The following is a 102,585-nucleotide window of genomic DNA, read 5'->3' on the forward strand; positions in this document are numbered from 1 at the left end:
GTTTTGATTCCGACTGCCTACGTTTTTTAAACCTGTTTCCTGCTCAATAGGAAGCGATCCCATTGGTAAATTCACCATAACACCACGTTAAAATAAAAGAAAAACATACCCTTTACTTATTCAGATATTACTTCATAGCAATTTTCGAACACAACTGATACAGTTTGATGTGTGAAGTATTAACTGATCCTGAAAATAACGATGCATAGAGTGGGTGCGTGAGTGAGTTGGGTTTAACTCCGCTTTTAGCAGTATTCCAGTTACATCACTGCGTGTCAGCTTAATGTGGGAGGAAAGCCCGAAGTGATGCAGGTCACAGACGTTTACCACTTCGGTGAAACCCACGAGTAAGGGTATGGTGCTGACAAACCTAGAAACAGAATCGGGGCGAACCGGGATTCGAACCCACAATCCTAGGTATGGTGCTGACAAACCTAGAAACATAATCGGGGCGAACCGGGATTCAAATCCACAATCACAGGTAACGATTCATAGAACTACCGATGCATCGGATGACGATGCATCGCAATACTTAACATTGATTCCGCGCCATGTGTCGGCATGACGAATAATGCATGGAACGCTGTAATTCTATACCAGATCTATCTGCTCCAGGATACAAATAATATTTTGTAACATTCAAAACTTGTATTATTATTTTTTTCTTAATCGGTGACGTATGTATATGTATACTACAGGTTAAAATCTAAATGTTCATCATTTATGCGACGCCACACCCTTGAAAATATCGAGAGGCATGATAGCAAATAATCGATGGCAAGTTCAAATATCAACAGTTATCAGCCATGCGACCATTTAACATAGCGCACAGAGTTTTCATAGAGCACGAGATATCTAAATAGTATACATTATAGTACGATAATATACCTTTTTGGGCCAGTTCCAACAATCAAAATGAGTGAGTGAGTGAGTTTTGGTTTTACGCCGCTTTTAGCAATATTCCATCAATACCACGGCGGGAGACACCAGAAATGGGCTTCACACATTGTACTCATGTCGGGAATCGAACCCGGGTCTTTAACCACTAGGCTACCCAAACGCCCCTCAACTATCAAAAACTTGCAAAGTTACTGTAGAATAGACTTCAATCTTGGTTGTGTTATTATTAAGGTATAAGGGGGGCACGGGTGGCCCAGTCGTCTAAGGCGCCGCGATTTGCTGTGCAGAGTTGCCTCCCTCGGGCACGCCAGAAACCTATGACTGTGGGTTCGAATCCCGGTTCGCCCCGATTAGGTTTCTAGGTTTGTCAGCACCATACACTTACTCGTCGGTTTCACCGAACTGGTAAACGTCTGAGACCTGCATTACTTCGGGCTTTCCTCCCACATTAAGCTGACACGCCGTGATATAACCGGAATACTGTTAAAAGCGGCGTTAAACCCAACTCACTCACTCACTCACTCACTGAGGTAAGAGCGTACAAACCGGTGCGAACACAGTGGTAAGGTTTGCATTCCGTTTGTTCACGTATATTTAAGAATTGCAGTTTGTGTGGGTTCATTGGAGTATGAACCGTCATAGAAGGCCAAACAGTATGGACGTAATGTTCAGTTCTACATTTGTACATTTTTAAACTGAATGAAATATTAATATACCCCTGAATTTAAGGATATAAGAACTATAAAGAACATCCCAATTTTGAAACGAATTTTTTTTTTCAGAAGTCTTAGTCAGAGCTTCCAACGACGTTCAATGTAAAGGGCCTCATTATTTTATACTTCAATGAAATAACACAAAGTGAAAGACAGTTTTTATCATTTTTATTTCACTATTTATTTACCCCGAAGGGTGTACTTCTAAACACAAATATATTTGGTACGTGTGACACAACAACCATCTCAAGGAAGTCGTTCCTCAAAAGGAGAGGTGATATGAACGTGTGTATGCTTACATTGTTCTACATAGACATAAGTTGTGATTTGTTTACAGTAAATATATTCATATACTATTATGTAATGTAATATCCAACATTAGGTGATAAGGGTCTGCTAAGAATTATCTCACTAAGTCAGTCACAATGAAAGCGCCGACACGATAAACGCGACGGTGAGATTTCCGAACTTGCTATGAGTGAGTGAGTGAGTGAGTTTGGGTTTTACGCCGCTTTTAGCAATATTCCAGCAATATCACGGCGGGGGACACCAGAAATGGGCTTCACACATTGTACCCATGTCGGGAATCGAACCCGGGTCTTTAGCGTGACGAGCGAACGCTTTAACCACGTGCACTAGGCTACCCGAGCGCCCCGAACTTGCTATGAACATGTAGCGATTACAAGCGTCACCTCGTCATCATTGATCCATTGGCCGATCGTTGATAGGTGGTTGTAAAGATGTGTCAAATAAATACTAAGGTAAATTCAAGGATTGGTGTAGATGTATATGTCTATCTGGACACAGATCGGGTCGGCACCACTAAAGTTTGGATGTGCATATGTTCGTTTTCTTCACTAGGATGGGTTGTAGCGAGGGTATTTGTGAACGACCGTGCAGTCAGACCTTCTCAATGGATACTTAAATGATGAATTGAAGATTAAAGGGTCTAAATGATCAGAAACAATGGTTCTGTATGTATTCCTACAAGGGAATTCCCAAAGGGTTTCCCAGGAATGTGGAAATAGTCCGTCAATGTTTACGTCATTTCAAGAATACAGTCCCGTGTAGAACGTATGAAGGTCAAATGTTGTGTCGTTCATACGTTTATGAGCATCAGTTTCGCGGTCATGTGACCGGCCTCTCGTCTAATGGAAAAGCCGTATATCGTGTAAACTTCACATTAAAAAATTATAGCTCAATCAACGAAAACAAATCTTAATAATTAAATTAACAATATATCTTCTCAGACCGCTATAGACAACGACCAGTGACGTGGGTCAGAGCACAAATACAACACAAGCCACGCCCATCCCATTATCAGCCAATAAGGAAACGGTTGTCCGGTAGAGGGCCTGACCTATTTTTTCCGTTTGTGGAAACATGAACGCAAAAGTATTGCTTGGTTAGCCAAGCAAATGCCTTAGCTTCACTTGTGATTTACTCAGTGAATTCTTTCAGATAATGATCTAGAGATGTCAACTAATATTCTCTCAGGCGATTTCTTTTTCCATTCGTGATGATCCAACCCTGACTGTGATAAAAGGGGCATGCGGGAATATATCAAAAAGATGCATAACGTGACATCAGACAATATATAGAGTGAGTGAGGGAGTTGGGACTTGGGCTGCTTTAGCAATACGCCCGCGGAAGGAGAAACCAGTACTGGGTTTCACATTTGTAAGTGAGTGAGTGAGTTGGGTTTTACGCCGCCTTTAACAGTATTCCATTTATATCGCGGCGTGTCAGCTTAATGTGTGAGGAAAGCCCGAAGTGATGCAGGTCTCAGACGTTTACCACTTCGGTGAAACCCACGAGCACGGGTATGGTGCTGACAAACCTAGAAACACAAGCGAAGAGAACCGGGATTCGAACCCACAATCATAGGTTTCTGGCGTGCCCAAGTGAAGCGACTCTGCACAGCGAATCGCGGCGCCTTAGACGACTGGGCCACCCGTGCCCCTTTCACATTTGTACCAATGTGGGGAATCCCGGTTTTCGACACGACATTATCCACTATGTTATCCCACATTGTGATAATGATCAGTACAGTGTGCAAGTGTGGGCTCTCTGCTATCAGACAGCAGGATCGTGACAAGTGCAGCTAGGAACTGCCTCGTCATTCCGGTTAAAGTGCTGCTCGTGCAGTCGCCGGGCGAGCCCCCGACCCAATAGCGTCTTGTTATATAAGGGGCTGTACAGGTTCACGTGTACTTAAACGTGATTTTGTGATATCGATAGTATCTCATCGTAATCGGGAAACAAAACTATGTAGAACTGAATCAATATCAGCATTACGTCCCGTATCAGGGTGGATATACCAGCGTATTTAAAGCTTAAACTAATTCATGTATAGATATGAACAATCTGATTTCACATTTGAATAGTTCAACAGGTTTACAGACCGCTTTCCCTAACAACTGAGAGTATAAATTTGGGAACTATTCAAACCCTAGTTACTAGCTGTAGTTAATCGACGTGGTTCTTAATGTCCTGGGAATGTGTGAGTGAGTGACTGAGTGTGGTTTAACGCCGTTTTGGACAGTATCTCGACGTATCCGCTTATGGAAGGATGCTCACAAACATTGCGCGGATCCCATGACCGTGGGTTTGAATCCGAGGTTCGCCATGATTATGATTCATGGTTTTACTGCGCCATACATGCGCTCGTGTTTCACCAAAGGGGTAAAAGTCTAGGACCTACACCACATCGGGATTAACAAACACGCACGCACACACACACACACACACACACATCCCCCCCCACACACACACACACTAACCACACACACAAACCACCACACACACACACACACACACACACACACACACACACACACACACACACACACACATTACGCTGTGATATACCTCAATATTATTCAAAGCGGCGTTTCACCCACTCACGTTAACGGGAAGATGGGCAATTTACATGCATGGCAGTCGCAGCTAGGTTGATCAGGCATTCCAAACTACCTCTGTTTGTTTGCTGACTCAAATGTCATGACATACTTAATTCAACCGGTTACTCTAATTGCACATACACGAAGCATCCTATTTACACAAGATGAGATGACAATATATTCTGTTGTCATTCTGCCAACAAATTCCGGTATACCCGCTATTACGGAAATTTGTTTTCCGGAACGCGTTGTCGACCGGATTGTGTGTATATATGTATTGCTTGTGGGAATATATATATATAATATTGTTCCTTATTTTTACGATGCACAGTTTCTTTATATGGCTAAGTCATATAAATCCATATAAAGAAACTGCACCGTAAAAAATAAGGATACAAAATATGCAGTGGGAATTTATTCGAAATAAATTATGTTTCACAATTTAAATTCACAACCGTGAACAGTAAAATGACAAATGCTGTTTTGCCTTGACGTCAGAATGCCAGTCTTACGTAGGGGTCAAACTTGAAAGTCACAGGCTGAGTATCGAGTGTGGCTACCGGCTGCATCAACAACAACAATCGACGCCTCATGGATGACAGTAGTCTGGCAGGAAAAGCTTGTTAGATGTCATCCAAGGTTCTGATCAGTTCTGTCCGCAGATCCTGAAGCGTTGCAGGCGGATTTGGTTGACGTCGAAGTCGTAGATCCATTTCATCCCGGACTTGTTCAATCGGTGAAAGGGGTGAATTTGCTGGCCGAGAAGATCGACCTGATGTTGCTCGAGGAACTGCTGAGTAATACGTGCTGTGAGTGGACGTGCGTTGTCCTGCTGTAGGATGTTACCGGGGCCATGACATTGGATGAAAGGAAGAACAACTGTTCTTAAGATTTCATCTCCGTATCGAATGGCGTTCAATTTAGCATGAAGGAAAATCAAAGGTGTTCTTTTACTGTGCCGTGATGCCTCGCCAGATCAGGACAGAGCCTCCGCCATAGCGATACCTCTCACAACACATGCATCTGCGTAGCGTTCATTTGACGTCGATAGACACGTTGACAACCATCTGATGGCGAAAGCTTGAAACGAGACTCGTCAGTGAACACCACAAGCCTCCACCAATACAGAGGATGCCTAAGATGCCGTTGCATTACGACCATATTTGTTAATGCTTAGGTTTACGGATGCGCCACACACTGACACAAAGCTGCCCCTTGTAAGATATAACTGACCAAGCACCCCGCAGCGATAACCCGTTCGCGGAGCTCCCTGTACTGTTATAAGGTTAAAAATGCACCTAAAAAACATTAGAAAATGGTAACAAATAAGACCGTTATAGCTGCAATGAGGAGTTGCATTAGATATAGTTTGTGACAGAACTTTTAGTTCTAAAGGAATTATTAGATAAAAGACATTTCACATTTATCACAAGGTATTCTGGACCTTTCAAATTTATCGTTGGATTGGTTCCAGGTTATCGTCCATTAGTTAATGAAACAAGCAGAGAGATTCAAGGTATATTTCATTTGGAGCTTCCGGAGCGAGTCACAAAATCAATAGAGAGATGAACAATCTTACACGTAGGCTTCTGTATTTTTCCGATTACGACCCACATGAGTTCATGGTCAAATCTACCTTTTAACGAATGAAAATGAGGTACTGTGACATGTGACAAAGTCACTATAAAATGATATCTGCAACATTAGGTGAGGTGAGGTGAAATGGGGTTTAGCGACGCGTCCAAGATTATTGCACTTGTATAGCGACGTGCATGTACGTGTGTGTGTGTGTGGCTGCTTGTACTAGTCCGGACTGATGCCGATTTATAGTGCTATCTCACTGAGATACCATGCCGCAGTTTAACATAAATACCCCACACAGACACAGTATACTGACTCCGAGCCGACCAGTCCATGTTTTAGCCCCCTAATGCCGAGCGCCAGACAGGGTAACAACAAGCACTATCTTTTAACGTCTTTTGGTATGACGCGGCCGGGGATCGAATCCCGGACCTTCCGCTCTCCGGGCGGACGCTCTACCACTAGGCCACGGAGGCGGACTTCAACATTAGGGGAGAGAGCGCGGTTTGCAATCGATCGAGTCGAATCCCGATCGTTCTAAGTTTTCTTATGTAGTAACGAGTCTGGCCGGTCTGATCCTGTCCTGTATTGATAGATGGGCTGAGAGTAAGTAAAACTATGTGAGTATAAAGCTGATGTTGCGTTTCTTATGCGAGTATGAATGCTGATAGAGACAACTTGGAGTAAGCGTCGTTAGACCAATCACTCCTTGACGGAGCCGAGCCGCTGCGGACAAGGCGAGGGGCAAAGTCATGGCGTAATTGACCATGATGACCAGGAAAGCAATACATTTAGTAACTGTAGTAGGGTCGCACCGGACGCCCGAAAGCAGTTACGACAGTACTATCGCTGCCACCAGTCAAAACTCCCCACTGTAATAGGTGGCCCCAACCATGCTTGGAGTTGAACTCGCACCCGAATGACTGTTATTTTTACAAACAAATGACGACTGTCGTGACGCCGAATACTTTCATACCTGCTAAATTACTTTCTTTGTTTGTCAATTTGAATTTCTATTTCATTAAAACTATCACGTTATTGAATGTAAGGGAGAAGTTGTTTGATTTTCTGTTAGTCTGCAATCTCGAACCAATCTGATCACACAAACAACAAAGTAAATTCACCTGGAAAACATGGTCAGTCGTAAACTTTTTTCAAAATTCACTATGATGGCATTCCCAAAGACATAAACAAAAGTATAAACGTTACTTCATTTGGGGTTAGAGGCCAAATTTCAAGATTCTTGTAATGGCCGCGCCCACACTGGTGGCAGCGGTGTTACCGAGAGTGTAACGAAGGTGTCACGCGCTGGGAAGGAGCTTGATAAATGACATGTTTTCATCAGTTCCTATTGAGTATACTTGGTATGAACTACAATATGTAATTCACAGCAAACGAAACAAACATTGCATATTCTGATAAACTGAATATAAACAATGTATCTAATCGACACGAACCACACTTGAAACTCAATAAAACAATGTCAGAACATATAAGCGATAAAAACCTTTAAAATCATTCCATCAGCATATGAAACATGGGAACACAGCGTACAAGTCAAATTGGGGAAATGTATTGGAAATCATTTTCAATATTGACGCGTAAAATTTAGAAATGTCCTCCACATGTCCACCAACAAACTTTTGAAAGCTTTACCATGTCCTTGAATGTTGTAATCCTGATCAAACAACTCTTGAGCTAGAGTCGTATAACGCAGTTTGAAATTTTCGTAGAAAGGGCATGCTCGATTGTACCTCAACTGTTGTGAGAAATGTAAACACCAATGTCTGGAGCTGCTAACCATCTCATCATACAGTCACTCTGAGTGAGTGAGTGAGTATGGTTTTACGCCGCTTTTAGCAATATTCCAGCAATATTACGGCGGGGGTCACCAGAAATGGGTTTCACACAATGTACCCATGTCGGGAATCGAACCCGGGTCTTCGGGACGAGCGTACGCTTTAACCGCTAGGCTACCCGACCGCTGTTTCACTGGTCTTTCTTATCGATACTTCAAGTGGGCAGGTCAGTGTAAGGTAATTTGCCACTTACCGTTATTTATTGATTTACATGAAGCTTTGTTTAAACTTGGCCAAATTTCTGTAATGGTCAACTATGCTCAAGTAGTTTCAACAAATAAATTCATAACAATTATTTTTCGACCGACCCACATCTTAGATTGATAACATAAGGAAGAAAACGACTAGCTCTTGTTTCACCCTCACATATTTTCTGGAAAATTGAACATTTGATGAACGTTTGACAGCAAGGTGTTATGACTCTATTGATTGTCACACACACATGTTAATTATTAGAAATAAAACATGCCGATGGAACTGTACAGTGCTGTGTTATCTTGCTTGTCTTATATCCCCGGATACTATGTCACAAAAAAAAAAGATTTCATGTCTCCGAACAAAGGTGCCGGGTAGACGGGAAGATCCCTCCGAAATTCTACACCCTTGATCATGTCCCAGGGTACTTCGTGTAAATCATTCTAACTCCGGTTTCTTCCCTGTGAGGTCAGGGGTGCGTCAGGGGCGTGTGCTGTCACCAACACTCTTTTCAGTTTCAGTTTCAGTTTAATGTTTTGGCTGAAGAAATCAATAGCTTAACTTCTAGTATTCAGGGGGCGGTCGGGTAGCCTAGTGGTTAAAGAGTTCGCTCGTCACGCTGAAGACCCGGGTTCGATTCCCGATATGGGTACAATGTGTGAAGCCCATTTCTGGTGTACCCCACCGTAATATTGCTGAAATATTGCTAAAAGCGGCGTAAAACCATACTCACTCACTCACTCACTCACTCACTCTAGTATTCAGCTGGACGGCTCACTGTGAGTATATTATTGTATGCAGACGACGTCGCGCTTATTGAGCGAGATGAGAATTCGTTGCAGCGCATGTTGGATTGCGTAGCTCGCTGGTTCCCGCAGAGGTGACTCTGAGTAAATATTACGAAAACTGAATGTGTACACTATCGCCCTCAGTCTGTTGCAAGATCTGAATTTAACTTCACAAATATTTGTGATCACACTGAAATTATTCATGCTTATAAATATTCAGGTATTTGGTTCAAGAACACCTGGACTTAAACTTTACTGTGTCAGAACTAGCTAAATCTGTAAGCTCAGCGCTCGGATATGCAAGTCTAAATTAGCTTGTGGTATGGTTTATAATGCTTTTAACACTCTGTATGAAAACCTAGGGCCCCCTGGATGATTGGAGTACTCTGCCCCAAGAGACCGCCTCCGTGGTAAAGTGGTAGAGCGTCCGCCCGGAGAGCGGAAGGTCCGGGGTCCGATCTCGGGCCGCGTCATACCAAAAGACGTTAAAAATGGTACTTGTTGTTACCCTGACTGGCACTCGGCATGAAGGGGCTAAAACAAGGGCTGGTCGGCTCGGAGTGAGTATACTGTGTCTGTGTGGGGTATTCATGTTAAACTGCGGCATGGTATCTTAGTGTGCTGGCACTATAAATCCATCAGTCCGGACTAGTACACAAACACACAAACACACACACACACACACACACACACACACACACACACACACACACACACACACACACACACACACACACACAGTCACACGAATACTGTGCAGGTTGATGGAGCTGTAATTTCTATTCTGATTTTATATACGATCTGTTGAAGGAAGCTATATCTTTCGAGCCCTCTTTCATAAAAATACCTCCTGCTGATCAGATTATCTTTCTTATGGGAAATGGGTGTTTGTTAAACCCCAAGCCGCATGTTTTAATGTTTTGACGTCGAAAAGATAAACTCGCTGTATTGTAAATAGAGAATCTCATCCGAGTGTCTTTTGATATCAAATATATCAACACGAGTTGATAAAAGTGAAAACATTCCGAGGCTTGCCGAGGATTTTTGCCGCTTCTATCAACGATTGTTGATATATTTGATATCAAAAGACACGAGGGTGAGATTTTATTTATCATCCGACATCATTCTTCCAACCTTTTCAGTTTGTAGACAGTAATTAGCAGTGTCTTAAGTGTAGAAAGTACTGCTAACAGCTTCAGTAGCAGAGCCATTAGTGATGTTATTTGATTGTGATGTCATGGTAACCGGTGACGTCACAATGGTCTGCAAAGCATTGTGATGTAATTTCATTGCAGCGATATCTACAGTGTAGATATCGCGTGATCTAATCCAAGCGATATCTCCTGTGGGAGCCAGTTTTGGATGATAATATATGAATACAAACCTTTTAAAGTGACGCTGTAACATCTGTGCCAACACCTGGTTTTAACTTTCAATTATAATAATGTTTTTAAATGACGTTTGATGTCTCATAGGCCGGGTGTCGGTTATTGTAATATATACTGTCATATCAAAGTATGTAACTTTCATGTATGTACAAACACGTGACATCTTAATAAAATATTTGTCTTCCTCTTCACATTTCCGAGGTTTGTATGGCTGTGAAAGTAAACGTTTACCCATGAAAGGATCTATAGAAAAGCTGACCTATATACATTTCACAATGTCGTCTTCTGTCGTCGCGCATAGACATCTTCAGCCGCAGCTTGCATTAGTACGCGTGTCGTTAATATATGAAGTACAGTGCGAACCATTGGGACAGAACCAGTGCATAGCGGTAACCGGGGCACATACATCCACGGCCTTAACATCCTTTAATTGGTGTACTCATTCGACTACCCTCTTTAGCAGATATAAGGCGGCATTGATAAAGCTTATCTATGAGTTAGAATTTGACGCCCATGGTTTAGCAATGACACATATACACACTGGAACTTTCCATCTTACATGGATATATCAATCGACAGTTGGGGGAATGCTGATGCTTGTGTTTACTTTGACATGAGGAGATGAAGAGATGTAGGGGATGGGAGTTGGGGAGAGGAGAGAGATAAGGGAAGGGTCGAGTCGCTGTCGCTGTAGGTGTGCGGAGTTGCGACCCTTAGGTGTGGTGACAGCATGATTGTGGGTGTGGAGAACCTTGGAAATATAAGAAGTTGACATATATAAATTCTTCCTTATGTGTCTCACGCTTCTAAATGCCTTTCAAAGTCTTCTAGTGCAGCGGCATAACCCCATATCTGACAGTATTGTGGATTTTGTGATACCAGCACCAAATTTGGCACACAGTTACTTTTACATGTTGTATAAACAGTTTTGGTAATGGAGCCACGTGAAATTCCATGTGCGTGAGACGCCATTTTGAAATTCAAAATGCCGACCATCAAAAATCTAAAATTGTCTGGATCTATGTCAACTATAAACTTGTTCTTGGTGGCTATTTCTAAATCTGGGGAGTCACATATCAAACTGGTTTTCAACATGGGCTAGCCATCTTTGGATATATTCATAATCATTCTATATTTCTGTTAAAAATGTACACCAAGGGATATACCAGTCCTATATCATCAGGGAATGTGTTTTTGGCAGTGCCGCAATCAAACCCACTTGTTAGTTGACCGCCGTCATATAGCTGTAATATTGCTGAGTGCGGCGTTAAACAACAAAGAATCTTGTTAATTGTGTAAGTATCACATTGTACATGCTATACGCAAACCCTGTCTACGAAAATATCAACAATTAATGTTGTAATTAGAATGTATCACATGACCTTGTTTATGCTATGGATTCCCCCAACGCCCATTGGTTGCATCACAGGACATATTAAATTTGATGTACATGAGTAGCTCCTCATATAGACGACAGCAACTGTAATAACTCGTCTGTGTGCGTGACAAGAGTACACTGATACAACCATCCACTTCAAAACAACATTAAAAAATATAATACGCATTCATAATGACATTTAAAGAATATATAGAATGGATTGAAAACTCTGACAAACATACAAGGAAATTTTCGAACAGTAGACGTCGATGTGATTACAATCTGAGGACTATTAATGTGAACAAGCTTAAAAATGTCCTTAGCCTTTTTGACTTTACGTACACAGCTGTGTTCTTGAGGTAACTGTCAAAATCAATCACCCTTTGGCTCAAATGTATAGAAAAAAACAATGTGACTCATTGTGTTAAACAAAGAGCGTTACATTTCCGGGTCTCCGTTCACGAAGCGATCTCTGTGCTGCGACTGTCTTAAGTCCATGTTAAAACATAGGAGAAGCGATCGTCTTGGCGCAAAGATCGCTTGGTTAAACGGGGGCCTAGCTTTGAGAGCTACAGCAAGACTATGATGAATCGCCGTAGATAATGTAACAGTTAACTTTAGGTGAGAAAAGTAATCTACTTATTTATTGACAAGATATTTACTGTGTATGAGCGACCTCAGCGGAACCAAACGCAAAATTACACACAGAAATATTATGTTACCGCGGGGATATAGATGGTGTGGTTTAGGGATGCTGTGTTGACACGCATCACAATAATCAACTGTCTGTACGCATCTACGAGTATGATAATCCGTACTTTACTGATAAAGTGTTATCCCAAATATAACATTTGTTACATTGTACGTATCTCCGCCTCCGTGGTCTAGTGGTAGAGCGTCCACCCGGAGAGCGGAAGGTCCGGGGTTCGATCCCCGGCCGCGTCATACCAAAAGACGTTAAAAGATGGTACTTGTTGTTACCCTGTCTGGCGCTCGGCATTAAGAGGATAAAACAAGGTCAGTATACTGTGTCTGTGTAGGGTATTTATGTTAAACTGCGGCATGGTATCTCATTGGGCTAGCACTATAAATCGGCATCAGTCCGGACTAGTACAAGCAGCCACACACACACAGGTGCATGCACGTCGCTATATAAGTGCAATAATCTTGGACGCGACGTTAAACCCCATTTCACCTCACCTCGTCCGTGAGCAAGGATTTTGCAAATATTAGTAAGATATCGGTGTGCATGAAAAGTTACTTCAGATTGGATGTATGCATCACAAAGATAACTCATTGAAACTGTGTCAGACCATTCCTTTAATAGCTTATAACCCTAAATCGTTGATGAAAGACAGTGTTGGCGTGCGCAAGACCAGACTGAAAATGTGTCAGTGTTACATTACTTGACACGAACTTGGGACGAAAACTTTACACAATTTAATGCATTGAATGAGTGAGTATGTTTTTTACGCCCCTTTAGCAATATTCCAGCAATATCACGGCGGGGGACACCAGAAGTGGGCTTCACTCATTGTAACTATATCGGGAATCGAACCGGGGTCGTCGGCGTGGCGAGCGAACGCTTTACCCACTAGGCTACCCGACCGCCCCCTTAATGCACTGAACAGAAGAGGATACCGACCACGTTCACCTGCAGACATTACATGTGTCGTGTTTGTTCTTGCACGTGCACAACTGTTACGTGACGGGAATAGAGTCTCGCGATTATGTTGATTTGTTTATGATCCCATAGTCGCCATCCTTGTAATGTATTTGTTTGTTGTTTAACACAGCACGCACAAATACCCCAGCTATATGACGGCGGTCTGTAAATAATCGAGTCTAGACCAGACAATCAAGTGATTGACGTCATGAGCATCGATCTACGTAATTTGGAATACAATGACATGCATCACCAGATCCCTTAAGTTGCCTCTTGCGACAAGCATGGGTTGCCGAAGACCATTTCTAACCCGGATGTTCACGAGTCCACCACTTGTAGTGATGAAGCATACTAAACACATATATACTAACAGAAAAAAGTAACTGTGCTTCATATATAAGTAAAATTCAATGAAAATAAACTTATTCTGAAATTGAATATGCATCTTTCAATATATATGAATTGTTTGATAGGCATTACTTAGAAGTTGACTGATGTCAAAGTAGACACAATTTATGGATAACAACTTCTTCAATACTGTAAAGGCGATGTTTCGGTATAGATCCTTATACCGTTGTCGGCTGTTTTCAATAATCTTGTGTCTTCACCGACTCGTCTTAATCAACTCAAATGATGTCACAACCCATAGTGACATTGTTAATTGAGTTGTGAAACCAACCTTCTTTCAGGGCCTGTCGCTCTGCTCTGTCTCCTGTTACCATGTACGGGTTTTGTCAATGAATTTGTTATAATTCAAAAATGATCTGACGAATGGTCAACTATTATGCTATTTTCAAAAACATTACATGTGTACCACATTATATGAAGCACAGTCATTTGTTCCGTTAGTATAGGTTATTATGCCTAATATGGGATGTATAACAACACTAAAACTCAGTGGGGCGGTCGGGTAGCCTAGTGGTTAAAGCGTTCGCTCGTCACAGGTTCGATTCCCGACATAGGTACAATGCGTGAAGGCCATTTCTGGTGTCCCCCGCCGTGATATTGCTGGAATATTGCTAAAAGCGGCGTGACACCAAACTCAATCACTCACTAACTAAAACTCAGTCGGTGATATTGTATCAAAACAATAATATTGCTGTAAAACGTCGCTCACAGCTGGTTTGTCAAGCCAAGACTAGTTTATTTCCAGGCTGGTATAATGTTGACAATGAGTTGCGATAGTCGTTTGTGATCGACCTGCGCCATGGCTGGATATTCTCCCAGATTTAGCTGACACCCGAGGATGTAACAGAGACACTGTTCAAAGTGACGTCAAACCCAACTCACTTACTCACTAATTAATATTGCAATTAACAAAGAAATTTACCCGCCCAACAATCACCAGTGACGAATAGGCACACTCGCAGGCATACATACACGCACGCATTCACGCACGCACGCACGCACACACACACACACACACACACACACACAAACACACAAAAAACAAAAAAACACCTACATCTTTCAATGGCATGATTGAAGCTCCGGCAAGTGCAAGGTATATTCGACATGAGTATTAGCGAGGCCTGTATTTAGGACTTGTGTGTCTGATATCCATTCAATTTTTTTTTGTAATTTGCGTCACATCCCTGTAGTGAGTGAAGTGTATTTACGCCGCTTTTAACAGTATTCAAGTTATATCGCGGCGTGTCAGCTTAATGTGGGAGGAAAGCCCCAAGTGATGCAGGTCTCAGATGTTTACCACTTCGGTGAAACCCACGAGCACGGATATGGTGCTGACAAACCTAGAAACATAATTTGGGCGAACCGGGATTCGAACCCACAATCATAGGTTTCTGGGGTGCCCAAGGGAAGCAACTCTGCACAGCGAATCGCGGAGCCTTTTACACACACACACATTCCTGTAATGTCCAGTTGAGTGAACGTGTCTGTAAAGGAATTTAGAAATGCATGACACGAAACTGTATGAAATGTATTATAAAGTGACAATTGTAGCATACGGTAAATTGACTTTGGAGGGCAAGGTCATCACTTGTGAAATTCCCATTCAAACTGATTTAAACCCGGTTAATGGTTAATAGTTTTTCATCCACGCTTTGGATGTAAGCGATTGTATGTCAGCTTGCTCTTCACAATAAAAACATATATCGTCGTTTCAGTTTAATAATTAGGTTTGTACAAAAATTATTAACATGTACTGCTGTTACAGATGATTCATGTCAGGTGAATGTTTCAAAAACAACAACAAAGAACATGAGAAAGCAGGCTTAACTTTGAAGATAAATAAGGTTCACGTAGAGCACGTGGTGTACACTTGGCAACAATCTATAAACTAAGCTCGAAAGCCACCCCTAAACTCAGTTAACAATATTCAAAAGTAAAATTCACGTGAAGCATGCTTCCATGAAAACCTGTTGTTTGTTGTTTAACGCTGACTCAGAAATATTCCAGGTATATGACGGCGATCTGTGATAATCGAGTCTGGACCAGCCAATCCAGTGACTGACACCATGAACATCGATCTACGCAATTAGGACACGCTGACATGCATCACCCAAGTCAGGGAGTCTGACCACCGGATCTCGTTAATCGCCTCTTACGACAAACAACGTCACCACTAACGACAAGCAAGGATTGCTGAAGACCATTGACCCGGATTTTCACGGCACATGCCTCTTAACTTGACCCGTTATTCCCTGATATGTCACCCATTGACCAGGGGGCACGGGTGGCCCAGTCATCTAAGGCGCCGCGATTCGCTGTGCAGAGTTGCGTCCCTTGGGCACGCCAGAAACCTATGATTGTGGGTTCGAATCCCGGTTCGCCCCGATTATGTTTCTGGGTTTGTCAGCACCATACCCGTGCTCATGGATTTCACCGAAATGGTAAACAACTAAGACCTGCATTACTTCTGCCTTTCCTCCCACATTAAGCTGACACGCCGCGATATAACTGGTATACTGTTAAAATCGGTATTAAACCCAACTAACTCACTCACTCATTCTGGTGATATTGCTGGAATACTGTTAAAAGCGGCGTAAACCGATACTCACTCTAACTGTGTGATGAATGGTGTTGACCTGGAACAGATATATGTGAGAGGTGACCGGATTTTACGAGAGCTTCAGCGAACAGATCGCTTCATTGGTCCTGTCTTCCAGCTGGCGTTGGCATTCGACTCTTCCCAGTCTTATTGTGGACCCAATGGAGGTGGTTTTATAATGTTAGGCCAGGGTGTATATAGAGGTGAACAAAATATGTTTTTCTGTAGTTTTACCCATGACATTCAATACCTACATATAACGTGTTGTCCCGGACTTGCTACTTGTCGTAAGAGGCTACTAACAGGGTCGGGTGGTCAGGCTCTCTTACTTGATTGATGCATGTCATCAATCCCATTTAAGTGGATCGATACTCATGATATTAATCACTGGATTGCCTGGTCCAGACTCGATTATTTACAGACCGCCGTCATATAGCTGTATTTCTTTGATGTCATCGCAGAGCATATGGGGTCTTCTTTATCCACTCTATTCTTGCATGTATCAAGTCCAATGCAAAATTCCGGGGTAGAATAGGTCTTCAGCAACCCATGCTTGCCGTAAAAGGTGACTATGCTTGTCGTAAAAGGCGACTAACGGGATCGGGTGGTCAGGCTCGCTGACTTGGTTGATGCATGTCATCGATCCCAATTGTGTGGATCGATGCTCATGATATTAATCACTGGATTGTCTGGTCCAGACTCGATTATTTACAGACCGCCGTCATATAGCTGGAATACTGTTGAGTGCGGCGTAAAACAACAAACCAACATAACCAAAGACCAGAAATATCCGCGATAAGAAATTTTAGAAATATAAAATGAGCTACGAATTATGTTGTGCCTCAGTGAAAGCAATAATAAACCGGTCAGCCATGTTTTTTTAAAAGGTCGTCTTATACATGTATGCAGGCAATCTAACGACACTTTACAACCAGGGGGCACGGGTGGCCAAGTCGTCTTAGGCGCCTCGATTCGCTGTGCAGAGTTGCGTCCCTTGGGCACGCCAGAAACCTATGATTGTGGGTTCGAATCCCGGTTCGCCCAAATTATGTTTCTAGGTTTGTCAGCACCATGCCCGTGATCGTGGGTTTCACCGAAGTGGTAAACGTCTGAGACATACATCACTTCGGGCTTTCCTCCCACATTAAGCTGACACGCCGTGATATAACTGGAACACTGTTAAAAGCGGCGTTAAACCCAAATCATTCACTCACACTTTACAACCAATGAGCCGTACAGACAATATCAGGGCCACCTGAAAATAAGACAGGGACAGAAAAAAAGCGGTGGCTGATAACAAGAAAGAGGTCCCCAGTCCGGGCACGCTGACACCAGTTTGTGATTTGAAACCTTTGACTAGCCAGTCAGAATCGATATGTTCCTAATTCATGAACGAATGTTTTTTAACGCCGTTTAATTCCATCTTCATAACGGCGGCCAGTAAATAAACGAGTATGGACGAGATTAAAAGCAGTGACCCAATACATGAGCAACGATCCACGCCATCAGGTCACGATGACACGCAACCACGTCACACGTTGTAATTATAACCACCCGATCATCCGTACACGACTCTTACGAGAAATGTGCTCTGGCCTCTACGCGGGGAATACTGAATCAGTTCCCATCTACCAAGGACATTACGCGCTAAGATGGCTGTGATTGTTATGTGGCAGTAAAGATTATTGTCGGTGTAAGGAACTGGATTGAATTTAGAGTTACCGCCCCTGGTTGTTTACAAACACGACAGGCTCCATCGCTGTAAACGTTTCGGAATGGGACAGTTTCAATAGCAAGAAGACTGTCTGTACCTATATTATAAGAGCGACGAGTGGGTTATACGATTTGTTTTGGTTTGGTTTGTTGTTTAATTGACACATTCAGCAATATTCCAGCTAGAAAGAGAGAGAGAGTGTCAAGCACTCGACAGTGACAAAATGCTGGGCATTCGTGAATGCACTAATATATAACAGAGCCTGTTACTTATTGCTGCGGCCACGTATTTGACACATCGTATTGCCCTTTGGGATTGTTAACCTAAAACTGTGTGTTTCAATATAATTGTGTTGATTATTAATTCAGCTTGCGTGGTCATTTACAGATTTCACAATCTACGTACCGATTTGGACATCACTTTGTAACAACATACAAATGCTATAAGGTATTTCAGTTCCAGACCTTACTCCTGTTCTATTTGTCTGCAATATTTTAATTGCAACCTTGCTGTTACTTTGGATTTGGTGGATAGTATATTCACAAGTTTCATCAATGGTGTTTCCTGAGAGAATACAACTTCCCGATGCAAGTGTGTCCACTAGCCGATATAAAAGCCTAGTTTCTACCCTTGCCACATCAAGCCAACATTGCATGGCTCGACCGTAGCGCCACCCGCGTAGATCAGGAGTTGTGCCCCTTGTAATGAAAACACGATATCCAATCAGATCGCTGTTCTTAGATCGTATGACTTCCCAAAGATGGCGACTACCATAGGCGACGACCTGATCGATCAGATAAGGAAAACATATCCTGTCTGACAGACAAACAAAGCCAATCGTTGAGGGGTTTAAGAGAAATATATGCGTGTCAACAAAGACAGGCAGTGGTAAATCAGTCCTGTTTAATGACTATTCTCATCATCGTACTGCTTAATTGAGTGAGTTGGGTTTAACGCCGCTTTTAATCGTACTGCTTAAAGGCACGGTACTTGGGCGAATTGATTTACAACTTGGAAAGACTTAGTAAATACTTGTTTCTCTTAATTGTTGAAAGACAAGCTACTTTACAGCGGTCATGTTCTCGGAACCCAGATGTCGATTTTATTAAACGTTCTCTGATTGGGCTGTCGATATGTGCTATAGTCCAATCATACTTAGCACAGGAATGTGGGAATCATGTTGGAAGGGTGAAAACTAGAATTTGATAAACAGGCTAGTGGACGCTCATGCCTCGCTAAAATGGAGAGAATAAAAATTGACTGATTGTTAACCGGACGACATCACTGTATTATCGGAATACCGGAAAAGACTAGGTGTCTTTGTTCTTTTCGAGATGCATTTAATAAGGGCTTACGTAACACATCACTAAATTAAACTCTTATATTTCATTCCCTTGTTGTGAATAGTGGATTGATCCCAATAATGTCGGTCGATTTTCTCTCCCGAGTAGGTCAGGGACAGCTGGTAATAAATGACTCGACAAAATTTACCGGGTCAGCGGCTGTAGATAACTGTGCGACGTATGATAAGGGCTTGCCTGACTTGCAATACTGCACATGGCAGATACCATCTTCCCTAGGCCAGGGAGTTAACTGACTATAAAAGTCCAGTTTCCACCCTTGCCGAACTAGGCTGGTATTATGGAGTTACATTTTTGCTGGACCAACGAGTCTATGCATAGTCCAATCACAAACGATATCGAAATCCGGTTCGTAAACTGTCATGCAGATTTCGGTTGATTGCAGGATTTACAAAGCATGTGCACCGCCAACTCGGTGTCAACAGACATTTTCCAAATTTTTCCATGTTTTTAATCAAGGTGCTCACGTGATTTGATGCACTTCGTGATGTGAGACCCGTTTTATCACAATATAGATCTTGATTATCGACCAGATCGCTTGACTGGACGCCGCCATTTTGTTTGAAGCAAATGCAAGTGATACGAGCGGTGGAATCTGATTGGTCCATAGGAGAGGCAGAAAAGGGACATTACTCGTAATAACCACTGATGGCGCTACGGTCGAGCCCAGGAATGACAGCTTAGTTCGGCAAGGGTGGAAACGACTTTTAAAGTCAGTTAACTTTCTTGCCTCGGGAAGATGGGCACATACTGAAAGACTGTGCATTAACGGGTCAGGATTTTCTTCATTTTCGTAACTTCTTATTCACCATATCACCACGCGGGCTTTATGATACGGATAAACATGCCTGGAGTTTGATGCTGCATTTGAAAATTTACTAAATTAAATATATCTGCTTGAAAAATGCATGCCATGATAAACTGCTTTTCCCTTGGTCACATTGGTCTCACGTTCATGAGTGTATTAGTCGGGAGGCTGTATTCTGGACACGATGGGCTATTTCAAGTTGTGTTACCCCAAGTTGTGAAACACTCTTTCATAAAAAAATAATTGATTTGCATTGGACTTGATACATGCAAGAATAGAGTGGATAAAGAAGACTCCATATGTTCATCAAAGAAAAACACATCACGTGGTGAAAAATAAGATAGAGAACTCTTTAAGTCTAAAATGTCCCTGTCATTTTCTTCATGGAACACAACAGTTCTGTAAATTGTGCCTTTACTATTGTACTATTGTACTTGCGCTTTCCGAAAGATACCAAATACTTAATTTGACCAAATTTGTCCCTAGAACAGGATCTTTCTGATGCCGCGAATATATTCTATTATTGAAGAAACAAATTCAACATCCTTCCACGAAGCTCATTGAGTGGGTGAGGTCAACAGTCTAATCACTAATCACGGTGGGTGTAAAATTAAATGGACTTCAACCATTATATGCCCATCATCCTGAAATACTAACCGAATGTAATACAGTCAAAATTATCTAAATTCATTTTATTATCAGTAACATCTAAAATGAAAAAAAATGCTTGCTTGCTAAAATGAAAAAAAACCCCACCAGTTTGCTTCAGATCGGTATACAACGTTGCCATATATTCGTATACAGTGAATACAGCAGCATGATAATCTCTCTAATGGTATTGACTTTGTCTGTCCCACATTCCATAAACAATACTAACTTCCCTTCTCCCCAACCCTTACTGTAAAAGAAGCAAGTCTAGATTTTCCTCAGGCTCAGGGTCTGATCCTCCCATCTCACTGAGGCTCCTTTCCAATTTAATTGGCATCGTTTGTGTCTATCAAAATTATATATTTTCAGAGACTAATCGTTAGTCTAGGTACTGACTGTATGATCGATCAGAGGCATTATGCTGAAGTACGTTTCTCCAAACGGGATATAGGAATCGCAATTTATGATCAGTGCGGGAGTGGATACGTCAGTCATTGCCCTCTGCATGAGCTACATACTGTATATCTATTATAAATGAAGCCATGCCGACTGCTAATGTCCACAGGGCTGTCATGGACATTATATTACACAGACGACCTATTTATCAGTAATCGTTTCAACTCTTCCATTTCAAGAGGCGATATCATGCAAGTCACTGTGTGGTATCCGTGGACAAGGTTATGGGCTCTATTTTGTCCTGCCGTGATATGACTGAAACAGTTTTTGGCTGCGATGTGAAATGCCCATTAAGCATCATTTACCGTTATTTGGGGAAAAACATGCAAACATAATAACAATATAAAATAGTTTATTGCAATAACCTAACTGGCGAACAAAGGAAACGTTACAAACAAAGGTTGATTGTTTCTTAAATCAGTACCAATGTCCGTGAAGATCCGGAGTAGAATAGGTCTTCAACAACCTATGCTTGCCGTAAAAGGCGGCTATGCTTGTCGTAAGAGGCGACTAACGGGATCGGTTGGTCAGGCTTGCTGACTTGGTTGATGCATGTCATCCATCCCAATTGCGTGGATCGATGTTCATGATGTCAATCACTGGATTGTCTGGTCCAGACTCGATTATTTACAGACCGCCGTCGTATAGCTGGAATATCCCTTTTAATGATGATATATATAAAAAAAAATATTTTGTTTATGGAAGTTTCTGTAGTTCACAAAGTTGACAATAACAACTTGATCGTCAGTTTAATCAGAAAATGGTATTTTCCGTAGTAGTTACTTGTAAATACGGACGTAAAACAGTCACAAATCATTCTGTGGCTGTCTAATAAACTGATTGTTTATTCACTCACTCACTCAGGTCTTGTGTTGTTGTGTGGGTTGGCCGTGGACAGTGGCACCTCTGCTAAGCGAGCTGATTCCCCACTCTTGCTATTTAAAATTTCCTTCCAAAATGACCAGAGCCGTCTTGACAGGGCCAATGATGCCGCATTGACAGGATTAACTATGCCACATTGACAGGATTAATGATGCCGCATTGACAGGATTAATGATGCCACATTGACAGGATTAACAATACCAAATTGACAGGATTAACTATACCACATTGACAGGATTAACTATACCACATTGACAGGATTAATGATGCCGCATTGACAGGATTAACTATGCCACATTGACAGGATTACCTATACCACATTGACAGGATTAACTATACCACATTGACAGAATTAACCATACCACATTGACAGGATTAATTATACCACATTGAAAGAATTAACTATACCACATTGGCAGGATTAACTATGCCACATTGACAGGATTAACTATACCACATTGACAGGATTAACTATACAACATTGACAGAATTAACTGTACCACATTGACAGAATTAACTATGCCGCATTGACAGGATTAACTATACCACATTAACAGGATTAACTATACCACATTGACAGGGTTAACTATACCACATTGACAGAATTAACTATACCTCATTGACAGGATTAACTATCCCACATTGACAGGATTAATGATGCCGCATTGACAGGATTAACTATGCCACATTGACAGGATTAATGATGCCACATTGACAGGATTAACTATACCACATTGACAGGATTAACTATACCACATTGACAGGATTAACTATGCCACATTGACAGGATTAACTATACCACGTTGACAGGATTAACTATACCTCATTGACAGGATTAACTATACCACATTGACAGGATTAACTGTACCACATTTATAGGATTAACTATACCGCATTAACAGGATTAACTACCCAACATTGACAGGATTAATGATGCCGCATTGACAGGATTAACTATACCACATTGACCTGATAAACTATACCACATTGACAGGATTAATAATACTGGCGCTGCCACCACAAACGGTTCGACATCTTGAACGCAACGTGACGTTCGTTTTCCTCGTCCGGGTAGACACACATTCTTATACTTGCTCGAAAAGCTGGAATCTGCTCTCTGCTCTGAACACAACTCTTTGCCAGTTTCTGTTCTATCATCGTTGCAGTGTTCTAGCCCGATGTCTGTGTTCCGGTATTACGTCTCGTAGTGGTCTGCAAACTCTGACATTGTGCCGACGCAGTCTTCTGGACACTGTCCAGCGACTAACAGGTTAACTACCTCAGGTGGTGCCGACACAATGATAATATCGTTCCTCGGATGGAGGATACCATGGAAAGTTTCCTGGGGGATGGTGAGAAGAGGGCTGCCACTCCGAGGCCTGTCACTCTGCCGCCCAGCCTGCTTGAATCACGTCATGCGCCTAGTGACTGTCATTCGGCTTTGGCCAAAACTCCTTGCGACTCGGCCATGCAATCCTCCTTGATGTGTCATGCCAATGGGTTGTTATTTGTCACTGTCCATTGGTGTGAATAAACAGTACAGTATTCCAGTTATATCGCGGCGTGTCAGCTTAATGTGGGAGGAAAGCCCCAAGTGATGCAGGTCTAAGACGTCTACCACTTCATTAAAACCCACGAGCACGGGTATGGTGCTGACAAACCTAGAAACATAATCGGGGCGAACCGGGGTTCGAACCCACAATCAAAGGTTTCTGAGGTGCTCAAGGGACGCAACTCTGCACAGCGAAACCCCCCCCCCCCCCCCCGTTAATCTGAGGAAAACTGCACACTGGGCTTTTGCTACCCATGGTGTTGTAAACAATGGTCTACTATTATATAAAAATGCTTTATTACACTGGTTTTTTTTTATTGTTCTGTCACCTATATTTGAACTGTTTTAGTGTGCAATGGCAAAAGTTTAACATTCTTTCCATATGCTGAATTTGAAATATGAGATAAAACGAAACTCTCAGCTTCCTTGTATAAAGACAAAAACAATATGACACTAAACAGACAATGACATAAATTGCAATGGGCCAGGACTGACATATATATCATGTGTTTATACTGTATCATTTACGTCATTCAAGCTCTATTCTTATTAGACCCGTGAAGATCCGGAGTAGAATAGGTCTTCAGCAACTCATGCTTGCCGTAAAAGGCGACTATGCTTGTCGTTAGAGGCGACTAACGGCTCGGGTGGTCAGGCTTGCTGACTTGGTTGATGCATGTCATCGTATCCCAATTGCGAGGGTCGATGCTCATAATATCAATCACTGGATCGTCTGGTCCAGGCTCCATTATTTACAGACCGGCGTCATATAGCTGGAATATTGCTGATTGCGGCGTAAAACAAATAACCAACCAACCAACATATTTTTATTACATTTGTTGTTGGATCCGGACTTTCTGCGCCCTGAGTGAATCACGTGTGCCCATTGACGTCATGCCTTTCGTCAACACATTCCCTGCTCGCTAGCTGAGACGACAGCCGCTAGCTGAGACGACACAGCTGTGACAGTCTGTCGGAGTAGGTGAGATGAGGCGTCAATATTTGAGATGGAAGTGTTGCGATGTTGTTTGAAGCTGTAATGATACATTGTCAATTTGGCTTACAGTCACCAACTGACCTTATTGTAAGGTGTGTTCTCGTTGAAGGAGATCAAAGATGGAATGTGAAGAAATATTGTGATAATATGAGTTCTATTTTCCATACAATTTTTAAATATCTCAAACTAACAGCTGGTATATTCGCTTATGAGAACCAGCCGTTTATTGTTAATAGTCAGTGATTAGCGTAGTGGCACGTTATATGGACGTTTAATTCATCATCTGTGTTATTATGACAAGTTTATTATTGAGATCATTGTCGTCAAATGTCCTATTTGAACAGCTTGAACTAATTAGTTCCCAGTAGTTTTTCGACCTGATTATCCAGGCGACAGGTGAACAGGGGGATGTTTAAATCATCGAGAACAAAATAAATCTATGACAAAGACACTCTCTCTTTCAAAGGTGTCGGCCCGATATGTAGACAAGCCGATTGTATGTCGCCTCGAACCGGATTTAAACAAACAACGCTGAAACGAGAAGCACATATTTTTCATGTACTGGCGTCTTAGTATGGCATATCGGTGACCCATTTTCGCATATCGGCCACCTACTCTCGTTTATTAGCGACCTACTTTCAGATACTGTGCTATATTTTGGACAAGTTCCTAAGGTATAATCCAAACAGTAGAACCTCCATCACTGAAATAACAAAATAACATCCATTTAATACGTATCAGGTGTAACTTTAGCAACGTCGCGTTTCACAAAGATATATACAGGTTTAGATTTTGTACATTGGGTCTCTTGACTTCTCTTGACGTCAACGGTGACCAGCTAGTTGCCGATGTGGCAGTTGCTCGTGTTTTTATCTGGGCAACAGTATAAATCAAATACTTATTCAGTACATACTTCCCCCCCCCCCATATTTGACCCGGGAAGATCCGTGGTAGAATCGGTTTTCAGCAACCAATGCTAGCCGAAAAGGACGACTATTCTTGTAAGAGGCGACTAACGGGATCGGTTTGTCAGGCTCGCTGACTTGGCCTGTCATCGATCCCAGTTGCGTGGATCGAAGCTCATGATATCATTCACTGGATTGTCTGGTCTCGACTCTATTATTTACAGACCGCCGTCATATAGCTGGAATATTGCTGAGTGCGGCGTAAAACAACAAACAGATCAACCAACCCGCCATATTCAGTGATATTTAAATAAATGCGACAAAATCCTTTACAAACTGTACGTGAATATTAACCCTTAAACTGGACAAAACACTTGTTCCATAATTGAAGTACCTATATTTTAAATGCAAATATGAGAATATAATGTTTAAGCACCAGTGCAAAAAATCTGTTCAGCAAACAAACATTGTTCAAAACTTCCAAAGTTTTATTTTTGGAGATTGCATAGGATTCGCTCGGTCCCTCTGGAATAGCAAACAAAATGATATTATTACTTCGACCCCTTCTCTCTAGATTCTCCAGACGTGTATCAACAATGTCCAAGTCATAATACACATCGTCTAGTTTTTGACAGACCGCATCAACATCAATCTTAAAAATGTCTTGTTCTCCCTTGTTCGTATTCACTTGATTTGGTAAATCTGTGACGTCACATCGTAATGTTTGTAATTCTTCTTTCATGGAAACAATTTCCTTTAATTGTTTGTCTTTAGATGCCTTGATTTGTTGAATAGTTGCATTTTTCATATCATCCAAATCCTTACAAAGTTGGCCAAGATTAGATTCAACATCACCTGGCAGGAGAATCAGCGATAATACACAACGACAAAAACAGGAGGACCTCGGTCCGGACTTCGAAATGTAGTGAGTGATTATGGTTTTACGCCGCTTTTAGCAATATTCCAGCAATATCACGGCGGGGGACACCGGAAATGGGCTTCACACATTGTACCCCTGTCGGGAATCGAACCCGGATCGTCGGCGTGACGAGCGAACGCTTTAACCACTAGGCTACCCGACCGCCCATTTCGATAAGTAAACAAAGTGTTACAATCACTAGGACAAAAGTTCGCATCCATCATACTGAATGGTGGATTTGTCAATATATATTGTATACTTCATCTTATCTTGATGATCGTACCTGAGGTATATACTGAGAGAAGAATCAGAATTACTGAGTAATCAAAGTAGGTCATCCGTTGTTTCGCCTTGAAAATCTGACTTGGCTTGGTCGTAACATTGAGCCGGTACTTGATCCGGTCAAACAATAAATGTTTTCTTACCCTGATTCTTTATTTTGACCATGATTCCACCAGACCACCACTGCTATTGAACAAATTTCAAGGTTAAATGGTACTTGCTCAGGATTTAGAGTGAGTGAATGAGTGAGTTTGGTTTAACGCCGCTTTTAACAGTATTCCAGTTATATCGCGGCGTGTCAGCTTAATGTGGGAGGAAAGCCCGAAGTGATGCAGGTCTCAGACGTTTACCACTTCGGTGAAACCCACGAGCACGGGTATGGTGCTGACAAACCTAGAAAGATAATCGGGGCGAACCGGGATTCGAACCCACAATCATAGGTTTCTGGCGTGCCCAAGGGACGCAACTCTGTACCACGAATTGCGGCGCCTTAGATGACTGGGCCACCCGTGCCCCCTTCAGGTTTTAGAAGCTCAATTGGATGGTGAAATATTCTTTCCCCTGAACTCCATGACCTGTCCGGGTGGTCGTACAATTCTAGCGCAGGAATACTGATCGACTTAGCCTTGTTCTGGGACGATTTGGTGTTGGCTGGGTCTCCGGTCCCTTTACTGTTTTAGAGATCCATTGGAGTTTAAATCCCCTTCTTTGATGAGCAATTGTATCTCTCTTCGTCCCTGGCCTTAATCCATTCTCAAACCAGACTTGGGTTGCTAGTCTCCACAATTGTGGCAAAAGCGCCAGGCTCTCGAATTAGATCTTATCCCGTGTAAAGCCTTCAGTTCGCCTCTGAGAAGGTGATGCATCCTGGGCATGACTTTGAACCTTACTCGCCGTGAGATGCGGTCCAGCGCTGTCTTGTCCACTCCTATCCCAAGGCGCACATCAAAGGCTGGCGACTGAAGGCTGCCGAAAAGCCTCTGACGCTTCCAAGTTTCAAAAAGGGCTTAGTCCCCATGACGAGTTTAGCTTGTTAATCCCATTCCTCGAAGTCCACTTCTCCGTTCTTGATTGGTGTTGTGCGAGAGAAGGTCTTGAGCCTGAAGTAACTGGACGATGGCCAGTACCAGTAACCTTCACCTGCTGTGGGTCTGGGCATACAGTGTTACTGCTACCGGCAACCCAAGAATCTGAGCGTGCGTCCTTAGAGTCGCTGGCAGCCTTGGGCTCTGAGCCACTCACTGTCAGGCGCCACAACAAATGACGGACTGGTCGGTTGCTTTTTCCCTTCATCGGTCGTGGCTAAGGGGAAACCGTTGCAGCAACAGTTCAAACTGCCCCCACATCTCGTCCTGCATTACCTTATCAGCAAGGCTGTCTTCATCCCTAATGTATGGTCTACAACCTTGGCCACAACATCCTCTACGGCAAATGCTTGGCTAACTTTTATGACGTCATACTCCTCCTCTCCGATGAGTATACTTTTCCCAAACGTCGTAAGGATTTGAGGGCCAGTGAACTTCACGAGGTTCAGCTAATGGTGACAGAAACCAGCACCTTGAGAACATGTGCCTTCCCAAAGATTGGGGGCAACTCATCTTCAACCGACTCTACTTTCATTTCCTCCGGGAGCTCCTTTAGTCCAACTGACCTCTGGGGGTCAACTTGCATCGACACCATGGCTTTCAAGAGCTCAGAGTTTGTGAGTGAGGACATGGTGGCAACTCCTGAGACAAGGTTGAGATGCGCTTAGTTTATTGAGGCAACTAAGGTATCTATAAATTACCCTTATGTGTAATTGAGTGTCTATCTTTGACTGTAGAGAAGTATGAGCGCAACAATCACTTTGTCCCACGTTGGGCGCCGATGTAAGACATCACCATGGTTACTTAACAATTTCGTCTCACGGAAAGGAATGGGCAAGCGTGCTAACTGCGCGAAGTACAGTAATAATAGTGTATGGTAATAAAAGTTACAGGGTGCAAATCGTGTCTTCACAGTCTGGCAGACACAAAACAAAACCAGATATGGCTTGCCATGTTGGTGTCCAGGCAGTGAAGACAGAAAGAGCGTATTAAATATATTTAAAAATTTAACAATAACACTTTTGACAACCGGGATGTGATGATAATACTTATAGGAGAAAACAATATTGTTAAAGATTATGCAAACATATTGCTGACACCAAAGAGCATAGGTGCATAAAAACACACACAACCCCGATGATTATTTAGAATTGATATTGACAAATAATCACTCAAAAGAATCACCACATCCTTTCTAGCACAGGATGTGTGGTGAAAGTCACTTTAACAGCGGACAACGGTGTTTATGAAAAATACATATTTAAACCCAAAATTAAGGAATACTTATCTCAAGAACATTTGGAGTATGATATATATTTATTACCGGTTTTAATACGCACTAACGATAACCACGACAGTACACATATATACACTTGCACTGTACAAATAAGGTGGGTAAGATGAGTGGGGTATGACTGCCTGTTGGATGATCGTACAAGTCCATATGGAGCTAGCCCAAACAGTGTGTCAATTCGCCCAGAATTTAAACCACTTCGGGCTATCCAAAACGAATACCCAATTTCAGCAATTTATGCTAAAAGGAATGTAATAAATGAATATTACATAATTCATCTTACTAAAATTGCAGGTGAATGATTGTCCATATAATATAATACATTATATTATTATTGAATGCAAGGTGACTTACACTTTCACATCAAGTGGTAAAACAGAGTGAGAAATAATTCACCACATCAGACAATTTAGAAACACTTAATGTTCAACAAGGTAGGATTTATATTCCATAAAATGGATTATAAACATATTGAGAAGATGGCCAATGCTAATCCTGTTGTCATCGTTTGGGTTTGCGTAACGCCAGACGCCATGAGAACGAGAAAGTTACCATGTGCAGGAAATAGCCAAAGTTTGGAATTTACACTTATACCGAATTGCCTGATAAATTATGTTGTATTTGTTCACTTGTATGTGTTAGTACTACTTTCCAGACATACGATAGGAAGGAAGTAATTTATAGAAGGCTAAACAGTGTTAAGATTAACATGAAGCTTGCTTGACAACGGTATAAGGATCTATACTGAAACGTCGCCTTAAAAGTATTATAAGAAGTTGTTATCCATAAATTGTGTCTACTTTGTCATCCCTCAACTTCTAAGAAATGCCTATCAAACAATTAATGTATACAGACTGACGTCAAGAGCAACGGAGCTCGTCATTAACTGAAGGTGTATATAACGTTATAAGTGAGCTAGTATCTGAATTTGGTCTTATTAAATCATAAGGATGCCGTATGCTTTATTGTTGTTGCAGTTGATTCTGAGCCGGAAACTTACTGGCCACTGTGTACATGCAACAAGTAAAACTGACGCAACCATTAGTCATAATGCCCAATTACAGAGAAATTATATATCAACCATAACATGGTTTCTGTCAGAGAAATCACTCGAATCTGTTGGTTTCTCCATTACATCATGATACAGAAAAATATGTACGTCTTTCATTACTAATTCAATACACTTACTTGCTGGGTAGTGTTTGGACATGAACAAATTGAGAATGAACATCGCGACAACCCCTTGTTCGCTCATGGTGATGCGGTGTAAAATATAAACTCACTCAATCTAACGCGGTACGCACGTGGCTATAGACATACAATCTGAAAATGTTTTTATAACTGACATGTGTAAATATTAGTCCTGCATTTGTACTTTTTATTCTGTTTTTTACAAACATTTATTTCAATTTCACAGCATTTCCACATGGTCTCCATATTTAAAAAGAACATAAACCCTGTTTTACTGAAAGCAAATGCCTCGCATTGTGGGAAAAGAAATAATGTGCCAGACTAAATAAAAGTGTCCAAAGTATAAATTTCGTTATTCTTTTATATTCAAATAAAAAAAAAAATCGAACACCTGTTTTTGTTAATGAGAATAGACTTGAGCTCTGAAAATAAAATAGAAAGCTGATCTCAGACCAACTCACCCCACTCCACCCAACCATTACCCACACACAACTATCAAATAGTTGCTCCTTAAGCAGTTATGTTGTGCATAAATAGCACCTGGCTGCTCTATACCTAACCTGGGTTGTTAGGTGAGACAGAGAAAGGTCAAACTTTCTAAAAATGTATATATGCTCGTAAAAACTAATATGTAATGTTTGCACGCAACAAGACAAGGCCTGAGTGAATAAACAGCATCAAATAAACCGAGGCATTGGTGATAAAGACTTTTATGACTGAAGTTTGGTATGAAGAATAATAGTTTACCAGATGCTAGTATGCCACGAATGTATACGTTGTAGGTGTGAGTTGACAAGGGTAGGCGAATACCAGTTGTAGATACAGATAAATGTATTAACGTCTTAGGTGAGGTGAGGTGAGATGAAATGGGGTTTAACGTCGCGTCCAAGATTATTGCACTTATAAAGCGACGTGCGTGTACGTGTGTGTGTTTGTGTGTCTGCTTGTACTAGTCCGGACTGATGCCGATTTATAGTGCTAGCTCACTGAGATACCATGCCGCAGTTTAACATGAATACCCCACTCAGACTCCGAGCCGACCAGTCCTTGTTTTAGCCCCTTAATGCCGAGCGCCAGAAAGGGTAACAACAAGTACCATCTTTAAACGTCTTTTGGTATGACGCGGCCAGGGATCGAACCCCGGACCTTCCGCTCTCCGGGCGGACGCTCTACCACTAAACCACGGAGGCGGTCTATTGACGTCTTAAATCTGTTTGTCTTACGCTATCTGATCAGCACAATGAGAGATACTTATTCTGATTCATGTTCGATGCGGGTTATCGGTTTGAGCCTTGGCAGGTTTAGATGCTGGAACATGGTTCGTTAGTTGGTAATTTGTCCTTATTTCACAATTTCCAATTCTTTATATGTGGCATGTAATTCGATCAAATATTTGTAAAACTTTGTCCATTTTCCCCATGTTAATATTTGGAAAAATACCACGTGCACGTACGTACCAAGCATGGCGTTAGGGCTCAGTATCCTGAGCCTAAATATTAGTACTTTTGCTATAAATGTATCCTGACAATATCAATAGGCGACGATTGTACCTAATATGAGACTGTGAAATATCAGGAGTTCGTAAGACAGTCAATAGTGTATCAATTCGAAGCACAGATTGCACAGATTGTTCTGATAATCATTAATAGGCATGGATGGGGTGTGGAGAGGGTTTGGACGCGACATCGTACGGTACTATCCCTTGTCTGTTAGATGGAGGGTGGCGCCTTTCATCTCGCCTTCAACCATGCAATGATAAAATACGCAGCTTAGTTTTAACAGTTAAAAAGATGAATGCATTACATGAGGGTAGGTGGGGCCTCTCCCTGATCTGAAATACCTTGAGACTGAACAATATCGAGACCTGTTCTCATCAGCAAATCTCAAACATATGTCCGCGTGTTTACCCATGCCCCCATTAATGTAAACTTCGAAATTGCAGTGGAAGGCTGAAAGATGGCGTCTCCGACGGCACCCTTGACCTTGATGCTCCGACTGCTTGCCCTGTTCTGGCACACGGTTGTATTCTTTTTCAAACAACAGATAATGGCCCGTCTGTCCACGTCCGTGCGGGAGGATCTGATTGACAATATCGGCGCTGTGATGGGCGGTACTGGCATCAGCAGAGAAGACTACTCACAAAGCATTCATAGCCTCGAATACGTCAGCACCTACTTCCGGTCGAGATACTTGAATATTCTGAAAACAGCCACTCTCAACGGCAAGGCTCCCAACCCGGAAGTGATTCTGTTAGACGGGCAGACAAGAAGGAAGCTTCTAGATTTCGGGAAGAAGGATCGCCCCCTGGTGCTGAACTTCGGTAGCTGCACCTGACCCCCGTTTATGGTAAAGATGGCGAGATTTAATGAGATCGTTGCTGACTTTACCAACATGGCGGACTTTTTGATTGTGTACATTGAAGAAGCACATCCTACTGATGGGTGGTTCTTCGGAAACAATATAGATATCCAGAGACACAACTCCCTGGAAGATAGGGTCGCAGCAGCGAAGCGCCTCGGTGAACTGAAACCCTGCGATTGTGATATTGTAGCGGACAACATGGAGGATGGAGCTAACAAGCAGTATGGCGGCCTGTACGAGCGTCTGTATATAGTGCTGAACGGGGTGGTTCTGTATGAGGGCATGCCAGGGCCAATTGGATATAACGTGGAGGAGGTGTATGACTGGTTGGCCAAATACAGAGGAGACCGATAGGGAAGTTACATGATATAAACAGTAAAATGTTCAAAGGGCAGTTTAATGTTTTAAGGTATCTTTAATAAATAGGTAAATCCATTTTGTGTCATGTCATCGAGGATTTCTTAAAACAAATTATCTATTCAAAGGCAAGTGAAAAAAATAAGTTCTCCATTTCACTAATAACAATGTCTAAATATCTGCAAAGTCCAATGCATTAAGCCAAATACAATGTCTAAATATCTACAATGTCCAATGCATTAAGCCAATTACAATGTCTAAATATCTACAATGTTCAATGCATTAAGCCAATTGCAATGTCTACATATCTACAATGTCCAATGCATTAAGCCATTGGCAATTACAATGTCTACATATCTACAATGTCCAATGCATTAAGCCAATTACAGTGTCTACATATCTACAATGTCCAATGCATTAAGCCACTTACAGTGTCTAAATATCTACAATGTCCAATGCATTAAGCCAATAACAATGTCTACATATCTACAATGTCCAATGCATTAAGCCAATTACAATGTCTTAATATCTACTATGGCCAATGCAGTAAGCCAAGTACAATGTCTAAATATCTACAATGCCCAATGCATTAAGCCAGTTACAATGTCTAAACCTAAACTAGAAATTAACTGCAATTTCTAGACCTATATAAGAAACTAATTATAGTTTCAAAACCTCTACTACAAAATAATTGCAATGTTTAGACCTTTACTGACGGACAAAAGAAAGTAAACACCTGTTTGTAATGCTAGCCCAAACTGAAACAAACAAGAGATGGTATTCGGTGGTGATGAATATGATATGGGTATCACAGTTGCGTTTTGGACCTTAAATTTACAGTTTTTTGGCGGCTGTTTTCAGCCTCGTAACGTTTTCATAACGTTAGTAATTGTTTGATCAAATCCAATTTCAAGTGTATACTTTCGTTTGCCCTGCAGTGAATACTATTAACTTTGAGCATCTAGTTTTATACAATAAGCTTATTATTATATCTAGACATATACTAGAAACAAATGAACTAATTACACTGTTTAGACCCATACTAGAAACTATTTATAATGTCAAAACATATACAAGAAACTGATTACAATGTAACATCTATTCTTTAGCATGGATTAAATGGATTTCGTTTTACTTAATGACATAATTTCCTATGTGTACTTTTCAATGGAACTGTAGTGTTATGGCAATCAAATATTACTGAACAATAAAATTGCAAAAGGGAAAAAGTAACCAGAATATATTTTAAGCTGAAGGAAAAAGATAACACATACGTTTATAATGCACCTTCTAACAGATACTAATTATTGTGTCATGCCACGGCTCACCTTATTCCGCTCACCTGAATGTTCTATAGCGTGTGACGTCACTGTTGCAAAATGACAAGGGCTGCAGAGACTGAGGTTACTGTTCACATCACTGAGGAGAATGACGTGCCAGCACGTACTGAGGATGTATTCTAAAAGTAATTGGGCAATTCTTTCTTTTGTTAAAATATTGACTTTTAAATCATTATATTTTCAAACAATTTCTCTTCTCTGCCACATAAACGTATACAGGACGAGCAGTTCTTGTAAACTTCCAGGATAAGAGGTCTACCATTTATCTCCAAAACTTCTTGAAAAAAATAATTATGCTTGCAATGTGTTTTTTTTTAGAAACAAAAATTGGGCTCACGGTTTTAATTTAAAAAAATATATCTGTTTTTGCAGTTGTTACTTAAAAATAATATCTGGTCACAATACACAAAATACACAGAATGTCAAATGGTCCGTCCCCTTTGTATGCATCTTTAAATAGCCAACGTTATCATTCATGGCTATTGTTTTTGAGGAAACGAGCGCATCTTGAAGTTGACTGGCATCTTTTTTTCTGAATAAACGTTCGATTCAAGCATGTTTCGTTTGATCTTATTTTGAGATTAATACATATGGCACGCTTACTAAACAGAACAGTACATGTTTCAGATAAGATTGAATGAAGAGATGAACCAAGACCATTTATTCACGAAAGATAGTTTCATACCAGGTCTTCCCTGGACGTGTGTGTAATTTTTGCCTATTGATAAGAAAAGTCTTTGCAGGTTATTATCTAAAGATTTTGTTTATTTTTTATTTCCCTCCTCGTTTGAAGATGTCGGACATCAAACACAAGGTAAATCCTGACGGGTATCATCAGTTACGTGTAGAGTCATGGTAACATCAACGCAGTGCAAATACTTCAAAATTAACGTGTACGGACTGACGTCAAGAGCATCGGAGCTCGTCATTAACTGAAGGTGTATATAACGTTATAAGTGAGTTAGTATCTGAATAAGGTCTTATTACACCATTAGGATGTCCTATGCTTTATTGTTGTTGCAGTTGATTCTGAGTAAGGAATTTACTGAACATTCTGAACATGCATTTTAATTACAGACATGAACATCGCGACAACCCCTGGTTCGCTCATGGTGAAGCGGTGTAAAATATAAACTCACTCAATCTAACGTGATACGCGGATCTTGGATACAGACACGTGGCTTTTGACATACAATCTGAAAAATATGTTTTTATAACTGACATGTGTAAATATTAGTCCTTCATTTGTACATCTTATTCTGTTTTTTACATGTATTTTTTTATGTCACAGCATTTCTATGTGGTCTCGGCTTTAAAAAAACCCATAAACCCTGTTTTACTGAAAACAAATGCCTCGCATTGTAGGACAAGAATAATTTGCAAGTCTCTATACCAGTGTCCAAAGTATAAATTTCGTTATTTTTTATATTGTAACCAAAATAATCGAACACCTGTTAATGTTAATGGAAAGATACTTGAGCTCTTTAAATAGAAAAAGCTGATCTCATACCCAAATCTCCACCTTACCTAAAACATCTCGGACCAACACTCGGTCACTCGCACCGAAGGGGTCCCGGCTGTGCAATCAAAATGGTTCGGTTTCATTGATCTATCAGCTGAATTAATATCATGTCCGTACCATTTTGGAAGAGGGAAATCAGAGCGCTCGCCAAAGACGTTTATGTTAACTGTACGACCCTATACTGAAGACGTGAAAATCAACTTAAGTCTGCTTGCATGTCAGTGACAAGCTTCGAACGAAGGGCAAGATCACCATCTTGATAAGACAACCGTGATCTATACTCACAGCGTTTTACGCTAGAGATCAAAATGGAATGTTATTGTTCTCATTTAGAATGTTTGGGCCCACAAAATCAGAAGTTAGGCCCACTTCCACATAGTTTTCGAATGATTTGTATCAAAACTGCTACCTTTGAGTGATGTGTTTCTGCAGTCGTGTGTGTTCATTCATGAATAAACACCTTCGGAAGCAGTGCCACAAAATACGCTTCAAAGGGAACACTGGTGGCACAACCGGAGCACCCAACGTAACCCTTTACGTCAAATCAAATTGAAAGTGGCGAAATCGCTTATAGGGACCCTCCATCTATCGGTAGCCAAGTCGTACAAAACTAATGGTTATAGCTCGATATAGTTTCTGTAGCTCTATGCATACCTCATATGGTGCAAACGTGTATGTGGACCGGGACATTAGCTCAGATTGAAGACGAAAATACGAGTACAAACTTCTTTAGTCGGCAATAAAACAAACAAATACAATTACTAATAGAAATATGTCGGGCGGAGAGTACTACAAGTCAAGTTCATCAAGCATATCCTACTTGCTGCTGTACATACAGGTGCTGTCGGAATACCAGACTAACAGTAAAGATGTAAACGTACATATACACTACTGGACAACAATAGACAGACGAAGAGACATGGCATTGCCCTGGACATTGGACGTATGGATGTGATTACAGACACGGCCCAGGGGAAAATGGATTAAGACTATTAATGTCACAATTTGAAATGCTGGGTTAGACAATGGTACAACTGACCGCTGTTACGCATAGATTTTCTGAACGATATGTACTCAACACTGTACAAAAGGGAAGTAGTTCAGAAGCTATAATTCTTTAAATATAATGCGTTGTCCAGCGTGTTTTTAAGTCACTCTGTGACAATAGAATGCAAAGCAAATTTGATTCGTGTTACTATATGTGAAATGCTGGACATCCTCATTGATAACATCTACGTAACATTTTGGAGTAAGACATTCAGGCAAGAAGTAGGCATCCCCATGGCCACCATTGTGCTCCCCTCCTTGTGGATCAGTTTCTTCATGCATATGAATCGGAATTTCTGCTCGGATTGGCAAAGTCAGAACAAGGTAATTTGGCCAAGGAGTGTAACTTATGCTTCAGGTATACGTTGATCGGATATCGTTCAATAACACAGCCAATTCCCTTCCACTGATTTACCCACCTGAACTAGAAACAAAGGAGACCAGTGAGACCGCCTCGACTGTTTTACATGTAGATCTTTGTATACAGATTCAGAGTGACAAAACACTCTCCACAAGACTATATGACAAGAGGGATGACTTCAACTTTCAAATTGTCACCTTTCCCTTTATGTCTCTCGCGTTCATGACATCCGTTCAAGTCTGCCTTGTAGCTGTAAAGGTGAATGGCGTGTCATGATTTTTATGAATGAGAAAAATAGTTCCGGTGTGACAGGTCACGGTCAATACGATTGAACGAGGCCAGCCTTGTACGACACACGTGTGACGTACGGATTTAGTATTTTACCACCTGTATCCTCACCACATGGGTAATTAAAACCCTACTCAGCCGAAATCAAATGGTTACAGTTATATGGTGCATAAATAACACCTGGGTGTTCTATTCCTAACTTAGATTGTTTGGTGATAATGATAAAGGTCACGTCAGAACAGTTTCTTGAAATGTTTATATGCTCGCAATAACGAATATAAAATGTTTGCACACAATAACACAAGACCTGAATAAACAGTCAATTGATTAGATAGCCACATGTACGTCTTTCGTCCGTATTTATACCTGTTCTAGCTACTACGGATAATCTCTTTTTCTGGGGGCACGGGTGGCCCAGTCGTCTAAGGCGCCGCGATTCGCTGTGCAGAGTTGCGCCCCATTGGGCACGCCAGAAACCTATGATGGTGGGTTCGAATCCCATCTCGCCCTGATTATGTTTCTAGGTTTGTCAGCACCATACCCATGCTCGTGGGTTTCACCGAAGTGGTAAACGTCTGAGACCAGCATCACTTCGGGCTTTCCTCCCACATTAAGCTGACACGCCGTGATATAACTGAAATGCTGTTAAAAGCGGCGTTAAACCAAACTCACTCATTCACTCACTTACTCTTTTTCTGATTAAACTGACAGTAAGTAATTATTGTGAACTTTGGTGGTGCTATCTCGACGGAATTGTAGAATTTAAGTCGACCGAGGCTTAATAATATAGACTTTTATGACTGATGTTTGGTGTGAAGAATGATAGTTTACCAGTTGCTGGTATGCCACGAATGTATACGTCGTAGGTGTGAGTAGATAAGGGTGGGTGAATACCAGTTGTAGATACAGATAAAGGTATAAACGCCGAAAATTTGTTTGCCTCACTCAAAGTTCAATAATTTCATAAATGCTGTGGATTTCCAAGGGACAGTTGGTTTTTTTTAAATATACTTTTATATGTCTTGCGGTTTTGACGCAAAGAAGTATTTTTTTATGAATAAATAATTTAAATACACATATGTAGGCAACGATGCGAAAACAGTGACATTGATCAGCACAATAATACGAGAACAAAATCGCCAATTTTATCATCAGCCAATCAGCAAATAGTAATCCGCAAGTGGGCGTGGTCTATATGTTTTTAGGTAAATATTCCTTGGTTAACCAATTAAATACCATGGATTCACTTCGAATAATTACGCTATAATTTTTACAATCACCCAAGAGAGTGAGTGAGTTAAAGATTTACATCGCAGCGGCTATATTGCCATGTCGCGATGAGACCCAAGATTGTGGCCACGGTATAAACATACGGGGTTGGTTGTGTGACGTCAATCCTGAAGGAGGTGTGAAACTAGGTCAGATCACTTCGGTAACACGGGGAGTTTATATTATGGACATTGGAGAGGGGATAGCCGACAGGCTGTAGGTACACAGGGGCGCTGGACTAAATCAAAGTGTGAGTCTTATTCTGTTTCTTTTAGCAGACATTTTACCTGAAGTATGATAAATCTATATAAACATTATAAAAGTGAATTAATTTGGATTGTGTATAGCAACTTAGATAGGAAGGAAGGTATTAACTGACACGACGCTTATATTTAAAAATGCTGAAAATATAGTTTAGGCTTCTAATGATCAAGGGGTAAACTGATTTGCATATCATCGAACCACAGGAACTCGATGATAGTGTAATCCGACAGAGGTTTCATCCCTTGGTGTGATATAGTGTTCAGATCCAGATCTACAGATGGCAGAGACTACCATACCGATATGAAGTCAGGTTTTCACTGCGTATGTTGAGGAGCAGCTCCTCTTAGCACTGCCTGATACATCCTTGGTGGTTGTGGATAATGCTCCCTATCACAGTTGTCGAGATCTTATTAACCGTTGTCCAACCTCAAATTCCACCAAAGGTGAGATATGTCAGTGGTTGGACAACAACCGCATTGCTCGGCCCACGAAAGCCAAAAAAACTGACTACTATCAACTGGTTCTTCAGAACAAACCCCTGCCCTCTTATTTGATTGAAAACATGTTGAAAGAACACGGTCACGAAGTTCTTAGACTTTCTCCTTACCATTGTGACTTGAATCCCATCGAACTAATCTGGGGTGATTTGAAAAATATGGTAGCACGGCAAAATAAGACCTCCAAGCTTGCCGACGTCAAGCAGATTGTCTTGAAAGGGATGGGAGAAATTACAGATGTACGTTGGGCAAACTGTGTCCAACATGTTATCAAAGTTGAGGAAGAGAATTTGGAAACAAGACTGTATCCGACCAGATACTGTCCAGCCTGTTGTTGTTCATTTAGGTGAAAGCACAGACTCCGAATCTGACGACGAGGGCATTTCGTGGGACCAAGAATAGTGCAATACATATATCCCTGTTTCACTACGACATGTAAAAGCCCGAATTACCACGGATATGAATTCTTACACATTCGTACATATTCTTAATAATTTCTTAAGTATCTTCCCAAACATTCTTGTAGTTCGTGGGAAAAAAATTGTTTGTCAAAGAATTTGTAGGAATCGTCTGCGAATTTCTGGTACGTGCTTTGTAGTACATGTCGTAATCGGATCTTTTCCACTTTGTGATTTTTTTGGCTCAGAATTTGATTCTCTTTCACCCGAAACAGGCCCGAAAGTCTCGAATCATCTACGAAAATATTAAAATATTTTCTTCCAAACCATAAAGCAATGATTTGTCTAAATGAATAATTACGTATGATATATTACACCTAATAACATGATGCATGAAATATAATAATGTGGCAAGGAATGATACATTCAAGTCAATAACACTGACCTGAAAAAGAATGCAAAAATTATTTGATAAATATTATTAAATAACTGCTGGAGACGCCCAACGCTGACACCGTGTTCGTGCGTGCGTGATTCCCGTGCACCCTTTCGAGTTGAGTTGATTGGTTCAACTGTGTCATACGGCCCTGTGACGCAGGGGTAGCATTATGCATATGGCTGTTACAATGAATGCTCGTTCCACCCGTGACGAACAGGTCTGGTTGTTGATGAAATATAGCGATAGCTAACACAATCGTGTTTATCTGTGGTCACCTTACCTCGTATTTATTTTAAAACAACCATCAACAAGAAAAAGGTGGCCGGAAATAACGGCGTTAGACGGGCTTGCACTCGCCAAACGTTTCTGATTGGCTAAAATAAAAAATAGTGGCTCGAAATATTAGCACACAGTGAAAGGAGGGAAACTCAAAACTGTCAATGGTAGGCCTGCTTGCATAATGTTGGGACAAGGAAATCTACAGCATAATTAAATATTTCGAAGCAGATTATCATTGACGGTCTTGAATTTCCCTCCCTTGACCATGTGCTAATATTGTGATACACATTTTAACCAATCAGAAACGTTTGCTGAGTTCAAGCCCGTGTAGCGCCGTAATTTCCGGCCACCTTTTTCTTGTTTACCTCAGCGGCGCAGCATATAGCTGACATTTGATAGTTGTTTTAAAATAAATACGAGGTAAGGTGACCACAAATGAACGTGATTGTGTAGCCTATGATTTGTTAAGCAGGTGCCAATAGGTTGAAATAAGTGACATTCATATTTCATGCGATATCGAGCTGTGATTCGAACCGAGTGCGAAATCTTGAATAAGAACCAAGATGGCGGGTGTCACTCCTTGTCTCTATGTATATAGAGGTGCGTGCTTTTTTTCTTTACGAATATATTATGTTATACACGCTATCATCGAGTTCCTGTGCATCGAACCCAGATGCCACATGCTTTCATTCAACCTTGAACAGGCTCGATTATTATTAACACGCCGCTGTGATTCACCTGGACTACCATCATCCAGTGCCTCAACTTAAGGGAATCATGAGATAAGAATTATTAGAGACAACTTATCATAAAATTCGTTCAGATATGCTGTAAGGATGACACAGTAAAATGTTATCCATATAAAAGATGTTTTCTACGATTAAGAATTAAAAAGCAGACATTGTGAAGTATAAACACACAGGCATCATTGAATTTGAAACAAAGTTTATCGATATCAGGTTTATCTAAAAGATTCTTAGACTGAACAATACATTCATTAAGAAGAGGTACTGTCGTTCAGAGTCAGTAACCAGCTTTCACCTTTATCGGGTCTTTCACGGAGGTGAATGGGCAGTATGTGTTTACGCTTTAACACTTGAATTTCTATTGTCATGTCCTGAAATATGTTCCTTGACCTTTGACACATCGTCACTTTCGGGTCTTTCACGCAGGTGAATGGGCAGTACAGTAAACTATGGTTATAACGAACACGCTTATAACGAACTGGCGGATATAACGAACTTACTGTTTTGGTCCCGACTATTTGCTGTAGTTTTGCTGTATATACGCTTATAACGAACTACGGTTATAACGAACTAAAATTAGTAGTCCCTTTGAGTTCGTTATAACCGTACTTTTCTGTATATCGTTTCGCTTTAACAGCTATATGTCTATTGTCATGTCCTGAAATATGTTTCTTGACCTTGTGATACCTCGTCACGTGAATGGCCACGTGTGTATTTGCTGCAATAGACATACTCTTGATGGTCGTCTATACCAGGTCGCTTTGTTTTCGTTTTGCAGTGGGTGTTTATGGAGTTATTATTGATGTTTGAATTCCACACCTTTAAACATCACATATATATATGTTTGTTGTATATGTCAGCTATATTTGTTTGGTGTAAACTGTGCGTTTAAACACAGTGCATGTTATCAACACCCGTTAGCCCCTGTTATTGAGTTATATTTCATAACACACAATTAACTTGAGTTTTGCAATATATTTCACAATTTCGCAAAGTTCAAAGAATAAGTGACCTAATGGACGTAGTCAGTTACCACCTGGGTATGAGCACACTGTGACATCATTCAATGAAGTTATGACGTCACAAAACGGGATGACGCATGAAGTGACAACATACACATAGAAGGTCGAGGTATATTTCACTGGTGTTTTAAGCCATATTCCAGGAACGTGATGGCGATGGTACCATCATGAGATTCAGACATTGTACTCAGATGGGAATCGATCCCGGGACTGCTAGTAAGGTGTGACGAGAAAAAAGCCTTAACCGCTTGGCTATCCTACAGTCCATCTACTGATGGAAAATAATAAGGTGAAGATTGCTATTTTCTGCAGGGGTCAGTAAAATTGCTTCTAATCAAGTGAGTATGGTTTTACGCCGCTTTTAGCAATATTCGGGCAATATCGCGGCGGGGGACACCAGAAATGGGCTTCACACATTGTACCCATGTCGGGAATCGAACCCGGGTCTTCGGCGTGACGAGCGAACGCTTTAACCACTAGGCTACCCGACCGCCCTCTTCTTATCAAGACAATAAGTCAATGTTGTGTCAGATGTAATCGGGCGGTGGGGTAGCCTAGTGGTTAAAGCGTTAGCTCGTCACCCCGAAGGCCCGGGTTCGATTTCCCACATGGGTACAATGTGTGAAGCCGATTTCAGATATTGCTGGAATATTGCTAAAAGCGGCGTAAAACCGTACTCACTCAGATTAATCAGTATGATCGTTTTTGATTGGACATATACACAGTTCCACCAAATGTGTTGTTTTACTTTCAGTAAGATGGGTGTAGGAAGACGGGTGGTGTTGCTGTGCCGCTTGCTGGGAATAATACTCCGGCTCTGCTTCCACCTTGTATCCACCATCTTCGGACGGGTTTTCAGGAAACCTAAACGATCCGTTGTTCTCGCAAAAACCACGATAGAGGGAGCCACCAGTGAAGACCTTGCCAAAGACTACGATCGTTCCACTCTAACGCTGAGCCACTACAAAGCTTTGTTCCGTGCAGCGTATCTTGACTTGTACAAGGACGCTTCCCTCCACAATCTTGCCCCCAATCCTCAGTTGCACTCTCTTAAAGGAAACCAGATCTATCGGCTGCTGGATTTTCAGAGACAAGGGCGCCCTCTGGTGGTCAACTTTGGGAGCTGCACCTGACGACCGTTCATGAACAAATTCAAGCGCTACAACGCTGTGGCGTCAGAATTTGCCAGCATCGCAGATTTTTTGATCATTTATATAGAAGAGGCGCATGCTTCCGACGGTTGGCGCTTCGAGTACAATGTTCAGATTGCCTCTCATAAGACGCTGGACGACCGGCGCAAGGCTGCAATGATTTTGGCTGAGAAGAATCCGGTCTGCCCTGTCGTCGTGGATAGTATTGATAACACCGCCAACATCCAGTATGGCGGCTACTTTGAGCGGCTGTACATAATCCAAGATGGCGTCATAGTGTATGAGGGAGGAAGAGGGCCAGAGTTCTACAAGTTAGAGGAAGTAGAGCAGTGGTTGACGTCATACAGAGGCTCCACAGATAAACAGTGCTGAAGTTAGAACAATTTATGCTTTGCTAATATATCATTAAAGGAAGCTCACTCGTCTACTATAATCGCAACACTGGCAACCCTACTACGCGCATAAATGATACAATGATCACTTATTGAAAGTAGACGTATTAATGTTTCGAAAGTGTGTTTAAAAAGAAAGTAGTTAATGTCTTTTGCCACTGAACATAAGAACCCATCAGATAATGTTAACCTGTTAACTTCTTTTGTAAAAGACGACTTATGCATACTCAGAGAACACCTTCATGTCGTCACCGATTCTCAGTGATCCATTCATATTATTTTCAACGCTATTTTGCCTTTTACGCTCAATGGAATCTGTTTCAAGACTGGTCATTGTCTGGAGTTGTTTTTAATCATGTCGTTGGCATAGTGCCATTGAGGCTGAAATATGTGAGTGAAATATCAATTGTAAGTTTTCAGAATGACAAGCAAGTATATATGGGTAGTTTACATGCGATTCGGGGGCATGGGTGGCCCAGTCGTCTAAGGCGCCGCGATTCACTGTGCAAGAACCTATGATTGTGGGTTCGAATCCCTGTTTGCCCCGATTATGTTTTTGTTTATTACGGATCTTATTGAACATCATGATAAATTATTCCGTGTTTTATCCCTATGAGTCATGCCTGTATGACGTCACTGCAGAAAAACCTGTGCATCTGCAGTGACTGATGCAATAGGCGGACGTCATATGGGTTGAAACAGATTGAAGAATTTTCATGATGTGTACATTGTAATCAGTTTCGACATTGTATATGTGTCCTCAATAAAACCAATGTATTGCTCATAAAGAGATGTTTATTTGTTATGAATCTTTATAACGGTCATTACAATTATAAGATTTTTATTTCCTTATTACACAAAGACATGTCCGTTTTTGTATGATCAAATTGAAGCATGCCCCGTAAATGCGTTATTGTTCGAAAGTGTCCTAAAAGACTGATTTACTGTTACAGCGCATATTGGCGGTTATTGATGTTGGGCGCAATATCTTTTAATGTATGTAAGTATATACACATTCCAGCGTTTATGGAACTAATAGACATTTCGCTACAGACCCGTGAAGATCCGGGGTAGAATAGGTCTTCATAACCCATGCTTGCCCTAAGAGGCGACTTTGCTTGTCGTAAGAGACGACTAACGGGATTCGGGTGGTCAGGCTCGCTGACTTGGTTGATGCATGTCATCGTATCCCAAACGCGTGGATCGATGCTCATGATGTCAATCACTGAATTGACTGATCCAGACTCGATTATTTACAGACCGCCGTCATATAGCTTGAATATTGCTGAGCGAGGCGTTAAAAAAATAAACAAACAAACATTTCCCTACAACAATGACAGGAGCATAGGTTTCATGAATATCTTTTAAAAATACGTATCCCCATTTACCGGATTCTTACCAGAAGCGACCCTTGATGATCCTGGTTACAATAGGTCTTCAGCAACCAATGCTTGTCGTAAGAGGCAACTATGCATGTCGTAAGTGGCAACTAACGGGAGCAGTTGGTCAGGACAATCACTGGATTGTCTGGTCCAGACTCGATAATAGATAGACCACCGCCATAAAGTTGGATTGCGGCGTTAAACAATAAAGAAAGAAAACAAAACAAACAAATCTTACCCGAAGCATCGTCAGTTCTGTTCTAGAATTTGTGCAAAAGTCTCAGGGACCACACTGAGGGGCCATTCAAACATAGTCCTCACGGGTACGGATATAATTTTTAAAAAAGGCTTTACTTATCAAAATAATGTTTGAGACATAGGTGTCAAGGTTCTTTGAATAACAGCCATGGTTTACTCTCCTCAAAACTGTATCAACTTTCCCTTTATGCCGAGCAATATGTTATAGCGCTTCAGTGTCTACATTTCACAACTTTCGTGGTACAATCGAGCATCCTCTTTCTACCAAATTTCCAAAAGTGTCATACGACTCTTGCTCAGAAGTTGTTGGAATAAGGTGACAGAATTCAAGGCTTCGGTTAAGCTTTCAAAAGGTTTTATGGTAGACATGTGGGGGACATTACCAAATTTGACCCAACAGTGACAACAATTATGTCCGATGCAATTCCCTATTTTGCCTTGTTCCATATGTGCCCGTGTTATATCAGGTGAGCAGTGGCTTGCCTTTGCATGTGTTTGTGACGGTGTCACCGATGGGGCAGGATACGCTCAAGTTTTCGCGAACACCTGGTATCATCACTATTTGCTAGTGATTCATAAACACATGATCTTGATATACTCGGAATCATACAATTGGGATATCCTATGAATATGGAAAGGGTTTTGTCACTTTTTACTAGATAGGTAAAACCACTCGATGACATTGTGTCTAATCCTTAACATTGTTGGTTAGCAGCATCCCCGGCGGTTGGTACAGGTAGGGCAGGACAGGCTTACCCTTTATGCGAGGTGAGGTGAAATGGGGTTTAACGTCGCGTCCAAGATTATTGCACTTATATAGCGACGTGCATGTACGTGTGTGTGTTTGTGTGGCTGCTTGTACTAGTCCGGACTGATGCCGATTTATAGTGCTAGCTCACTGAGATACCATGCAGCAGTTTAACATGAATACCCCACTCAGACACAGTATACTGACTCCGAGCCGACCAGTCCTTGTTTTAGCCCATTAATCACGAGTGCCAGACAGGGTAACAACAAGTACCATCTTTTGGTATGACGCGGCCGGGGATCGAACCTCGGACCTTCCGCTCTCCGGGCGGACTTTCTACCACCAGACCACGGAGGCGGTCCACCCTTTCTGCGAACACTTGATGCCATATTCAGTGATCCATGCACATAGTATTTACCACCGCTATTTTGTTTTTACGCCCAATGTTGGTTGGTTTGTTGCAGCTATATGACGGCGGTCTGTAAATAATCGAGTCTGAACCAGACAGTTCAGTGATTGATATCATGAGCATCGATCTACGCAATTGGGATCTGCATCAACCAAGTCAGCGGGCCTGACCACCCGATCCCGTTAGTCGCCTCTTACGACAAGCAAAGTCGCCCTTTACGGCAAGCATGGGTTGGTGAAGACCTATTCTACCCCGGATCTTCACGGGTCTTTTACGCCGAATGGAATCTGTTTCGTCTGGTTATCGTGACTGATTATTCTCTGACGTTTTACATTTACGTCCGATTAGTGGAAGGACTGTGGAGAACCGAGTACGAGAGTATAAGCGATCTGAGTGCTAAGATTATTGTAAGCCTATGTTAAAGTATGGGAGTTTCGATCATCTTAGCGCTAAGATCGCTTTGTGCAAGTGGGCCCACGACGTTTTGCTGTACGTCCAGCTTTGCTGCCACGTCATCGAACTGCACGCCTACATCTGAGGTTTAGGTTGTGGGACTGAAGGTTAGGTCTCTTCACAGATATGTCAAGGCTTCATCTTGACATCACTGATGTCCGTCAGCATGTCTATCGACGTCCCTTGGGCTGCAGTTTCCTTAGGTTGTCGCCCTTTGACCATTTGTGGGATAAAATGAAACGTCTCTTACACGGACTTCTAAACCAACAGATATTGTTGGTCTAGCTGCAACAGTCTTTGGTCTAAGATGATCGTAACACTCATACCTTAACATAGGCTTAAGATAGTCTTAGCGCTAAGATCGCTTTGTGCAAGTGGGCCCAGATCTGGAATGACATCCAGGAAGCCTTCCTCAGCCATCTCCTGTCAATAAGGCTCGTTGTCAAGGGAGTGTCACTGCTAATTGTGATTGTACACGATGCTGAATTCTTCGTTCTTTGTTTGCGTTTTTGTTTATTTTGTCCTCATGATAGTCAGTGATGCACCGGAACCTGATTTCACTTGTGACTTTAGGATAAAAACTTTTTAAAAAGTAACAAGGCGCATATAAGAGTGCATAAAAGTTAATGCCCCTCAAAAATGTACATCCTCGAGCGTGTTATTGCAGAGGCCTACTCACTGCATGAGCACACGTTGCCCCATTTCCCACAGTCATCTTTGCGGTTACGAAAAGGGATGGGGTTGCCGATTGGGGTCAAGCATGCTTAATATGGGTTAAGGTGTTGACCGTGAATATGTACAAAGCAGATGTATGAATGCCTCGTCAGGAAATCTGTGTAAGGTCATGTCATTATCGTGCACATGGCCCTTGATATGTCCCTCACATACGGGTGATTGTGAACTTTGATTACTGACAGTTACGCTCGAAGCTCACTAAATAAAAGCGACAAAACCCTTTCCATAATCACACCGCATTGTTGTGACGTCATTTTATTGTTCTGAACGTGGTTTATTTCTCCACAACCAATTTCAGCCAAATAGCTGAAACACCATATCATTGTGAACCTTTCCATTTGTTCACCTCGTACAAGTATTGTCAGCGTGACATGTCGGACTGCACGTGCAACCGCTTGTTTCGTTGCCACACAGGTGTAGATGGTTGTGTTTGCGGGTCGGTTCCTCGTCAGCGTGGAATTACTAATGTCAAATTAAGACCTCAAAAGGGTGTATTCGTGAAAATGACACACTGCCACGCGTTTTCGTTCTTTCTTCATGGCAAAAGTAATATTTGGCTAAAAGCAGAGTCCTTTCTACTATTCCGACAATATCATAACTTATCATAACCATGTGTTTTGGAGTCACTATCAAATAGTGATGATATCGACAATAACCTTAATACCCTTGTTTCAAGGTCTTCAAAGATAACACAACTGCACCTTGATTTTGCACAGACTGATCTGTGCCGTGTATTAACATACCACTGATAAACAGGGATAGGTCGTTGTGCAAAAAGAAGGACACGAGGACCCGAGGACACGAGGACCCGAAGACCAGACCCCTCCTTGTCTTCCAGCTGTCCCTGTGATCGATCTTCAGAAACATCGGGGACTGTGTATTGGCAGCCGTAGACGCCATTTTGATTGCGTGACTGGTCACTTTTGTTTGTTTCTTTGTTGTTTAACGCCGCAATCAGCAATATTCCAGCTGAAACTGTAATTAATCGAGTCTGGACCACACAATCCAGTGATTGACATGATGCGCATCGATCTACGCAATTGAAATACGATGACATCCAACCAAGTAAGCGAGCCTGACCACCCTATCCCGTCAGTCTTCTCTTACGACAAACATAGTTGCCTTTTACGGCAAGCATGGGTTGTAGAAGATCTTTTGTAACTCAGTTTTTCAGGTCATTGGAGAGTGAGTTTGGTTTAACGGCGCTTTTAGCGCTATTTCAGCTATATGGCGACGTGTCAGTTAATTTGTGGTAGGATGCGATGCATGTCTCAGACGTTTACAACTTTGGTGAAACCCACGAGTACGGGTATGGTGCTGAAAAACCTAGAAACATAATCCACAGACATATATAGGTTTCTGGCGTACCCAAAGAACGCAACTCTGTGAAGTGACTTGCGGTGCCCTAGACGACTGCCCCCCCCCCCCCCCCCCCCCCCCCCCCCCCCCCGTTCCCCCTAGGTCACATAACTGAAACATGATCAGGTCAATATCGAACACACACACACACACACACACACACACACACACACACACACACACACACACACACACACTGTGTGCGTGTTCATGTTGACAAGACGGATTAAACACTCAAATCTGCATCATTTCTGGAGGTATGGGGAATTGATAGACTACCAACAGAGTTACTAGTCTTACTTGGAGAGTTTGGCCAACATTGTGGTTTGTCAATTCCGGACATAAGTTTCTTTTTTAAATAAATGTGTTCGTCATTATTCCCATTTTTATTCCCGGTGGCAAGATCTTTAATGGACGAGACATTATACATGCGCTTTGGCCTTTTTAACATGGATTTTTTTGTAGTGGGACAAAGTCCCTTCCTATGTCTCGCCCTTGATGAAATATTCCAGGTATATAAGTGCTCTTGCGTAAAGAAACACATCGACAGTATCTTGACCTAAATCAACATTTACATAAGATTGATAACGGGAGAACGTGTGTGGAGTTTGAGCGACACAAATTACCGGTACAACAAGAGGCAGATTGTTGTGTCCTCACAGTCATCTCTCTACCAGCAACACAACATGAAGATCGAAGGCTCCGTTGCTTTTATCACGGGCGCGGCCATGGGGGTTGGAAAGAACGTGGCAGAAGCTCTTCTCAAAGAAGGAGCTAAGGTTGGGTCAATACATTTTCCTTGCGAGATTAATGTTGTATCCAATAAAGTAAAATTCTTTTATGATAATTCAGTGTTTGATCCCAAGTAAATTAGTTTTTCGTTACTTAACGAAAGTTAATAATCACTGATCTTCTAGTATTATGTAAGAATTAATTATGAATCGGTTTCCTTGATTTATCACATTTTGTTAAAGTGGTGAATGTATGGTTCATTTTGTTAACAGCTACCTCGTTATTATATTGGCAATACAGTAAACTACGGTTATAACGAACTCAAAGGGACTACTAATTTTAGTTCGTTATAACCGTAGTTCGTTATAAGCATATATACAGCATAACCATAGCAAATAGTCGAGACTAAAAAGTAAGTTCGTTATATCCGCCAGTTCGTTAAAAGCGTGTTCGTTATAACCGTACTGGAAAACATATCCCAAACTGGTATTCATAATTATAATCATATTGTTAAAGACACTGAGATCATCGTTCAATTGTGAGCTTACCTTTCATCACTAGTTTGTCTTTTACGCCCATTGGAATTTGTCCCGGCAGATAATCAAGATTGATTATTCTTTGGCTCTCACGTTTTATAGTTATCATCACTTTTGTTCAAGCAAAGCACAAAATAAAAATTAAATTTCTTACACCCTTGAAGTTGGCCCAGCGGTCATATCGCCGTTGCTTCCCTTTGCGGGCTGATAGTACTCAACATGGTAAGCATTAAGCATTTACGAGCTACGTCAAAATGGTGAGGTGGGGTGAAATTGGGTTTAACGTCGCGTCTAAGATTATCTCACTTATATGGCGACGTGCATGCACGTGTGTGGCTGCTTTTACTAGTCCGGACTGATGCCGATTTATAGTGCTAGCTCACTGAGATACCATGCCGCAGTTTAACATGAATACCCCACTCAGACACAGTATACTGACTCCTAGCCGACCAGTCCTTGTGAAAAAGGATAACAACAAGTACCGTGTTTTAACGTCTTTTGGTATGACGCAGCCGGGGATCGAACCCCAGATCACGGAGGCGGTCTAGTCAAAATGGGTTTTGACACCGCTACAAACAGTATTTTATATATATCACGGCGGGAGAGAGTATTGTGGAAAGAAAGCCCGAAATTATGCAGGACTCCGACCCACCATAAAAACAAACCAAGAATCATGGTTAAGATGAAGAATGTGACCCGTGACGATAGGATGCTGGGTTATCTCGGCGAAGCAACTCTGCGGCGATTTGCGCCGTTTTAAAAGACTGGGTGACACTTATCCTCTGTATGTGTGGTTATACAGTGATGCTTAATGGTACAAGAATTAGTCCATGGACTTAGGGCTTTTACCGTAGTTTATTCTTCTGAGGGTGGCCATGACCATTTCCTCAGACGAATCCCTCTGAATCTTCTGTTTCATTTTGATTCCTAACGAACAAGTATTGAACATAAATATCTGACGTAAAAATTGTAAACATGTAAATACTTAAAGAAAAGACATCAAGGAGACGTCGACCTCGCGCTTAACGGCTAAAGTGAAAACGTTTTGTTTTGGGGGGTTTTTTTTGGTGTTAAATGTATACACCATGAAGTTCATGAACTGTGTAACTACCGTCGAACAGGTTGCCTTAGCTGACGTCGCCGTGGAGCAAGGGGAGGCAACTGCGGGTGACTTCAAAAAGGCGTATGGAGACGGCAGGGTATTCTTTGTCAAATGTAACGTTGCCGACGAACAGTCTTTTAAAGGTAGGTTTCGTGTTAACTTGCACTTACTGTAACGAAATGCGTCAAATCATGCATAGGCTCAGCTGCATGCATGTTGATAAAATGATAACGTTTGCCATATACAGGCGTTTAATCTTAGTGATCGCGACCATGGCCCCATTCGCTGACATGGTTTGACACAACGCTGTATTTATATTCCCAAGGAAACAAATCAGCAAGAAGGGAAGCGCGATTTGTGCCCAGGGTAATGCCTACCTCGCTACCCTTGACGATCCGGGGTAGAATAGGTCTTCAGCAACCCATGCTTGCCGTAAAAGGCGACTATGCTTGTAGTAAGAGGCGACTAACAGGATCGGGCGGTCAGGCTCGCCCAATTGCGTGGACCGATGCTCATGTCTTTGGAATATTGCTGAGTGCGGCGTAAAACAACAAATCAACAAACAAACCAAGCCTACGTCGCGTAAAAGTCATCATTTGTAAACGATGTCATGCAAAGACACAAGGGGTAACCGTTAGTTATGATAATGTCGCTACAATCTTTTTGTGATAACATGTGTACATGTAAATGTTCTCATGTAGATTATTTTAGACACGAATGTAAGGTTACCGAGCTCTACAGTCAACGTTTTAGAAACAAAATGACGTACGTCAATAATTCTTTTCGATATGTTTCAGTAACTTAACTTCGCACCATTTTATGACCAACCGGGTCGTGTTCTGTTGGTTTACGTTCTGCCTTTGTAGAATGAACTCTGAGGTGTGCTTTGAAATTTGTGTTAAATATTAGTCGTGATGTAGGGGTGAGTATATGAGACTCAGAGTGAAAAAATAGATGGTATTCAAGATCCAGGGGATAGGGGGGGTTGGAATCCTCATAAAGAGATACGGCTTTTAAGAAGACTTTTCAGCTAACATTCACAGCTCACTCACTCTCTATCTGTATTTATATCTCTACTACAGTAGGGGGCGCAACTCTGCACAGCGAATCGCGGCGCCTCAGACGACTGGGCCACCCGTGGCCCACTCACTGGAACTGTCACGCTCTCTCTCTCTCTCTCTCTCTCTCTCTCTCTCTCTCTCTCTCTCTCTCTCTCTCTCTCTCTCTATTTCTTTCTCTTTCTCTGTGTGTGACTGATCCTCTCTCTTTAACCTGTCGTCGGGTAATCCCATTGCAAACACCCTTCAATGGTTTATTGGTACAAGAGTCTGTGTGTACTTAGACTTTATCTGTGTTAGATAAACAAGTCCTACCAACCACCCTGATATTAAGGCTATGTGTACTTCAACCCTAACCACGAATCTGCCCAAACAAATTTTCAGATACATTTCGAAAACATCCGATGTTAGTCCACAAAGTGCCTGGACCATACCTTTACATAGATCTACCACACTTTAACATAGACTTGATCGCTAGAGCAAAAGTCTTCTTTACCGAAACCAACAACGGTATTTGTGCGAATGTGTTCATAATACCAGTGACTTCCAGAGATTCACTCATAGAAAAGTACATACCTCATATGACTAAGATTACAGTAGTCCGCGCCGTGCAAATGAAATAAATACACCCTAAAGTTTAGAGATATGCATTGAGGTCCATCTTTACAGGGCCATTTGTCTACATGCGACTGAAAAAACGTTAGACCACAGTGTCTTTGTGATAGATAATGTTTGAAAAGTGCGTTCCAAACAAAAAGCTATGTTCAATATATCAATTATCTTTGTTCGGCTTTTCTTTTCCTCCCTCACCCATAATAAAACAAAAAAATATTAAATGCAAAAATTAATGTTTTATTATGATTTAGGACGGAATGTATACTGACAATTATTATATGAGAGTAGTTCGGAATGGATAATGGTTATTAAATCCCTGTGTTATTGGATGGACTGCGGTAAGGTCGAGGTGGGCGTCAGATTACATATGATTGTCGCATCACACGAGCTCTATGAAATCTGATAACTGTGACAAAGGTGGACTGGTGACCTCGAATACTTGAGTAGATAGGTGGATGACTCGTCACGTACCTCGTCACGAGTCTATTCACACTAAGTCACACCAAGACACCAACACAAGAAGCTAGTCTGAAATAGAAAATAGAACTTGCTCAATATACTCACTTCTATGAAATTCATTTTATAATTTATAAAATGTATCTCTGTTTCGTAAATGATAATATTTGATGGCTGTTTATCTTGGCACGTGGGTGAGTGAGTGAATACTATTCACAAGCTATATCACAACGGTCTGTAGCTATTTGACTCTGAGTCTGCCAGACTTGTGGGTGATGACCTATCTACGCCACCATGTTGCGAAAACATACTGTCAGCTATCACCATATTACACATAAAACGTTGACCCGTGAAGATCCGGGATAGAATAGGTCTTCAGCAACCCATGATTGCCGGGAAAGGCGACTATGCTTGTCGTATGAGGTGACAAACGGGATCGGGTGGTCAGGCTCGCTGACTTGGTTGATGATGCATGTCATCGATCCCAATTATGGTGATCGATGCTCATGATATCAATCACTGGACTGTCTGGTCTAGACAATTATTTACAGACCGCCGTCATATGGCTGGAATAGTACTGAAGGCGGCGTTAAACAACAAACAAACAAAACAAAAAACGTTACACATCTTGGTGGGTATTAAATGGTAAGAAATATGTATGGATTAATAACAGGCTGATTATGTTATCGTATTGCAATGTGTGGGAGCGCTGAAAAAACTCCTCAAATTTGGCATTCACATGTTACAGGTGATTTGATATGAACAATGAAACATCTCATTTGACATTCTAGAGGGGTTGTGGGTTGTTGTTGGGCTGGGATTTTGTACGGAGGCAAGATATGTTTTAGCTATAGCTGCAAAACCATGTAATATCTTTTTAATGAAAACTATGAACCTGAATATATTAGTTTACAAAAAACATTTCGCAGCAACGTACGGAGGCCTTTTAGGGCCATGTGTTTTTGGTGGTTTTTTTTTTCGAGACTATCTTGAAATTTCAAGATACTTAGTTGAAATTTCAAGAAACTAAGTTGAAATTTCAACATGGTTTCTTGAAATTTCAAGATACCATACTTCTATTTCAAGAGGATGAAATTTCAAGACACAGAAGTTGAAATTTCAAGATACTAAGTTGACATTTTAAGAAACTATCAAGATAGTATCTTAAAATGTCAACTTAGTATCTTGAAATTTCAAGATAGTATCTTGAAATTTCAACTTAGGATCTTGAAATGTCAAGATAGTATCGAAAAAAAGAAAAAAAAAAGATATTGCCCTAAAAGGCTTCTGTAGCAACGTATTTTTGTAGCATATAAAAAAAAAATCCTCAACCGCCTAGAGAATGTGTTTTCAAGAATTTTCTGGGACAATTTATTTTTTTCCATTCTCACCTCCTCAGACAAACAAATGGTCAGTCCCTATATTTATGGATGTAAAGTCAAAATCGATTTGGACACCAATATAAAGATGGAATGAATGATTTGTCGTGATTACAGATGCCTTCGCTAGCGCCGTGTCTCACTATGGTCACATAGATCTGATGTTGAACAACGCTGGGCTGGTCAACGAGCAGAGATGGAAGATGATGTGCTCTGTCAATATTGTAAGGGTCACTGGTGTTTTCATTATTCAGCGAGTGTAACTGGTGTATCGTCGCTTCATCACTCAGTTCGCTTCCTAAATGTCAAGATGAACATGTTTTTCATGCACAGTAAGTCTAAGAACTATTCTTCCCCTGGAGGGGGGCCGGGTGGCCCAGTCGTCTAAGGCGCCGCGATTCGCTGGGCAGAGTTGCGTCCTTTGGGCACGCCAGAAACCTATGATTGTGGGTTCGAATCCCGGTTCGCCCCGATTATGTTTCCAGGTTTGTCAGCACCATACCCATGCTCGTGGGTTTCACCGAAGTGGTAAACGTCTAAGACCTGCATCACTTCAGGCTTTCCTCCAACATTAAGCTGACACGCCGTGATATGACTGCAACACTGTTAACAGCGGCGTTACACACAACTCACTCACTCACTCTTCACCTGGAAGCTGGATTCAAGATACAGCAAAGTTTTATTAACGATAGTCTTCTGTATTTCGTTTGGTATCTGTGGAAGTATTCTGAATGTTGTGTGGTATCTGTGAAGGTCGCCTGTATGTGGTATACTATCTGTACTCCAGGACGGGGTGGTGATTGGAACCCAACTAGCCGTGGAGCACATGCGCAAGGACAAGGGGGGTCGTGGTGGCGTCATCATCAACACCGCCTCAATGGTCGGTAAGGATAGAACAGGGGCAAATGGATCGAGTTGAACATTTAATTGACGAGTTGTGTTCCTTCGGATAGATCGGAGTGAGTATCTTTTTACGCCGCTTTCAGCAATTTTCCAGCAATATCACGGCGAGGGACACCAGAAATGGTAATTCCAGTAAATGACTCCTGAAAAAGTGTGTTGAGAAGCAATGCACCAGCAATGGACGTCCAGCTTCAGACATAAGGGACTTACCGAGACTTTACAGGGGGCACGGGTGGCCCAGTTGTCTAAGGCGCCGCGATTCGCGGTGCAGAGTTGCGTCCCTTGGGCACGCCAGATACCTATGATTGTGGGTTCGAATTCCGGTTCGCCCTAATTATGTTTCTAGGTTTGTCAGCACAATACCCGTGCTCGTGGGTTTCACTGAAGTGGTAAACGTCTTAGACCTGCATCACTTCGGGCTTTCCTCCCACATTAAGCTGACACGCCGCGATATAACTGGAATAATGTTAAAAGCGGCGTTAAACTGAACTCACTCACTAACTCACGAGACCTTACAGGAGACCTGGGATAGAGCAAAATGGCAGTGCCAGCAAGATAGAAGCATGCCGCTCAAACACCAGTCTGTGTGTATCCTAGTTCACAGTTTATTGTGTCGACCAACTTAGCACTTAATGGTGTCCACACACACAGAGACGCTCAGTTTCACCCAGGCAGTCATGGCAACGTCTTCCCTGGAAGTTTCTCCTGGCAATCAAGCATAGTCATCCTTTCCAAGGAGGAACAAGCACTAATATTTTTTTTAAAAGGGAGGGGTCCAAAAAATCTCAAATCTAAATCCTCCCTCAGGAAATTCTACTGTCTACAACATATTACATTTGGTTTTAAAAAGTGTGTGTTGAACCCCGAACCCGGGCAGAATGGCAACGACTGGACTGGTAGTTTCTCCTGGCAATCAAGCATAGTCATCCTTTTCAAGAAGGAACAAGCATTTATTTTTTTAAAGGGAAGGGTCCAAAATATCTCAATCCTCTCTCGGTAAATGTTACTGTCGGCAACATATTACAGCGCGGCGGTTCCCCTGGAACCCCCACCCCCACCCCCTCTGGGTCCGCCTATGCTTTCAACTGCAAATCCAAAATTCGCTATTTGTGAGAACAATGATGTTAATGGTAGCGATCTGATCAGAACATGATCACACTGTTCCAAAAGTAAAGGATGTCCCAAATATGAAAAAGAATGAAACACAGAAGAACGGGGAATATAATTAGGCTATAGGGCCAACTCAGTTGAATGAAATCGTGAACTATGTACTTGTACTATCACACACTGCAGGCCTCGTCACCAGGTTCGTCTTCCCCGTCTACGTGGCCTCCAAGCATGCTGTCGTCGGCTTTACCAACAGCTGGGCGGTAGGTTATGTAGTCGTAGTCGTAGTAGTTGTGGTGGTAGTGGTAGTAGTAGAGTGGCTCTGTCTTTAGATATTGGTGTGATTTGAGATTTATGAAGGAACAATATTTAATTATCTTTGTGTGCCTGTGTAAGAAATTGTCTGGAGATTGTTTGTTTGTTTGTTGTTTAACGCCAGACTCAGCAATATTCCAGCTGCATGGCGGCGGTCTGTAAATAGTCCAGTCTGGACCAGACAATCAAGTGATTGACATCATGGGTATCGGCCTGCGCAGTTGGGGTCTAAGCACCAATCCCGTTTTTCGCCTCTTAAGACAGGAATGAGCTGCTGAAGGTCAAATCTAACCCGAAACATCACGGGTATCTACAGATTGTAATATTAGTAAGTAGGAATGTCAGTAAGTGGCTGGTTGTACACACAGAGCATAGGCATGAACATTCCTTCATTAACGTCTTTGTTTCTGCAGGGAAATCCTTACCTTGGAGACATGGGACTCCGGTTTGGAACTGTCTGTCCCACTGCAGTGGACACAGCATTCCAGAAGTTCAAAGACGAACAGTTGCTATATCCAGATGAGTTCAAGGATATGCTGAAAGCCATCTCGCTCATGGGGTATGCAGACCCGTTTCGTTTCATTTCCTGATGGCATTTGGTGGTGGCATGTGCACGTGGTCCTATGCACATCTCACAAGCCACAAATCAGGTGACGTTAGTTGGTTGGTTTGTTGTTCAACGCCGCACTCAGCAATATTCCAGCTATATGACGGCGGTCTGCAAGTCTGGACCAGACAATCCAGTGATTGATATCATGAGTATCGATCCACGCAATTGGGATCGATGACACGCATCAAACAAGTCAGCGAGCCTGACCACCCGATCCCGTTAGTCGCCTTTTACGACAAGCATAGTCGCCTTTTACGGCAAGCACGGGTTGCTGAAGACCTACTCTACCCCGGAGGTGACGTTAACCAGCGTTGGTCAAAGAGAGTAGGTGTATGGGGGACCCCCGAGAGTCTGGGGCTTCGGTCCTGTCCCACACTGACGCACATTGAACTTCAAAATATGCAGCTGTTCATCCAACAGTGAATGGATGAGATGGTTATTTGACTGTTAACCTTCTAGCCACCTATAGGCAGCTTGGTTCCTGAGACTCAAAATTGAGCGCACACTGATCCACTGGTCATATTGTTTTATGCCGCTTTTAGCTATATTCCAGCAATATCACGGCGGGGGACACCAGAAATGTGCATCACACATTGAACCAATCTAAGGAATCGAAGCCTCGTGTTTAAAGCTTTCGCTCGTCACGCCGAAGACCCTTCATGGCGTCAATGTGTAAAGCCCTCCGTCATACTGATGGAATATTGCTAAAAGCGGCTTAAAACAATACTCCCGACCAGTTGGCCACATAGGTAGAATGTGTGAAGCCTATTTCTGGTGTCTCCGTCCGCCGTGATCTCACTGGAATATTGCTAAAAGCGTCGTAAAATCTTTCTCACTCGCCCCAGAACGCGAACACCTGTAATCATTTCTATTTCATAGTGATTCATAAACACGTACACTTGATATAGTTGAAATCGCACAATTTATACTGACAATGGACATGGCGGATCATTGCTCAAGTATACAATCACTGGTTTGCTTGATCCACGCCCGGGGCGCAACTCTGTTATTTTTAAGTGTAAGGAAAACCTAAGAACCATGCAGGTTTCCTCCAGAGCTTTTTAAAGTTACATGCTCTCAAACGCTATTTCCTGCGTTACATTTTATTTGTAACACATACTGGTTATTTATTTATCATACTTTTTTTTATCAGTAAAACATATACATGTATACGTGTTTCACCAACACATTTTTTTCTACTTTCATTCAAGAAACATTTTTATGATGACAAATAAAATTTGAACATTAAAACGAATCGACAATATTAGAATATTGTGCTTTTACATGTTCATTCGTAGTGTGGGAAGGTTATTTATTTTTAGTATTTTAACGCGATCCGACCGCGATTTTGCTTACGTTACAAAGTACGTATATATCGTGAAACACTTACTTTAAAGGGCTCTCTGACATCTTACTGAAAGACGAACTAAAAATACAACAAATGTTTTGTTTTTTTTTGTATTTTTTAAATTCAACATTAGTCTGTCATAAATCTGCATGTGGATGTCATCATGATCTAAAATAGTCTTTCAATCTTCGTTGACGGTCGAAATTAACAACAAAAGGACATCACTCTCACCATTTCATAAACCATCTATCTCCAAAATCCAAAAGTGCGTAAAGATTCCGATTATCATGTTAGACAATAAATATCATGTTGGACCGTGTAGAGTTTGAATTAATAATTTACTGCATCGATGATAAATTGAGGTTTACTTATTTTTAAAAAATAAATTGTGCTTTGTGCTTTTTGTCAAAAGTGTGTGTTTTTCTCGGTGTAAGCAATAATTATATTTTTCTGTTACAATGGTAGTTTGGGCCCTGCACGCCGCTGTCATATAGCTAGGACACTGCTGACTGTAGCGTGAAACACTCACTCACTCACTCACTCACTCACCCATACACTCACTCTGAATAACCCACCCACCCAACTCTCACATCTTTGTCTATTTCGTTATTTCAGCGTAGACCAAGCAGTGGAGGGATTCCTGACAATAATCAAAGACGACGGCAGTAACGGCCGAAATTTGGCCATCACCAAGGACGGCTCAAAGTACGCCCATAACCAACTGGTCGACGGCTAGAGACTGATTCATGGCTGGCTGAATACCCTTGAAACACCACATTCGAGCATCCGGCGGAAGTTGTGATGAGGATACAGAGTTATCTGCCCGTGAATGGCGATGGCTGCAAGAAGAGCGCCTTCATTACTTGATACCCAGGGCTCGGATTATCAGACAGCGAGTACAATGTGTCGTAAAGGGCGTCGAGCAGCCTAGTTTTATTATTTTCTAAATGATACGTTTACGTAATTCTGTAAACACACTCACACCTTTTTGGACGATACTTTGGGAACAAGCATACGATAATGGAAACATATGAAATAAAACAAATATCTACAGCAACTGTGTAAAAATATATATTATAATAAACAGAATGTCATGTTTCACTAGTGTTTTGTTGTTGGTACTCTATGTTAGAACAGGTCCCCAAAACCCTATGGTGGTCGTAAGGGGCAACTTAATGGATCGGGTGATGAGGATGGGGGAATTCCTTGATTACGTCATCCGACGTCGTGAATCATTGATTGTAATATCATGAACTAGTGAGTAAGATGGGTTCAACACCGCTGTGAAAATGTGAAGCAAGTCAAACCCACAATCATGGGTATGATGCTAACAAAAACGGAACATTGGATCCTGACATGCCCAAGGGACGTAACTCTGTACAGCGAATCGACCTTTCGAAGACTGGATCACCGATACTCGCTCATATTTCAGACTTCTTCTGTGGTCTCACGGGCGTGTCATACCAAAAGACGTTAAAATATGGTATTTGTTGTTACCCTGTCTGGCGCTCGGCATTAAGGGGCTAAAACAAGGACTGGTCGGCTCGGAGTCAGTATACTGTGTCTGAGTGGGGTATTCATGTTAAACTGCGACATGGAATCTCAGTGAGTTCGCACCATAAATCGGCATCAGTCCGGACTAGTACATCCAGACACACACACACACACACACACACACACACACACACACACACACACGTACACGTGCATGCACGGCGCTATATAAGTGCAATAATCTTGGACGCGACACTAAACCCAATTTCACCTCACCTCACCGCTCATATTACAAGAAATACCATTACTATAGCCGCCAACGTAACAGCAAGGTCACAATAACCACTGATTCAACACAATATCTTCGCTCTTTTCGTCTTGAAATTGCATTGCGAAAGACCCACTTAAACAAAAAACAACACCCGGGACTATCCGGGTCAGAATAGGTCTTCTGCAACCCATGCGTTGCCGTAAAAGGTGACTGTCCTTCTTGTAAGAGGCGACTAACAGGATCGAGTGGTCAAGCTCGGTGACTTGGTTGATGCACGTCATCGTATCCCAATTTGAGTAGATCGATGCTCACGATGTCAATGATAACCACCCGATCTAGTTAGGGGGTTGTGTGTGTGTGTGTGTGTGTGTGTGTGTGTGGGGGGGGGGGGGGGGGGGGGGGGGTAGATTCGCCTTTTACGGCAAGCAGGGGTTACTGAAGACATATTCTATCCCGGATCTTCACGGGTTCCGTCACACATTAACTGAAATACTGCCCAAAGTGGCGTGAGTTGTGCTGAACGCCACTTCAGATAGTATTTCAGGTAATGTGTCACGTTTCAGTTATCAGTTAACGTGATAAATTAACTGAAATACTCTTCAGAGTGGCGTTAAACCCAACTCACTCACCAGCCACGTGTTATATGTGACCGGCTATCTAGTCCCTTGTAACGTCTGTAATATAACGAGACTCTGTCCTGTGTACGGTAGGCACGCGATCAATGAACACTAGTTAGATAATAGTGCCCAAACTCATACAATGAAACCCTGTTAATCGGAAACCTGTTCTTCCGAACATACTGCTTTTCGGGAAGTTACTACGTGGAAATCTTCACGTACAGTAAAACATGGATATAACGAACTACATGGGACCAGAGAAATCAGTTCGTTATATCCGTTGTTCGTTATATACGTTTTCGCTCGGAAACGTCCGCAATCTTCGGCAAACCAAACACAATACACGTAATTGCAGCAATGACTTGTATAGAAGATAAATCGGGGATTTTTTAACAGTTCGTTGTATCCGTTTGTTCGCTATACCCGTGTTCGTTATATCCGTGTTCTACTGTATACACATTTAGGACGCTACTCCCCAACGTATGTTTTTTGATAATAATCTTGAAAGTTAATCCCGACAACTTCACTGGGAATGATACCGTTTCTATGAACGCCATTACTTTAAGAAAAATACAGCTCATACCTCAGATAACATCAGATTCCTTGTACATACCAGTACTTTAAAAAGAGAGCAACACGTCGAACAGCTTTTTGTGTATTGATTTCTTCAACAATACATAAGTAACGAAATATATACATGTAGATCATGTGTATATGTGAATAAATCTACATGACAATAACAGTGCAACAATACCAATATAATAAACTTTTATCACAGATGTGTTGGGTTTTGATGTACTTTACCTTATAATACCTTAAATAAATACTCCATCGGATCAATAAAAACAAAAGTTTCACCTACGTTTCGTACTATTGTTTCAGTCTGAGTCACCAAACATGCAGGGAATTGAACTGGGGCCCTGTAAGGCATAAACCATTGGGCCACCCAACACATGATGCATGGGAGAAACCATTGCCAGTCTCCATGTACCCTTTCCCTTCAGAAGCGCGATGTACAGGATACAACGCTCATCCCTGACAGACATCCGCTGTAGTGGAGTGGATAGAGCGTCTGTCCGGAGAGCATAAGGTCGGTGTTCGATCCCCTGCCGCGTCTGTACAGACGTTACAATATGGTACTTGTTGTTGCCCTGCACGGTGCTCGGCAATAACGCGATAACAGAAGGACTGGACGGCACGGAGTTTGTATATTATATCCGAGTGGGGTAATAATGTTAAACTGAGGCATGGCATCTAAGTGGGCCAGCACTGTAAAACCGAAATGTCTGGTCTAGTACAAGCACACACGCACACACACGCGCGAACACACACCCGCACGCACGCACACAAACACACGCACACACACACGCACGCACGCACGCACGCACGCACGCACGCACACAACCGTATGCATGACGTAGGTCGCTATATAAATGTAACAATCTGTAACGGGATATAAACCCCATGTCACCTCACCTCACCTATCCCTGACAACGAGTCAGTTTACAATGTATGTTCAGCTCCTTGAGGAGTACACAATGACATCGAAGGTGATTTCGTGAACTGTGACGCAAAGTGTGTAGCACTGTTGGAAACACGTGGATGTGCAGGTCTCTGCATGTTTAATATCAGTGTCGAACTAGCCTATTATGCTGCTGCTTTCATCACTCGTCATCTTCATCCTCATCTTCATCCTCTTCCTTCGGCGGAGTCAAGGCTTCCACCACGATGTTAGAGCTCTAAAATTGTAAGACGTCAACCATGAGGAAGTCGCTGAAACTGACAACTAATTCAAATTATCCCGAAATAAGACCTTCACTAACATCTATATAATGTTGACTGGTTGGTTGGTTTGTTGTTTAACGCCGCACTCAGCAATATTCCAGCTTTATGACGGCGGTCTGAAAATAATCGAGTCTGGACCAGACAATCCAGTGATTGATATCATGAGCATCGATCCAACAACAACCCACAACCTCACCAGAATGTCAAATGAGATGTTTCATTGTGTTCATATCAAATCACCTGTAACATGTGGATGCCAAATTTGAGGAGTTTTTTCAGCGCACATTGCAATACCCATGCATATTTCTTACCATTTAATAACCACCAAGATGTGTAACGTTTTATGTTTTGTTTGTTTGTTGTTTAACGCCGCACTCAGTACTATTCCAACTATATGATGTCGGTCTGTAAATTATAGTCTGGACCAGACAGTCCAGTGATTGACATCATGAGGATCGATCACCATAATTGGGATACGATGACATGTATCAACCAAGTCAGCGAGCCTGACCACCCGATCCCGTTCGTCACCTCTTACGACAAGCATAGTCGCCGTTTACAGCAAGCATGGGTTGCTGAAGACCTATTCTACCCTGGATCTTCACCGGTCCCATCTATATAATGTTTAACCTCATAATCGATTGGTATATATTATGAAACTTGTCCAGTTGGAAGACGACCAAATCTGTCCTATAAATGTTTTCCGGGTAGTACATCTTCATAGAATTTCTTGAGATCTAGTAGGCAATTTAAGATATCTTGAGATCTGATATATCGACATGAGACTTAACATCTTGATATCTGTTGTAAAGCTTGGCGTCACGTTGGGTAGCAACATCTTAACGCCACACCGACTTATGACCATGTTATAGTCACCGTACAATGGGCACTGCTTTTAGCAAATAACACCTCTGAATATGGAACGGGACATATGTTGGGGATATTTGTAGCCTGACAGTAATGTCCTTGCCGGCAGAAAAGGGTGAAACTGTTTTTTTTTCTATTCTAACTGATTTGACACAAGAACAAAATATTCGATAACATTACCGCCATGTTTTCCTACTGACCTTGACCTTAATTAACGTCTACCCAACAAAAGACAATAATATTTTGACAACCTCGGTTTCCAAGTTCACTGAATTTTGGTATCCAGAACAAATAGTGATGACAGGTGAAGCCGAGCCCCGACTTGAATGTGTTCGAGCTACGTACCCACACATAGAAGGCGGCCGCCCCCGCGCTGACCACTCGGACACCGTCCACGGTATATCTATCCAACAACCGCTTGGCCTGTTTGGCACGCCATGTACTGAGATCTCCAACGTTGAAGTTTTTGATGCGGATGATGATGCCCCTTCTCCCAGGGAGACGAAGCATCGTCTGTACTCGCTGCCATATCTGGATCAATACAAACATCCTTATTTGAAATGCAAAATGTTTTGTTTGGATTCTTATACTTTCAAAATACCCATACACCATTCATGCCAAAATATTTTATCCTTGTTGGGAACATTTTTTTTTTTGTATTTAGAAGATAATCCACGCTAAAAACTTAAGAAGCGACGAACATTTTGCAGGAGATGAGTACCGATTGAAGTCTTATAACAAAATGTCCCATAATAAGAACACTATTTTAAAATACCAAATTCCAGTAATTGAAAAATGAACTTCACTGAGTGGTGTATGTCATCATATCCCAATTTCATAGGTCGATGCTCATGGTGTCAGACCCGTGAAGATCCGGGGTAAAATAGGTTTTCAGCAACCCATGCTTAGGCGACTAAAGGGATCGGATGGTCAGACTCGCTGACTTGGTTGATGCATGTCATCGTATTCCAATGGCGTGGATCGATGCTCATGATGTCAATCACTGAATTGTCTGGTCCAGACTCGAATATTTACAGACCGCCGTCATATTGCAGGATTATTGCTTAGTGAGGCGTTAAACAACAAAGCAACCAACATTGGGCGTAAAAACAAAATAGCGCTGGTAAATACTATGTGCATGGATCACTGAATATCAGTGATGGCATCAGGTGTTCGCAGAAAGGGTAAGCCTGTCCTGCCCTTTACAGACCGCAGTCATATTGCAGGATTATTGCTTAGTGTGGCGTTAAACAACACACACTCACACACAAAAATTATGATGACAATCACTGGATTGTCTGGACCAGACTCGATTATTTACAGACCCTCATGATAAAGATGGAATATTGCGCCGTTAACAAACATACAAACAACCAAGTAGCATGTTTGTATTAATATATCAACTATATTTTACACAGACGCCTTAAAACCACTGTTTCTGTAGTTCTTTTTTACCGAGACCACCGACACAAAGAAACAAAATCTCTAAAGTAATACTCAATTATTTAAGCTGGCTTCCTTGTCCTACCTGGAGATCTGCCTTCTTCTCGCCCAGCAGTATATAGGTCGCCATGACGGATTCGTGGCTGTGCACGGTGGGGTGGTTGTAGCGGTGGATCTCCGACACGGTGGACGGCTTGAGTTCCAGGACAACACTCAGATACTTCTGAAGCCTCTTCTGCTGGTACAGGTAGCGCTCGGCTCGCCTCATCACCTCTGAGTCATCGAGTTCAGGGGCCACGGGTGACTTCCGGGAGCGATTCAGCAGTCGCTCAACTTCCTTCAGATCATTCTCCTTCATCGCTTTCTCTGCCGCTGTGGAAACAACGTGCATAACAATAGGATGATATATTCTTTTGCGGAGGTCATAATCTTGATACATTGACATGTGGTATATTTTGATCTTTCATAAAATGTAAATAGGGGATATCATTTTGGTGAGATCACGCGTTATTCCGAGGACACCCCAAAATCAGCCGTGGATTAAAAAAACGGACAGGGAAAAGGTCGACACAGTGTTCTGTGATCAACGATTTGTTCGTCTTTAACATCAATGGAGACCCGTAATGATCCAGGATAGAATAGGTCTTCAGCAACCCATGCTTGCCGCAAAAAGCGACTATGCTTGTCGACAAAAGGCGGGTGGTCAGGCTCGCTGACTTGGCTGATGCATGTCATCGTATCCCATTGTCGGGGATCGATGCTCATGACGTCAATCACTGGATTGACTGGTCCAGACTAGATTATTTACAGACCGTCGTCATATAGCTGGAATATTGCTGAGTGCGGTGTTAAACAACAAACAAACAAAACATCAGTGGAAAAGTGCCCTCCTTCAAAGAATAAAACAGTAAATAGAAATACCCTTTTCATAAACAGTAAACAGAATTACCCTTTTCATAAAGTTTGACGAGGCGTTTCCTCGCCTTTATGACATCTTCGTGGTCCTGAAGCCCGTTTGCTTCACACTCAATTATCGCTTTCTCCAACTCTTCCAGGTTCTTGTCGCCCATGGCTTTCTTCAAGTTCGCCAACAACTGGTCTGGGTCCAAGTCATCTGTGAGAATAGAACAGGAACAGTGTTGATAAATTACGGTACCATACTTACGAAAGGTGACTTGTAACCTAAAATATATACTAATGTATTTGAACCCATTTGATGACGAGGAACGCCTCCATGGTCTGGTGGTACAGCGTCTGCCCGGAGAGCGGAAGGTAGTGGGTTCGATCCCCGGTCGCATCATACCAAAAGACGTTAAACGACAGTACTTGTTACCGTGCCTGGCGCTCGGCATTTAGGGGCTAAAACAAGGACTGGTCGGCTCGGAGTCTAGCTAGCAACACTGTTCACTAAAAAGGACTTGTGTATTCATATTAACAGTGGCGATGTAGCATTGCATTACTAGTATTCAACGTATCAGTGAATGAATGAATATTCCGTGGTACCAGTGTATTATAGAAATCCGTGGCTAGAATACTACTGAGTGCGGCGTTAAACAACAAACAAACAAAATGTTACTGCGAGTAGGTAGTCGTACCATCACTTCCTTTTCTCAGCCGTTTGAGCTTCCTCTTGGCGGTGGCCAGGTCATCGTCATCGTCAGACAGGTCCGCCTTCTCAAACTCCTCTATTGCCTTCTCCAGTTCGTCAAGATCTTCACGCTTTAATGCCTCCTTCAGTTGCTTCCGAATTCGCTTCTGAAGCAAGCGACAGTTTAAGCGCTAATTAATATTAAAAATGAGTTTTAAGGGCGTATCCCGATTACATGCAATATACCGAACAATTAATTCAAGGTAACTGACCGACCAGAGCCATTCACAATCACCAACCTATCTGTACAGTTGGTATGTTCTCTTCCTTACGTGCAGGGGCGGTCGGGTAGCCTAGTGGTGAAAGCATTCGCTCGTCACGCCGCAGACCCGGGTTCGATTCCCGACATGGGTACAAACCAATGTGTGAAGCCCATTTCTGGTGTCCCCCACCCTGATATTACTGGAATATTTCTAAAAGCGGCGTAAAACCTCACTCACTCACTCACTCCTTACATGCATCTAATAGTATTGATAATGTTTTAATAATACATAAAACGTGGTCATTCCGGGTTTGAATAGATCGCCAGCAACATATGCTGTTCGCCAGGGGCGGCCAAATGCACCTTCAACGTTTTTCTTTACTTATCAGCAGCAGAATATCTGCACTTGTACACAGCATGCATAATTCTGTAAATGCACTGTCGTGTCACTGAATGTTCTGGTTCATCGATCACTTGATTGTCTGGTTTGTTTACATTGCACTGCTGTGTGGCAATACATACATTTTTTTTTATGCAAACTGAGAGCATGACAGGTGTTATCGGTAGGACAGGACATGCTTACTTTTTTCGCAAACACCTGACGTCATCATTGATTTTCAGTGGTCCATTCATATACATTTACCAGCTCTTTTGCCCTCTACGCCAAAATGAATTTGTTTCGGCGGAAAATCTAGACTGGTTATATTTTGCATTGTGAATATATAATATACAATTAGATATGATATAATAGAAGACCCAGGGATACTTTTCTGTGGTGTCTGTCGTAGAGGAATATGTGAACAGAATTTTCTACATCGTGTAATCGTTTTGAACTACGCTCTCTACTGAAAAAAAGATTGACATTCAAGCAAATATGCAGGTGGTAGCTGTCAATTGACACTGATAAAACTAGAATGGTTGGTTGGTTGGTTGTTGAACGCCGCACTCAGCAATACTCCAGCTATATGATGGCGGTCTGTGAAATAATCGAGTCTGGACCAGACAATCCAGTGATTGACATCATGCGCATCGATCCACGCAATTGGGATCGATGACATGCATCAACCAAGTCAGCGAGCCTGACAACCCGATCCCGTTAGTAGCCTCCTACGACAAGCATAGTCGCCTTTTACGGCAAGCATGGCTTATTGAAGATCTATTCTACCCCGATTATGTTTTTAAATGGTATTCTATTTGTCCATTGCTAATCACCAATCAGTGTTAATTAACTGTTGGCTTCCCTTGTCAATATTTCCGCCGTTGTCATTTTATTACTTTTGTGTTTTTACATGTACATATATCTGCTCTCTGCATCCTAGCATCCATTTACACGATGAAGGAGTATACTAGTACTCCGAAACGTTGTTCCTCATGAAATAGCAGTTGACATCCATTTTCTCTCTTAATCGTGATTATCTCTTTAATATTTGTATTAACATAATGTTTTTTTCCAAATATATGATAACTCCATAAACATCACGTTACAGTAAACGTCATAACAGTATATACCATATAGTCGGTTATTATCCTCATATTTCCTGCAGTTATTAATACACTAACGTTAGGTATGTGAATACGTTGTTCACATGGAGTGCGTTACGCTCTGTAATACTCTTACCGACAACAGAGTCCTCAGTACGTTACTATAGTACAGCTAAACTGGTTTCGGGTGTACGTTGTCAGATTGATCTGATGTGTTTGTGTGTGTGTGTGTGTGTGTGTGTGGGGGGGGGGGGGGGGGGGTTGCTTAAGACACATTATCACATTGATATGTATTCAGACAGGGCCCAACAGCAACTGTTTTACAAGGCACACAGCGTCGTTCTATAACCATTTTGCATTTTATTTTTAAACAGATATTGTTTAAGAAGCACATATGCCATGCTCACCACACCCTACAAATGTCAAGTCGTAGGCCGCTCATTATGTAGAAGTGTAGGACATATGTCAACATGAACGACGAGGACGCCTATTAAATAAAGCTTCACACAAATGGACACCTATTCGTCAAAAGGGCGATGATATGTTCTCAACAACCCCATGACTGTCTATATCGATTGTGTCTCTTCTAGGTAATGCGACGACAGTACCTACCCACTTCCAAGTAAAAACCCATTGGCTTGATTGAGCTATACAAACACCTCGCCTATTCGTCCATATGTGTGAGGGAGGTTTGTTGTGTGGGCTGAGTACGCAGGTCACAGTTCTGTACTTTCCACCTGAATGATCTTTGTTCCCCAACAGCGAATGACGCGTTGAAATGTATTGCCCTTTCATGAAAAGCCATGTTCTCTTTTCAAACGGGCAAGTGTTACCGATCGTGTTCCCTTGCATAGCATTTCTAAATATGTTGATATTTCTCAGCGTCGATTTCAGTATGTTGGTTGGTTTGTTGTTGAACGCCGCACTCAGCAATATTCCAGCTTTATGACGGCGGTCTGTAAGTAATCGAGCATGTGCCAGCCAATCCAGTGATTGATATCATGAGCATCGATCCACGAAATTGGGATGGATGACATGCATCAACCAAGTCAGCGAGCCTTACCACCGCCTCTTACGACAAGACTATGTCGCCTTTTACGGCAAGCATGGGTTACTGAAGACCTATTCTACCCCGGATCTTCACGGGTCGGTTTCCGTATGTGCAGGGCCTTACAGTACCAGCTTCGTACCTTTATACTAGACACAGTTAAAAGGATGCCATACATATGTATTGGGACATGTATAAGGGTGAACATAAGACAACCCTGTGCAGTTTACATAACGTTATATTGGCGATTGGAAACAAATCTATCCAGTATATATCTAAATAATGTGTTAAAACTGTATTGCAAACAGTAGCTTTAATACATATCAGAGTTTTTATTTCCTCCAAGTTTCAGGCCATTAGCTTTAATATATACTAATGGAAAATGTGTCTACCAACTTGAAATATTTTCAGAGATATATATCTGCGTATATCGATTTCACATATATTGTTTATCCATTCAAAAGGTTTTATGTAAGACATATCCAAATTTGAAAGCAACAAAGACAAACACTATGTCTGATGCAATTTCCTATTTCCTAAATAGAATTTGGAACCGTACGCGCAGCGTGAGGTTTCAAATGTTACATTTAGTGCGGTTAAATCTACAGACAACTAGCTCTACATTGAAAACACAGTATGTGTATGTCCACTCTACCATGACTAAATAAAACGTGAACTCTTTGGTGTTAGCAAATATATTGAGTGAAGCGACATGGGTTGAGTACAATGTTATCAGTGGGTTGTCGATCTGAATTACGGAATCACCGACGACAGCCTTTGACAAAATACGGCGTGTTACTTCATTCGAACATATGACAGAAGAAATGAAGTCATGATAGAACACTGTTTTATCGTGAAATAAACCACACTTCGTTCTTCATTTTTCTTTGCGATTTATCGCGTAGCTATCTCATAGTTGTAGATATAATTATTTAGATATGCCTACCGACAATGACTGAAAGAAGTACCATTCTATGAATACATATAAGCTTCCGATGAGATGGTTTCAATCAGAGGGGGTTTATTGTGAATTGAAAACCTCTGATTTAGTAATTTCCAAATTCATTGTAGAATTGTACTATATTTGTCCTTGTTATTATACGTGAACGGTTGACTTGCCTTTGCATGTGTTTGTGAAGGGTGCCCCCGGTGGGGCAGGATATATAATAATGTATAATTATATATACACAGTAATATGGCTATAATTCCGATATTGTGGTAATATGGATTACTTATAGCTCAAGGCATCTGTGCATCCAAATGTTACACAATAGATCTTCTCTCAACATGACATGTACAACAATACACTCTTGCTATGGTGACGCAATGACATGGAAAAAGCAAAGACTTACCTCATCATCAGACCCGAAATCCCCCTTGTTGTTGGTCAAGAGATAGTTGACGACATTGACCTTTCCCTTGCTGTCCTGACCATAGATCTGCAGTGCAAATTCGCCATTGTCCACGTCTTCCGGTACGGTGACCTTGAATTTGACCTTGTCATCTTTCGTCTCCTTCTCGACACATTGCTGTAATTTCCCTGGTTCAAGGTCATTATGGCGGAGATTAGCCTCAAGCTGTTTATCCTCACTGAGCTTAAAGTGGAACTCACATGGTTTGTTTTTAACAGTTTCAACAATTGCCTCGGACTCAGAGGGTGATAGCAGGCCAAAGTCTTTAGCCGTACGACCAAAGCCGAACCCGATGTCAGGATTGATTGGGAATAGGTTTTTATTCTGTGACACCTCTTTGCAGTCAATCATGAATGCAACTATTGGTAATTTTGATTTTCCGCCGATATAAATAACAGTTTTATAGATACCAACAACATGGAAACGATAATAAAGTTTCTTTTGTTTCTCTGTTGATTCAAACAAAACGCAGCGGGGGAGTTTAACACTGTCCGGTAAAGTACCCTCAGAACGTTTTTCGTCAAAAAATAACTCATAAGTGATGTCAGATTTGCATTCGGTATCATGCTCAAAGGCAATAACTGTTCGACCTCCGTCAGGAACAAGAACAGACTTGTGGTCACTAGTGAGAGTCATATCAGAACTGGTGAAATATGGATGTCTAAAATAAGGCACATCCATGAACTTGTCGACTGTCCAGGGCTTGCCCAGCAGCTGCCATTCTTGACGGTCAGCAAGACAGAAGTACACAAACTGGTCAGGATCGGTCAAGAACCAAAACTCTTTGATTCCAGAAACTTGTTTCCCTTTCGAAGATGCCTGTTTCTCTCGCTTTTGTTGACCTTGGGCTTCGATCTTCATCCATCGTCCAGCATCGTAGCCCATGATGCCAGTGTAGGACCACAGTGCATGTACCAACCTCCACTCCCCATCCACATAAACAGCGTTCCAGTCACTGTAGAGTTCACTGGCATCCGTGTCCCCTACCTCATAGTTCACACTCTTCCCCTTGCCGTGGACAATCACGCATGGCAAGCCAGCAGCCCTGGAATCAGGATTGATTTGAAAATACAGGACTTTGTTTCTTGAACAATATTTACATTTCCTATAATCGTTGTCTCTGTAATTTTCTCTTCACAAAATCATGGTCTGTGCAAGACGTGAAAAGAATCAAGTGTGATGATGGTGTGAATCTTTTAATTACCTAGCGGTGCATTATAAGATATATTAATGCTAAGAAAATTCATGCTGCAGTTCGAATCCCTTTAGATGCTTAAATATGATCAGGGGATATTTCACCCTGTTTTAACTCCACACGGATGAGAAGATACCCATAACACTTAATAGTATAATATAGCGCACTACAAAACTAGCAATATGTTTCTATGTTTTAACTCCGTGGTCTAGTGGGAGAGCGGAGGGTCTGGGGTTCGAACATACCAAAAGACGTTAAAAGATGGTACTTCTTGTTACCCTGCCTGACGATCGACATAAATAGGCCAAAACAAGGACTGGTCGGTTCGGAGTAAGTATATTGTGTCTGAGTGTCCTTTTCATGTTAAACTACGGCATAGTGTCTCAGTCGGCTAGGACTTTATATCGGCATCAGTCCGGACCAGCACAAGCAGCCACACCCACACACAAACGTGCATGCACGTCGCAACATAGGTGCAGTAATCTTGGACGCGAAGCTAAACCCCATTTCACCTCACCTTACCTTTAAACATACAACGCTACGCGAGCAGGGAGCAGTCACTGGTTCACCTTTCACATCAACAAGGATGGCAATGGTGGCTACATTCACCTACCTACAAAGTAGGGCAAAGAAGTCCGTGTACCACCCCTTCTTCAACTTGATGAGTTTCATGTGGCCACGAGGCGTGTGGGGGTCGGTCACGCCCTTGTAGAATTGTTTCTCGATATTCAGGCTCCCAACGAGGTAGAATATTGCTCGGAGCTTCTGCAGATCTGTCTTTAAGTCTTTCGTCAACGTCGTCAGGAGCTCCTCATAGGTTGTATCGTCCTTAATGATAATCTGTAACGTTGAAGCAGACTTTAGGGCACAGTCATGGTTGTTAAGGAATGTTCGTTAATTCACACACATAAGCTACTATGCGTTTCTTTTTAATATAAAAGGTCCAAGAACCTGATGAAGGTAATCAGTTGAATTTAAAAGGCGCTTTTAACGCTATTTCTGTTATATCACGATTTGATATGGGACGTAATTCCAAAGTAACTCAGGTAGTGGACGTCAGGTTGAACCCACGAGATCTGGTGTGGTGCTGATATATCTAGAATCATTACTGATACGAATCTGAGAATCGAACACCCATCACCAGTGAGAAAGGGACACAAAACTGCACAGCGAAATGCCTTGGCCATCTGTGTCCCTTTAGTCAGAGAAGAGATTTATTTTGTAGATATGATCAAACATGGATACAGTGCGTGTATACAGAAAGAGTGAGTGGGTGAGTTGGGTTTAACGCCGCTTTTAACAGTATTCCAGTTATATCGCGGCGTGTCAGCTTCATGTGGGAGGAAAGCCCGAAGTGATGCAGGTCTAAGACGTTTACCACTTCGGTGAAACCCACGAGCACGGGTATGGTGCTGACAAACCTAGAAACATAATCGGGGCGAACCGGGATTCGAACCCAAAATCATAGGTTTCTGGCGTGCCCAAGGGACGCAACTCTGCACAGCGAATCGCGGCGCCCTAGACGACTGGGCCACCCATGCCCCCGTATACAGGAAGAGCATGTACCACGGATTACAAAGTTAAATCATACCCTAACATAATAAACTACTCCAGACAGAGAATTACGAAAACATTGGCAACAACAATATTCTTGAATATAAAATATCTTTGGTTACTTTGGAAGCAATTTTGTCAATTTCCTTATAATCCTCCGTGTCGAATATATCTTTCTTCTTGGATGTTGGTGGTTTTGGTTTTGGGTATCCATCCTCCGAATCTGGAACTTCGATCTGTAATAAAGTCATCAGGGTCAGATGCAGATTCACTATGCTGCACTGCACTGTTAACGGTGCATGTCTTGGTGTTGTGTTTAGTGTCTTGTGTGAGACCCGTAAAGCCACCATGTACTGTTACGCGTACAATCATATATTATCATTACGTACTATTAGTAACACTTTAATTAGCATTCAAACAAAGCTACGTTCGAACGGATTAAAACACAGTTCCTGGGGCTGTCACTTCGCCTGTCCACTTTTAAATTTAAACCCAGACAAAAACCGCCGGGCGAAAGAGTGAGTGGGTGAGTATGGTTTTACGCCGTTTTTGCAATGTTCCAGCAATATCACGGCGGGGCACACCAGAAATGGGCTTCTCACATTGTACCCATGTCGGGAATCGAACCCGGGTCTTCGGCGTGACGAGCCAACGCTTTAACCACTAGGCTACCCGACCGCCCGGGCGAAAGACATGTACGCCTGAAAATTGGATCTGACTAAAAAACTAGGCTGAAAACAGTTGTCGAAACACTGCAAACGTAAGACCACAAAACACAACTGTGATACCCGTATCAAATACATCACCATCGAATAAGCGTTTCTTGTTTGTCTCTTTTTAGCTACCATCAAACATGGGTGTATACTCTCTGTTGCTGGCAGTTTATTTTGATACCTATTTAACTGATCAAACCATTGCTAAGCTGAACATAAAAATACCGTTAAAACATGTTTGACCGTGCCTGATATGTCCACATGGAAAAAGGATTACAAGGATCCTTCTAACTAGAAATGTTTCAGTATCTGATGGCTTGGTGTATGAACCTACCTCGGATATGTCCGGATCATCCGTCAAGGCGTTGCTGGATCCACACCCCATGATGGAGACCAACACACGACGATCCTCAAGCCGTTAACATGGACCCGCTGAAATGCAGTTTGCTGTGTACATAATAAAGAGGTTACTATAAACACTCTATGTGAATCGGCAACAGCAGTTCAATTGATTCATGCATGCAGTGCCCCGACACAATATCGTCTCTGTTGCCAGTGCGTTTTTTACTGCTATAATAGCAGGTGGTCCGACACGCACTCTACGGTATAGACTGAGATTGGGATTTTCTTGTCATCCTAGTGCTAGGGTGCCGTCAAGGTACTGACTTTTTCCCCAACAAATTGACGTTAAATTGTTTAGACACGAATCAACGTTATCAACTGGATGTATGACTTTGATCAGGACATTGCAACTAAATATGACAGTTTGTTTATGAGTGCTTGTATGTTGGTTGTCATAATACCAGAAATAAACGACTGAAGGTTTGATAGGATATTCTGAGCGTCCAGGTGAGGACTGAATGTGACTAATTGCTTGGATATGTTTTCATGCGAGCAGTATTCACTGTTGTCAAGGCACTGATGCGTATTGAAGTTAAATAAACACAAGTACACAATTTAATAAGTCGTTATTCAGTTTTGTAACAACATGTAATAACTTACTAGCCCTACTCATTATTGAGCAGTATATATTGGTGAACTGCATGGCCGAATGCAGTTGTGTTTGTGATTTATTTCAACCATGAAACATGTGATACCATTCCGTTAATTGGTAACGAAAGATATTTTCAAATAAGTATTTCGACCTTGACCTTCACTCACGGTGGATTTTTCCGGTAGGGCAGGAGTGACAACCCGCTGGAGGAAGACCTGGTGTCCTCAGTGTAACGGTATAGTTATAGCCAATGTGGGTTCTGAAAAGTAGGGACTTTGTCCATACTTCTTGTGAGTGAGTATAGTTTTACGCCGCATTTAGCTATATTCCAGCAATATCACGGCAGGGGACACCTGAAATGGGCTTCACACATGTCGGGAATAGAACCTGGGTCTTCGGCCGTACGAGCGAACGCTTTAACCACTATGCTACCCGACCGCCCCCATACTTCTTGTGACAGAGATAGGTATACAAACAGCCCTATAACACTTACGTTATCAATCTAGCATAGGTTACTTGTATTTGGAATTTTAAACCGATATGATTAAGACAAGGTTGAAATTACACACGACAGCAAAAACAAATTAAACAACCTTCACATACAGTGGGGACTGTCCAGTTCGAACTCGATGGGACCGGTCCGGTTTGCGGCGAGATCCGGATTACACAGAGTACAAAAGGTTAGACGGAAGACGAAACGAAAAGCAACGATCATTCATCTTTATTCGCGTACACATACATTGTACATGGCATATTGACACGAGCTGGCATTACATACACATTAAAATATTTTTAACTTGAAAGATTTACTCAAAAGTCATTGAGAACGGACTGCTTATGTTTCTGAAGATTGATTTTCAAAATCGTGTCCTCAGTCCTACTTTTGAGGTGAAGTAAGTGATTCACCATCGTGGGATCATTCACTGTGGCAAAATGACGAATTGGCCTTAAAATCTTAAGAAAGCGTGGCGCTTTCCTAGAACTTGTCTCTTGTTTTCGGGATTAAATGTCTCTTTGAACTGCTGCTAAAAGTCTATTATTAGTTGTACATCTAAATACAGTAAACTACGGTTATAACGAACACGCTTATAACGAACTGACGGATATAACGAACTTACTTTTTGGGTCCCGACTATTTGCTGTTGTTATACTGTATATATGCTTATAACGAACTACGGTTATAACGAACTAAAATTAGTAGTCCCTTTGAGTTCGTTATAACCGTACTTTACTGTATGTATAATAAACCTGGTTACAGTAATATATGCACCACAAGGCCATACAGAGCTGTAACAATGTATATCAACATTGTGAGTGTAATTTATAACGTATCGTGTAGTAGGCTTATTTCAAGGCTATTAGTAAACTTTCAGTAACGACACGGTTTAAGTTTGATCCATTGCTATGACATTGTTCTTTTCTTGTTTCCACTCAACCGACGTGATTGCTGACGAATTTTCATACCCTGAACAAAATATACTAAAAACACCCAATTTACCTATTTGTAAAAACACCTTTAAGAAACATCATTATTTTTATTATGTCCCTACGTCTCGGGTGTGTGAGGCGGATTTCCTTACTACTAACAGAGTCCTCCCTCGCAGCAATGAGATAAAGACGTCAATTGGGTGATATCAACTCAACGCCTGGATACGGGAGTGACAAGTATGACAGGCGAAGTGCGTCCAAAACAGATTGGGTTTACAGAAGTCAATGTTGAAGTGGGAACTGTGGATCACGATCAGTTTCAAGCACAATCTCTTTCAAATTTAATTCCTCTCTTCACCTTTGCGCTCAAACGTTTGACTTTGCATTGCGTGTGTAACGTTGCCTTGCCTACCGTTTCAACAGTTTCTATTTCCCGCTAATTCGAACCCATAATTCGTATTAAGTCTCCATCACTAAAGAGCTTGCCCAATTTGCACTTAACTCGCAATATTGATTGCGTACGTTCACTCGTTCAGTATAGGTTGGTTTGCGATAAGTAGTTCAATGTTGTGTTTCCTGTTGGTTATCGTATTTATCCCATCCCATTTCTGAAGACTAAATGACACAGATTTATAAACAACATGGTATATTATACTGGGATATACCCAATTATATGATAAATACAAAAGAGAACAAAGGAAAGCTCAGAGAATATTCTAAATTGAAACCCTTTAATTTGTGATAAAAAGACAGTTTGGATCAAAGAGGAAGGTTCTGTTGTTCACTGGCTGATCTGACAAACGTGAGGTGTTCCTGTCTCCTGGTCATACGTCTGATGAGTGAGTGAGTGAGTGAGTGGATGGATGTGAGTGAGTTGGGTTTAACGCCGCTTTGAACAGTATTCCTGTTACAACGCCGCGTGTCAGCTTTATGCAGGAAGAAAGCCCGAACTGATGCCCGTCTCAGACGTTGACCATTTTGGTGAAACCAACGGGCACGAGCTGACACACCTAGAAACATAATCGGAGAGAACCGGGATTCAAACCCACGATCATAGGTTTCTGGCGTGCCCAAGGGACGCAACTTTGCACAGCGAATTGCGGCACCTTACACGACTATGCCATCCGTACCGCTAGAAAGTTCATGAGCAACATGTTTGGCCAAAAGTATTCCTGGAGGCAGATAGTCTTCTATTGCTACAAACTATCACCAAGTTGTTCTGAAAATTGTGAGACAGAATGTAACGCTTGGCCTAACTGCATCAGATCAGATTCCTTTTTGCAAAATTCTGTAAATATCCGTTCTGTAAGCTTCGGTTCCCATCATGGTACAATGTATGAATCCAATTCATTTTGTCTCCAGCAATAACATTGCTGAAATATAGCTTAAAGCGGGGTAAAACCACACTCACTCACTCACTCATTTTTTTCGGAATTCCCCACCGGACATTTTCTGTAATCTGTAACATACGGTATCTAAACATGTATGACTTACCCGCTGCGTTACATGTAACTTCCAACGAGATAACGCTGCTGCACACCCTGTACGTTCACACACATGGACACCACACCGTGCCAGGCAGCTGAATAGCTGGGTCTCGTAGCTACAACTATAACAAGGAGACTCGCGACGGTACTACCGTAAACTATCTTGTCCGTCTGGTGGCTGGCTTCACATTGTCCTGGTACGACTATGAACACTTTCTGATTCGACAAAGGAGTCAGTTACGTGGTATCATTAAATATTGATTCATAGTGAGTGAGTGAGTGAGTGAGTGAGTGAGTATGGTTTTACGCCGCTTTTAGCAATATTCCAGCAATATCACGGCGGGGATCACCAGAAATGGGCTATTGATTCATAAACACATGCACATGATATAGTCGGAATCGTACAGTCGTCTCTGCTTTATGCAAATATTTCTATTGGATTAGAAATGGTTTTGTCGCTTTATCATTTTATTTTATTTTATTTTATTTTATTTTATTTTATTTTATTTTATTATTTTATTTTATTTTATTTTATTTTATTTTATTTTATTTTATTTTATTTCATTTATTTATTTATTTATTTATTTATTTATTTATTTATTTATTTATTTTTTAAATTATTATTTTATTTTTTAGGTGTTCGGGTGGCCTTGCGGTTAATGCCTTCGAACAGTTTGCTTGTTGTCCTCGGTTTCAATTCTTCACTTGGAAAGATTGTGTTTCGTTAATGGTATCCTTAAGTGGTGATACTGCTCATAGGACTCATAAGACCATACTCAAAGTAAGAGATATAATATACTCACTCACTATTTCCCACCACCCATGCACGCACTCACCTGACCATCCACCCATTAGCTCACCAACTCAATCACCCACCCTCTCACACACTCACGACCGCCTCTGTGGTCTAGTGGTAGAGCGTCCGCCCGGAGAGCGGAATGTCTGGTGTTAGATCCCTGGCCGCGTCAGCCAAAAGACGTTAAAAGATGTTTCGTGTTGCTACCCTACCTGGCGCTCGGCATTAAGGGTCAGTATACTGTGTCTGATTGGGTTATCCATGTTAAACTGTGACATGGTATCTCAGTGGGCTAGCACTATAAAATCGGCATCAGTCCGGACTAGTACAAGCAGCAACACACACACAAACATACACACACACACACACACACACGCACACATACATTCGTGCACGCACGTCGCTATAATCTTGGACGCGACATATACCCCATTTCACCTCACCTCACCTCACCTCACCCTAGCTCACCTCACCCCACCACCTCACCTCATCTCACCCCATCTCACCCCACCACACCTCACTCTGCCAGAAAATACCCGTGCGTCACATTTACTCTGTACAAAGGCGAGCCCATTCAGATCGTTATGTTTATTCGTCATTGCCTGCCCTATATGTTTTATTCAAAAGGCAACCATAATAACCGTACGCATAACCGGAGAGGCAAGTTTGACATTCTTGTTGCAGAATAGGCAATGTTTAGATAACTGTGTATGACTGTAGTCAGGGTGTAATGCCTTGTTGACCGAGTACAATCAATTATCAACTCCTTTTTAACAGCCCATAACCGGCATTCACCACTGTGTCAGTCTAAGGCACGCCCAGTAAAGACCCATTGCGACCGATACATGAACATACTCTTACGAATCTTAAGTGCCAGGTAGTCAAGTGATTTATGTTGTGCAAAGAGTTATAATTCAGAAAACTTGCAAATAACACATTAAGCATATTCAGATCAATAAATCAATGAAAGTATCTGCATGTTCAAGTGAATTGGTTGTAGATGTACGTTTCTGTACGGTAGAGGGTGTGGGTGTGGGTGTGGGTGTGGGTGTGGGTGTGGGTGTGGGTGTGGGTGTGGGGGTGGGGCAGACACTCGGGGCTTTTTGCGGGGACCAGGCTCAAGGAAAATGAGTGAGAGTGAGTGGGTGGATGGGTGAGTGAGTGGTGGGTGTCTGAGTGCGTGCGTGCGTGCGTGAGTGAGTGAGTGAGTGAGTGAGTGAGTGGGGAGGGACCTAGTATGCCAAAACCAAGGTATTGGCATACGTACCACACGATCCCCTTTTCCGTTACCCCGGAGTCAGCCTTATGACAGGCATTAGCTGCTGAGGAAATGTCCTGTCCTGGAGTTCCAGCTGTAGAATAAATTTGTGTGTAATTGACTATCAAATACTTTTGGGTGGATATTTTATTTTTAAAGTCAGTCTTTTTGGACACATGGCGGCGGGTGATCCCTGCCGCGAGTGGTATTGATACATTGATGCGATGTGTGCGTGTGCGTGTGCGTGTGCGTGCGTGCGTGCGTGCGTGCGTGCGTGCGTGTGTGCGTGTGTGTGTGTGTAAGTCTCTTTCTCTTTACATTATTTAATGCTCAGATAGAAACATATCACAGTCACAGCATATGAGTGGTATCACAGTGAAGCTGAAGATTACACAGGCTATACAAGTAGTAAGTAGGACATGATATAACCGTATAACAGGAACAGAACACACCGCCATACGATCTATGTAGTTCAAAGCGTGCTCAGTATCCACTGTCCAGAGTCCTCCTTTAATAGAAGTAACATTTTTATAAAAGCAATTAAAATATGAATGTTAGATGTCGATATAACATGGTACATAAAGGTTCTTGATTGAGTGTCTAACTGGTGTTGATCGGGTGTGTAAATATTCTTGATGGGGTTCATGTTCTTGATGGGGCGTGTAAATGTTCTAAATGGGTGTGTAGCTAGTGTTGATGGAGTGTGTAATTGCTCTTGATGGGTGTGTAACTGGTGTCTTTGGAGTATGTAAATGTCATTGCTGGAGTGTGTAAATGTTCTTGATGGGTGTGTAGCTAGTGTTGATGGAGTATGTAAATGTTCTTGATGGGTGTGTAACTGGTGTCTATGGAGTATGTAAATGTCATTGCTGGAGTGTGTAAATGTTCTTGATAGGTGTGTAGCTAGTGTTGATGGAGTATGTAAATGTCATTGCTGGAGTGTGTAAATGTTCTTGATGGGTGTGTAGCTAGTGTTGATGGAACATGTAAATGTCATTGCTGGAGTGTGTAAATGTTCTTGATGGGTGTGTAGCTAGTGTTGATGGAACATGTAAATGTCATTGCTGGAGTGTGTAAATGTTCTTGATGGGTGTGTAGCTAGTGTTGATGGAGTATGTAAATGTCATTGCTGGAGTGTGTAAATGTTCTTGATGGGTGTGTAGCTAGTGTTGATGGGAGTATGTAAATGTTCTTGATGGGTGTGTAACTGGTGTCGATGGAGTGTGTAAATGTTCTTGATGGGTGTGTAGCTAGTGTTGATGGAACATGTAAATGTCATTGCTGGAGTGTGTAAATGTTCTTGATGGGTGTGTAGCTAGTGTTGATGGAGTATGTAAATGTCATTGCTGGAGTGTGTAAATGTTCTTGATGGGTGTGTAGCTAGTGTTGATGGGAGTATGTAAATGTTCTTGATGGGTGTGCAACTGGTGTCGATGGAGTATGTAAATGTTCTTGATGGGTGTGTAACTGGTGTCGATGGAGTATGTAAATGTTCTTGATTGGTGTGTAACTGGTGTTGGTAGTGTGTGTAATTGTTCTTGATGGGTGTGTAACTGGTGTTGGTGGGGTGTGTTATTCTTCTGGATGCAGTGTGTAACTGGTGTTGAATGAGTGTGTAAGTGTTCTTGATGGGTTTGTAAATGTTCTTGTTGGGGTATTTAAGTGTTATTGATGGGGTGTGTAAGTGTTCGTGATGGGTTTGTAAATGTTCTTGTTGGGATATATAATTGTTCTTGATGCGGTGTGTAACTGGTGTTGGTGGTGTGTGTAAGTGTTCTTGATGTAGTGTGTAACTGGGGATGAATGAGCGTGTAAGTGTTCTTGATGGTGTGTGTTAATATTAAAGTTTTTGAACGGGTGTGTTAATTTCCTTGACTGGGTCTATAACTGGTGTTGATCGGGTGAGTAAATGTTCTTAATGGAGTGTCATAATAATGTTGACTGGGTGTGTAACACAGTATACTGACTCCGAGCCGACCACTCCTCGTTTTAATGGATAGCGCCAGGCGGGGTAAGAAGTACCATCTGTTACGTCTGTTGGTATGACGAGGCGGGGATCGAACCGCCGACCTTTCCCTCTAGGGGCACACGCCCTATCCACAAGACCACGGGACGGTTGTAAAGAGAGCCAGCCTGTCATGAAGAGGTTAAGTCCCATTTCACAATGATTCTTATCAAGAGAGCATGTCACCTCACTTATTTGAATCCAGAACAGCACTGGTGTCCATTGTTGCAGAGGAATTATCAGGTCCATTGCTGCACAGAGCAGCCTGGCTAGCAGTTGTCCATGTTTGTCGGTGATAGTATACGGATTGTAAAGAATATGTACAGAAACATACTCCGAATACAGCTTCCCGCTTCTTCAAGGCCTCATTTCATATAACTTGTGCGACGACTATCATAACTCTTAAGCTTTAACACGTCATGTTGTGTTAAGATGCTTTGTGGGACGGGGCTCTGGGACTGACCAAGATGTGTAGGGTTGATATATCGTATAATAATGTTGTGCCGGTGTGGACGTCATTCCATCTCTGTCACTAGTCTTGGTCGTGTCTCGCCGCGGTCATGAGGTGCAGGGTTGATCTAACGTGGTAATATAGTGGTGTGCCGGTGAGGACGTCATTCCATCTCTGTCACTAGTCTTGGTCGTGTCTCGCCGTGGCCATGAGGTGCAGGGTTGATATAACGTGGTAATATAGTGGTGTGCCGGTGTGGACATCATTCCATCTCTGTCACTAGTCTTGGTCGTGTCTCGCCGTGGTCATGAGGTGTAGGGTTGATATAACGTGGTAATATAGTGGTGTGCCGGTGTCGACGTCATTCCATCTCTGTCACTAGTCTTGGTTGTGTCTCGCCGGGGCTTCCTGAAGTATGTTGTTGCACTGAAAAGAAAAGATGCCGCAACATGATCTGGTGTTCTACAACTGTTTGAATAGTATTACACCCTTGGTTTATTATCATGGATATCGTGGTGTCGTAAACGGTGTGTATTACATCCTTGATTTATTATCATGGATAAAGTGGTGTTGTAAACGGTGTGCATTACATCCTTGGTTTATTATCATGGATATAGTGGTGTTGTAAACGGTGTGTATTACATCCTTGGTTTATTATCATGGATATAGCGGTGTTGTAAACGGTGTGTATTACATCTTTGGTTTATTATCATGGATATAGTGGTGTTGTAAACGGTGTGTATTACATCCTTCGTTGGTTTATTATCATGGATATAGCGGTGTTGTAAACAGTGTGTATTACATCCTTGGTTTATCATCATGGATATAGCGGTGTTGTAAACAGTGTATATTAGATCCTTGGTTTATTATCATGGATATAGCGGTGTTGTAAACGGTGTGTATTACATCCTTCGTTGGTTTATTATCATGGATATAGCGGTGTTGTAAACGGTGTGTATTACATCCTTGGTTTATTATCATGGATATAGCGGTGTTGTAAACGGTGTGTATTACATCCTTTTTGGTTTATTATTATGGATATAGTGGTGTTGTAAACGGTGTGTATTACATCCTTGGTTTATTATCATGGATATAGCGGTGTTGTAAACGGTGTGTATTACATCCTTGGTTTATTATATATTGGTGATGCTGTTAACGGTCTGTTTTGCATCATTGGTTATATGTTCTTCTTGTGATAGTGGCCAGGTTTTGTATCTGAGTAGCTCAAATGTTCTCGAAGAAATATACACCTTTAGAAAGGTAAAAAAATTGGATAGTTTTAACTACTAATCATAAGCAGAATGAGCTCCTCTCTTGCACATTGAGCATGGTTGAAATAGTTTGGCTATCCATTGTTTAACTGAAGGCACGCGAATATTCTTCACAATGTCATTAAATGATGAATTGTCGGTTTCGGCTTTCTTGAGATTTCTTATTATTATAGAAAGGGTTTTGTCGCTTTTATTTTCTGCCCGGGGAACACGGGTGGCCCAGTCGTCTGAGGGGCCGTATTCGTTGTGCAGTGTCCCTTGGGCGTGCTAGAAACCTACGATCGAGGTAAGAACCTCGTTCGCCCTGATTATCCTCCTAGATTTGTCAGCTCCATACCCGTGCTCGTGGATTTCACCAAAGTGGTAATAGTCAAAGACGTGCTCAACGTCGGGCTTAACTCCTGGACTAACATAACACGCCATGATGTAACAGAAATACTGTTCAAAGCCCTTGCAGAAAAGGCAGGGTCAATGCTATAGACACATATACTAAATATATAAACCACTAATGGTGAAACCATACAGAGCAAACATACAGCTAAGGTGAACGGTTCGTGAACTAATAGATTATGAAAATGCATCACCATATTTCTTATGTATAAGGACCATCTCCGTGGTCTAGTGGTAGAGCATCCACCCGGAGAGCAGAAGTTCCGGGGTTCGATCTCCAGCCGCGTCATACCAAAAGACGTTAAAAGATGGTACTTGTTGTTACCCTGTCTGGTGCTCGGCATTAAGGGGCTAAAACAAGGACTGGTCGGCTCGGAGTCAGTATACTATGTTTGAGTGGGGTATTCATGTTAAACTGCGGCATGGTATCTCAAAGTGCTAGCACTATAAATTGGCATCAGTCCGGACTAGTACAAGCAGCCACACACACACACATACACATGCATGCACGTCGCTATATAAGTGCAATAATCTTGGACGCGACGTTAAACCCCATTTCACCTCACCTCTTATGTATAAGACTACCCACCCATTTGTAGAAAGTGGCCAGTCCTGCGCTGACCTCCCTGACGTCATCAGTGGTGTACTTCTCAAGCAGCTTCCGGGCTCTGTCCGCTGTCCGGACATGCAGTGACTCCAGGTTGAAGGCTTTAATCCGTTGAAGTATTTTTAAACTTGGCGTTAGATGTTTTTGAATCGCGCTCCAACTCTAAAACAAATAAGTGTAATATCATAGCAGACAGTGAACTCATGCAACCGATACATATTATATGAATATAGTCAGAATACATCTCAGGCAGCAATAACATTAATGCATGTATTGGAGGATCCCCAAAGAAATATTTGAACCTTCAAACGAAATAAAATCGACGCTTACATACACAAGAAAATGTTCTGAAGACTAAATATAGAATAATAATTTTTTAATTTGACGTTTACACGATATACGGCTTTTCCATTGGACGAGAGGTCGGTCACATGACCGCGAAGTTGACGTTCATTAGTGTATGAACGACACAATTTGACGTTCATATGTTTTTCACGAGACCGTGTTCTTGAAATGACGAAAACACTGACGGACTACTTCCACATCCCTTGGGAAACCCCTGGGAATTCCCTAGCACGAAAACATACATTAGCATTATTTCTGATCATTTAGAACCTTTTATCTTGGTCTCAGCATTTCAGTATACATTGAGAAACGTAAGAGAGCTTGACTGCATGATTGTTCACGAATTTCCTCGCTACGGCCCATCCTAATGAACAAACGAAAAAATGCACATCCAAACTATCGTCAGTATCGACTCGATCTGTGTCTAGGCTGAGAGTGACCGTCTCCAGCAATCTACGAATTTACCTTGGTGTCTGACGCATCTTTAATCACCTTTCAATACTCGGTCAGTTGATCAATTATGACTAACACATGTAACCGCCACAGGTTCATTAACAACTTCAGAAATCCTCCCGTCACGTTTATCGCGTCGGCCATTTTGACGTCTTGTACTTGATGTAATTTATGTATTACGACGCGCTGTCATTGTGACTGACTTACTGAGGTAGTTCATTACAGACCTTTCTCATCTAATGGGGATATTATATGAACACATGTGTTGCGCAAGATGTTTCTGAAGAGCAAGTTCGGCATCCATACGCTCATGTCACCTCTCTTTTGGGGGATCTATTTTATTCCGCGATATAGCTGGTTGTTGTTTGGCTGTCAGTGTTAACATGAAGTCACACGTACTAAATAAAATTGTGTTTAGATCTTGGCCTCTATCCTTTGAGGAAAGAAATTGTGATAAAAAATTATAAGAATTGACTTTCACTTTGTGTGAGTTCATTGGCGTATGAACCTTCATAGAGTGAGGGCCAAACATTGTATGAACATCGTCGCAAGCTCCGACGTTCATACAGTTTGGCCCTCACTCTATGCAGGTTCATACTCCAATGAACTCACACAAAGTGAAGGTCAATTCTTAACGAAACGAGCTCCCGTGTAATACCAATTTTATGAAACGAGTGAATAGTTCTAGTTCCACAACTATTCACGAGTTTCATAAAATTGGTTTTACACGGGAGAGAGTTAAGTATTTTATGTATTAATGGCCATTTATAACGTTTTTAGAATTATACTGTTGAGTGTGAATAGGCTGACACCTACACGATCCACGGCATAATCCAACTGAGTTTAAAACGGTAATACTTCAAACACGTCAAAAGTTGAAACGTATGAATTTAATACCATACAACGGTCCACCTTTAGAATTCAGGCGTCCGTTCCACAAAATTATCGTAGCGTTAAGGTTATCGCAACTCACTTTAACTTAGACCAACGACTGTCGTTGCGCTACAGTACGATCGCCTTGTGGAACGGGGCCTTGCACCTCAAAGTTTACAATCACGTCACAGTACCCGATGACGTAAATTGTGGAATTTTGTTGCAAGATCCATCGGCGAAACAATGCCATGTGACGTCAGCCTAGCAACAAGGTTTCTGGGGTCATCGAGTGTGCATAAACTCCTCTCAGTGATCTATCATCTCCACCGGCAATGTCGTTGAATAAGCCAAGGGATGTCGAGAGCTTTCAATATTTGTTCGTAAAACGTGTTCCGAGAGTACATAAGCACGCGTTTTGATATTACACAAAGTGTAATAAAGCTGTATGTTTATTAAACGGGTGATCTCTTCACGGGCAAGTAATAAATATACTTCCAAGGTAATTCATATTACTGAACTGAACTGCACATGTATCGGGTTTCATTGCATCGCGGCCACTGATTATTTTGACATCCCATAAAGTAGATGGTAAATTGGTAAAATGTATATCACCAAGAATATCTAGGAATTTGGGAGGAATCGAAAAGATTTTGGATATAGCTGAGATACCTCCAGTTCATTCTGACTCTCTCCCAGTGTTATGAACGTGGCTTTCATAACGTCGACGATCAGTGGGTTGGTGTCTCTGTAGCCATGGATCTCTGCAACAGTTCCATTCTTCATTAACAGGATCGGACTCAGGAACCCTTTGAGCCTTTTCTGTTGCTGCAGGAATCTCTTAGCCTTCTGAATCACCTGCGAGTTCCGGAGCTCCTGCTCAACAACGCTGTCTTCAATACCATTCAGGGCTGCCTCCAGACGTTGGAGGTTCTGCTTGGACATTTCCTTCTCAACAGCTGCAGTGATTGGAGTGGGATAAATGATTAATATAATGGCAATAATTCCATGTATATTAGATTTTACAACCAAACTGATAGATAGCTTGTAACATATACGGACGAGATATGTGGTGGGTAATAGCAAAGGTGGAATGAAACATTTTCGGCCATACAGAATCCTTCTATGGGAATTGCATTACATCTGAATTAAGCACTACTTTGGTCACTTCGGAAGTTCTCTAATTCTGTTTTTCAGGTATCATTTCTGTTGTCATAACAACGCTGTGTACCTTCCTCATAGAGATGTTGCAGGACTGTTCTGGCCTCTGTTAAATCGCCCGTGTCCTGTAGGTTGGCTTTCTGGAAAGACTCTATTGCAGCTTCAAGACCTTTCTTCTTCCTGGCCTTTGTGGCACTGATTAACTTGTCTCGGATGTTGGATTCCATCTGCCCATCGATCTCTGTGGACATGACAGTGAGTGAGTGTGTGAGTATGGTTTTACGCCGCTTTGATCAATATTCCAGCAATATCACGGCGGGGGACACCAGAAATGGGCTTCACACACTCACAGACATGCCAATGAGGGACCATTGATAATGTACACATCCATGGCTGAGAGTGTGCTTTTCTTAGTGGAGGACCGATGATGTATTTCAGTAAGTGTTCCCTCGAAGTGAAGTTCCCACTTATCTGTCTGGTGTTTTAGCGGTAATCCCAGACCCTTCATATACCTCCCTCACCCCACCACCCTCTACTCTAGCCCAGTAGTCACCAACATTCACTAACCCTCCTGTTCCAAGTCCACGGCCATGGTCTTGGCTGTCAACAACAGTTCTTCCAGGTCAGGGTGACCTGAACGTTCCGCGTCAGCAATCGCCTTCTCCAAATCCGTCAGGCTGCGATGTTTCAGTGCTTTCTTTAAATTCCGTTTCAGTGAGTTTATCTCATCTTCCTTTCTCTCTGGAAGAAAGGTCAATATTCCGTGTCACCAACATACATCATCGAGTCTGGACCATAGAGTGATTGACACCATGACTATTGATCCAGATCTAAGCAATTGAGATACGATGGCATGCATCGATAGAATAAGCGAGCCTGACCACACGATCCCGTTATTCGCCTCTTACGACTAGCATGGTTTGTGCTAAAGGCCATTTCTAACCCGAAGTTATATGTAAACTCAGAACTGTGCAATACCAATGAAGCAAATAACAATTCTTGTTTAACTCATGTATACATGGATGACGTTTAGATGTATTAACTGAGGCAACTCAGATCATCTCACGTTCTTTCCTAAGTTTTTCCATCTTCAGCTTTGCTTTCCGCAGATAGCCATTTGTGTCTTTGAGTTTTGCTACTTCAAAGTCTTTGATGGCTTTCTCCAGGCTGCTGATCCTGTGGCCCCCAAGGGCCACCTGTAGGTTCTTCCTGACTTTGTCCTTGGTACATAAATAAAACAGTTGTCGTAATACTTGTGAGAGGAACTGTTTGAATAAGAGGAATGCGCTGGGACTATGTCTTAACTGCATGAATATAATACATATTACATAATAACACCATGAAAAATATCAAATGGATTTGTTTTGTTGGTTCTACAGGATCGATTACTTGTGATACCTCCATAAGGCTTGGGGCTCGTGTCCTGGAAATATATTAGAAGAAAGTTTATAGAAACACCTACCTCCTGTATCTTCTCGAAATCCTCTTTTCTACTTGTCAGCAAGTAGTTGACGACGTTGTTGTCTTTGCTCTCTTCTCCTGTGTAAATCTGGAGAGCATACTCTTCAATGTCGCCATCATCTGGCATAGTGACCTTGACTTTAACGTTTTTGTCCTTGACCTCCTGTTCCACATATTGGTCCAGTTCTTCCGATTGCATTTTGTTGTGGCGCAGTCGGGCGACAACCTGCATCCTCGTGGTCATCTTGAAGTTAAAGGTCTGCATCGTGCGTTTCTCCATCACAACAACCCCTGATTTGTGAGAAGGGGCCGCCAAACCTTTAACCTTGGCTGTCTGACCAAAACCAAATCCAATAGGAGGATTCACTGGAAACATGTTTTTGTTTTCCGACCTTTCACTCACCTCCAGCTTGAAGGCAGCCATGGGTACAGATATAATCCCCAGGATGTTGTATTTGATAGACAGTTTATATATCCCTGCGACATGGAATCGAACAATTAGTCTCAGGTGTTTCCCGTTGGTTTCCAGGAAAACACACCGTGGCAGTTCAATTCCTTCTGGCAATTTATCTTTGGACAGTGCTTCATCAAAATACAGGTCGTATGCAAGATGTGTTTTGGTGTCTCTCTTTTCTTCGAATTCCAGCTCACATTTTCCATTTTCAGAGAGAAGAATAGATTTGTGTTCCCGTATAAGTTTGTAACCTGACGTGAAGTACCGGAACTCAAAACGAGGTACGTTGCAAAATGTATGAAGGTCCCATGTGTCACTGACAAGCTGCCATTCTCTTTTCTCGGCCATGCAGGTATAGATAAACTCCTCTGGGTGTGGGAGGAAGAAATCTTCATCCAGGTCTTTGATGCTGATTCCTTGTCTGGCTTGACCTTTTTCCCTCGTCCCTTTGCCATCTGCCTCTATTTTGACCCATCTTCCACTGTCATGGCCGATGACTCCGGTGAATGCCCACAATGGATGGACAATCTGCCACGACCCATCAACGTAGACGATGTTCCAGTTTCCGATCAATCTTGTGACGTCCTGATCTCCGACCTCATATCCCAGGCTTTTGACGTGACCTCTGACTATCACACACTGTAGCTTTGCAGCTCTGAGGAAATTCACATTGACGAAAATCTTAGCTGACATATTAATACTGACGATATTAATACTGTTTGCTTGCTTGTTCTTTAACGCCGCACGCAGTAATATTCCAGCTAAATGACGGCGGTCTGTAAAAAATCGATTCTGGAGCAGGCGACCCAGTGATTGATATCATGTGCATCGACCAAAGCAATTGGGATACGATGACATGCATCAGCCAAGTCAGCGAGCCTGACTACCCGATCCCATTAGTCGCCTGTTACGACAAGCAAGGGTTGCTGAAGACCTATTCTACCCCGGATCTTCACGGGTAACTGATGATCATGACCACCTGTGTCAGTTCTACATATTCTACCTGTGCAAAGACTGATACTCTGACTAGAGGTTTGATATTCAAGTAGAAGTTTTGTCTGTGTGGAAATGAATTTGGAGTCTAAAATTCACATTTTTTTTATTATTCGAATTGAAGAATAATTCGAAATATATCCTTAAAATTTCAGCCTTGTTCAAATAAAATATATCTTGTAACGGCATGACATCACTTTCAGGTGAAACAAGTACAGATGAACAAACATATGTTTGAGTGAGTGAGTATGGTTTTACGCCGCTTTTAGCAATATTCCAGCAATATCACGGCGGGGGACACCAGAAATGGGCTTCACACATTGTACCCAGCTTATGCTTGAAAATTGACAGAAGCCCTTCACTATCCAACACTTACTCCGATTCTGATATACGGCAACAACGGATGGATGGGTTCATAACTCAAGCAATATAATTATACTGAACCGCAAGAGAAACGTCATCATGGATAGATATATGAGAATCTTTATTTGTCCAAACACTGTAAAAATGATACTTTGAGACATATTAAAAAAGATGAAACTTAGCAAAACTGATCATCAAGGTTGAAATTAAAGTGTCAAATGTTCTTAAAGAGAAACATTGATGACTGCCGTGCAACGTCGATACATGGAATAATTGAGGCGATTGATGAAGGCCATAGGCACTTGAGCCCACACTCTGAGGAACGCCTGATGCAATTCAGCTCCAGTTGTCGGCCTTGGTCGGACGTCATTCAGCCCTCTTTGAATCTCGTCCCACAGGTGGTCAATGGGATTTAAATCGGGACTGAGGGCAGGCCACTGCATTGTTCTGATGCCATTCTGCTGGAGGAAGTCTCTTGTTGCTCTCGCAGTGTGGACATGGGCGTTATCATGCTGAAACTCGTGGTTGCGGCGACGTGCCAAATGAGGTATGGCGTGTGGTCTCAAGACTTGATCAATGTTCCGAGCTGCTGTGACACCATTGCCTCTCCCTGGACCGATGTAAAGACCGACCCTTTGTGCAAGACCAATTCCACCCTACACCATGATGCTCGGGCCACTCCACGAGTCTCTCTCAACAACACATGCATCCGAATAACGTTCCCCACGGCGTCGCCAGACTCTCTCTGCCATCTGCTGTTGACGGCAGTAACGGCTCTCGTCTGAGAAGAGGACTCTTCTCCACTGCTGGTGGCGCCAATCCTGGTGCTGTGTTGCCCACTGAAGACGGTCCCGGCGACGACGTGGTGTCAGAATGGGTCCTCGGTGTGGCCTGTGACAGTGGTAGTGTCTGCTCGTCAAGTCGACTCACGGTGTCCGCACTAATGTGTCGCTGGTGTGTCCCCATGGTCTGTCGAGCAGTTTCCTCAGCATTAACAAAGCGATCTTGCAGATGCTGTCGCACAATCTGACGATCCTGACGTCGGGTCGTGACCCTTGGTCATCCACTACGTGGTCGGTCATCTGTAGTGTTGGTAGTCTGGTACCGTTGCTGGAGCCGTTTTGCTATGGTCCTTACGTGGACTAGAAATGCACTGGGAACTTGCATGGCGGTTTGTCCAGCTTGCAATCGTCTAAGGGCTTGGTGTCGTTGATTTCTTGTCGATCCTGGCATGTGGTAACAATTCAATCACGAATGAATGTTATCCGATTTTGGTAGATTTTTATAGGGCAAGAAATGGGGGAACGCCTGTGCATTTCAATTTGCACGTAACTCACGTGCATCGGTTTACCATGGCCGTTGCCGTGATGCGTTTAGGCGATCGGTTTTATTGTCATCTGCTTTGTTTTTTTATTATCAAATTTCATTTTTTCCGGACAAGGTAATATTATATTTAAGAAACTTTGACAAAAATTACCCAGATATTTAAATGACAACTTTTCATGCAATGTTACTTTGGGTGACGTTTCTTTTGCGGTTCAGTATATAAACAGTTCATCTATCCTAATTGTGCTGGGAAATGGACCATCCTGTGTCTCATAGAATTCCTCTCACTACATTAACAATAGCAATCATAATGTCAGTGATATTAAGGTGTACCAGGAAGCGGTGATGATTATATCTAAAACACGTTTTGAAATCCGTAGCTTACTCGACTATAAAGACGATTTTAACTTTCAGGAAGAAAGATGCAGTTTGTAAAATATGATGTTACCAGGACAACGAACTATCTCGGTACAGAGAGACTTGCTGTATATCAGCACAGTGGTCTTTAAATGGGTGGATATGTGACCAAATAAACCTTCTGACTCAAAATTGATGCACATTATAACAACTGGCATATTAATCGTTGACGTCAAGATATTGTGACCGGGTAACGCCATGGAAATAAACGGAAAGTCTCCTTACATGCCTCACAGTAGCTACATATTAGATAGACCTTTGATGACGATGATGAACAGGCAACCATTATGATGATGTTGGTGGCTTTTTATTTTATATTAATTTTTTTAATGTATCCAATGTTATAATTGGGTTATTGTGTCGTGGAACAATATGTTCTGCTACTCGTCCTTTTAGTCAAACGACTATTCTCTAAAATACGTACCGACACAAAAGGGCAAAGAAGGAGGAGTAGGACCCTTTGTGTAACTTCATCAGCTTCATGTATCCCCGGGGTGTCCGACCGTCGGTGACCCCTGGGTAGAACTGCTTCTCGATGTCCTGGTGACCCAGCCAGATAAACAAGGCTCGGACTCTCTCCAGGTCAGTGCTGAGACCACGAGTCAGATCAGAAGCCAATGCTTCAAATGTTGTGTCGTCCGTAACTGTCACCTGCAAGTCAGTTTACATCATCCATTAATATAATCATGAAAACAGATTTTTTTCCTGGAAAGCTTTTTTTCAAAATGCGGCGCTTTCACCGAGATTCTGACTGGCGAACATGATGAAACATGTATATGACATGGCGGTAGATAGCTCATCCCTTGAGACCTTGTCATTCATGAAACTGATTGGAAAACCAACAATAGAACCGTCATTTCATGTCATGTAGTTCAAAAGTTCGGACACTGAATAACTATTGTGAAATATCAAATACAATACGACCAGATTATAACGATGTTATACGGCTATGCATAACGTATGTCAGAACACTGATATTTATAAGGGAGTATTGAGATATATGTAAAATATCACAGAAGTGAGAATATCTGGTGTTATAACTTAGCATTACGGCCTTGAACTTTTGAAAACGATTGACAACAAAAAGCTCTGTATAATCTGATTACAGACGGCCGTCATATAGCTGGAATATTGCTCTGTGCACACACACAGACTCAGCGATTCCTATAAAATAAAGTGCGCATAATTTTCCGAAAGAATCAAATTGAGAATTTAAGGCACTACATTATAATAAGTTCAAGAATGAATGAAGTCTTTGACGGTGAACTCTATGTCCAACCTGTCTTGCTCGGCTGTCAAGTTCTTTACTCTTTTTGACATCGAACTTGTCTCTCTTTTTCCACTTGGGGGGTGAAGGTGGTCTATACCCTTTCACTGCATCAGGGACGTTGATCTGTAAATAGGAAACGTCACGGGTTCTGTCGCTCACCTGGTCGTCTTAATACTAATATCTGTCGTGTAGTAATGTAGCAGCTCACACGGGTAAGACAAACTATACATTTCAGTGAAGTCTTGCCCAGTGTTGCCCAAAGTCATACCCGGGAAGCAACCCTAAGTACCGTTCCACAAAGCGAACTTAGTGGTGGAACACTGCGAGACTATGTGTTAATTAAAGCGGCAAAACCCTTTCCATAATCAGAAGAAGCCTCTGCTACAAGCAGAATCCATTGTATGATTCCGACTATAGCATCAGCATTTGTTTATTAATCACTGAATCAATGTGAATATGCATACATGCAAATATGAAACAGACGATGCGGCTTCAATGGTCTCCTATATTTCTATTTCAGGTCGGGACAAGGATGGCCCAGTCGTCTAAAGCGCTGCAAATTGTTGTCCAGAATTGCGTCCCTTGGGCACACCACAACCCTATGATCTTGGGTTCGAATCCCGGTTCGCCCCATTTATGTTTCTAGGTTTGTCAGCACCATACCCGTGCGCTTAGGCTTTACCAAATGGAAAACGTTTGAGACCTGTATCACTTCGGGCTGTCGTCCAACATCAAGCTGACACCGTGATATAACTGGAATACTGTTGAAAGCGGCGTTATATCCAACTCACTGACTTTAGTACGGGTGGGTATATCAAGGCTACGAGATCGATTCCAAATTCAATTTAGCGCGGTTAAATCTATTGTTACAGCTCTGCATTGAAAACACAGTAGGTTATCTCCTACATGACCTTTCCCGAACCTGTCATCCGTGGCTGTAAAATAAGAGACAGGACCGTTAATACAGAACACGAACGTCAATCGTGCTGATAATTCGTCGCCTAGCCGTACGATAAGCTTGTTGAGAGTTCTCGAGATGGCAGGACCTCCTTTACTAACACTTCCTGGTTTAAATCATTACCAATGGCAACGTATATACAAATGTCAACATGCCCATGAACAAGACTGATATTGACAATTGTTGACAGTAATGTCAAGGCATCAAAGGCTCTTGGTGTATGCTTCTACACTGTCAAGATGCCTGGTAGACGTTGTCTTTATTCAACGCTCACATGTTTGTCAGCCCATGATTCCAACAAGCGCGCTCCATGCACACACTCCTGACGTGAGCCTGACTCCCCATTCGTCACCACTCGCCCCTTTCCGTAACCTGCAATTCGGCTTGTCCCGGAATAACACGAGTTGGTCACGAATGCCTGACTCCAGGACAGAAGGAGAATGCCGAGTAGTTGTGTGTAGTTGCGACTGCCAATCAAGTTTTTATAGTAATTTCAACGTAAAACGTACTGTTTCGTTGATAGTAAGATAAGTATATATCACAAAATGAGAATTAAAGGCGATAATGTAATGACGAAGTTTGCTATTAGTTCTGATTTTCCCAAATAATTCAGCGATCTCCACAAATAGTTCGCGGAGTGCTCTGGTATACATGCGGGAAGTGATGCGGCTGTATGTTTCCATTTTGCATATATCCATACGCGCACATTGCTCTTATTATCAGGACAAATAGACATGGCGTCTTTGTTCATAATTGATTAAAAGACATCGTTGGTAGTAGTAGTAGTAGTTTGACATTTCATAGACTAGAGTACCCTCAATTTGATAAAGGGCAATTACATTCCAGGAACAAATGCACTGTTTAGAGTTGAAAAATGACTTTTTGTAACAAAGAGACTATCACGCTTAAGTATTTTAGGATGGTAAAACTCTACTAATAAACTCTATGCAATTAGCTCACTGAGGCTCTCTAAATAAAATGTACACTCTTCAAAAGGAAGAAACGCAAAGGTAGATTTTTAGGAAATGTATTGTGCCTAATAAAGTCGATATATTTAATTTAATATCATAGATACAAATATGAAATTTTGGAACTCATGTTGTCGTTGTACAAAGGCATTGAAACTCTATCAATGTCATGTCACATAAGGCCACAAGGTTGCGTTGAACTCAGTATCTCGTGTGACCGCCCCGGGCAGCAATCACGGCTCTGCATCTCCTCGTCACTGACTGGATAAGTGTACGAATTCTGTCCTGAGGAATTCTGCGCCATTCTGCATGTAACGAGTTGGCCAGTTGTGGGAGTGTCTGCGGCGTGTTCTGGCGTTGACGTACACGTCGATCGAGTTCATCCCAGAGGTGATCGATTGGTTTGAGATCTGGAGATCTCGACACCCAGGGCAAGGCGTTGATGTTGGCATTATGAAGATAGTCTACTGTGACACGAGCTGTGTGCGGTTGAGCGTTGTCCTGTTGAAACAGTTCCCTCTGGAGGTCAACGATTGGAAGAAGGTGAGGTTGAAGAATATGATTCATGAACGATTTGCTGTCAAATCTCCCTGAACCACAACCAAGTCAGATCTCGTGGTGTTGGATATGGCCCCCCACACCATGACACTACCGCCACCGAATTTGTCAAATTCACGTACACAATGTGGGGGCAAAACGCTCATTTCGACGACGATAAACACGTTGTCTTCCATCTCGCCGGTTAAGAAGAAATCATGATTCATCGCTAAACCACGCTCGTCTCCAGTTTGTCAAATTCCAAGGCTGTAAGGTTTGGCACGAAGGCAAGCGTTGATGTCGATGGATCTGTTGCAAAACAGGGACGATAACTGGTCTTCTGGGTCGGATTCCAGCATCGCGAAGATGGTTCCTGACAGTCTGGTCCGATATCCTCCTCAACCAGGGATGCGTCCTGCAGTCTCCGTAGCTGTGGCATTGCGATGACGTAGGTGGAACAGTCGAATGTAGCGATCCTGTGCAGGCCGGTTCTCGGACGGTCTGCAGTGGAATTGAACTGTGTGTATCGGTCAAAAAGGCGGCAAATAGTGCTGTGGTGGACGTTGAAGTGGCGTGCAACAGAAGACTGCGATTCCCCTCTTTGGATACGTCCTGTGGCGATGTTCCGATCGCCAGCGCTGAGTCTCGGCATTTTCGAACTTGAAAAATGTTGACAATTGAATGACAAATTATTGGCTTATGCTTGCCTTTTTATAGCCACTACCACGAGTTAAGAATGCAATAACTTGCACGTGCATTTTGCTTTACCGTTTCCCTCCATGTTTAAGAAGTGTGTAAACAATGCCTTTTAAAACATTGCAAATCGACAATGGCTGCGTTTTGACGTACCGTTTGTCGAATATCAGGCCACCAACATTTTCCAATTATATAACATTTTTCAATTTATATACCGGATTTGTGTAGTCAGGTTCAATTAACTACATACAGCCTGTGCGTTTCTATTTTTGGAGAGTGTATATGTCTAATACAGGATATTTACCATCCTAAAACACATAGACGTGAGAAAGGAAGGTACTACTACTGCTGCTGCTGCTGCTGCTGCTGCTGCTGCTGCTGCTGCTGCTTCTACTACTACTACTATTATTACTACTACTACTACTTTTACTGCTACTACTACTACTACTACTTCTACTACGACTACTACTAATGTACACAACAAAAAGGCCATATGTCCTTTCTCGTGAAGATAAAGCTGTCATTTGCACAAATGAAAAATCCATGTTATTTGACAAGAAATACAAACAGCTCATAAATATATAACCCTGTGAGCAAGATGAAACAAACAAAGGTAGCTAATAAAGATACGTTTTTATATATTCTTAAAATTAAGTTTTCTCTACCCCTATGCGCCCCTCATGGTTTATTCTCCCTGCAGTGTTTTAATTAAGAAATAAACGAAGAGTGGGAGTTGTTTATTGTACAACTAAACACTGATGGGAGACTAAACAATGAGGGGCGTAGGATGATGATAAAATTTACAAGCTTTGAAAATATTTACACGTATTTAAATAATGATGACTCCCTGAAGACATACCGACATCGGCAATCTGGGACAAGTCAAGTGGGCTTACATAGGTATTTCTAGCATATTCTAACAATCGTCGCATCGATTTGTCTGTACCTTATTTCAAATACCGATTGTCATATTTCTCCCACTTTTGGATGCGATCGTTCGGCCACTGCGTTTATTTGCGTTGTCCAGCTAAATTTCAACTCACTAGACGCTTCCCTCTCAAAAATACCGTACGTACAATACACGAAGTCATCATGTTGCGAGCGCGGGTTCGAATCTCCAGAAATTATGTTTTATCGTGAAATAGACCACGCTTTCTTCATTGTTCTTTGCAGTGTATCGCGCAGCTATCTTATTTTAAAGAAACTGACTTTCATTTTGAGTGAGTTCATTGGAGTATGAACCTTCACAGAGTGAGGCCAAACTGCATGAACGTCGGAGCTAAGTAATTTCAACAGCGCCATGATGTCAGTCCATTATGACGTAACTAAAAAAATGTACTTTATCGCAGGACTTTGCCGAGGTCGGATTCTATTGAGGGAGTTATCATATTTAAAATACAGGAAAATATTTTTAAAGCTTGTTCATTTTAGCATCATCCTTAAAGAGACTACACGTAATGTTGATATCTCACAAAGGAAATAAACGACTCGTGGCCGTTGTTTGTCGTACAGTAAAACACTGCAGAGAAAAGATAAACCACTAGGGGCTGCACTCTCATTGTTCATTCTCCCTGCAGTGTTTAACTGTATGATAGACAACTCCCACTCGTCGTTCATTTCTTATATAACTGTACCACATATATACAAGTGAGTGAGTGGGTCATAATGCAACGGCTACTTACTGGGTCTATATCTGGATCATCCGTTAGCACCTTGCTGCTGCTGGCGCCACTACCCATTCTGAGCTCATCCAAGGATGTCTACCCTCAATCTAAACACATTCACACAGTTTTAGAATAAATATATATCACATCCTTTTTTAGGGATTGTCAAAAATATCTTCGCCGTCGTTTGACGTTGATATTTCAAACCATCTTCGCATTCGTTTGACGTTGACATTTTCAAAACATATTCGCATTCGTTTGACGTTTGACGTTGACATTGTCCAAACATATTCGCATTCGTTTGACGATTGACGTTGTCAAGGCCACATACGGGAACAATTACGTATTCACATCGAATCAAAGTTTGAAATAAAACTTGCATAATCCGTCCTCCTCTCATACACTAATTTGATGTATGATACGTGACTAACAGCATAGATGTACGTATAAATACTTACGTGTGAAAATTGGCAGCTTTCTTCATAAAGTAATTTACTTTTTGAGTTAACAAAAAGTATCCCCAATTCGCAGCAGCTAGGTACCTATAAAGACACTTTAAGAAACTTGATCTAAAACACAACAAACATCTAAGCTATGTTCTTGCAATGTCGAAATGGACACGGAACCTACAGCACATGCTGTTAATCTCACTGCCCCACAGTAACTAAACAGGATCAGTGCACAGGTTCTTGCCGTCGCTGCGAGTGGGTTTGACGGTTAAATTCCAAGCATTTCACTGTCTCAAACGTAAGGGAACTTTTTGTTGTTAAGGACAAATTGTTGTTTGAATTGTTGCTTCTTTAGTACGTGTACTCAGCGATTAAGGCATTGCAGTGTTGATCAGGAAGTCCGCCCCATGCAGTGAGTCTACTCTTAGATGAACTACCTATATCATATAGCATTTCAAAGAAAGCCATGTTTGAGGATGCCAACCCCCTTTTGGTGAGCTGTATTCGGGGGTCGATTGAGCGGATATTCGGGAAGCAAACATTATCATATTTGGTACAGATTCCACATTTAAAACAAAACATGGTGTACGTTAAAGTTACCTTCAAAATCGTTTATTTTTTTCGATATTTTCTCAGGAATTTAACTTCAAAACGCACCCTCTTCTCAATGCTTTTGAAATTGAGATTCGTGTTAAGGGGTATTAGAGGTTAAGGGATGCGCAATGAGACTGAGTGAAAAAATAGATTAGGGATTCGGGATTTGGGATTCGGGATTCGGGGGGTGGGGGTTAGTACCCTCATGTTTAGGCGACACACGGCAGGGTGAATACACGTGCGGGGCGAGGACCTGGGATGACCCCTTCTTTGAAGACGGGAGGCTCTGAGCTATTTTACCATCGTTGTGTTGTTATGTTGCGTTGTAGCTACCTACTATATAAAATACCCGTCAGTGGAGTAAAATCTTTTACGCAATAGGCTTATATTATAGTGGGCATGTGATTAGACTTTGTACCGCTGAAATGTCCTATCACAAACGTAGGCAAACAGGAGGGATACATTTATTTACCTCCCTTTTTTATGTTAGTGTCGAGATAAGTTTGTTATTCTTGATATATTGCTTTGGAGTGTTGTTGTCAATAGATAAAAAATAGATAACAGAATGAATAAAACAGGCAGCATGTGAACCATCATGTTTTATTCCCCGGGTGTTATTACCAGATTGACATTCATGTCCGTCTATTGGGCCATTAGTGTGCACTGCTCAAGTTTTCAGTTTGTCTTCACGAAACGTTGCCTACATATCAATCTAGTCGTGCAGTGATCCACTTTGCTACGCACTTTCCTTTTAACTTCAAATTGTTAATGTATAATAGAAGTTAGAATAAAACTCGACCGTTGATATTCTGAATCAGGTATACATCACAACCAATAGTTCTTTATGAGTGAGTGAGTGAGTATGGTTTTACGCCGCCTTTAGCAATATTCCAGCAATATCACGGCGGGGGACACCAGAAATGGGCTTCACACATTGTGCCCATGTCGGGAATCCAACCAGGGTTTTCGGCGTGACGAACGAACGCTTTAACCACTAGGCTACCCGACCGCCCCAGTTCTTTATGAAACTAGGTATGGAGTGGTAGTCTAGTGGTTACAGCGTTCGCTCGTCACGCCGAACATCTTGGTTCGATTCCCCACAACGGTACAATGTGTGAAGCCCATTTCTGGTGTCCCCGCCGTGATATTGCTGGAATATATTTAGAGCGGCGTAAAACCATACTCACTCACTCTTTTTGAAACATACAAGGGTTGGTTGATAAGTTCCAAGCCGCACACTAAAGGAATATGTAATAATGAAAGATTTGGTGTGTAACATTACATGATGTCATAGAGGTATATCCACAAATACACGAGTCGGTGGAGGAAATTGTTTAGCTCTGACAAGACAGTAAAAAAGACAAGGAACTGTGACCCAAGGAAAATGGACACTGCTCAGGGATACGGACTTCTCCGTCAAACCTCGTACATCAAACTGAAAAGGAGCTAATGCGTTTTACGAATGATATATTTTG

The 102,585-nt window shown here is 41.9% G+C and overlaps 4 protein-coding genes and 1 pseudogene across 5 annotated transcripts; 3 read left to right on the top strand and 2 right to left on the bottom strand.

Moving 5' to 3' along the window:
* Positions 1-32,421: 32,421 nt before the first annotated feature.
* Positions 32,422-33,467, top strand: LOC139462787 (thyroxine 5-deiodinase-like; annotated as a pseudogene).
* Positions 33,468-40,045: 6,578 nt separating this feature from the next.
* LOC139455132 (thyroxine 5-deiodinase-like) lies at positions 40,046-44,597 on the top strand. The gene is made up of 2 exons (XM_071236692.1): positions 40,046-40,167; positions 43,420-44,597. Exons 1-2 carry the CDS (start codon positions 40,046-40,048, stop codon positions 44,186-44,188), a joined length of 891 nt encoding a protein of 296 aa, XP_071092793.1. The 3' UTR covers positions 44,189-44,597.
* A 5,589-nt stretch (positions 44,598-50,186) lies between these two features.
* On the top strand, positions 50,187-60,795 carry LOC139462898 (15-hydroxyprostaglandin dehydrogenase [NAD(+)]-like). The gene is made up of 7 exons (XM_071244546.1): positions 50,187-50,331; positions 51,942-52,065; positions 55,548-55,654; positions 56,218-56,314; positions 57,627-57,703; positions 58,169-58,314; positions 60,329-60,795. The coding sequence occupies exons 1-7, from the start codon at positions 50,239-50,241 to the stop codon at positions 60,447-60,449; spliced, it is 765 nt and encodes a 254-aa protein (XP_071100647.1). The 5' UTR covers positions 50,187-50,238; the 3' UTR covers positions 60,450-60,795.
* A 2,676-nt stretch (positions 60,796-63,471) lies between these two features.
* Positions 63,472-79,430, bottom strand: LOC139462803 (lim and transglutaminase domain protein ltd-1-like). 2 transcript variants are annotated; one of them, XM_071244539.1, is made up of 10 exons: positions 79,361-79,430; positions 75,779-75,876; positions 74,854-74,967; positions 73,791-74,017; positions 71,923-73,027; positions 67,786-67,945; positions 67,140-67,304; positions 66,276-66,562; positions 65,093-65,278; positions 63,472-63,834 (listed from the first exon to the last, which is right to left on the bottom strand). In XM_071244539.1, exons 2-10 carry the CDS (start codon positions 75,827-75,829, stop codon positions 63,760-63,762), a joined length of 2,370 nt encoding a protein of 789 aa, XP_071100640.1. In that variant the 5' UTR covers positions 75,830-75,876; positions 79,361-79,430; the 3' UTR covers positions 63,472-63,759. The 2 variants fall into 2 exon arrangements, with proteins under 2 accessions (XP_071100640.1, XP_071100641.1); XM_071244540.1 differs by having other exon boundaries at positions 75,779-75,891.
* A 4,589-nt stretch (positions 79,431-84,019) lies between these two features.
* Positions 84,020-100,581, bottom strand: LOC139462829 (hillarin-like). Its single transcript, XM_071244541.1, has 11 exons — positions 100,526-100,581; positions 100,086-100,174; positions 95,254-95,367; positions 94,399-94,625; positions 90,423-91,530; positions 90,027-90,180; positions 89,528-89,701; positions 89,031-89,201; positions 88,472-88,758; positions 86,114-86,293; positions 84,020-84,289 (listed from the first exon to the last, which is right to left on the bottom strand). The coding sequence occupies exons 2-11, from the start codon at positions 100,140-100,142 to the stop codon at positions 84,242-84,244; spliced, it is 2,520 nt and encodes an 839-aa protein (XP_071100642.1). The 5' UTR covers positions 100,143-100,174; positions 100,526-100,581; the 3' UTR covers positions 84,020-84,241.
* Positions 100,582-102,585: the final 2,004 nt, after the last annotated feature.

The sequence above is a fragment of the Haliotis cracherodii genome, unplaced genomic scaffold (assembly GCF_022045235.1).
Source record: "Haliotis cracherodii isolate W230 unplaced genomic scaffold, xgHalCrac1.p SCAF_1, whole genome shotgun sequence".
In the NCBI taxonomy this organism is placed as follows: domain Eukaryota; kingdom Metazoa; phylum Mollusca; class Gastropoda; order Lepetellida; family Haliotidae; genus Haliotis; species Haliotis cracherodii.

Excerpts from the sequence above, each read along its gene's own strand:
- LOC139462898 (XM_071244546.1), top strand. The coding sequence starts at position 50,239 with ATGAAGATCGAAGGCTCCGTTGCTTTTATCACGGGCGCGGCCATGGGG. Across the intron at positions 55,655-56,217 it reads TGATGTGCTCTGTCAATATT|GACGGGGTGGTGATTGGAAC; the intron begins GTAAGGGTCACT and ends TCTGTACTCCAG. Across the intron at positions 56,315-57,626 it reads CAACACCGCCTCAATGGTCG|GCCTCGTCACCAGGTTCGTC; the intron begins GTAAGGATAGAA and ends CACACACTGCAG.
- LOC139462803 (XM_071244539.1), bottom strand. The coding sequence starts at position 75,829 with ATGGGGTGTGGATCCAGCAACGCCTTGACGGATGATCCGGACATATCC. Across the intron at positions 74,018-74,853 it reads TTGACAAAATTGCTTCCAAA|ATTATCATTAAGGACGATAC; the intron begins GTAACCAAAGAT and ends TCAACGTTACAG. Across the intron at positions 67,946-71,922 it reads ATTTCGGGTCTGATGATGAG|AAGCGAATTCGGAAGCAACT; the intron begins GTAAGTCTTTGC and ends CGCTTGCTTCAG.
- LOC139462829 (XM_071244541.1), bottom strand. The coding sequence starts at position 100,142 with ATGGGTAGTGGCGCCAGCAGCAGCAAGGTGCTAACGGATGATCCAGAT. Across the intron at positions 94,626-95,253 it reads TTGACAGCCGAGCAAGACAG|GTGACAGTTACGGACGACAC; the intron begins GTTGGACATAGA and ends ACTGACTTGCAG. Across the intron at positions 90,181-90,422 it reads ATTTCGAGAAGATACAGGAG|GACAAAGTCAGGAAGAACCT; the intron begins GTAGGTGTTTCT and ends TTATGTACCAAG.